The 144,179-nt window shown below is 36.7% G+C and overlaps 2 long non-coding RNA genes across 3 annotated transcripts; one reads left to right on the top strand and one right to left on the bottom strand.

Moving 5' to 3' along the window:
- The first annotated feature begins 3,272 nt into the window (after positions 1-3,272).
- Positions 3,273-13,639, top strand: LOC103098824 (uncharacterized). Its single transcript, XR_008914117.1, has 2 exons — positions 3,273-4,252; positions 13,363-13,639. It is a non-coding gene; the product is annotated as an uncharacterized LOC103098824 (long non-coding RNA).
- Positions 13,640-67,184: 53,545 nt separating this feature from the next.
- Positions 67,185-123,289, bottom strand: LOC103098481 (uncharacterized). Of its 2 annotated transcripts, none has more exons than XR_471601.3 (4): positions 123,121-123,287; positions 113,921-114,074; positions 84,643-84,738; positions 67,185-69,809 (listed from the first exon to the last, which is right to left on the bottom strand). It is a non-coding gene; the product is annotated as an uncharacterized LOC103098481 (long non-coding RNA). The 2 variants fall into 2 exon arrangements; XR_471599.3 differs by lacking the exons at positions 67,185-69,809; positions 84,643-84,738 and adding exons at positions 100,737-101,051; positions 101,778-101,909 and having other exon boundaries at positions 123,121-123,289.
- Positions 123,290-144,179: the final 20,890 nt, after the last annotated feature.

Below are 144,179 nucleotides of genomic sequence, written 5' to 3'. Positions count from 1 at the left end.
TCCTGGGAGGTAGATGTTATCATTTCTCTCTCTACAGACTAAGAAACCAGAAGGGACAGAGGTTAAGTGATTTACTCAGGGTCACACATCTAGTAAGTTTCTGATCCAGGATTTGAACTCAGGGCTTCCTGACTCTAGACCTAGCCTCCATCTCCTGTGCCATCTAACTCTGTGAGCGAGGCAGTTCAAGTATTAGTTTCATTTCACAGATGAGAAAACATTCAAAAAGGTTTAAATGATTCCCTTAAAATTATGCCACTAGGAAGTGACAGAGCTAAGACGTGAACTGAAATCCCCTCATCAGGTTTTCCATATTGGTCTTTAGTTATGGAGAGATATTTGGTTAGTTACATTCTCAAACCATTTCCTTAGGAATATTTTTAAAATATCAGTAAATCCAGGAAGAATCCCTAGTGACGGGCAGAGTATACAACTAGTCCTGTAGCCTGGCACTGCCAGCCCAGGATAATTTCAACGGATTCTGTGATTTAACCTAGCTCAGGGCTCTATTGTTAAAGGCTGATAGCAAATAAGCCACGGTGGGGAAAGTGTCAGTGGATTGTTCTCACCCTGAAGGATTCCTCTTTAATTCACAGCACATACCACAAAGGGGTTCATCTCTCCTTCTGTTCCTACCAGATATTTCTTAAAAGTGGAGTGGAGGGCTCACGACTCAGGAATCAGCCGCCACCACTTAAACCTGTCTTCAAAGGTGGAGAATCTGACCTCATCCACAGTCCAAGACCCATCCATCTTCCTGTAACAAGGAGCACATCTGTCACCAGGCTTCTGGGTCACATTTCCTGTCAACCAGGAATCCCTCTAAGGATGGAGGGAAAACGGGGAGCTTCCTTCTGCCCCCCCCCCCCACTCGAATCATTTCCCCGTTTGATCGTGTGGAGGGGCGGGGGAGAAACAGAAAAACAGGGAACAGGAATTCGTTATTCTTCGGTGGCATTTCTAGCAATGGGCTGATTGGTGTGAGAAATTAGCTGTCCTGCCTGCAGTTCGGTCTAGCATTATAAATTGGATTTCAAGCCAACCTTTATGTATAGTCCATCATTTTTTTAACCATGTGTCCTCTCCAGTAGTTTTCCCCATTACCTCTCTCATTTTATCACATAAGGTGGTGGGAAGGAACATATTACGGGTCACTAATGCTCTTCCTAGAAGTACATTTCATCTGATTCAATTTTAAGCTAACGTTTTCCCTCTGTTGTTCCCCAAAGTGCTTTTATCTCCGTCACTTTTGGCAACAAGCACATAGGTGCTCATAGAGAGATAATATAGCGAGATCGGAATATTTCCTCACACAGTGTGAACTTTAAAAAGAATTTGATGATTAAATCGAAAGGGCAAATTATATTAGCACAGTCATTGGAGTTGGAAGGAATTAAATAGTGATTCATTCCCTCCTCTAACTCCCACCCTCTTTTTGGGGGGTCTTAGAACTGGAATTTCATTGATGTATAGAAATTCCCTCCACCCATGCAGATAGAGAATTGCTCCTTAATTTTGGAACCAAAGATTATTGCCTCCAGTTGGAAGGGATCTTAGAAGTCATTGAGTGTCACGCAGGCAATAGGTCTCAGAGAGGATTGGCGATTGAAGCCCAAATTCTTTCCCTTTGTCTTCTTTTTGTTGAGTTGGTTTTCAGTTGTGTCTTACTCTTCATAACACCATTTGGGGTTTTCTTGGCAATGATGCTGGAGTGTTTTGTCATTTCTGTCCCTAACTCATTTTACAGATGAGAAAACAGAGGCAAATAGTTAGGTGACTCACCCAGGGTCACACAGCAAACAAGTGTCTCTGAACTTGGGAAGATGAGTCTTCTGACTGTATGCCTGGCACTATCCTCTGTGTCATCTAGCTGCCCCCTTGTGCCACTTATAAAATAATTATAAAACCTTTAGCATGGTAGCTGACTTATAATAGGTGGTTAATAAATGTTTGTTTCCTTCCTTAATCTTGGAGGGTTTAAGTAACTTGTCAATTATATATGAGTTCAATATGGTCAGAGGTAGGAGCAAAACCATCCTGCTTAGGGGGGCAAGTAGCTGTTTCAGTGAAGATGGAATGTTCAAATTTGACACTTCCTAGCTGTGTGACCCTGGGCAAGTCACTTAACCCAATTGCCTAGTTCAAACTTTTCTTCTGCCTTAGAACCCGACTTTTTGTAGGGGACAGTTTTAGGGGTAGTTGATGCTTGCTACTTTTATAATCCTTTTTTTAAGCTTATGTGGACACAAATCTTATTTATCTATGACATTATAGTAGGTGAGCATTTTGGAATAGTACTTAGAAATGTGTTCATATCAAAAGTAATAAAAATACTAGCTACCATTTACATAGCACCTTAAGTTTTGTGAAGCCCCTTACAAATATTATCTCATGACAAATTTTAGAGGTAGGCTCTATTACTATGCCCATTTTCACATGAGGAAACTGAGGCAGACAGAGGCTAAGTGACTTGCCCAGGATCACACATGTAGAATGTGCTCAAGCCAGGATTTGAACTCAAGCCTTTCTGCCACTCTTACCACCTGGCTGCCTGCCCATTCCTATCTCTTGTAAATGCTTTAGTTCTTCTAGAGTCTATCATTTCATTCCTGTGATGGCAGAGATCACAACTCCTTTACAACTTGGTGGACAGCCTCTTAAGGGTTGTTTAGGTTTAAAACCTTGTGGTCCACTTGGACCACAAGGACGCTAGTCCTTGGACACTTGACCCTTAGTCTATTACAGACCTTTTTCAGTTGTTAGCACCTGCCGGACCTCAAAGTTGATAAGATTCTGGGCATGGAGTCAGGAAGATTCAAGTTTAAATCCTACCTTAGACATGTTGAATAATTTTTCAGTCGTGTCTGACTCTTCATGATCCCATCTAAGGTTTTCTTGGCAAAGATGCTTGAGTAGTTTACCATTTTCCTCAGATCATTTTACAGATGAGGAAATTGAAGCAAATAGAGTTAAGTGACTTGCCCAGGGTCTCACAGCTAGTCTGTGTCTGAGGCTAGATTTGAACTCTTGATTCCACCATCACCACTCTATCCCACCTCAGAGATTTATTTGCAATGTGCCTCTTGGAAAATCATTTAACCTCTGCCTTCTTAGTTTCCTTGACTGTTAAATGGGTACAATAAAAGCATCTACCTGCCAGGGTTGTTTGTGATGATCAAATGAGGTCGTATTTGTCAAGTACTTTTCAAATCCTCAGGCATTATGACATGAATGGCAGCTTTTATTACGTGTACGTACAACCACTTGGTGTTCAGTTTTATTCAGAAGATAGTGAACCCAGGCTGAAGAAAGGGCACCCTCTCCTCACTTGAAGCAAAGGAAGGGTCCTAGGGAAGAGGGCATGGGACTCACTCAGCCTCCACGCTTTTCTTCTGTAACATTTTACACTGCTGAGGCATGGAAGAGAGAGGAGGAAGGCAAGAGTCGGGCGCCTGGGACTCGGCTGTTCTTTCTGGGAAAGGAGGCAGATAGCTCCGAGGAAGTTATACCCTCCACCTAATTAGCAGAGTGAGAAGCAAAGGTAAAACCCTGCTCTGATAAGACAAGAAACTAGATGAAAGCCTGCCTACAGGGTATTTTTAACCCAGAGCTCCATTAAGCCTTGAGATGACAGCGAAGAACTAATCCAGCAGGAATGCTACATCCAGGTTTTCAGGAAGGAGCAGCTCTGTAACCCCCAAGCCTGGAGGACCAAAGGTCGGTGCCTCAGGTACTGTCTGCCCACAGACAGCGGGGCAAGGAGCCCATTGCTCCCTGTTCTCCCTCCTGCTGCAGGACTCAAGGAAGAGCTGCAGAGATGAGAGCTGCAAGAGAGCAATGCCACCCACCAGGGGCAAAGCTGGGTGGCATCTGTGCGGCTCAGAGCAGAGACCTAGAAGAGGAATCCCACTCTTCTCCATGCAACCAGCCAGCGCAGACAATACTGCTGGCGGAGAGGATCTTGGGAGGAAAATCCCACTGATGTCCCCCAATAGTTGTGGGTGATCCCATCTTTCAGATTCTGTGCCCTGTCCAAGGGTGAGAGTGAGGGAGGCGATTATCTGCCCGCTGGAGTGGTCAGTGAGTTTGTTTGTGCCCCAGAGGTGTGAGATCTAAGAAGCCTGTTGTATCACAACACTAGTATCATCGTCATCTATTACGGAGAAAAGGTCTGTTGGTTATGAAAGGCTTGCTCACAAATTGTTGTCAAGACTAACAAAAAGCAAACTTTTGATCTAAGGAAGACATTTGTGTAAGTTTGCAAACCAAAATAACATTGGCTGTTGTTGTTCGGTTTTTTCTGGTTCTTCATGACCCCATTTTGGGTTTTCTTGGCAAAGATACTGGCGTGGTTTGCCATTTCCTTCTCCAGCTCATTTTACAAATGAGGCAATTGTGGCCAACAGAGTTAAGAGACTTGCCAAGGGTCCCACAGCTAGTAAGTGTCTGAGGCCAGATTTGAACTCAGGAAGGTGAATCTTCCTGACTTCAGGGCCAGTATTCTATCCTCCGGGACACCTAGCCCCAACATTCTAGTAACTGAAAATGTTGAGATCATCTACTGAGAGTTCCCTCTTTTTCAGTCCTCCTCATATCTCTTGGGTTAGATATTTTCTCTCACTACCTCCTCCTTTATCCATATCTTTCTTGAAGAGAAAGGAGGCTTTTCTCTTTTTCAAGTTGAAGTCTTCCATTGAACTCCCTTGTCTTTTCCATGATATTGCCTTCTCCATAATACCCAGTCTACTTCCAATTTTCAATCTTCTCCTATCTACTGGCTCTTTCTCTACTGCCTGAAAGCACACCGATGGCTTCCCCATCCTTTAAAAATTCTCACTTGATCCTCCCATCCCTATTAACTTTCTTCTGATATCTCTCCTATTCTTCCTTATTAACCTCCTCATGAAAGCTATCCACATGAGGTTTCTCCACTTCCTATCTTCTCTCTCTTCTAAATTCTCTATATTCTATCTTCTGAATTTGTTCCATGACTAATTCTTTTTCCTAATTACTAGTTGTATTGTTTATTAATATTACTTTTATACTAATTGCTAGTTACTAATGATCTCTTCATTGCCAAATATAACTACCTTTTCTCAATCATTTTTTAACCATTTACATTGAATTTGATAATGTTGATCATTCTCTCCCCTTGTATATTCTCTCCTTTCTAGGTTCTTGTGATTACTCTTATTCTATTTTTCTGGTCACTCCTCAATCTCCTTTGCTGGTTCTTTCTACCTTTCAAATCTTATATTCCTCTCCTTACATTATATGATCCAGCTATACTAGCCTACTGGCAGATTCTCACATACAACATTCTATTTCCCAAATCAACATATTTATACTGGTTGTATCTTATCCCTGTAGGGTTTCCCTCCTTACCTCCATTTCCTTGCTTCCATGGCCCTTTCAATATTTAACTTTCAATATTTAGTCCATATTCTTTCCCAATTTCTTCCCTCCATTCTATTCTCTATTAGGTTCTTTCCATTACACACACACACACACACACACACACACACACACACACACACACACACACACACACACGGACCTTCTCAATCACCAAAGTAACTTTCTATGGTCAGGTTCTTTTTGTTGATTGCTTGTTCTCTCATTTCCCCAGCTTACTTCTTGACTTTTATCTGTATGCTAAAGTTGGGCTCTGCTCCCGGGGTATTGGGTGCTAGCCAAAGTTTCATGTTTTTGTGCTATTATTTTTGGAGCTAGTTCTTCTGGTTTGTAAGTTTTTAATTCTTTCAAAATGGTACAATCTAAGGAGGATTATCACTGTTCTCCTGGCCTGTATTCTAGTCTGTAAATGATTACAAATACTCTTTTCCACCCTAGAACTGCAACAAGGGAGCCCACTCCTGCTAGTACTCCTGCTTATCCTTGGGCTGCCACATAGAACCGCCGATGGGCAATATAACAGAGTTGTGCACCCAGTGCCAGCAAAGGATCCCCCGTAATCTCATTTCTGACCAATTGTCTGACCCCCTTGCTATTTGTGGGCTGAGAGTTCTGGATTCAGACACCCCCAAGACCTGCTCCTGGCTTGCCAGGGTGCTCTCTATGCTGGACTGCATTCTAGTCTCATCCTAGTGAGACAGACTTTTTCTTGTCAACCTTCTAAGTTGTCTTTGGATAAAAAATTATTTCACCTTATCTTTTCTTTTGGCTTTACCACTCTAGAATTCATTGTGAAGTTTTATTAAAAAAACAAACAAACCTTACCTTCTACCTTAGAATCAATACTGTGGGTTGGTTTCAAGGTAGAAGACAGGTAAGGGCTAAGCAGTGGGAGTTAAGTGACTTGTCCAGGGCCAGACATCTAGGATTTGAACCCAGGACCTTCTGTCTCTAGGTCTGGTTCTCAATCTGTTGAGCCATCTAGCAACCCTCTGAGGCAAAATTTTAAAGTGATTTGGAGGGGAATTTGGGAGAACTCAGGCAAGTTCCTTCCTTTACTCTGCCATATTGGTTCCTCTGTCCTTAATGAGAGAGCTCTGGTGAGTCCTTGCCTTTATTATACCATCTTGGTTTCTTCCTATTTCTCCTTTCAATATTTGTTGTCATCATTTTAAGAATGCTCTCCTGGCAAATAGAAGGGCAATCATTTGCACTCCTTCAAACACAGAGTTCAGAATCAGTACTTTTGTCCTGTTATTAAAAAAAGTACAAAATCAACAGTTTTGTTTAGATAGTAAGAGAAACATGTCTTAATAGGGATGAAAGACACAACCATTACTGCAAACAATTTCCTTCAGGAACTCAAGAATAATTTCTCCTATGAGTTGAATATTCAAATTAAATCCTTCCAGCTGTGAATAAGATGCATCTTAATGTAGTGAATAGAGAGCCAGGAAGACCAGTGCAGTCCTACTGTTGCCAATACTGGCTCTGGGACGCTGGGAAAGCCATTTAACTTCTCAGTGTGCTGGACAATTCTTTAAGACTATAGATTGTAAAAAATTCTGTATTAGTAGAGGGAACCTTCTCACCTGGGAATTCATTCCACCAATGAAATAAAAGGTAGAATCCAAATCACAATTAAGGCAGCTGTAAAAATAAACATAAGCCCTCATTCTAAAAGAGTAAGACAGGGATTTAAAGAAGTCAGGTCATGTTAAATAAAAAGTTGAATTAAATTGTAAAATATATCCCCAGGAGCACTTCTTATTTAGACACCCTATACCATAGATGTACCATTGCAACTCCTGGGATAAAAGTGAGAAAGAGAACGTTTTGCTGCTTGGTAAAGATTTTTATAGGTCTTGTTTTGAATATATCTGCAAGGCTTATTCATGTAATATCAGAAATGAAAATTTTAAATGTGACCAAGGCAGTAAATGTAAAAAATGAAGTTTCCCCCAAATGTCAGTTCACCCAAAATGCATGTTTATTTCCCGTCCAGTTAGTGGGAAATGAAAAATGTCAGATCCATGTGATGTTGACAAATTGGATTTTCTTTATGAGTACAAACTTTTGCATTTCATTGTGTTTGTATATGCAAACTTAATACTGAATTAGCACCGTTTCAAGAAATAAATGGTAAGAAAGGCATAGAGGTGAAACATCAATATTTCCATGACATTTCAATTTTTACTATGAATGCCATGTGAGGACCACCTGCTTCCTCAGCCTCTTGTGCTGTAGGGAAATCATTTTGGGGGGACATTCGTTTGTCCTAAAGCAAAGCTTTCAGACAGACAATATTTAAGAACCTAATAGAATTTTAGATTGGGAAGGTATTGTGAGATCTAGTAGTGCAACCACTAGAGAAGCATCAGTAAGGGAGTATTTTTATATGCTCCCTTGATACCTTCCCAGTTTCATTAGTGTTGCTTCTTCCTCCCATGGTATAGGCAGTCACCCTTTCAGGCTGTCAGGCCATTTTATCTCATGGGCTTCTTGACCTTAACCTTCCACAAATCATTGGAAGAATAGCCATCCAATTTAGTGGGAAGAATAGGTAACACATGGGATGACAGACTTAGAATTCAGGTAAAACCCTGCCCTCCATAGACTGGAACAATGGGTTGATACTAAAAGAAAAATAAGACAATATATTAGAGAAACAAATATAAAGTTCTACATAGGTCAAAATTGTTATAAGTGAAAAACAGAGGAGGTGTGGTTAGGCTCATGAAAAATATACAGATTTTTTTTAGAGACTGTCAGCTTGGGATTAGTCAACGTTGTTGACTATTTTAAAATGTTTTTTAAAATGAATGTAATCAAATGCTTCTGTAATAAGGGTTTGGCACATGGCCAGATCACCTAAGATGGAAGGACCCACATGGGAGATGCCATGTGGAAAGAAGAGGATTGATCCACGTGTGGACATGTACCATATAGCACCACATTGGTGTTCTCATTGTATGGAATCTGGGCATGTCACGCTCCTATTACACTTCAATGACATATTGATAGAAGTAATGATTCTGCTATATTTTGCCCTGATCAGTTCACATTTTAAGTATTGAGTTCAATTATGAGTACTAAATTTTAATAAGGATATTGGCTACCTCTCATGATTCCAGGGGAGGTTAACCATAATAGTGAGATGTTTACAGACTATTTCTTTTTAAGATTAATTGAGAGAAATGAGAATGTTTAATTAAGAAAAGAGAAAATTCATTGGAATTATGGGGTCCTAGATGTAGAGCTGAAAAGGGCTTTAGAAATCATTGAGTATAGGGCAGCTAGGCGTCTCAGTGGATTGAGAGCCAGGACCAGAGATGGGAGCTCCTGGGTTCAAATCTGACCTCAGACACTCTAGTTGTGTTTCCTTGTACAAGATGCTTAACCCTCCTTGCCTAACTTTTACCACTCTTCTACCTTAGAACCTAGATGACCTTGTTTTTCTTTCCAACTTTGTGATGTAGTTTCTTTCCAACTCTATGATGCTGCTACTTTATTTCTGGAAGAAACAAAAAAAAAAACACCAAAGAATGAGCATGAAAACATCTTTTCTTTCACCAGTTCCCCATTGCCTCAAGCGAAAATCTTTAATATGTTCTCCCCAAAGGGTGATAATTATTTTAAATAAGGGAAAAACACACAAGCATATAAACTCAGATAAATTTCCTTGAAAGTTTTAAGCACTTTCAATGGTAGCTAATTTATTCTGTATTACTGAACTTGTAACATTTTCTTTCCTGAACACTAAATTAATTTCTGATAACTTAGGTCATGTCATTGCCTTTGGTCTACAGAGACCCGACTTCAAATCTAACTTTTAGTTGCAACCAAAAATGAGGTGCTATTCCTAGGTCCTCTTTGACATGTGTCAAGCACTCTTTGGGAGAATCCCAAGGTGGAATAACCATGGGCATTCTCTTTCAGGTCAGGGACGGAAGTGTGTGTATTGTCAGATTTTCTTATCTGCAGTGATAATATGATGGGCTGAGTCTCCCAGCTCACTAGATAGGACACTTAATAAGCTTTCTGTTAAAGTAGGGTAATAAAATCCCTTAGTGTCCTACTATGGAAGCTTTTGTACTTTTCCTGGGTTTCCTTTCCAAAGCTAAAGTAATGACTAATTATTTAATTTTTGGAAAAGAAAAAGCTTTGGGACTTGGAGCCAAAATACCTAAGGCAGCAAATTTTATTTCATGGCATTTATTTGCCCCCATACTGCTTATAAATAGTAGTTTCCATGTGGCTGTTTCAGTAGAGACTTCTGATAAGAGGATGGGGAAATTAGATTTGTAGAAGTCTGTCATTCTTGGGATAATATGTATGCCTAAATGTGGCACCCCCCCCCCATTTTTTGGTGAATGCCATTTGAATGGCTTGGGAAAAAGAGGGCTGTTTGCTAACCTCTGCACACAGTACAATGGGGAAAGCATGAGATTTATGGAAATTAATTTTATATCCTGAGACAAGACTAAAAAGCCCAATCTATGTAATTAAATCCAATATTGAGGTTACAGGAGAAGAGACACATAACAGGATATCATCAGCATATAATGCTAATTTGTTATCAGATCTCACAGTCTCTATTCCCTTAATATCAGGGCAACTTCTTATTGCTTCTGCTTGCAGCTCTATTATTAAAACAAAATAAGAGAAAAGATGGTGGGCACCACTGAGGGGAGGGAGCACTGAGGGGAGGGAGAACCTATAGGGAAAATGAATCCCACTCATTTGTATTACACCCAGGAGTCCTCAATCCAGTGTTAGTTCAAACACCCAAAGTAGACCAGGGTGAATTCCAATGCAATGATTTCAAGGACAGGTTATCTCCTCACTTGTTTTTATTTTTATTTTTAAAGTAGATATTGCCCCTATGAAGCGATATGCTAACAACACTATCTTGGTTGACAATGATGTGGTAGATCATGGCCACTGGCCATGAATTCTCATAAATGGACCATTGTCTTAGCAGCCAATCAAAAATAGCCACTATGGATAGGGCTCACTCTGCCTTTGGCATTAGTGGAATTATAAAGGAAAAGGAACATGAAGTTCTTTTAGGTAGTGATCACCTTTTAGTTACCATGAAATTTAGCTTTTAATGTTAGAGGAATGCCTCAATCCCCTGCAGTGGTCATAGTGGTCATACTTGTAATTCTCCAGATGAGTTACATAGTCAAGCATTAGTCATCCCCTTCTCAGTCTGATCTGCACCTCTAGACTCCCCTTCCCCCAGTTCTGAAAACCAAACCAAACTACACAAAACAAAACAGAAAACCCTTGATGAAGTGAAAGGCAGCAGGACATAATATCCTGATAGAATCAGGAAGACTTGGGTTCTAATTCATCCTCTGATCCTTACTGGCTCTTTGACCCCTTGTAAGTCATTGAAACTCCATTCCCCAGGTAAGTACTCTCTGAGAACCAAAGCAAGTACCCTTCACAATCCAGTCCCTTTCAACTTTTCAGTTTTCTTATATTTTACTCCTCTCTGTTTTCTTTGATTTAGTGATGCTAATCTACTTGCTTTTCCTCACTCTATCTTTTAACTACATGCATTTTTACTGACATGAGTACATAACTAGAATATTCTTGCTCATTATCCCCACCTTGTAGCTTCCTTAACTCTCTTTGTCTCAGCTAGAATCTTATCTTCTGTAAGAAATCCTTTCCAGTGCTCCTACCTCCAATTTTCTCTGCATTGAACTTGTTTGTACATAGTTATTTGCATGTTATCACCTGCATTAGAATGTGGACTCCCTGTATTTTTCTCTCTCTCTGTCCCTCCAATTCCCAGCACATTTCCTGGCTCATGGAAAGCAATTAATAAATGTTTGTTGATTGACTGCTTTGTTTTGATAGAGGGAATTTCCTCCTTGAAACTTTCCTATGTAAGGATGGTGGTATGGAGGATACAGAAGGGTTTGTAATAAGGCATGGAGGAGGTGAAGGGACAGAGGGGATATGGAAGGCTGGTGAGGTAAAGGGAGAGGTACCCACTGGAGCTGAGAGATGATCTTTGTAATTCCCTCACACTCAATCCACAAGAGAGGTACCCCTGGGTAATGTTAAGGATGAGAGGATCAGGGTCTCAATGAGTAGACTTCTAGGGAATAATGGAGTTTACTTCTTTCAAGGCTTGACTAGTATTTGAAACTCCAGAAGTCTCCCTTGTCTGGCAGGCAGACTGTCACTGTTGGCTTTAGTTGTTTAGCCAAGGCTAAATGGCTAGCCTAGCCCACCACCCTCTCTTTCTTTGTTCTTCCTTCAATTTGAATCTGATTGTGAGTTTAATTTTATAAAGTGGTTTAATAATTCTAGTAATAAAAGAAAGGGGATAGGTTTGTGGGAATAGGAGACCCTACAGGTTGTCTTTGTTTCTTCTTCAGCTGAGCCAAAATGGCTCAGCTTCAGCTTTTCTTTCTCCTCTAATCACTCTCTCTATCCTTATTAAACAGATGGCAAGTGTCCTTCTTGGGAAGGTCAAGCGATGTAAAGGATCCTCAAGGTGACCCCCTGAAGTTAAGGGATCAGCCCCTTTCAGCAGCAGTTCTTGTTTTGTTCTTCCGTTAGTTGATACTCTTAAGATATAAGGGATCTTCTTATATTCAGAGCAAGCGAAATGGAGGCAAGGATTCTCATCACAGGTTGGAACCTAGAGCTCCCGTCCAAGCTCCTCTCCTAGGAAGAGTTCAGAGGGCAAAGACCTTTCTTTTCAGCAGTTTCTCCCACAAGCCTCTTCTCCCACTCCAACTGCCACTCCCCCTCCTGTCACATTCCAAATGATGGCTGCTCAATCTCAGTTTTCCTTTCTACATCTATGCCAACAAAATCACAGGTTGGGGACCAAAAACAAAAAAAATCTTGATGATCTTGGTGGATTTTCCCCAATTGTCTTCGTTTGGCAAGCACATTTCTTCTGGAAAAAAATCCCTGATTTACTTGAGGCTTAGGGGATGCTATACTTTTTACAACCCACTCAATGATTACCTGATGTCTGCAACATAAAACAGAAAAAGACATTTTAAAAAAGTTCAGAAAAGTCTTCAATGCTGCAGAAAAAGAGAAGAAAAATGAGACAATTCCAGTTACCAGGTTCACACCCATGTATAAACAGATCTTAATTGTCCCAAGATAATAGGTCACTGATAGAAGGGAATTGCAAGCTAGTTAAATAGTCAACTCGCTTTTGTATTTGTGTTTGTATCATTTGTAATGTTGTGGTTCTATACATTGTAGAAGTAGGGAAAGAAACTGATTTTCTTTTCCCTGCTTTCTAATAATTTAGGTGTCTGAACCTCTGGTTCCCACCAGAGACTCCCTAAACACTAATTAGCCCTACTCTTATGAGCCTTCTAGAATCCATTCAACCTCCTCTCTGAGGTGACATTCAGTCTTGTTTTCTGTCTATTTCCCTCCCTCCCATGCCTAAATACAGCCATGCAGGCTCACACACAGAGGCACACAGAGATTTTATCCTCTTCTGGCCCTCTCTTTTTCTTCCCCACTCTACAGTTGTGAAGCAGAGATCAGAAGATAGCAGGGCTACTTTGGGAATGTAGGGGGAGGAAAAAAGTGAGGATTAAAACAGTCTACTTTTCATCATCCTGATGCACTGCAGTTTTCTTATCTGCTTGAAGGAGAGGGGATAGGATTTACTAAGTTAGATTGGAGTTATTTTCAGGAGTCTGGGGAGGATTTTCCAACAGGAATCTGTTGAACTATTTCAAAAGATGGGGAGATTACCAATAACCAGTGAGGATGTTTACAGAGTTGACCCGGAGAGCTTGAGATGGATGCATTCGGTAGCCTGAAATTTTGAATTTTCAAAAGCCCTGACATCATTATATCTGAAATGCACATGATATATGAAAAAAATAATTAGAAATATGTGAAAAACTTCATTCTTAACAAGTATTATCCCCTCTTTCTAAGGAGGAATATAGCAGATGTTCACCAGTGAATGGCAACATTGTACAGCTGTCTGAGTAGGAAATGAAGAAAAATATCATGACCATCTCAAAATTTTGGGACGGGGATGGAGAGAGATGTGATAAAGGCAGCAGAAATGGAATTGGAGTCCAGGGCCCCTCTGCATGATTTTACCACCTCCTCTCCTCGGTATGACTTTTGATGCCTTGATTTCAGATAATACTTGAACTACAGAACTTACCAACATCTTCTACGTGCTAAAGTAAATCCTTGACATGAATTGCAAGTGAAGTCTGTATCTTTTTAGGATAGATTGTCAGATTTCTGAAGCTGGAGCGGACTTTACAGACCATTTAATCCAACTTCTTCATTCTTCAGATGAGGAAACTGAGGACAGAAAAGTGTTGTGATTTACCCAAAGGTAGTGTAGGAGACTGATCTGGGTAGTAACATGATCAACTTGATGACTTTTGAGGATGGTAGGTCTTTGTTTGATACTTGTAGTTGTATTTTTCCTATAGAAAGTATAGGTCCATAGGTGATATAATGAATAGAGTGCCAGATTTGACCCTGGAGGAAGAGTTCAAATTCAACTTTAAGTATTAACTAGCTCTGTGACCCTGAGTAAATTGCTTCACCCTGTTTGCCTCAGTTTCCTCATCTGTAAAATGAACTGGAGAAGAAAATGGCAAAAAACTCCTGTATCTTTGCCAAGAAAATCGCAAATGGGATCACAAAGAATTACACATGACTGAACAACAACAAAAATTAAAATTTATGCATGTGGCTGCCCTGGAACCTGATGGATGCTGAGTCTCAGTGTCTGGGGATGAATGATTTGGATCAGGTTGTTTTAAGATTGGAGTTAACTCTTTGTTTTGGACTTAAAACAGATCATTTGCAGCGTCAGATATTGTCTGTGATTTTTCAAGAGTGCAAGAGAGCTAATAGTGACCCTGTGTTATAGGCATTTTATGCAGAAGGGGAAAGGTTTGTAGGAAAGGGAGAACACATAATTAAAAATATATGTTTATGAACAAATAGGGAATGGTGGTGAACAGCTTACTAATTAACCCCAGATACTTAAGCCACTATAGTTATTTTCTAAGCTTATCTAAACTGAACTTAACTAAAACTAGCCAAGGATAAGTCTACACAAAAAGCCCAGATTTCTCCCACAGAGTCCTTAGTGGGTCAGGCAGCAGAGATCCAGTTGTAGAGTCCTTAGAAACTCCCGAGAGAGAGAAATCCTCTTCCAAATCACTCTGTCCACCAGAATGAATGGGGGACTTCCTCTTCACCTTTGCTTGATGTTATTATAAGGTAGGCAGCTTGATAGATGGCTTTGTCCAGAGAGAGAGTCCCAGATCCACACCTTCAGACTTGAACTCCAGCTCTAGACTGCCAGTTGGAAATTGCTCCTTCCAACAGCTTAGAATGTTGACCCAGCCAGCTCTCTTACAGAAATCTAGGCTTGAGGGCTGTCATTCAATCCACTTTACACCTTCCCTTGTTACACCTGGTAATTGAGGATTCCCTCCCAGGAACTATTGATAGTTGGCTTGGCACAAAGACCTAGGGGAATTGCATGTGCCATGAGCCATTTGGCCTCAGAGTAGAGATCCCGGATGCAAAATACCTGACTCCATCCTTGGAGAAACAGTGGTGTAACCTTTCAGCTTGAACTTATTTCAAGGGGAACCATGTGGTCCCAGTGGTAAGAGTTCCAAGGAATCCCTTGATAGAGATGGGGATATTTCCAAGGTAGCCCAGTCCTAGAATTCAGTCTTCTAGTGAGACAAGGCGGAGTTCCGGGGCAGAGGCAGCCTTGTTGCCTCTCTAGAAATCTCAAGTTTGGCAGCTCAAGGAGGCAAAGGGAAACAAAAGACCTTGGTATTACTATGAGACATTCAGCTAGAGTCCATGCAGGTCTGGTGGGAAAGGAGGATGTCTCTCTAGCACTAGTAATTTTGTTTTCCTTCAGGGTAGTACCATAAGACTGGACACCTTTAAGAGTCTCTATATGAGGTAGGACTCATCAGAATTGCCTCTCTAACAATCCAAAATTCATTTCATTTCTAAAGGGAGTCCTGACCACAGGGTGGTGCTATGAGTCTATGGGACTGCATAGACCCCTTGGGGAAAAGTGGAGCTCACCAAAAGAGGGAAGGAGCAAAGCTATGTAGGAATTATTTTGGGAGATTACCCAGAAATAACTTTGGATAGGGAAAAAAGAAAAAAGACCAGGAGAAATGGTAGTTTCTTCATCTGTAAAATGGGGATAATAATAACACATTTTGGGATAAAATTAGATATTTGTAACTACTTTGTAAAAGAAAAAAGCATTATATAAATGCTAGCTATTAATAGAAATAATTATCATCATTATTATTATATGATTTAAGGTGATCATCTCTCTTATAGAAGCAGATAAATCTAAGTCTAGAGTTTGGGGCAACCTATCAGAGTATCATCATACTCCCTAATACATGGAAGTCCTTTATCTGATAAATTGGTTTAAGATCTAAGGAAAATTTGGTAAGACTTTGGGGAAGTCACTGAATAACCATCATCCTAGGAGGTCTACCTCCTATACTTTCCAAGTATTGTAGTAACTGAATTTTATATATGTACCAAATGGCTTTATATGATTTTCTCTCAGGTAGATGAAACTCATTTACATTTAAAAAGGCCTTTTTCAGTATTCATATTGGTATGATAGATATGACCTGTGGATGAATTCCAGTTAGGCAAAACTCCTGGATATGAAAATTTTTTATTAAAATATTTTACTTCTATGATGCGAGAACATGCACATACAGGCTAATGTTCTTAAAGAGACAAACTTAATAAGGATCTTAGCAGAAATAAAGGTGCACCCTAATGATCACACAGTTTGTAAGTAGCAGGACTGAGATCTGAACACAATGCCTCATATGCCAGAACCATCCCAAGCTAGCATTTAAATATGACTAATGAATGTATTCCAAGCCAACTCTCTAAACAAAAGTTAATCTTTTTGTGTGTTCCCTAAAATAATGTTCTAGTCTCTCTTAGTTCCCAGTTTGAAGTAGTAGATAGAAAATTTGACTTAGAACCAGAAAGAATTGCATTCAAATCCCACCCCATACTAGGAGCTGTGTGACCCTAGACAAGTCACTTACCCCTCCATGCCTTGGTATTCTCATTTGTAAAATGAGAGGAGTGGATTTGACAATTTTCAAGGTCTCTTCTAGCTCTAAATCTATGATCCTATGATCCCCAAACATGAACACTACTTACATTTATATTCAATGTAAGTTCAGGTTACATTTTCTATTTTTCCTTTGGAAAGAGGAGAAGAGCAATAAAGGAAATCAGGCATTGAAAACCCAAGTCAGGAGTCTGAATCAGTCCTTGACCTTAATATTCAAAATCCTGGGATATCAGCCTGTTCTAGTCCTGACTCAGGTCAGTCTCCTGTTAGTTTAGGCTCCGTATTGGAACAAAAAATGAGACCCCTGTAGGCCATTCAACAGGTGACAAAAGGAGATTTACTTAGCCATGGCAGGAAAAGGCTATTCTACAAGAATAGGCATTGAGAACTCTTGAAGTTGATTTAACTGAGCAAATCATTCCCTCTGTGACTTACCTGCCAAGCATCCGAAAGCTCTTCCAGCTTCTTAGAGCTTCTTTATACTTTAGCAATGGAGAAGTGACATGACTAGTCTGAGTACTTAGTCCCCTGCACCATCCAAGTCTAGAGAAACATCTACTTGATATCTTTATGAAAAAAAAAATTGGTCCAGCCTGCACGAGGGAAAGGTTAGGTTTTTGTTCCTATTACATAGTCAGTCAACATTTAACTATTATATGACAAATGCCAGTATTAGGTGCCCTCTCCTTTATTTGTCCATTCCAGTGATCATGGCAACAAAGGATGTCAGTGTCCTTATTCTACCTCCTCACTCAGTTTGTTTTTTATTTCATTTTATTTTATTGTAAAACTTCAGGTTCTTATTTTTCTCCATGAACTCCAGATCCTCCTTGATTCATAAATCCAGTGATGGATTAGAAGGTTGACTATTTCTGGGCTAATAGAGTGTATGGAGAGCTGGTAAAGCCAAATATTCCCAATGACCCAATCCATCTACCCTGAAGAGTAGCCTATATAATCAACTTTTCCTTTTGAGCTTAGGTTCTTGGTCACCGAAACTTGAATGCATTTGGGTATCTTATATTGTTCTTGATCCTTCCAAATAATGACATCAATAAGGGTTGTGATTGGACTCTAATAACTTTTCAGATCATGAAATGTATTCAATTTAAGAAAGGGAGAAGGATGCTGCCCAAGTAGCAAAGTGCATTGTTCATGATTTAACTTGTTCTAAGGAGAGGATTTGTCTGCAGCACCAGGCTGCATTAATAAACATTAACAGGGAAACGTGTCCAGACCTTGCTCATCAGTTTCCATTTTCATACTTCTTGGGTAGGCTCGAAAACATGGAGGGATGGTATGAATTTAATTTAACAGCCCAGTAAGTGCCAAAGGAATGATCACATCTCTGAAACTAAGTGTTTTAAACAAGATTTTTTCAATGGTAAAGAAAAGACAAATCCCTTGTTTAGTAAACAGTGAAACGCTTCATACATTAATCATCCACCAGACATTAAGTGTAATCAAAGGTTCTGTTCTAGTTCAAATACAACTTATGTTCCCCGATTAATTACTTACAGAGCTGCACAAGTTTGCATTTCTAAATGAAAACTAGCTTTTTCCAGACATCTACTGACAGAGATGCTATGACCCTCTTCAAAGAGATAGGTTTCTCTTGTTATTGTATTTGCAAGGTCTGCTGGGTGTGAAAGGATTCCCATGATATACCATAACCCCTCCCCATCCTTTACATAGATATTGGCTCAACCAAAAAGTTCTTAGGGACAATACAATATAACAGACGTCTGAGTGAGCAAGCATGTGCTTTCAATATTCATTTCTATTCCATCTCCATCACAGGAATGTCTATGTGCTCAAATACTTGTCATAACATTGAAAAGACAGAATTTGGTGTTTGCCATTTAAGTGAACTTCCAGGTGGGGGAACATCTTGTGAAGGAATTTAGGAAGCCACATCTCCATGGAAACATTTATTAAAATATTTCTTTAAAACAAAGCCAGAAAAACAATGAATAATCATGATTATTCAGTTCATTTTTAGTCAATTAAGCACAATACATTTATTAATTTCCTGCTGTGTATTGAGTCCTATGGTTGGTGTAGTATGAGAACTAAAGTTGAGAAAAGACAAAGCCACTGTCCTCCTGAAACTCACCAACCACAGTACAAAATAATAGACTTGACCAAATCGATCTCCTTCTCCCTCTTGTTGGCTGGAAAGGAAGATGAAATACTTAATGCCTCTTGGTGGGCAAGGAGGTCATAGTCCTTTAACTCCCCACCTGAGTCTCCTAGAAGCCCTCACTGAGCCTATGGTCCTTTTATTGTTTCTATCCCTGTAGTGTCTATTTGATTCTGCTTTGCGGTGAAACCGCAATTTTCTGAGGTCAGAAAAATGAGTTGCTAGAGGGCTAGGAATTGGATTGTATACCAGAGTTTGTCAGAAGCTAAGCCTAGTGAGGCATCTGCAATATGCTTTCAGCTCAAGCCTTTTGAAGTCCCAGAACTAGTATCCATACCAGACTTTGCTGGTGTCTAAGTCAGTGTAGTCCTGAAGAGTGACTTGATCAATCCTCTGAAGTAGTGGATTCATGGCAGCCAAGATACCACCTCTGGCAACAAGGGAAGGACTTATCTAGTGATGGAATGCAATTCAAAGAAAAATTGTGGAGGCTAAAGCTCTGTGACAGCCATTTTAAGCCCGAGTATTTTCTTTAGGGAACAAGATGGTAGATGGGGTTCCTTAAAGTTAAAGGGAATGTTTTGTACTTCTGTTCTTGCTATATATTCTCAGCAAATATCTCCATGTAAAAAGCTAAGAAAAAGCTACCCCCAAATAGAAATACTAGATGGTAAGTACATCAGTGAAATAAAAGTGCTATTGGTTATTCAAAGTTGAGGAGAGGGGTAAATAACTAATAGCCATATAGAGATGGTGACACCTGAAGAAAGCATTTAAAGATGAGTGAGAAGTCAAGAGGCAGAGTTGGGAATGGATATGGGCTTTCTGAGTATAGGAAATGAAGATAAGAAAGGGTGATGGACAGTTAAGTAGTCCAATTTGTCACTCAAAACCTTTTATGACTTGTGCCCTCCCACCCTTGCCACTTTTCCAGCATTATTGAACTTCATTTATTTCTCTCCCTCATACACACCTCACTACTCAGTGATCCAGTGAAACTGGCCTCTTTGCTATTGCTTGAACAAGAACACTTAAACACTTTCCTACTCCAGGTATTTTCTTTTTCTTTTTTTTTTGGATGTTTTTTTTTTAAAAATATATTTTATTTGATCATTTCCAAGCATTATTCGTTAAAGACATAGATCATTTTCTTTTCCTCCCCCCCCCACCCCCCATAGCCGAAGCGTAAGTCCACTGGGCATTAGATGTTTTCTTGATTTGAACCCATTGCTTTGTTGATAGTATTTGCATTAGAGTGTTCATTTAGAGTCTATCCTCTGTCATGTCCCCTCAACCTCTGTATTCAGGCAGTTGCTTTTTCTCAGTGTTTCCACTCCCATAGTTTATCCTTTGCTTATGAATGGTGTTTTTTTCTACTGGGTCCCTGCAAGTTGTTCAGGGACATTACACCACCACTAATGGAGAAGTCCATTACGTTCGATGATACCACAGTGTGTTTGTCTCTGTGTACAATGTTCTCCTGGTTCTGCTCCTCTCGCTCTGCATCACTTCCTGGAGGTTGTTCCAGTCTCCATGGAACTTCTCCACTTTATTATTCCTTTTAGCACAATAGTACTCCATCACCAACATATACCACAGTTTGTTCAGCCATTCCCCAATTGATGGGCATCCCCTCATTTTCCAGTTTTGGGCCACCACAAAGAGCGCAGCTATGAATATTTTTGTACAAGTCTTTGTGTCCATTATCTCTTTGGGGTACAGACCCAGCAGTGCTATGGCTGGGTCAAAGGGTAGATATTCTTTTAGCACCCTTTGGGCATAGTTCCAAATTGCCCTCCAGAATGGTTGGATCAGTTCACAGCTCCACCAGCAATGAATTAATGTCCCTACTTTGCCACATCCCCTCCAGCATTCATTACTTTCCTTTGCTGTTATGTTAGCCAATCTGCTAGGTGTGAGGTGATACCTCAGAGTTGTTTTGATTTGCATCTCTCTGATTATAAGAGATGTAGAACACTTCTTCATGTGCTTGTTAATAGTTTTGATTTCTTTATCTGAGAACTGCCTATCCATTTCCCTTGCCCATTTATCAATTGGAGAATGGCTTGATTTTGTGTACAATTGATTTAGCTCTTTATAAATATGAGTAATTAAACCTTTGTCAGAGGTTTCTATGAAGATTTTTTCCCAATTTGTTGTTTCCCTTCTGATTTTAGTTATATTGGTTTTGTTTGTACAAAAGCTTTTTAGTTTGATGTAGTCAAAATTATTTATTTTACATTTTGTGATTCTTTCTATATCTTGCTTGGTTTTAAAGCCTTTCCCCTCCCAAAGGTCTGACATGTATACTATTCTGTGTTTACCCAATTTACTTATGGTTTCCTTCTTTATGTTTAAGTCACTCACCCATTTTGAATTTATCTTGGTGTAGGGTGTGAGGTGTTGATCTATTCCTAGTCTCTCCCACACTGTCTTCCAATTTTCCCAGCAGTTTTTATCGAATAGTGGATTTTTGTCCCAAAAGCTGGGATCTTTGGGTTTATCGTATACTGTCTTGCTGAGGTCGCTTTCCCCCAGTCTATTCCACTGATCTTCCTTTCTGTTTCTTAGCCAGTACCAAATTGTTTTGATGACTGCTGCTTTGTAATATAGTTTTAGGTCAGGGACTGCAAGGCCCCCATCATATGTGTTTTTTTTTCATTATTTCCCTGGATATCCTTGATCTTTTGTTCTTCCAAATGAACTTTGTTATGGTTTTTTCTAAATCAGTGAAGAAGTATTTTGGTAGTTCAATGGGTATGGCACTAAATAGATAAATAAGTTTGGGTAGGATGGTCATTTTTATTATATTGGCTCGTCCTATCCATGAGCAGTTAATGTTTTTCCATTTGTTCAAGTCTAGTTTTAGTTGTGTGGCGAGTGTTTTGTAGTTGTGTTCATATAGTTCCTGTGTTTGTCTTGGGAGGTAGATTCCTAGGTATTTTATTTTGTCTAAGGTGATTTTGAATGGGATTTCTCTTTCTAGTTCTTGCTGCTGAGCTGTGTTGGAGATATATAGAAAAGCTGATGATTTATGTGGGTTTATTTTGTATCCTGCAACTTTGCTAAAGTTGTTGATTATTTCAATTAGCTTTTTGGTTGAATCTCTAGGATTCTTTAAGTAGACCATCATGTCATCCGCAAAGAGTGATAACTTGGTCTCCTCCTTGCCTATTTTGATGCCTTCAATTCCTTTATCTTCTCTAATTGCTACTGCTAGTGTTTCTAGTACAATGTCAAATAGTAGAGGTGATAATGGGCATCCTTGTTTCACTCCTGATCTTATTGGGAATGCATCTAGTTTATCCCCATTGCAGATGATATTAGCTGTTGGTTTTAGATATATACTGTTTATTATTTTTAGGAATGACCCTTCTATTCCTATGCTTTCTAGTGTTTTTAATAGGAATGGGTGTTGTATTTTATCAAAGGCTTTTTCTGCATCTATTGAAATAATCATGTGATTCTTGCTAGTTTGCTTGTTGATGTGGTCAATTATGTGGATGGTTTTCCTAATGTTGAACCAGCCCTGCATCCCTGGTATGAATCCTACTTGATCATGGTGAATGATCCTTCTGATCCCTTGCTGGAGTCTTTTTGCTAGTATCCTATTTAAGATTTTTGCATCTATATTCATTAGGGAGATTGGCCTATAGTTTTCTTTCTCTGTTTTTGACCTGCCTGGTTTTGGAATCAGTACCATGTTTGTGTCGTAAAAGGAGTTTGGTAGAACTCCCTCTTTGCTTATTATGTCAAATAGTTTGTATAGTATTGGGATTAACTGTTCTCTGAATGTTTGATAGAATTCACAGGTGAATCCATCAGGCCCTGGGGACTTTTTCTTAGGAAGTTCTTTGATGGCTTGTTGGATTTCAATTTCTGATATGGGATTATTTAGGAATTCTATTTCCTCTTCTGTTAGTCTAGGCAGTTTGTATTTTTGTATATATTCATCCATTTCTCCTAAATTGGTGTATTTATTGCCATATAATTGGGCAAAGTAATTTCTAATGATTGCCTTAATTTCTTCCTCATTGGAGGTGCTGTCCCCCTTTTCATCTTTAATGCTGTGAATTTGCTTTTCTTCCTTCCTTTTTTTAACTAGATTGACCAGTACCTTGTCTATTTTGTTTGTTTTTTCAAAGTACCAGCTTCTTGTCTCATTTATTAAATCAATAGTTCTATCACTTTCGATTTTATTAATTTCTCCCTTAATTTTTAGGATTTCTAATTTGGTTTTCTGCTGGGGGTTTTTAATTTGATCGCTTTCCAGTTTTTTCATTTGCATTTCCAATTGATTGATCTCTGCTCTCCCTTGTTTGTTAATATAAGCATTCAGGGATATGAATTTACCTCTGATTACCGCTTTGGCTGCATCCCAAAAGGTTTGAAAGGATGTTTCGCCATTGTCATTTTCCTCGATGAAATTATTAATTGTTTCTATGATTTCTTCTTTAACTAAACGGTTTTGGAGTATCATATTGTTTAATTTCCAATTGGTTTTAGATTTGGTTTTCCATGTACCATTACTAATCATTATTTTTATTGCCTTGTGATCTGAGAAGGCTGCATTCATTATTTCTGCTTTTCTGCATTTGTGTCCTATGTTTCTGTGACCTAATGTATGGTCAATTTTTGTGAATGTGCCATGTGGTGCTGAGAAGAAGGTGTATTCCTTTTTATCCCTATTTATTTTTCTCCATATGTCTATTAATTCTAATTTTTCTAAGATTTCATTCACTTCTTTTACCTCTTTCTTATTTATTTTTTGATTTGATTTATCTAAATTTGATAATGGTTGGTTTAAGTCTCCCACTAGTATGGTTTTATTGTCTATTTCTTCTCCAGGTATTTTCATGGGCTGTTTCCTGTTCCTGGAATGCCTCCCCTACAATTTCTACCTCTTAGCTTCCCTGGTTTCTTTTAAGTACTAGCTAAAATCTTACCTTCTAAAGAAGGCTTTAGGATCCTTCTTAATTCTTGTCCCTTCCCTATAGTTTATCCTGTATATATTGTTTGTGCATAGTTATTTCCATATATTTCCTCCATTTACTGTGACCTCCATGAGGGCCAGGATTATCTTTAGACTTTGTGTCTCTAATCCTTAGTACACTACCTAGCACATAGTAGGCACTTAATGTTTTTTAACTGAGTAGTGTAAGGCTTAAGGGAGTGGATGGTCCTAGGTTTTGAATAGCCTTGAATTCAAGGTTAAGAAGGTTTGGATGTTATCAGATAAGCAACAGAAGAGCATGACTCATCTATACCTACATCTACATCTACATCTACATCTACATCTACATCTACATCTACATCTACATCTACATCTACATCTACATCTACATCTACATCTACATCTACATCTATATCTACATCATCTACATCTACATCTACATCTACATCTACATCTACATCTACATCTATATCTACATCATCTACATCTACATCTACATCTACATATCATCTCTATATCCAAATGTATATCTGTATCTGTATCTATATGAAAGATTATTCTGTTGAATAGATTGGATGAGAAAAAAGAGTAGACAGATGAAGTTATAATAGAAAGTTAATATAATAGTCCAGATGTCTTCAGTACTAAGGTGATAGCAATGGGGATGGTGACAAAGACATCCCACTAAACCCCATTTGCATTTTATTCTTTTAAAATGTATCCCCATTTTCATCTGTTTTGAACTAAATAATTCATTTTAAAATTTATTAGGCATTTACTACATGCCAGGGACTATATATTAAGAACTGGAGAAACAAACAAGAAATGTGGCAAGCTTTTCCCTCAAAGAGTTCAAATTTTGAAGGGATCAAATGAACTAATATTTGCAAAATACTTAGCACAGTATCTGGCACATAGTAGGTGCTTAATACATTCTTGTCCCCTTCTCCCTGCTTCAAGAGGGGGACAATATACACATATCAAAGTGGTGGCCAGGGAGGAGAGTTTTGTCAGGAATCACATGAATGGCAAGATGATTACTGTGCATTTCAAAAAGCAATGATATGGCACTGATTTGATCAAATGTTGAGAGAAACAGGTAGAGAGGTGAATGGGAAGGGAGTATGTCATACTTCTAGTGTTCCTTCTCCTAAGTCAATACAATCCCTGGGCCAAGGAGAAATTATCAATTTTGACTCAAACAAAATTCTTTTTTTTTGTATCTTTAAAATTAATTAATTAAGAATATTTTTCCATGGTTACATGATTCATGTTCTTTTTCTCTCCTCTTTACCCCCCACCCCAGCTAATGAGCAATTCCACTGGGTTATACATGTATCATAGTTCAAGACCTATTTCCATATTATTAATATTTTCAATAGAATGATCATTTAAACAAAAATCCCCAATCATATCTCCATCGAACCATGTGATTGATCATATGTCAAACAAAACACTTTACTCCTTCCTCTCTGACCAGCATAAAGGGAGTAAAGTCTTGGAAACGATAATGAAGTGATAGAATTCTATTTCACAAAAAAGACTTCTCTCTTCAGGATGACAGCTACTAGCCTTCATATTAGTGACCACCAATGATGAGAATGTCATCTGCCCAAGTCTCCTCTGGTTTTCCCTGCTTTGTCTAACATGGTATATAGCATCCTTCTGATAGTACCTGCAGAAACCCTGACCTCAGTGCTTGGGGAAAGCTTTGGAATTTGCAGCCTGGAGATGAGCTGTGTTGATAGATGAATGAGTATATGTAAATCCATTTAGTCCACTATGTCTAGCTGGCCCCAGAGCAAACTTTACCTCACAACCTATTCCCCAAGGCCATCTTGCTGCCCTCTCCTTCCCCTTCTCTACCTGTTTATCTCAGCACAGTGATGGAATCAATACCATCTTAGCTTTTGGGACATGGACTTACCATTCCTGTCATTCCTGCCTAGGCCAAATATCCCTTCCCTGGTCAAGACTTTGATATGTATACTGTTTCCCCCATTAAGAAAGGAAAAGGGAATAAGTATTGATTAAGCACCCACTATATGGCAGACAATTGATCTGTTATTTCATTGATTCTTTCACAATTTAAGCTTTATGAGGGCAGGATTTGTCTCACTTTATATTTACCCAGTTCTTAGCATAGTCCCTGGTATCTACTAAATGCTTAATAATATTTAAAAATTAATTCAAAACAGATATGAGAATATAAGTCTACAGTCTCTTTGTGAATTTCACAGTGCAGTATAGATAATAAAAGTACTTTAAATCAAACCTATTCTAAATTGAAGAGGAAGATAATGGAGAAAGTTTGGCAGTACTCTTGGGTCCTTTTCTTGTTCATTTTTTCATGGGATGCTGGGAAGGCTCAAAACATGATCAATGCTGGCAAATCAGTTGATCTTTTATTACAACAATAGAAGGAAAGAGTGACGAAGAGCAGCAAACAATTCCTACTCTCCAGGACCATAAATTCTATATTGTCTTACTTGAGCTTCGGAATAATCCTTTGAGATAAGTATCTTGTATCTTCCAACTCAAAAAGTTTTTATGGAGGTGCTCCTGTTCCATGCCCCCTTGCTTGAGGTAGCCTTTTTCCCTTATTGGGTCCAGAAGAAAGATAATGTAACTTTATTTCTATTTTTCAAAGGAGGAAACTGAGGTTCAAAGAGGTAAAGTGACTTCTTCATCTCTTTGTGGGTGGATCCAATGCAGATTTTGCAGGCTAAGATGCATTTCTGCAAGACTTCTTTAAAAAAACTACAAAGAAATTAATTAATATCTATATCTATGTATATCTATGTATATTATATATATAAAATATACTCAGTTCAAATGAGTTAAAGCATGGAAAATGCCTTGCAATGCATCAATTATCATCATTCATTCATTCATTCAAATTTTAGTCATTTGACATAATGGTAAGGACAGAATATCAGGAGCAATGACTGTGCTTTTCTGTTCTGAATGTCTGTCTCCACCACATTTTTGCCTCCCACTTGACTATTGTTTATAGGGCTGTGTAATGCAATATATGCATTTAAAGTCCAGCCATTGTTCACCCTTGTTTGCTGCATGACCTCGTGCCCAGTGCATTGACCACCCTGGCCTTTTGTGGAGCTCTTCATTTGCCTGGAAGAGCCAACACATCTTTTTCTGTGACCCAATTGGTCAGCAAAAGCTAATGTTTTCCCATCTTCTCTTAGGTCGGCATTCATTTGTGTTGCTCATGGCCAACATCTTTGTGTTGATTTTCACAGATAGCTCATTATAGCTTAGCTTTATATGGAAGGATCTGAAAGGTGCTAAGGCTCCTTTGGTTTTTCTGATACAAACTATGTCCATATTGAGAATCTACTAGGTTTGTGACCCAGGGAAATATATTTCCGTGTCTATTTGATTCAATCCAGTTTATATTCAATTTCAATTCTCAGGATAGGAAGGGGGAGGTTTGAAGGAACAAAATTTTATTAAGTGCTGTAGGGAAAATTATTTATTATATTTAGAAAAATCATTACATTGTTTGAATCTAACCTTATGTTGTCTGTATTCAGGTTGTCCTCTGACCTCAATAACTCTTCAGGAATGATAGAGAAGGCTAAAACATATGTTGGATTCCCCAGGTCCTGAAGCCACCCAGAACATTCTTACTCTCCATGGTGGGTTCTTTGATGTTTTGAATATTTTCATTTACTCATTTCCATCCCAGTCTACCTTTGCTTTCAAGTTGCCCTCATGGCAAAATTGCTTCATTGTGTACATGTGGTTCTTATTTGGGCATCCTTATCTAAATACTACATAATACAAACCTTTCAGAGCCTGCAGGAGAGGGAGTCACACCTCCTTTTTGGCTCCCTCTCCTCTATCAGAAGACAGAATAAATGACTTTTCAGAAGTTTTTCTGATCCTTAGGAAAAACAGTGCCTATTATGCACCAGACACTGTACTAAGTACTTTACAAAGATTATCTTATTTGATCTCACCACAACCTTGATTGTGCTATTATTGTCCCCATTTTACAGTAGAGGAAAACTAAGGCAGAGGTTAAGTGACTTGCCCAGAATCACATAGCTAGAGAATGTTTGGATGGTCTTGAATTAATCTTATTTTAATTCAAGCAATCTATCTACTGGGCCACCTAGCTGACTCTATAAGCACATAAAGTTAGAACTAAAAGGGAAATAGTTTAGTTGGTCCAACCTAATTTTATTGACAAGAAAACTGAGACCCAGAGAGACTGACTTGTCCTAATTCATTTCATTTAAGTCAAATGAATACTACAATATCTACAATTATAAAGCACTGTAATTAATTGTATCATTTAAAATATATGCAGAAAAAAGCTTGATTTGAAACTGATAAAAAACTTTCCAATATTTTCCTTCTCCCTTGTGGCCATAATAATTTGGGGAACACTAAGATATAGGGGGAAAAGATTGAAATGCAAGTCAAGAGGTCTTCAGATGAATTCTGACTTTTCCACTCATGACTTGTGTGAATTTGGGTAAGTAACTTAACCTTTCTGGGTTTCAGTTTCCTCATATGTTAAATGAGGGGAAGGAGCAGCAAGTAGGGCAGAAAGTACAGTGGATAGACTGCTGGACTTGAAGTCAGGAAAACTCATCTTCTAGAGTTCAAATATGCTATCAGGCACTAGCCAGGAGACCTTAGGTAAGCCATTTAACCAGGTTTGCCTCAATTCTTCATCTGTAAAATGAGCTGGAGAAAGAAATGGCAGTATTTTTGTTAAGAAAACTCCAAATGGGGTCATGAAAAGTCAGACAGGATTAAATAACAACAACAAAATGAGGGATTGGACCAGAAGACCCCTAAGATTTTTTCCAAGTTGATATGGCTATATTTTCATTAATAATTCTGGCAAATAGTCCTGGAGCTTGAACTTCCCCCCCAAATGCTGATTGTAAAGTGGATCTATTTTGTGTATGGAGGGCATGAAGAACCCCAAATCTAATCACTGTGTAATTCTATACCTTGGCAAGTCACAGTACAGAAGGTTCCCATCCAAGTGCTCCCATTTCCTGTACCCTGTGTTTGGCAGCCTCCTTCCCTTGCTGAGTCAAGGAGAAAGACAATACAATAGCTTCCTGCTGCTCTCTTCTTTGAGGCTTCTCATTTCCTGCAGAGAGCAGTCAAAAGTCAATGTCCTACTTGTGCCTCACTAAGGGCTTCCTCTGGTCGGCATCCAGGCAGCCAGCTCATGCTCCACTGCCAGCTGGGAGAGGAGCTGTCTGCAAGCCCACCCCAGAGGAGCATCTGGCCTCCGAAGCAGCAACCTCTCTGCCACAACTTTGTCACAGAGCTATTCCCAGGGAGCTAGAGAGTACAATCTGAGCCATACTGCTGCTAATGGGATGGCAATGAATTTAAATGATAATTGGCATTAGATTTGTTGTTGTTTTTTTCTTTAAGCCTCTCATTTATTTAGTATGTAAAATCCAGACATGACATTTGTGGCTGGCTCCACTTGGTGATTACCCTCATGAGCATCCTCTGATAATATGCCTCATGATGAAAGATTTATATCTTAAGAAGGAGTCCAGGAAGCCTATAGCCAGGATTTTGCTTCCATTCATTGCAAATCTCTTAGCTGCTACTGATGTTCTGTTACTTTGGGTATTTCATCAGCAGTGCAGAGAAATGGATGAGGACCAGCCACTTGCCATCTTCATGGGGTATGGCATAAAAGAAAATGGCAAGTGCCTATGCGATCATAGCATACCGATCATAGCATACCCCCAGAATTGAGAGTATAGATTTTCCAGTCCAACCCATTTCACTATACATATTTGTAAAAATTTAAATTAAGCTCAAATATTATATTTTAAAAGATTTATTAATAATCACTAGAAGTGACAAAATAAAAAGGTTACAAAATAAAACCACATGCTCATGGCTAATCTACATTTTCAAAAAGCCTGTTCCAACACAGACCTCAACAGGAAGCAAAAAAAGAGGGAGACCTGGAACCCCACCAAATTTATCCCCCTGTTTACGTCAGCACCTAACAACAGGAAGTCAGTGAGCTCCTGGGAAATGTAGGTCAAAAGCATAAGATTTCCAATTACACATATCGAGGGGAAATGTGGCATAATAGATGGGGTTTTGCACTTGAAGTCAGGAAGATTTTGGTTTAAATCCTACTTCTGAAAATTATACACTTTGCCAATTAGTCAACAAACACTTATTAAGTGCTTACTATGTATTAAATGCTGGTGATACAAAGACAGGCAAAACCACAATCCCTGACCTCAAGGGGCTTACTTTATTATTATTATTATTATTTTTACTTTTTAAATCATTTATTTATTTATTTAATTTAGAATATTTTCCCCATGGTTACATGATTCATGTTCTTTCTAGCCTCTCCCTCTCTCCCCCTTCTGGAGCCAACAAGCAATTCCACTGGATTTTACAATGTATCATTGTTCAAAACCTATTTCCATATTATTACTATTTGCAACAGAATGATCATTTGAAGTCAACATCCCCATTCATTCCTGCCTCTACTGTTTGCCACTGGTATGTGATTGAACAAATAACTAAATCTTTCCATTCATTAATTTCTTCATCTTAAAAGGTTTGCCAAACAATATTCAAAGTTCCTTATGGCTCTAAAGCTCATGTTCTCAAAGATTTAGCATTCTACTTTGATGATCAGCTTTCTCAAACTTAGGCTGGTCCTAGGATACAGACAAAACAAAATGTCTGCCCCTGGACCTTTTTCAACTTGATAGCGTCTTCTAGAGTTTATATTCTAGTGGCATGGATTTTTAAGAACCAATATGAGGCAACAGAGCAAGAGACAATATGCTACAATAATAAATAATCAAACAACTGATGAAAAAATACCTTTAGGCAAACTGTAATCTGTGATTAAGAGGAGAAATTCTGTGTGGGAACATCAGCCAAAGAGGGTGATGATGAAAAAAAAAACCACTTTTGTTTAATTAAAAAAATTACCTCATTTTAAAAATTAAATTTATTTATTTTTAAGTATTTCCCCAAGGTTACATGATTCATGTACTCTCCCTTCCCTTTTCTGTCTCCCCTCCTGGAGCTACCAAGCAAATCCACTGGGTTATACATGTTTTATCACTCAATGCCTATTTCCATATTATTCATTTTTATAAGAGAGTAGTCTTTTAAAACCAAAATCCCAAATCCTATACATATATAAACAAGTGATAAATCATATATATTTTTTCTGTTTTTACCCCCAGAGTTATTTCTCTTGATGTGGATAACATTCTTTCTCATAAGTCCTTCTGGGTTGTCCTGGATCACTGAATTGCTATTAGTAGCAAAGTCAATTACATTTTATCATCTCATAATGTTTCAGTTTCTGTGTACAATGTTCTCCTGGTTCTGCTCATTTCACTCCACATCAGTTCATGGAGGTCTTCCCAGTTTTTATAGAAATCAAGCAGTTTATCATTCCTTATAGCACAATAGTATTCCATCATCATCACATACACAATTTGTTCAGCCATTCCTCAGTTGAGAGACAACCCCTCATTTCCTATTTTTTTTGCTACCACAAAAAATGTGGCTATACATTTTTGAAAAAAAAATTTTCTGATAAATCTGGCCCATTTGATAAGAAATTAGTATGGGCACCAAAGAAGATAGATATGGTATTGTCAGAGATTTAGTACTTCCGTTGGCTATGTAGAGCAAGGTTAATTTTGAAAACTGTTGGAGTTGGGATTTTTGAAGAGGGGAAGTTTAAAGCATAGACATTTATTATGTCACGACCTTTGATCTGTAACTACTGAGGTTTTATTACCTCAGACACAGTTATAACAGAAAAAGCCTGCTCTTCTAAGTTGCTTGCCTGATGATAATCTCATGAGACCTAGTATATGCATTTGGGCAGTCCAAGTATTTATTGTTTATCCTTGTTGTTACATGACCCACCCACTGTCTCTTCAAGACAAACTATCGCCAGTGTATCTGGCACCTCTGGATTTCTGCAGGGCTCTTCAGCTGCATAGGGAGATCTAAAATACATTGCAAAAGGCATTTTCTGGAGAATGGATCAGAAGCTGTTGCAAGAGATGTAGCAATAACTAATCTGATGATATAAGTTTACCATGACCAAGCTCTTTGGTGGTATCTGTACCTCTGACCATGGGGAACTCACAGCATAACAGGTAAATGAGTCAGACCTTATAGAGGGCTATTGAGAAGAACCTTGCAAGTTTGGTGAGATTAAAGGACTAGATCTCCAAAAAGGACTTTGATTATATCTCCCTAAGAGGTATGAACATTCTCATCAAGACCTCATTTGGGACTTTTATAAATCATACTTGAAGAGAAGGAAATATCCTTGACCTTTAGGATGATGGTTCTGAACCTTTTTGTGATAATTTAAATGGATCAGACTATTAAAGATTTGTACAATAGGCCTACAAAAGAGGGATTTGCAGACTTGCCATAATCCATCATTTCCCAGCTAGAACCAAAGAGAATAGACCATAGGCCAAAACCCCCAGACCAGTTAGTGGCCTTTTATTCCTTGGTAAAGGAGATCTACATGTCAACACAAACTCTTAGCAAACCCCAACACCATAATTCCGGGAATGGCAATGATTGGGAAAAGAATTATGAGTGGAAGATGCAAAATGACATGGCATCTAGAAAGAAGGGCCAGATAACATGGCCCATGAAGTTGTAGTATTTGGAATTCAATCGTTAAGTGATAGAGCTGGACCCTAGATGATGGATAAAGAGAGGGAGAATTTGTATAGTGCTACTTGAGAAAGGAGAGAGGGGATTTTGAATCATACTGAAGTCTTGGACCCAATCCTAGGAAGAAAATGTGTAACAATATGGTTTTCTCTACTATGGTGAGCTATTCATTTTGTGCAGGTTCTTTGGGTGAGCACTTGGCTTCCAACTCTTTTCCCTCTAGAGGAGTTCAATTGGGCTATGAATCTAGACAATAGTCTTGCTCACCAAAATGATCATCCTTAATGGGAAGATAAAAGAAAGATAATTTTAAAGCTGGAAGCTCATTTTGTCCAATACCTTATTTTATAGATGAAGAAATTGAAGCCCAAGGAAGTTAAGTAATTTGATCAGTATCACACAGGATATATAAATCAATCAATTATTAAGGGCTTAGACTGTGTTAAACACTGGGAATATAAGGAAAGACAAAAACAGTTCCTGGTATAAAATAGTTTATATTCTAATTGGAGAAGAAAACGTATAAATAATAGGTAGATACCAGATGCCCACAGAATAGATGGAAGGTAGCCTTAGAAGGGAAGGATCTAGCAGCTGATGTACCAGGAAAGGCTCTTGAAGAAGATAGTGTTTGAACTAAACCCTGAAGAAAGCCAGGAATCAGAACTGGAAGTGAGGAGAAAGAATACTTCAGGCTGAGGGACTGCTGATGGAACAGCTCAGAGAGGGGAGATGGGAGTTTTAAAGGTAGGCTAGAATTCAAGGAACAGAATTCATGAAAAGAAAGAGAAAAGGCAGGAAGGGGCTTTGAAGGACTTTAAGTACCAAGCAAAGGACTTTATCCTGGAGTAAACAGGGAACCTTTAGAATTTATTCAGTAGCAACTTGACATGGGAGTGGCTTCCTTTAGGAAGATCACTTAACAGCTGTGTGGCACATGGATCAGAGAGGGGAGAGCCCTTAGGTGGAGGGACCAATTAGATGGTTACTGAAATAGTCCAGGCAAGAGATGCTAAGTGTGGTTGGGACTGGACCCAGGTCCTCTGATTTCAAAGCTTTTACCACATCCCTCACGACAGCCCAGAGCAGCTGCAGGGGTCTGGCACTGGAATCTATGTGTATGCGTTTTTGTTGCCATGAGTCATATATATCCAATCTTGGGCCATCACTTCGGTGGCTGCTGCCTTTCCTTCTCTAAAGCTCAACTTCTTTGTTTTCCTTACTATGATAATGCTTCAGGCAAGTGTATGCAGGAGTATCTTTGGAATGGGGGATGAGCCTCCTATAAATGGTGCTGATCCTGTATTTGCTCTTGTAATTTGCAACACAGATGGTCTTACTGTGGAAGACAATTGCATCTTAATAAATTACAGTAACTCTAGAGCAACTTAGAAACCGGGGAAAAAATACCAGGGGAGGACAACATGTGTCTTCACCAAGTTTATTAATAAAGACTACCATTGACACGATTCTTCCTTCACCACTCAGGTGAAGATCACATTTGCTAATGGGATGTGACAACCTTTAATAAGACACGTGAAAGCTTTCATATTTTAATGCAGAAAAATCTGGAATGATAGTTATAAATACAACATTTTTGCATCTTATTAGCAGAAAATAAAGCTTGCTAATGGGTAATTGCCTTGTTATATTAGTGCCACTAAGGATATCTTTATTAGTCTTCATTTTGTAGAGGTGACTCTTAAATGCCAGTAAGTATTCTTCAATTCCTTTGTGATAATGTATATGTTGGACAAAGTAGACCAGCCACTTTTCTTGGGATAACTGGTCTGTAGGAATAATTAATATCTGGGGTTTATCTCTCATCTCTATAGTCTCCTCTAACTGGCATTTCCCCCTCTAAATACGTGGGTGATGTAATGGAGAAGATTCAGCCTGGCACTCCTCCTTTAGTGCCATCCTCTGTCACAGTGACTTTTCATTGTAGGTCAGGGAATCCTAGAATCTTCAAAGCTGGAGGAGACTTAGCAGGTCCTCCTTTTTTCAAGAGCTCATGTTATCCAACTTTTCACTTTACCCAAATGTGATTATGTATACAAAAGACTTCAAATTTAAAAGAGCTCCTGTCCAATAGAAACGGTCCTGACATAAGGTCTATCCTTCTATTGCTTTTACACTCAGTGTTCTGTATACTCGGGTCTATTGCTTAGGTGAATAGAATGGCAGCTTTGTGTAACTGAATAAAAGTATTGGGCTATAAGCTCATCTTCCATAGATTCACTGAAAGCTCTTTGGGACAATCTTAGCAGCTGGCAAGGCAGAAAGGATTGCCCTGTTCCCTCGTGGTTTCGATTTCTTCTGCTAGGTCTCTGTAGTTTCAGAGGTTTCTATCTGCCATAATGTGACGGTCACGAATATTTGGTATTGCAGCATCTACAGATTTTTAAATTTAGGAAGGTCAGTGTCATATCTGGGGGTGGTGGTGATAATGATAATATTGTAATACAAACAAAGAGGCTCGGAGAGGGGTACTGATTCCCAGAATTGGAGCTGTAACAGGTAGATTGGCACCTAGACCAGACTTCTTTCCATCATGCCATGAAAACAAATCACCAGTTTCACAATTTTGCTTAGATGCGGTAGTATTCTTACAACCCAGAAACTTACAGAATGAGGTAGAATGAGGAGGGGGCCCTCTATAGCAAGAGTGGAAAAATGTGTCTCTCTAAATATACAGGGAAACACCTGCTAATAGCTTTACCTGACTCCACAAAACCAGTTTCATGATTGGTCGAAATCACCCCCAAAACAGTAAGTGCCAAAGGAAGGTAGAGGAATGGAGTGGGCTTGAGAGGGAGGTGACATGAGCAAGAACCAAACCTCCCTGGGTGGGATACATAACCATGTCAGCTGGCCACTTGAGTTTTTTCAGCAGTATTTGGTAATGTGGTACTAGTAATGTTATTTCAGGAGAACTTGATCAAGACAGTACTACCTGATATAAGCTTATTTAAATCACTGGGACTTAGGGTAGGCAAGGTAACTAGCTAGATATATTGAAGAGAGAAGTCTAGTGGGGAGAAGAAAAAAGATAAGGATTTAGATAGTATCATCTATGTTCAAGGCACTGTGCTAAGTACTTTAATAAATATTATTTGGTTCTAACAACTAATTTCTAATAACAACTGAATTCTAATAAATAATTTGATTATAATAACGCTAGGAGGTAGTTGCTATTTTTATCCCCATTTTACAGTTGAAGAAACTGAGTCAAACAGAGGTTAAATGACTTGCTTGGGGCACACATCCAGTTGTGTATCAATTGTGTAACTATAATCCAGGTATTCCTAACTGCAGGACAGATTCTTATCTACTATGTTATGCTACTTCTTATAATGGAGAGACAGTACTAAATTGAATTTGAATTTTATAAATGTCCATGTTTTCAACACCAGAGACTTCTGCTCCTCAGGACATACAGGCTTTTATTTTGTGATAAGTTAATCGTGTGTCACAGTGAAAGAGCAAAACCTCAGTTGGACAGTAGTAGACCAGAATGCTATTTCCAAATAGAGCATGAAGAATTTTTAGAGTTTGCCTAGGATAAGTGGATGTCTCGCCCCAGTTTTTGAACCACTTGTAACTTGTGGGTGTAAACCTCAAAATTTCCTTAGACTTATAAATGTTGGAAATTTCACCATTGGGATATTTCATACTTGGAAAATTTCTTACTGATAGTCTATTGGAATGGGAACTCCATTGGCATGGGAGGTTCCTTCTCTTCCCTTCTTAAGATTACTTTAGGACAGAAACCCTTTGCTGAACAATGGAAAGGACTTTGACCTATGCTTAAGCATAGAACAGGAATTTCTTTGAGTCTTGATTGATTTAGAATTGATACAATGGAGATACTTGGAATAAATCTCCACCCTATTCAGTCCTAATAGGATTGAGTAAGGGCTGCAGCCTAGATCAAAATTTAATTATTCCAATCTCTACCATACTCAAGTTAACAGGATTTAGAAAGGGCTGTAGCAAAGGAGTATAGATTTAATCATTTGAAAATATGACCTTCAACAGACATGTGCAAAAGCCAGAAACCTCTGGGCGGTCCTGGGTTAAGCGAGAGCCTCCATTGACAGGGAAATTGATGAAGAGTGATTGGTAGATGTGAGGACTGAGGGGAGGCAACTTGGATGGTTTCCTTAAAGATAGGAGGGTCTGGAGACTCGAGGGGTGGTGGAGTTTTTTGGTCGGTGGTTCCTGGGCTCTGAGGAAGCTTGCTCTGAAGGAAGCTGAAGGTGGGGGCCTCTGAGACTGTTTCTCCATTTTTGGACACGTGAGTGAAAGGGACTGATCTCTTTTCTTTGCCCCAGCTATCTAAGGGCTTGGGCCTTTTGGCCCAGCCTAAACAGAAGGGGTATTTAAGCCCTATTCCCTTCTCTCCCCTTTCTCTCTCTATATATATCTCTAATTCCTTTCTTGCTCCTATTGTAATTAAACTCCAAAAAAGGCTGACGGCTGACTTGAGTTTTTCATTTAGGAATTATATAGCTGATTCCTTGGCGACCTTAAATTAATATATATCAGTCTTTTAAAGTGATTCCCTTGTAACATTGTGGCTGACCACACGGGAGTCTAAAGAATCCTCTCAATAAAACTTTTTCCTTGCCTTTTTACTATACTGTTTCACCACTTAGTCCTTTTTTTAAAAAAAAAAAAAAACTTGGCTTAAAGACACAGCTGCTAGAACACGTGAGTATAAAAAACTTTTTCTCTTTTCTCCTTAAGTTAAATTGGAATCAGCAGTTTTTTCTTTTTCTTCCCTTTAATCTTAAGGGACAGCTGGGTAGCTCAGCGGATTGAGAGCCAGCCCTAGAGGCAGAAGGTCCTGGGTTCAAATCGGACCTCAGATACTTCCCAGCTGTGTGACTCTGATAGACAGAAAACAGCTGTTTTTAAATCTCAGCAACAGGACTCTAAAGTCCTGGCTGGAAGAACTGTTTCTAAATATCCTTTCCCTTAAGGAACAACTTCCTGGATTAAAAAAAAAAAAAAACCCTGTGGAAAGTTTGTTGCTTTGCCCTGCTCCCCACGTGTTTTGTGAAATTACAAAATATACATATAAAAATGAGTACTACATTCTTTGACAATTATATGGCAGCTGAAGAAGTAGGGGCATTGAGGAATGAAGGATACCTCCAAATTTTTATATTAATAGGTACTGTCATTTTTGTACTCCTCAATACTATATTTAGAGATGAAAAAATAAAAAATATTGAGGATAAAATAAAACAAAATGAGGATAAAATAAAACAAAATGAGGATAAAATAAAACAAAATGAGGATAAAATAAAACAAAATGAGGATAAAATAGAAAATATTGAGGATAAAATAGAAAATGTTGAGGATAAAATAGAAAAAAATGAGGATAAAATAGAAAATATTGAGGATAAAATAGAAAATATTGAGGATAAAATAGAAAAAATTGAGGATACAATAGAAAAAATTGAGGATACAATAGAAAAAATTGAGGATAAAATAGGAAATATTGAGAATAAAATAGAAAAACTTGAGGATAAAATAGGAAATATTGAGAATAAAATAGGAAATATTGAGGATAAAATGGGAGATATGGAAGATAAAATAGGAAAAATTGAGGAAAAAATGCAAGCCCAATTAGAAGATCTAAAATGTTTCTTACAGGATCAATGGGCAAACACCCACTCTACCAGAAACAGACCTGTTTTTGAACCTTTGAATGAGGAAATTTCCTTCCCTGAAATAGAGATGGAAAACACCTTCCCTATAGCCCAGTTAACAGACTGCTTCTCTCGTGCAGTGCAAATCTTGTCTGAATTTAATCCCCAAAATCCTTCCCCTGCAATCCCAGCTTCTCATGTTCCTTCTCCTACAGAAAACCAAATTCCAATGCAAGGGAGATCTTGTCCTCCTAGAGAAACCTGTCCTTGTCAAACTGACCCACAGGTGCAAAATTCAACTAGAGGCCTGTTTCCTCTAAGAGAAGTACCTGAAATAGGACGAAATGGGGATGTGGTGACTTTAAGACATAGGATACCGTTTACTCCCCAAGAAATAAATGAATTTACACGAAATATCCCCACATATGAACAAGATCCTTTTCTAGTAACAAAAAAGATGGGAGACATATTTTTTCAATATAATCCGTCTTACAAGGACGTTGAGAGCTTACTACAGGCTTTTTTAAGTGAACGTGAAAAAAATAAAATAATTGCTCATGTCAACAAAACCAGGGGGCGTAATGCAGCACATTGGCCATCTCAGGATCCCGAATGGGACTATAACAATCCTGATGATTATCTACAACTATACCGTTGTAGAGAGGCCATCCTCACGTCCATGAAGGAATGTGCAGACAATACAGATAAGTGGATGGAACTGGAAAAAATTAAGCAAAAGGCCGAAGAAACCCCCTCCAGATTTATGGACAGAATTATCGAGTTTGGGGACAGATACTTAGATTGGGACTTAACTAAAGAGAGTAGTATAAGACAAGTTAGAAGAATCTTTGTAAACAATTCTTGCAAAGCAATTAAAAATTACTTCAAAACACAATGCCCAAGATGGTCAGATATGGACCTTGAAGAATTGCGAAAAACAGCTATATATGTTTTAAAGGGAAACGAAGAAAAGGAGATAGAAAATAATGATGACATGGAGGAAATGAAGAAAAAAATGAAATATTTAATAGATAGGATAACTAAATTAGAAAGTGGGCATGATAATGAACCAACGACAATTGCCCCTCTCCAGAAATCCAATTATCAATCCATTACTTGCCACTTCTGTGAGAAGAAGGGCCACAAAATGATGGAATGTAGAACCTTTCTTAAGATGTTTGGAAGGAATACACAGTTTAATAATAGTTTTAGAAATAATAACTATAATGAATATAGAAATAAGAACTTTAGAAACCAGAACTATAGAAATAGGAATTGGGAAATTAATGACAATGCTCAAATTGAAGAAAATTTTAATGATAATACTCAACAATATATGAGAAATGGCGCTCATCCAAAAACTACTCGAGGTACTAATGACCCTCAGAGAGGTGCCCTTCAGGGGGGTGCCCAAGGAATATCCCAAAAACAATGATGGTGCCCGGGGGGGGCTGGGGCACAGGAATCAGAGGATACAACCTTTGATTTCCCGGACCCTGATGTCCTACTACCCGTTGTCCCTATCCACTGCCCTCCCCATACTAATGAACCCCATGTTACCTTAAAGGTGGGTAACACCTATTATGATTGTCTATTAGACACCGGAGCTTCCTGGTCTGTATTAAAGAGAAAACCTGATTTACAATGTTATTCTATTGGCTCAGAGAATGTAATGGGAGTATCAGGAATAACCCAAAGAGTTAAAAGACTTCCTCCTAGAATGGTGTCTGTAGGACCCCTAGAGGTACAACACTCTTTCCTTTTGATGCCTGACTCCCCTTTAAATTTGCTGGGGAGGGACCTTCTATGCAAACTCAGAGCCACAATAACCTGCTCCCCAGATGGCTCATTATCATTAGAAGTACCAGAGGAATCTTTAAAATTACTCCCTGTACTTCTCTCGGAAAACCAGGACGCAAAAGAGCCTTCCATTTTCGAAATACCTAAAGATATACCTGAGTCTCTTTGGGCCACATCTTCTTCTGATGTAGGATTACTTAAATCTGCTGTTCCTGTGCAGATAAAAACTAAATCTAGCCCACCTCCTTCTATCCCTCAGTATCCCCTCTCAAAGGAGGCAATTGAGGGTATTACACCAGTTATTAACTCATTAATAGAACAGGGAATAATAATCCCTTGCAAATCTGAATACAACACGCCCATCCTACCAATTAAAAAACCAAAAAAAGGGCCCGATGGCAAGCACATCTATAGATTTATACAGGATCTAAGGGCAGTAAATAATCACGTTATAAAAAGACACTCCGTAGTTTCTAACATACATACTATTATTTCATCTATTCCTAGCACAGCTACATACTTTACAGTAGTAGACTTGTGTTCAGCCTTTTTTTCCATACCAATACATGAAAACTCCAGACATATTTTTGCTTTCACCTGGAAGGGCTCACAATATACCTGGTGTCGGCTGCCACAGGGTTATGTCGAAAGTCCGAGCTTATTTGAGCAAATTTTGAGCCAAGACACAGACAATATAACATTTAAAAATAGCAAATTAATCAAATATGTAGATGATCTACTCTTGGCTTCAACAGATGCAGAAACATGTCAAGAAGATAGCAAACACCTTCTTTTGGAATTGCACAAAAGAGGACATAAAATCTCTAAGGATAAAGTTCAATGGTGTCTCCAAAAAGTAGAATATTTGGGATTCATCTTGACTGCGGGTGCTCGTTATATTTCTCCAAAACGAATTGAGAACATTCAAAAATTGAGTGCTCCTACCACTAAGAAACAGCTGAGAGCAATTTTAGGAGCAACAGGGTTTTGTAGACAATGGATTCCTTGCTATGGGGAAATCACTAAACCCCTTATAGCATTAACAAAGGATTCGGTTCCTGAACCCCTCAAATTAGAGCCTGAACACTTGTCAGCTCTAACAGATCTGAAAAAGGCTATCATGTCTGCCCCTGCTCTAGGCATCCCAGATTACAACAAGCCATTTACTTTATATGTGCATGAGCGAAGAGGAGTAGCCTCTGGTGTGTTAACTCAGACTTTGGGACCTTCTCAGCGCCCAATTGCTTATTATTCTGCCCAACTAGACCCAGTAGCAGCAGGAGCACCACCATGCCTTAGAGGAGTAGCTGCTACAGCCTTACTAGTAACAAAAACCGTTGATTTAGTATTGGGATGTCCATTAACAATAATGTGCCCACATGAGATTGAAGCATTATTGGTAAAACATAGAACACAGGCATTCTCGGATCAGAGAATTACAAGGTATGAAATAACCTTATTAAATAGTGAAAATATTACCTTGAAACGCTGTTCAACTCTTAACCCTGCCACCTTGCTTCCAGATTTACCTACTTCAGGAGAACCACTACATAACTGTGAAACATTAGTGTCCATGGCAGAAAAGCCTCGAGATAATCTCTTGGACACTCCCTTAGACAATGCAGATCTGATTTTATTTACCGATGGTTCCTCTTTTATGAGGGATGGCATACGTTACACTGGAGCTGCCGTAGTCTCAGAATTTGCCACTGAATGGTCAGCTTCACTACCTTCTAACATTAGCGCTCAAGGAGCAGAACTCATAGCTCTAAAACAAGCTTGTATAATTGCCAAGGATAAAAAGGCAACAATTTATACAGATTCTAGATATGCTTTCGGCATTTGTCACTCAGTCGGGATGCTATGGCTCCAAAGAGGATTTTTAACCTCAGCTGGAAAATCCATAGCTAATGCAGAAATTATTAATGAAGTTCTTTCTGCTCTCAAACTGCCTAAAGCCCTAGCTGTAGTTCATTGCTCTGCCCATACAGGTGGCTCTGACCCTGTCTCTAGAGGAAATGACCGAGCAGATGCCGCTGCAAAACTAGCAGCCATAGAAGGACCTGGATTAATTTTAACATTAACAACCACTGATAATTTAAATTTATCACTCTCCTATAATAAAAAGGAAGTGGAAAAATGGAAACAAAAATTTAAAGCAAAACAAATTAATGGAGTATGGGTGTCACCTGAAGGAAAACCCCTGCTCCCTAGAAATTTCTATAACCAAATTTGCCAATCTATTCATAAAAATGGTCATTTTGGCACCCAGGGCATCGTGGACTCTGTCAAGAGAGTATGGATAGCCCCTGGTATAACTACTATAGCCTCTAAAGTATGTTCAGCCTGCCCTATTTGCCAGGCATATAACCAACATGCATATCGTGGAAAAGCCTTTGGGGGACGTCCTCTGGCTTACACACCTTTTGAACATCTACAGATAGATTTCATTACAATGCCAAAAGCTGGACGTTATAAATTTTGTCTAGTAATTGTAGATCAACTAACCAGATGGCCAGAAGCATTTCCTACAACCCGAGCCACAGCAGATTTTGTTGCAAAGATACTTTTAAAAGAAATTATCCCTCGTTTTGGCCTACCAGCACGTATTGACTCCGATAGAGGGAGTCATTTTACCGATTCTGTCTTAAATCAAATATATTCTTGCTTGGGGATAACTCCAAAATTCCATGTTCCATATCACCCCCAGAGCTCAGGCCAAGTGGAGAGGATGAATAAAGAACTTAAGACTATGATTGGCAAATTATGCACTGAGACCCATTTAAAATGGCCTGAAATTCTCCCTCTGGCCCTATTTTATCTTAGAAGCAGACCTAGAGGAGACTTACATATTTCACCATTTGAGATGCTTTTTGGACATCCGCCTATACAGGCTAAGCCTTTCTCCCCGGCTTATACATCGCTATTAGGGGGAGATATTACTATTGCTTCCTATATACAGGAGTTACAGCACAAACTACGTGAACTTCATGAATCTGGAGCTGCAGTACAAGCTGGACCATTAGACTTTTCGCTGCATGACCTGAACCCAGGAGATAAAGTTTATATCAAGAATTTCAAGCGAACTGGAACAACTGAACCTTCATGGGAAGGACCATTCCAAATATTATTAACTACTCCAACATCTATAAAGATTGGAGAAAGAGACTCTTGGATTCACTGCTCACATGTGAAGAAAGCATCTTCTGCTGAGACTGATTGACTCTATCCTATTATATGAATTGTGACTCTATCTTATCATATGAATTGGAGATAATAATCCATAGACAAATGGATATTTTTTTTCAAGAATATATTGAATTACTGATTTTTTTTTCTTATTTTTTTCTTATTTCTTTTCTTTTATTTTTTTATCAGAATATTTGATTTTTTCTCATTTTTTGTACTGAAGGTACACATAATTAATACTAATATTATTTTTTCCCTGCAGTAATACAAGTTAATATATATACTCTTGCTATAATATCAATATATGCCTAAAAGCTTTAAACTATGGGAACCTGCCATTTATTGATAAAATATTATAGAACTGTGATTAATGTTTGTGTCTGATTCCAGGAAAAGGGATAAAAACAAGGAGCACAGACTAAACCTGAATAGTGCCAATAGAGCACACATGAAATATTAAAGTGAGACTCAAGGTTGCGACGCTTAACTTATGTTTAAGTCGTAGGACTTCCTTGTATCTACACTCCTTTCGAAGTACTCAAACAAGTACAAAGCTTGACTATCATGCTGGCTCCCTATATCTCTGAAGGAAAAAAAAATCAGACAAGGGAATGACATTTCCCCATCAAAATAGAATTCTAATTCTTTTCTTCTTATATTATGGCAACTTCCTGTAGTCTTGGCTACAAATGGCTAAGTGAAATATTACTGCATTCTGTTCTACATACTTGTGGGATCGAAATTACTTTAAACTGGACCTATACAAGGTCTATTTTGAGTTTTTCTTATGTTTTTGATTATTTTTTCTATTCTTTTGATAATTGACACATACAACCCCATAACTGAACATTGCATTCTGAGCTAAACTTGATATTTTTTTTTTAATACTTACTTCAGGGGGGATTGTATTTTAATTTAAAATCTAAGAATTTTTGAATTTTTTTTTGTTTGAGATTGTATTTTTATAAAAATCCAAGACTTTTGTTTAAGATTTTACTGTTATAAAAAAAAAAAATTTCAAGGATTTTGATTTTGTTCGAGAAAAGATCTTCAAGAAAGAAGCTTGAAACTTTTATATCCAGAGAATGAACTGTTGCAGAAAGATGCCAAAAACCTACACTTCATCAAGAAGATCAAGAATGAACTTTGGATGTGATTGATTGGACTGAACTTTTGATTGAACATTTATTGTAACATTTATGCCAAAAGGGACTGCCCCTAATTTGGCTTTCTGTCAATGCGCCTAGCAAACATTGGTTTTGCTTTCTTTTCTTTTCTATTTCCTCTCTCACTATTCTAATTTCTCTTAGAAAATTGAATATTGTGTATATCTTTAGTTAGAAGTGAATTTAGAACTACAAAATGATTATGTTAAATGATCAATGGGGAGACTAGTCTCCCAATGATCATCAGGGGGGATTGTAAACCTCAAAATTTCCTTAGACTTATAAATGTTGGAAATTTCACCATTGGGATATTTCATACTTGGAAAATTTCTTACTGATAGTCTATTGGAATGGGAACTCCATTGGCATGGGAGGTTCCTTCTCTTCCCTTCTTAAGATTACTTTAGGACAGAAACCCTTTGCTGAACAATGGAAAGGACTTTGACCTATGCTTAAGCATAGAACAGGAATTTCTTTGAGTCTTGATTGATTTAGAATTGATACAATGGAGATACTTGGAATAAATCTCCACCCTATTCAGTCCTAATAGGATTGAGTAAGGGCTGCAGCCTAGATCAAAATTTAATTATTCCAATCTCTACCATACTCAAGTTAACAGGATTTAGAAAGGGCTGTAGCAAAGGAGTATAGATTTAATCATTTGAAAATATGACCTTCAACAGACATGTGCAAAAGCCAGAAACCTCTGGGCGGTCCTGGGTTAAGCGAGAGCCTCCATTGACAGGGAAATTGATGAAGAGTGATTGGTAGATGTGAGGACTGAGGGGAGGCAACTTGGATGGTTTCCTTAAAGATAGGAGGGTCTGGAGACTCGAGGGGTGGTGGAGTTTTTTGGTCGGTGGTTCCTGGGCTCTGAGGAAGCTTGCTCTGAAGGAAGCTGAAGGTGGGGGCCTCTGAGACTGTTTCTCCATTTTTGGACACGTGAGTGAAAGGGACTGATCTCTTTTCTTTGCCCCAGCTATCTAAGGGCTTGGGCCTTTTGGCCCAGCCTAAACAGAAGGGGTATTTAAGCCCTATTCCCTTCTCTCCCCTTTCTCTCTCTATATATATCTCTAATTCCTTTCTTGCTCCTATTGTAATTAAACTCCAAAAAAGGCTGACGGCTGACTTGAGTTTTTCATTTAGGAATTACATAGCTGATTCCTTGGCGACCTTAAATTAATATATATCAGTCTTTTAAAGTGATTCCCTTGTAACATGGGCCAGTTGGTCAGCAAGATCCACCTAGGCAGAAATTGACAGAGACTACAAAGTGTGATTTTTAAAAAAATCCTTACCTTCTGTCTCAGAATCAAACTGTGTATTGGTTTCAAGGCAGAAGAGTGGTAAGGGCTAGGCAATGGAGGTTAAGTGACTTATCCAGGGTCACACAGCTAAGACATATCTGAAGTCATATTTGAACCTAGGACCTCTTGTCTCTAGGCCTGGTTCTCAATCCACTGAACTACCCAGCTGTTCCCTACAAAGTGTGATTCTCATGCTCTTGTTTGGTAGTTTTTTAAAGTCCATGTGGAGTTTTCTTTGCAATGATATTAGAGTGGTTTGACATTTCCTTCTCTAACTCATTTTACAGAAGAAAAAATAAGATTAAGTAACTTGCCCAGGATCACACAGGCCAAATTTGAACTCAGGTCTTCTTGGCTCCAGGTCTGGAGCTCTAACCACTGTGTGCCCCCGCTACATCATTACAAAGAGAGATTTGACTTATTGGTTTCTTGAAAACTTATGATTTGGACTAATTCTCATAGTGACTCCCCCCCCCCCCCCGAAAACAAAGACACAGACCTAGACAACTATCTAAGTCAAATCTGAATAAAGGTAGTGAATAAGGATCATTAAAATAAAAGTATGTGAGTGAGATTTTCAAATAGGAGTTCTGATGATGAGATCATTAACTGATCCCCTAGAATCAAGCATTAGGTGATGATTTTGTCCATAAAAACCTTAACTTTTAAGTATGAATAATCATTCTAACCCATGAGATTCCGTGCCTTTTTTCACCAAGGAGATGGGAATTGGTATACCCAAACAAGTAGGTATGCTATTTCATACACATATTTTTTAATATCTAGTGCCACTTATTTGAATATCACACTCATTTCTGATTCTATCTTTCCTTCTACCCAATGAGCTATATACCTTGTAAGAAAGATTCAAAAAGGGAGGAAAAAAATTCTGCCTAACACCATCAATCAACTAAATGAGAGACTTTGGGATAGACAAGTAGGGATGCAAAAAAGAGAAAAAAAAACACAAAAAGTAGTTCTCATCCTTGAGGAGCCTACTTAATAATGGAGGAGGCGCTATGTAAAAAAATCCCTTGATGGAACAGCGTATATAAAAAAGGTAACTGGATAGGGGAAGGCTAAAAGAATTAGCCAGAGACTGAGCAGGCCTGCAGAAGGTGACATTTGTCCTGAGTCTTTAAAGAAGTCAAAGATTGTCCACAGGTCAGGCAAGGAGGGAGAATATTTCAGGTTTGGTGGACAATCACTTCCAAGCATTAGGATTCTGAATTCTATCCTCCAAATCATGGCTACCCATTTATTTGTTCTTTGTGAAATTTTTTTTCTGTCCCTAACAAGAATGGAGTTTTTGAAGTGTCCTATTTGAACTCTTTCTTCATCCTATTTCTATTTTATTGCATTTGTAGATGTCACTCTCTCTTAGAAATAACAGTCCATGAAACAATGTTGAATGGAAACTTTGTATGTGGTAGGAATCACTGTGTTCCAATTGATGAAGTGCAACCCTATCTGCTGCTCTCACTATGATCTCTAGCCAGTTTCAAGGCTAGGTTATTCTATCTTAGGTTGCAGGCTCTCTTCTGATCACCCTGGGTGCTAACTATTCTTGGGCACTCGTATAGTCTCTGCCTGGAGAGGGATGACGCTCTGGGATGTAAACCCCATCATGGAGAAGCTGGTCTCCTGATGCATAGATTTCCCCTAAATGAAACTCAGTGTAAATTTCCTGTCTCATCATAGGCATATACTTTCTGCCCCAATGGGAATGCTCTTTAATGACCTTCCTTTCCCTTTCTGGGTTGAGATTCTCTTCTCTACTTCTGCCATTTAAGTTCTTCTCATTTATTATTTTTTCCACAGGGTGTCCTTTTGTTAGTCAGCTAAGGAAATTACTATTCCTTCTCTCACCAATGAAATGGAAAAGGGAGCATTTCCAGTTCCCCTCTCCTTTCTTATTTGTAGGACTTTTTACTGGGTTGTGCCTCTTTTAGAAGATACTGATTCACCTATAAGGGAGCATGGGATTTAGATATAAATTCAATTCTTCTGACTTCCCTTCTCTTGATTCTTTAATTTCCTCTAACATCATTAGCACCTCAGGTCTTTTTTGTCCTTCTTTGTTCTTTCTTTTTACTTCCTCTCAGAGCAATTTATTTCCTTTTAAAAATAATCTCCTAAAACATGAGAGAATAGATTTCATTAATTAGTATTTTTAAAGATAATTATGCTTACTTAACTTGTATTTTTCTTGTTTCAGGTACTTGCAAGTTGCATATTCTGTTCACATCTGGTTTTTTTTTCCCCTCTTCAAAATAATGTCTCAAATACTTCTCTTTTATTGAAGGTCCAACTGTTTTCAGTGATTCTTAGACTAAGGTTTTTAGGATGTGTCATTTTGTGTCATAGCTTGGGAATACAGTGTTCAATTGCCCTCCTCCCCTGATTTCTCACGACCATAAAGTAATTCTCAGTTATTTGCAATTATGTGTCCTCAAAATGGAAGGCCAATACCTAGCTGCTTGTAAAATTTGTTATTTCTTATTGAAATTACGAAATTTCACTACTACATGATTTGGGTTTTTATTGGTGGTGGTCTATGTGTCCAAATAAGTAGTAAAGTGTATTAAATGTTCTAGGTAGTTTCCTTGTATGATTTCTTACTATATATTGTAATAAGCTTATAGTTTTAGAACTGGAAGTGATAGAGGCTAACTAATTTGACTTCTTCACTTTACATAAGAGGAAACTAAGGCCCAGAGAGGTTAATGTGATAATGGCAGTAAAAAAAGCAACATTTGAACTCAGTTTCTCTTTTGAATCTAAACAGTTTTTTCCCCACTGTATCACACACAATTAAGGGTATTAATATATTTTACTATATAACATTATGACAGATATGACATCTTTAAAACTATCATTCAGGGCAATTACTTTCACATGGATATAATTCATATGTTATTTTTAAAGTTGTCTTTTGTTTCTTTCCTGCAAAATTTTCTTTTACTTCAGTATTTTTGTTTCAGGCCTGATATTTTATCTCATTATTGCTTACTTTGGATACATTTCCTTTGTTTTATTTTTTACAACCTGTTATTTGTTTAAAAAACAAAACAAAACAAAAACCCTTACCTTCCATCTTAGAATTAATACGATGTTTTGGTTCTAAGGCAATGAGTAGGAAGGCAAGGCAATGGGGGTTAAGTGACTTGCCCAGAGTCACATAGCTAAGGAAGTGTCTGAGGTCAAATTTGAACCCAGAGCTTCCTTTCTCTGGGCCTGGATTGCAATCCATTGAGCCATTTGTATTTTAAAAAAATTCAGTGAGATAAAATTTCTGACCTAATTTCACCTTTAATAAAAGCTTTATTTCCTCTTTGAGTCATTTTGGAGTTTCTTGCTGGCATTTTATGAATCCATAGGATTCTGTTTATCATCATAGAATTTTGGTTATCATAGTATGATACTGGTTCATTGTGCTCTGACCTCTTTTTGCATTTTAACCCTTTTATTCTTTTTTTTTCAGTTTTTCATTTTTCCCTTCAGTCATTATGAACCCCCTGGTAGTTTTTTCTTTTTTTCTCATTAGCTCAACTTTTATTCAGCCATTCTTCTTTGATCTTTAGGTTTTTCTTTTGTGTTTTCAGTTGCTTGTCACTGGTTTTCCTTCTTCAACTGCTTTACAGAGCCCAAAGGTTGTATGTCTATGTCTTTGAGTTGGAAAGTCTGGAAGATAAGTCTGGAGATTCCCCAGAGTAAATTCCAGGAAGAAAGAAGAATGTTAACCTCAGATGCTAATTAGGCTAATTATCTGTATACAATCAGCTCCATAACATCTCCAACATGTAATCAAGACAATTTAAAAACTTCTACTTTTTAGATCCTCCAAATATAACTCATTCTACTTTTTTGACAGCTGTAATTATGAGAAGTTTTTCCTTAATCAACCCCAAACCATCTCTCCATGATTTCCCTCCAGGATACCTAGTTTTGCTCTCTGAAACCAAACAAAAAAGATACAAAACATTCACTTGAAGACAACTATCGTGTTTTCCTCTTTGCTCCTTCCTCTCCTCACTGCCCTTCCCACCGCCTCAGCTTTTTCGTTTTCCAGGCTAACCATACCCAATTCCTTCAATCACTCTATGAATGACTCTGTCACTATTCTCATAGCTCCTCTATGGATTCTCTCCAGTTTGTATTTGAACCACGGAATGCTCTGAATTGTGCCTATATACAGTAAATAAATATAGGTTCAATTGTCCCCCAGCCAAAATTAAGAAGCAGAGTAGTCTAAAGGTACACACTATTCTCCTGATTTTGTTTACTTTACTTTGCATCAGTGCACATAAATCTTCCCAGATTTTCCTGAAACCATCATGCTTCTCATTTTTATAACACAATAGTGTTTGATCATCATCATTTATAGAAACCTGTTCAGTCATTTCCCATTAGGTGGGCATTCCCTCAAGTTCCAATTCTTTGCAATCACCAAAAGAACTGCTATAAATATTTTTGTACATATAGGTCCATTTCATTTATGTTTTATCTCTTTGGAATACAGATCTAGTAGTGATATTGTTGGGTCAAAAGTTTCTTTGGACCTAGTTCCAAATTGCTCTTCAGAATGATTGGATCAGTTTGCAACTCCACCAACAATGCATTAGCATCCCCATTTTTCTACATCTCTCCAACATTTATTATTTCTCTTTTCTGCCATTGTATAATGCATACTTCTCTAATCAACAATGATTTAAACCATTTTTTTCATATGATTATATGTATTTTTGATTTCTTCATCTGAAAACTGCTTATTTGTATCCTTTGGCCCTTTATCAGTTGGAGAATGGTTCATATTCTTAAACACTACTTGAAAATTTTAGGTTAAGGTGCTTGTCCTTTATTTAGTGGACAATGTGGAGCCAGTCATTGAAGGTTTCCAGGCAATGGATTTACATGATAAAATCTGTGTATTAGGAAGATTAATTTGAGTTGGATACATACAAGATGGGAGAAAGAAGAAGCTACGAGACCAGCTCTTTAAAGCCCGTTTCAATATCTCGGAGGATATTATGGTAGCCAGAACCAGGGAACTGAACTCAGTGTTTAGTTGTTGGGCAAAATGAAGATCTGTAAATCATTCTTTTTTGATTGTCACAATGACCTCATGAGGGAACTACTATTTTCCTTTTCCAGATGAGGAAACTGAGGCACACAAAAACTAAATGATATGCCTAGAGTCACCCATACTTCAGTGTCTCAGGTGGGATTTGAAGTCATCTCTCAGAATCCATATTTTATATACTATGCTGCCTAGAATCTTAGGCATGAATGTTAACCTAAATTAGGGCAGATGAGGAGGAAAATGATTGTGGGGAGAATGGAGAATAAAAGGAGAGGAGGTTGACATGAGCCAACTGTTATAGATCTGACTTACTCAATGAGTCTTTCTTTGTTTGGCACAGTGGCATTTCAGAACGGAAAGGAATCATAGAAATCAATGCTTGTCCACCTCCCTCATTTTAGAGACAATATGGCAGTGTAGTAGAAAGACTGAGACGCAAAGTTGGGAGAGTGGAGACCCCCCACTTATCAGGGGTGTGATGAATGTGATGAACAATCATAACTAGGCTTCCTTTGTCTCTTATTAATATAGTATAATGGAATAGATGAGGACCTTGGAAAAACAATGATTAAATTGGCCAAGGTCACCCAGCCAGGGCTGTGGCAAAGGCAGTAATTTAATTCAAATTTCCTAATTCCCAGTCATGTCTTGTAGTCAGTCCATTGTGCTGCAGTGTTAGGGTTCTGTTTCCCTTGGAATCCAGTGGAGCTATCTTTGTGCCCTTTGAAAGGAACACCTTGCCAGATTTTAGGTTGCCAATGGCTGCTTGTTCCCTTCAGAACAATCTCAAATTGAGCTGGAGGGGCGATTATTCAGGGGGTCCAGGTATATTTGTCTCCTTACTAGCTCTAAACAGCCTTTAGGGAGCACCTTCCTGGGCTTCAAGACCTTCTCATACCCATTAGGCAATGGGTCATGTAGCTCTTATACCTTTGCACTTAAACCTTTTTACTCAAATATGATTTTTTTATTTGGGGGGGGGCTGTTTACTCTACAAACACCTCCCCCTAAGCCCATAGTAATTAGTTAATTGAATTGCAAACAGCAATTAGCTGCCTAACAGCCTGCACATTCAGGCACTTGCAGGTATCCAATTTCTTTTTACATTGAGGTTTATACTGGGGAAAATGGAAGCTATTTTTTATCCTTTTTTTTTTTAAGGTTACAGCTCTAATTAAGAAGGCTTTTTGAAAAATTGGTCCCAAATAAACAGACTCTGTTTTCTCTTCCTCCCTCCATCCCCCCTTTTCTATTCCAGCAGCTCGGATTACATTTTCTTTGTGACTCTGGGAATCTCAGTTCCATCAGATTACTTAAGAGAAACAAAAGGTGGTATTGGACGCCTGTTCCTGTGTCTTCAGGATAAAATTAAAACCTAAGTGTTGTGCAACAGAGTGACAGCTGGTCTGCTGCTTCCTAAGTGATCTGACAAGCTTGTTTCCTTCCCCAAAGCTGGTCCCAGCACAGCCCCTTCTGGAAAGGTGGTGACAGCACCCCAGGCTGGTGCTCCTTTGCCAGTGGGCTATGTTCTTTAAATTGGGGCTCAACAAAGGCTCTTCTTTTTAACCTGTGTTTTCATTTCCATAACAAAGCAAAGGGCAAGAAGAAATAGGAAACAGCTGTTTCTTTCCTCTATGGAGACTGGGCCTGCCTTTCCAGAGAGCCTGGGTGAAAACTTTTGATGGTTTATCTTCCTTCGCAATACACTCCACCCCAATTATTATTCTTCAGATTGTTTTTTCACCCCTGGTCTCTTGCCTTTCAATTGAATTAATAGAATTTAGAGCAAGAAAGACCCCAGAGACCATAGACTCAGAAAATCACAAATTTAGACCTGGAAGGGAACTTCCAGGCTATATTGCCTAACCCCTTTATTTTATAGTTGAAGAAACTGAGGCCTAAAAGACTTCAAAGTGACTTGGCCAAGGTAACAAAAGAATTGATTCAACTTAACAAACATTTATTATTCATGTTATTAGAGAAATATCTCTTCTCTGAGTTTAGAGGTGGATAACCACAAAGCAGAAACTATGGAGGCAAAAACTTAGGTTTTATTATTATGTTCAAACATAGCTTGTGGTGGACACCAGGGTCCCCCAGTACACCCCAAATTTCTAGAGACACCACAGGTCAAAGATTACATGAGGCATTCACCTTGTAGGGCTAGAAGCTGAACAAACATAGGATCCTCTACCTCTAAGCTTTGGATGTCTTTACACTAGCCTTAAGATAAGGGTCTGACCATGAGGTGATAGCTCATGTTTACATCTAAAACACATTAGGTTCCTCCAGATAATTTACCCACTGTTATAATCTCTACATCTCAAGCATCACTTATGATCCCAAACATGCCCACATTTCTTAAGATGGGTAACATGATCAGGATGCCATAAAGGATGTATACTTGTACTATGCCCCTGGACCCACCTTTATGATCAGGATGTTATAAAGGATGGGTGCTTATGTTTAAGCCCCCAGACACAAAGGCACCTACTCTGTTACTTCTTCTCCCCTGTTTGCCCCATTTGTTTGTTCTCACTGTTTATCCCCCTCCCCATCCTTCCCTTTTAAGTCACTTAGACCCCCTCCTTTTAGGATATAAAATCAGGAACTTATTTTTCTGTTCAGGGAGGTAGTTGGTCCTACATGCTGCCTTCTGACCATTCAATCTAAATAGATCTCTATATCTTTAAAGAGTTTCCACTGGAGTCCATCATTCTTGAAAGGGCACCCTCCCCAGACCAAGGGTTAATCTCCAGCCCCCAACAACAGGTTCAAATCTTAGAGAAAAAGCAGAACAACCATGAGGATTCTAAAAAGGTTTCTTTTAAGCAAAATTACATCAGAATGATAGAGAATTATTTTATTTACATATCACTTGTACAGTCTCCTAGGTCATCAAAGTTAAAGAGAAGATAAGTCCATAATCTCATATTTCCTTCAATGTCATAAAAGTTTAAGTACAAAAAGTAAGAAAAACCCCAAATATCCTATTGCAAACATAAAGAAAAACAATAATAATAAAAATCATAAATTCATAGTTTACATTCCATGTGACAATGTGTTAACCAAGCAGAGACACAACATAAAGGTTTTTCACTCAAAAATGAAATCTATTTCCCTTTTGACTTGGCCATGACCCACAGTGTGAGTGTATATTATTGTTGATCAGGTAACATCTTTTAAAAACAGTAATACAATAACTAATGCAGATTCTAAGAAGTACCAAATATCCCCAAAATCATAAGAGCTCATTTTATAACTGCAAACAAACCTGTTTCTTATAGCCATGAGAGGTTCCACCAGCTATCATTAAGATTCACATGAGTCTCCATAGCCACTTGTGTAACTTAAAAGCTTCTGAAGCTCATGAATATTGGTCACAAGTTCTCCAGATCTTTAATAAAGGCACATGCACCTCTGGATGAGAATGTGAGCATGTCAAAGGCCAGCTGATTTTGCAAAACTGTTTTTGCTAAGGAGTCAATTTCTTCCTGTAGATATGAGATGGCCTTAGCAGTTTGAGAGATGGCTTGAGCTGTGCCTTGAGCCAATCTTTCAACCTCAGCTGAGATATTTCTAATAGAGTCTATTACTGACATCATTCCAAAATTTGGCAGGAGAGCCCAGAAAAACCTCTGTACTGCTGATGAAGAGGCTACTGAATTTGGTCTTGACCTCTTGGATCTAAAGTGCCATGAAGAACCCAGATTTCTGGCTGTGAATTTGTCCAGACCTTTGCATGACACTGGTATACAAAGTAAAATTTTTATTTCCTTTCATTATGTAGGATTTGAGGTCATTCATCCTGAAAACTTTGGTTAACTAAAAATCAGTCTTAATTATTAACCTCACCTGCCCAAAACCTGTCCCATGGGGTATGAAAAGTTATTTAGAGCCTTAAATATTTCTTTGTTAAGAAGCTAGAGGAAGAATCTCACCCTCCTCAATCAGTTTATTTGGGAATTTCTGAAAGCACCTCAGATTTTCTTTCTGTCACCACATATTTTAGTGAGCATGCATGGGCTACAGAAATTCCATTCCATCTGAAATCCATGACTAATTCATGAGATTATAGCTTTGGAATGGAAAAAGATCCTATAGACCCTCTAGTCCAGTGGTAAAAAGTCAAAGAGAAAGATGTCCATTGACTGCATGGTTGCATTTTAATTTGGTTCAGTAATCCTGTGAACTTTGTGAGTATGTGTTTTGACACCTCTGATCTAGTTCAATCTTTTCATCTATAGCTGAAGAAATCAAAGCTCATATTGGGGAAGGATTTGTCCAAAGTTGCACATGTAATAAATGGGAGAAGGGGAATTTGAGCTCAGGCTACAAAACTCTCAATTCATTATTATTTTATTTTTAAAAGGATGACCTTAAATCTGTTTACCTCTCATAGAAAGTTCAGCAAAACTAGCCTGTTCTTTTTTCCTTACTGATTGGAATCTTTGAACTAATAATTGCCTCTAAGTATGAGGAAATGGGACATTTTCATTAGCATATTGGAATTTCTGTAAATTATACATGGACATTTACCATTTGCTAATTTCTGGATATTCAGTCATGGGTCTTTTAAGTTCTTTCATGAATCAATAGTTTTGACTGGATTTTAACACAAGGGGACTAAATCTTAAAAGAAAAAGACCCATAAAGCCACTCTCTTTTCTTCAAATTATTTGCATAAAAGCATTGCAATTTCCACTTTTAAAAGATGTCTGTAAAAGAGAAATTAGAAAAATTAAATAAGATCAATGAAATCAATTTAAATTTAATTTCATAATGAAGTATACTAAAGGACCAGTAGTTAGAGCTGTTAAAGCTTTCAGACATGGAAAACTGGGACATCACCGTAAAAAAGACAAGAACAAAAGCCAAGGGTATTTTCACATTTAGCAGGAAAGATTGTACTGGAACTCAGAAAACTGCTTTGTGTGTGTGTGTGTGTGTGTGTGTGTGTGTTTGTGCTTCTGTTTAAACTGAGATCATGAAATGTAAAGATGGGAAATTAAAATGTTTTGTTGTTGCCTAAAAGAAAAATGAATAAGCCTGTGGGCATAGAGACATACTTTTTGTTTTTTGAATATCATAAGCTTGGATATCCTCTAACTTTGTTTAACTTGTATGTATTAAGCAATGCAAATGAATCCCAATGGAAACCCTTGGATTGATTCGAAAGTCCTTGTCTGCAATTCATTTAAGTTGTACAGTTATTAAGTACCTACTATGTATCAGGCACTGTGCTAAGTGAAAGAGAAACAAAGGGAAAAAAATGAAGTAATCTCTGCCTTCAAGAAATTTACATGGAAGAGGGGACAGACTCAGATTGCAAAGAACAGTAATCTCCTGTATTCAAAAGCCAGTGTCTTTTTCATTATAAAATACTCTGTCTTATCTAACACTCAACCTCCTTCTTCAGAATACATTTTTATTTTGAATCCAAAAAGAGCAAGTTTCTGGACTAGAGGCAGGAAGCTTGAAAGAAATGACTGACTATATTTCATAAGATCTGTACCTAGAGGCACTTCAATTTGCTGAGATCCAAATAGGAATGGTGATTCTGAGAAAGGGTCAGCTAAACATCTGCTCTTGTGGTAGATTGGTGGCATGGAGATAGTGAAATGGGTAGAACACTGGGCCTGAAGTCAAGAAAACCTGAGTTTAAATGTGGTCCAAGATCTTTTTAAGCTCTATGACCCTGGCCAAGTCATTTAACTTCTATTTGCCTTAATTTCTTCAACTGCAAAATGAGAATAATAAGAGTACCTACCTTACATTATCATAGTAAGAATCAAATGAGATAATATTTGAAAAGGGTTTAGCACAGCACCCAGTAAATGTTCCTTACTGTTATCATATCATCATTTTTATTTTCAAAAAAGAGATGCTATGTTTGCTGCTCATTGGAACAGAGAGATGCTCGCAGACACTACTCCAACACTCCACAGCTCCTTCCTTACAAGAACACTCCTGGGCTAGACAAGGAGGGAGCAGGCATTGATTAAGTGCCAACTATGTGCCAGGTATTGTGCTAGGATAAGCACTTTTCAAATGCCTGAGGCTACTGGCATAAGAAGAATGCTATTAAGTCTCCACATCCTGCATCTCCCATATCACTTCAAGCATGCATTGAGACAAAAAAAAAAAACAACCTTTATTTGGAGAAGGAATGAGGAGGATCAGAGGAAGGATAGGAGGGCCACTGCTTTTGTTGGATGGGATTATGGTATCTGACAACAGATAGAAGGCAGAGATATTAAATTTTTATTTTGCTTCTTTTTCTTTTTCCTACCAAGAAGGATGATATTTGAACTGCAAATGAAGGAACAAAGATATTTAATAGAAATTTGATACTCTAGCTAGGTAAGGAGATACTAAGAAAGCACCTAGTTGCCCTTGATCAATTCAAATCATCTGGCTCATTGGAACTATATCCTTGAAAGAATTGGTGGATGTGATTACTTGGTCGATGTCAGTGATATTTGGAAGAATATAGTGACTGAGAGAAGTAGATATCATTGGACTAAAGAAAAGGGCAAATGTTCCAATTTTCCAAAAGGTAGAATTGAGAGCACAACTGTGGGTTGGCGAGCTTTATTTCAGTTCCTGGGAAAGTTTGAGAAGAGATCATTAAAAAGGTGATGAATGAACATCTTGAAAGGAAAACATCATATAAAGATTTTTCAAGTCATATAATGATTTGACTGAAGAAAAGGTTTTGCCATTTTTAAAAGTTTTACTAAACTATTAGATAAAGAGACTTTAAACAAATAATTTGAGAAAGTATCTTATTTTATTTTTGTGGAGTAGTTGGAGACTTGTGATCTATAAAATAATGAAAAAATGTGGATTTAGAAATGGCTGAATGACTGTATTCAAAGATTAATTATTAATAGTTTAATGTCTAGAGTGTTTCAGATATCTGTACTTGGCCCTGTTCTGTTTGATAATTTTATCAGTGACTTGAATGAAGGGATATATACTTATACACTTTGCAGATAACATCAACCTGGGAAGAGTAGAAAACAAACTAAAGAACTGAATGAGGATCCAAAAATTTCTTAATGGGATAAAGAATCCAGCTGAATATAATAAGATAAATCTGTTAGGGATAAATATAAAGTTTTACAGTTGGGTTAACAAAAATGCTTCACAAGTACAAGATTGAGAAGGTATGGTTAAGTAGTCGTCATTCTTCTGATTTCACATGTGGTGGCAGTGTGATGTGGTAACCAATAAAGCTCACATGTTCTTGGGCTGGTATGAAAAGAGGCATAGCTTTTGTCACAAAGAAGGGAAAGCCCTTTTATATCTATTAGATGAATTAGACCACATATGGAGTTCTAAGTTCAGTTCTTGGTGATACAGTTTAAGAGGAAAAAAATCAGTAGCCAAGATGGTGAAGAGTCCTAAGTTTATGTCATATTAGGGCCTGGGAATATTCAAATGAAAGAGTAATGAGAACTGTTTTTGAGTATTAATAAGGTTGTTTTTGTAAGAGGCACCATATGTGCTCTTTTTGGCCCCAGAAAGCAAAATTGGGGTCAGTGGGTAGAAAGGATAGAAGATAAATTTAGGCTTAATGACAAGAATTTTCTAATAATTTTATTTGTCTAAAAGTGGAATGGGTGGTAGTAGGTAGCTTCATCCTCACTGGAAATTTTCAAGCAACACAGTTGGATGAAAATTTTGGGGGTTCTTTTTTCAGACTGGAGTTAGACTAAATGGCTAATGAGCTCTGAGATTCTCAGATCTTTCTACTTTCTATTCTTGTTCTCAACACTTTGAACTATTACAATAACCTCCTAATAGACTTCTTGCCTCCCTTCTCTCCTACCTAAAATCTGTCCTTAAAAACTTTGCTAGAATTATCTTTGTTTTGTATTGATAAGGACACATCATATTTTTGTCCAAAGCTTTAATGGATTTTTAGTGGTTACTGAATAAAATTCCAATCCTATTGTCCAATATTTAATGATAATTTAATATGACTATTATTCTTCTCCATCAATTCTGTGTTCCAATCAAATTGGAAATACTCTGTGCCCTGAAACATACCTCCTGCTTCACCACCTTAGTGAATTTCTCATATTGCTCTTTATTCTTAATTTTTTCCCCTCCATTCATTTTGACCAATGAATTCTTACCCATTCTTTAAAGTCCCACTCAAATATCATTTCTCCATGAAATCTTCCTAGGTCAGTAAATTTCCTGTTTTAGCCCACATAGTATATTATTTTGAAAAACTCTATTGTGTTTTTGTCTTATTCTCTTAAAAATATAAACTTCATAGAGATCTTGAGTTTTTTCTAAACTTTTTATTTACACCTATATTTAGCATAGTGATTTCCATTCTATACTTAATAATTAATAAATATTTGTTGCAAGTGCGGCATAGACAGGAAGAGTATTGAAAAGAGAGTGTGGCACTAGATTTGGGTGGGACTTCAGTGCTGGGTAAATTAGTTTGAATTTTTCTGGGCATGTAATAGATGGATTCTGAAGACTTTCTGAAAGGGGAATGATAGTGTCACATCGATGCATGAAGAAAATTTGTTTGGCATCTGATTGGATGTTCAGTTATTTATCTATGTGAAGACCTTTAGCATGTATAACCTGAGAGGGTGACATTTTACCTGTTGTGTCTGTCATTTAATTGGGACCTTGTCTCTAGATTGATTTCTATGTCACCATCTTCTAGTACTCACTGTCAGTGGCTTTTGATAGACTCATTAGGGAAGGGTAAAATTGTCCTGGAAAGTGTTGAATGGCAGAGGGGTTTCGGGCAAGGGATCATACCAGGTTGAAAGCAGGGAAGCAGAGAACTTAAGACCCAACTAGCTGGAGAGGAAACTGTGCTGAGAGTGGTATGTGAAGGTAAATAGCTCCCACAGGTGTATGGATAACCAGCTACAGAGACCATGCACAACTGAATGACCTATGCACATATAATTGGGAGCTGATTGTCCTTTAATTCTTCCGATGGTTTATTGAGTGGAAACAGGATTGTTCTGCATAAGCTCATTGTGTAGCAGTTATACATATCGCATTGCTTTATAACCAACATTCAAAGAATTATATTAGCCTCTGGGCTACAGAACATATGGAAGTCCAGATGGGCTTGGGGTTTTTTTCCCTCTCATTTTGTTCAACTTGTGCTGATGGTATCAGATTTTCCACCACCGGTGTCATAGTGTGTTCTTGTAAACATTATGAGATCAGTAGAAAAGTGAGAGGGAAAAATATGCTTTATCCAGAGAGGACAAAGTTCACCCCTTTTTATTTCACTCTCAGTATTGGGGATGGGTAAGTCTGCTCTGAGAAGGAAAAAAAAAACATTTGTGGGACTTTGGGGAAAAATTTCTCTTGGAAATTTTCAGTTTCATGGAAATGAGCCCTTTCTTGTTGAGTAAAAGTTCCTTCTTGGTAAGCTACAACATGAGAGTAAAGTAGAGATTTAAAGGTGTAGCATCTACTCCCTTGGCACTACCCTATACTTCTGCAAGACTACTTTTTAGTTTAGATCAAGGAGCCATAAACTTTTAGGGAAGAAGCTGCTTTATTTTCTCTGAAACCTTGAAAATAACCAGAATAAAGGGAAGGAAGACCAATGGCTATTGCTATAATGACTTAACAGAAACAACAAGGAATTGTAGTCAAGGGACTTAGGTTTGAATTAATATTCTGCTACTTACTACCTTTGTAGAAAGAAGGATACTCACTGTTCCAATGCCTATGTATACCTAAGCCACAATTCAGTCTTCCATAGATGCTTTGATACTGAAAGGTTAAGCAACTTGCCTACAGTTACACAGCCAAATATATCAGAAATAGGATTTGAATCCAATCATGACACAAAGTTCTGCTCACTATGATGGTTTTCGTTGTTGCTTTTATTGTTATAATGATATGGATTGTCTCTAGTTTCTTAATTCTTCATTACTTCAGAAAAATCTTCCCATTTTCTGTTCTGGCTTTTCATTTTTTGTTGGTATTTTAATACTCCATTATATATGTATACTCTAATTTATTCAGCAATTTCCTGGTCACTAGATAGATAGGTTGTTTATGATTTCCCCCTTATAAACAATGCCAATAGAAATATCTTTTGTAGAGAGATAATTCTGTACTCCTTTCCCCCAAATAATATCCTTATAGTAGTATGATCCTAGTATTGGATTACTATGTCAAAGAGAGTGAATTGTTTTTGTAACTCTGTTTTTTAAATGAGTACCATAGGAAGAAAGGACAACCACTATGTCAAGCACTATAATTTACATAAGCACTTTACGAATATTATCTCATTTGATCCTCATAAAAACCTTGTGAGGTAGCTCTTATAATTATCCCCATTTTATAGTTGAGGAAATTGAAGCAGATAGATGCTAAGTTATTTACCCAGGACCACTCAGGAAGTATCTCAGGCCATATTTGAACTCGGGTCTTCATGACTCCAAGTCCATTACTCTGGACACTGTGTCACTTAGCTTCCTCCAAAAAGATGGCAACAACCCATAGCTTACTTTTAGGACTTAGTGACAACGGAGAGTGGCACTTGGCCCACGTGCTACACTAAAATTCTGATTTTAGTCCCTATTTAGGCAAATAAACTTTCATCAGGTATTCTTAAGCTTTTCCAAAGAGTCCTAAACCTGAAGATTTCCCTCATCCTGGAGGCCAAATGAGCTTCCCTGTCACTGGAAACTTCACTGATGCCCTAGGAGCTGATTACATGCTTGGCCAATTTTCATTGATGTATCATTAATTCTATCTCGCAAGGATTATTGAGTTTTTTGATATGAGGACACAAAACAATTCCATAATTGCAAAAGGTAGGGGTCATTGTCTTAAAGTTCTAAAAGATTTGAAAATAGTTCTGGTTCAATGAGTCATCCACAATTATAAAATACCTACAAAAGCATTTAAATTCAAAGTCATTATTTTTTCTGAACATTTGCCTATGATTTAACTATTTTTTTTGTGTTAGTTTGCTTTAAAACAATTAACAGTAGTAGGAAATTTAGAGATTGACAGACAGAGCTCCATTGCTTGCAAAAACAAATGTTTTCAACTTAATGTTTCCAAATACATATTTCTTCTTGGAAACTGTTCATTTTCCTGACTTCCCATTTTCCCAGTTCCTGTGCTAAAAACCTTGGGAGTTATCTTTGACTGCTCCCTCTGCCTTGTGTTCCACAGTCAACTTCCAAGTTCTGTCTATTCTATTTCTGGACTCTCAAATCTGCCCTCTTCTTTCCATTTCTGTTGCAAACCTAGTTCAGGCCCTTATTACCTCTTGCTTCCACTATGGAAATTGTCCCCTTTAGTATCTCTTGGTTTTAAATGTCTGAATCCTTCCAATTCTTCATATACACTGCTACTACAGTTAAGCTTCCTAAAACAGCACTAACAATGTTACTCCCTTGCTCTAAAATGTTCAGTGACTGTCTGTTGTTTATGCATCAAATCTCAAATCTCCATTTCAGTATTAAACATGCCATGTAGTCTGGCTCCAATCCACCTTTTCAGATATATTCATTTATTTATTCATCAAGCATTCATTAAACAATTATGTGCAAGACACTGTGCTTGGCACTTGCAATTCAAAGATGATAACAAAAATTAATTTTTATCTCTAAGAAGTTTATGTTTTATTGGACTTGTAAAAGTTTCATGCAGAGAAGAAATAGTAAAGTAATTTCAGGAGAAAGATAATATTAAATTTAGGGAGAGGAGAAAAGACTTCTTGAAATAGATAAGTCACCTGAGAAAAGAAACTAAAGATTATAAGAGGCAAAGGAGAAGAGTGGCTGCATCCGAAGGACATCATGTGCAAAGATTAAGAGGAAGGAGATCGAATTCTTTTGTGTAGGAAAAACAAACAGATCTGTTTGGTCGGAACTGAGGACTTCTGAAGTGACTATGTGTAATGAGTCTAGGAATAAGCTAGATAGTGTGCTGGGTCTGGAGACAGGAAGACCAGATTTCAAATTCTGACTCAGACACTCACTAGCTGGTTGACCTTGGGTAAATCAATTAACCTCTTTCAACCTCATTTTTCTCACCTGTAAAATGGGGTTAATAATGGCACCTACCTTATAGGGTTGTTGTGAATATCAAAGTGAGATAATATTTATAAAAGTTCGTAGCACAATGATGGTCTTATAGTAGGTGCTCTCTCCTCTCTCTCTCTCTCTCTCTCTCTCTCTATTTCTCTCTCTCTCTATTTCTCTCTCTCTCTCTCTCTCTCTATTTCTCTCTGTGTGTGTGTGTGTGTGTGTGTGTGTGTGTGTGTGCGTGTGAGTTACTATAGCAAGTTGTTATTGGAAGGGTAGACTGGAATTAGATTGTGAAGAACTTTAGATGCCTATGTGGGGAATTTAGATTTATCCTGGTAGTGATAAGGAGCCTCAGAAATGTTTTGAACTGAGGAGTGACATGGTTTGATTTATGAACAGGAAAGATTATTTTCATAATTGTGTGAAGGATGGATAAGACAGAGGAGAGCCTAGAAATTGGGAAACCAGTCAGGAGGCAGTAATGGGAAGAGGGTTGTATATGAGGGATGACATGAAAGTAGAAATGACAAAATCTGGACCCTGAATTGCTTGGGAGGAAGGCAGAGTAGAGGACACCCCCAGGCTAAAAAATCTGGGTGAGTGAATGGGCTCAGTACAGAAAGAGAGAAATTAGAGGTCATTCTAGGGGGCATGAAAGGTCAAGGATGATTCCAAGGTTGCAAACTTGGATGACTAGTAAGATGTCTGTGTCCATGATAGAAAGATCCTATACAGTTTCACTAGGTAAGTCACATCTCCTTCCCCACATCTGTGACTTTGGTCAAACTACTTTCTATATCCAGCATTTCCTCCCCATCTCAACTATTTTCACGTGTTAAAATACATCCTTTAAGCCCAACTCCAATGGCATCTTTTCCATTAAACCGTTCCTGATTTTTTTCAGCAAAAAAGTATTTTCTCCCTCTTTAGAATTCTCATTAGCACTTTGCAATTAGGAGAGGTAGCAGCAATGTGATAGACAAAGAGCTGAACTGACTTTAGGACCCCAAGAGACTTTCCTTTGTATTCCAGCTCTAACCCTCAATACCTCTGTGTGTGTGTGTGTGTGTGTGTGTGTGTGTGTGTGTGTGTGTGTGTGTGTGAGAGAGAGAGAGAGAGAGAGAGAGAGAGAGAGAGAGAGAGAGAGAGAGAGAGAGAGAGAGAGAAAATCTGGGCAAGTCTTGGAGACACATTTTGCTCCTCTGTAAAAATCAGATAATGGAAATGGAAATAATGGAAAGTTGTTTTGTTCTTCATTCCTTACTTACCTTTCTTGAGTTCCTATAAGGAAAATTCTTTGTAAGCTTTTAAATGCTATTGAACTGAATTTTATGCTATGACTTGTTTTTGTATTCCAGTTATTTGTATATTGTCTTACCTCCTCTGTTAGATAGTAAGTTCCTTGTTGTCAGGCATCCTCTATTCTCTTGGAGTTTCATGCTATACTTAGTATGGTGATTTAAAAACTTAACTGCTGAAATGAGAAATCCAGAGAAACAAGTCTCACTCCTTTACCCCATTCCCCATTTAGAAGAGAAATGACAAGATTTGTCTTTTGGAAGAGGCAGTGGAAATACTGATGTTTAGAATTTCTGGGTGAAAAGATGCTATAGCAACGAAATCAGATCCAAATTGGACCAGCATGGAGATGCTAGAGATCTCAGGCTTTTACTCTATTCCTCTTTCTTTGCCACAATGAGTAATTGCTGTGAAATAAATATGAACCCAAAATCATCACTTGCATGTTAAAAAATTGTATCTTTTCCCACAACCCCAGTTCTAAGTTTAAAATTGCAGTTGTGTCAGATATTTTCATAGCTAAGATTTCTTTTTTGAAAATGACAGAGATCAAATGAGAAAAGTAAGTTCATGGAAAGCTTTGATAGTCTGCTTCTAACAAACCCTCTTTAAGACATTTTTAATTTATTAGTGACACAGAAACATCACACACAGCTGGGAAATACTTAGACATTGTGCCTTAAAGCTTTAATTTACATGTTCAGTTTGGTCTGTGTGGTACACATTAGCCCCCAAGTTGTTTGCAGAATGAAACATTACAGAAAGCTAGCCCTTTCCTACTATTTGTGAGAGACAGCACAATTCCATTCTGGGAGCCAGAGAGATGTTGATTTGGCCAGATCATCCTGCAAGTATTAACATCGACTCATACCCTCCAACTTTTTGGCTTCTATTGATGGACAGAGGGAAGAGCAAGTCAAAAGGTCCATTACCTCCCCCTTTCAGTCTCCTGCTGCAGTGTTCCCAGAGATGTCACTAATTTGTTTTCACTGTATGACCAGATCCAATAGCTATAGAAGACAACATCTGGTGTTCAATAAGAATGTTTCTGCCAGCTTCTGTTGAATAATTCACTATGCATGTGCATAGGACTGAAACCAGGCTTTAGAAGAAGCAGTCACCACTGTCACCAGACAGAATTTAGCCTATCTAGTCATTACTTTTTCCTGGCAATGTAATTAGATTTTTTTTTTCATAGAAGTCTCTCTTTGGCTTGATTCTAAGTCTTTAGAATATTGAACACAAGATCTTGCTTATTTCCCCAATCTTCCATGGTAAAGAAAAAGATTTTTGGGGCAGCTGGGTATAGCTCAGTGGATTGAGAGTCAAGCCTGGAGGTTCAAATCTGACCTCAGACACTTCCTAGCACTTCTGCCTTAGAACCAATACACAGTATTGATTCTAAGATGAAAGATAAGGGTTTTACAAAAAAGATATTGGATTGCTCACTTGACCTGCTAACAAATGAGCCTATATTTACCTTTTCCTGATCTTTCTAACCTGTCCTTTTCCACTTAGAACTAATATGCATAAAAATACCTCCTTTGAGATGCTGATTTTGCTTGATTTAAATCCCATTACTTTCTAGGTGGTGATCATGTGACTAGTGGGATATTAAGATCATCATTCCATAGGCTAGATGTTTTCTCTTTTATCTTGCCCTTTCCTGCTGGATAATTGGAAGCAGAGCCCCTGGGTTCCAGATCATTCTGAGATGACTGATGTGAGCCATGACACAACCTCTCCTTTGGTCTTTCTGTTAACATGATCTCATCCTCCCAGACTAATCATCCTATTTTCTCTTTGACCTACCTGTTGTGACCAACATAGCTTTTCAAATCTCCATTCTTGCTGCTTTGCATTTCATGTCCAGACTCAGCTGAGGCTAGACTTTAAGACTTCTAACATTTTCCCAATAGAACCAGGTCACTATTGTGTATTTGTTCTCATTTATAGGCCTTTGCTTCTAGAATCATGACCAATAGCACTTTATCATTTTCAAAGTACTTTAATACACATTGTATTTTTGTTTGATCTCTGAATAATTCTAGGAAGGTCAAATACAGACTAGAAGAGCTCCTTATGGTGAATGGGATAATAACAGGAGGATCAAAAGAGAGAAGGTAGAATGACTCAACTCTTATTTTCTTTCTATTTTCTTTGTCAAGGAGAGCAATCTTCAGAATGCAGAATACAAGACAAAATGCTCAACAGGGAATTGAAACCCTATATAAATGAAGAGCTGTAAGAAGAGTAGTTGTCTAACCACAACAAATATATGTAATCAGACCTAGATGAACTTCATCCCAGGGTAGTGACCAAAATTGTAGATCAGATGGCTTAGCCACTGATGGTGATCTTTGAAAAATCATGAAGTGACTGGGGCAGATGAAGTTGAGGATTAGATTTGTGAACTCTCAGTGCATCTTAAGCCTGTGAAGAGGAGAAGTTCATTGTTTGGGGCAGGGGAAGTTTGGGGACAACACTGTATTGGCCTTGAAAATACCTGGGCTATCATGTAGGGGATGAGTAAGAAGCAAGGGCTACTGTGCTTATAGTGGAGATGGGGGACAAGGAACTGGGTTCTCATCTTGCCTCTAAAAGGCATCCCTCCATACTTTCAATTCGGATGCAATCATTACCATGTCTCTTCTCTGCACCTTTGATTAGGGCTGTGCCCTAGAGTAGGTTGGATGTGCCTGGGAATTCCACCATACCTGGTCAGACTCTATGGCTCTACATACATCCATAGGTTCCCCCTAGGCTTAGAATGCAATTTTTTCTCACCTTCTCCTCTTAGGATCCTTAATTTTCTTTCAAGTCTTAAACTGAGGTTTAAATTACTTCCTCTAGGAAACTTTTATGATCCTGTTAATTTTTTCCATCCTAAAATATTTTGCACAGACTTATCTCTAAAAATACCATATTCTAACCCTAACCCCAGCTCCCATCCTAGAATGTCTTTCCTTATGCCTTTGTGTCCCCTACATTTAGTATTTTGCATGCAGTAGGTGCTTAATAATTAAATTAAACTGTATTAAAGAAGGAAACTATAAGTAAATTGGGTGAACACAGAATAGTATACCTGTCAGATCTTTGGAAAAGGAGAGATTTCAAGACCAATCAAGAGTTAGAAAAGATTACAAAATATAAAATAAATAATTTTGACCATATTAAATTTAAAAAAAAGTTTTTGTACAAACAAAACCAATGCAACCAAAATTAGAAGGGAAGCAACACATTGGGGAAAAAATCTTTATAACAAAAACCTCTGACAAACATTTAATTACTCAAATATATAAGGAGCTAAATCAATTGTATAAAAAAATCAAGCTATTCCCCAATTGATAAATTGGCAATGGACATGACTAGGCAATTTTCAGATAAAGAAATAAAAACTATCAATAAGCACATGAAAAAGTATTCTAAGTCTCTTGTAATTAGAAAAATAAAAATCATAAGAACTGCAAAATACCAATTCACATCTAGAAGATTGGCTAAAATGACAGCAAAGGAAAGCAATGAATGTTGGAGGGGGTATTGCAAAATAGGGACATTAATGCATTGCTGGTGGAGTTGTGAATTGATCTAACCATTCTGAATGACAATTTGGAATTATGCTCAAAGGGCTTTAAAAGATTTCCTACCCTTTGATCCAGCCATAGCACTGCTGGGTTTATACCCCAAAGAGATAATAAGGGAAAAGATTTATACAAAAATATTCATAGCCATGCTATTTGTGGTGGCAAAAAAAATTGGACAATGAGGGGATGCCCTTCAATTGGGGAATGGCTGAACAAATTGTGGTATCTATTAGTGATGGTGTACTATTGTGCAAAAAGGAATAATGAACTGGAGGAATTCCATGTGAACTGGAATGACCTCCAGGGATTGATGCAAAGTGAAAGGAGCAGAACCAGGAGAACATTGTACACAGAGACTGACACAGTGTGGTACAATCAAATGTAATGGACTTCTCTACTAGCAGCAATGCAATGATACAGGACAAGTCTGAGGGACTTACAAGAAAGAATGCTATCCACATTCAGAGGAAGAACTGTAGGAGTAGAAATGGAGAAGAAAAACAACTTGATCACATGAGTTGAGGGGATATGATTGTTGATGTAGACTCTAAATGATCACCTGAGTGCAAATATCAATAATATGGAAGTAGTTCTTGATCAATTACACATGTAAAACCCAGCTGAACTGCCCCTTGGCTACAGAAGAGGGGTAGGAGGAGAGGAGGGAAAGAACATGAATCATCTAACCATGGAAAAATTCTCTTAATTAAATAAAATTTTAAAAAATTAAACTGGATTTAAAGGAGGGAGTCAGGATTCACTTTTAAATATAATCCCAATTGTGACTCTCTTCTATTCCTTTTTATGGGTATTCCTACTTAGTTCAAGTACATGGAATTTTAGGAGTACATGTATGGCTATATGTCCAATACAGAATCAGAGGCAGTGAGGCAGCACAGTGGACAGAATGTTGGGCCTGGAATCAGGAAGACTTGAATTCAAATGTGGGCACACACTTACTAACTGTGTGACCATGGACAAGTCACTTAACCCTGTTTGTCTCATTTCCCTCAGCTGTCAAATGAGCCGGAGAAGGAAATGGCAAACCACTTCAGTGTCTTTGCCAAGAAAACCCCAAATGGGGTCACAGAGTCAGATATAACTGAAATAACTGAACAACAATACAAAATCATGGATTTGGAGCTGCAAGGGACTTTAGAACACATCCATTTTCTATATAAAGAAAACGGATCTCTGAGTAGTTCAGAGACTTGTCTGAGGGCACATGGACGGCAAGAGGCTCTGGACTAAAGCTTCTTCCTCCTGATGCGGGGTCTGTTTGCACAGGACCTTTCTCTGGGAATGGCAGATCCCTCACTGCTACTTTCTGTTCCAGAGTGACCTGTGCGCATTTAGCCTTCTACGGAGGCTAGACGCCTCCGCGGCAGCTCTGGATACCCGCCTTCAGTCTCAGGTGGAGAAGCTTAGAGGTAATCGCGGACTAGATCCACCAGCAAGTTCTTCTGGAGCATCTCCTCCCTGGGTAACCTCAGAACTTTGTTCGGGTTTCTGCGGAGACCGCTTCGTATCCGTCGGGAGACCAGGGTTCACAGTTGCTATCTCCAGGGTAGAAACTTCCCGAATGCCATTGAGCAACGCTCCTTACCTGTTTTCCCCAATAAGCCCAAATACCGATGGTGGTGTGAGTGTTCCTTAAGACTTTTCCATAGCATAAATAGCAATAGGAAATCAACTCGAAAGATAATTTATGAAAGCAACCTTTCTTGGTGTTTGAAAATATGCCAGCACAGCTAGCAGAAAACACTCAGGGTTTTTATGGATTTTTTTTTTTGTCATTTTGGTATAATAACCACCTGTAGTCATTAACTCTCCATCTTCATAGCGCAGGGCCCCAAACATCTGCCACTGCTGCTGACAAGTCCCTCTGCAGATTTAAACTTTGTCACTGAAAAAGAAGTTTCATCTCAGCTTTCAGGAAATATGCACAAATTGTATTTAGTCAAAGCCCTGGGAATAGCTGACCCTTTCTGTTCCCTCCGGTGACACTTAGTTTGTATTGCACATTTGGCACAAGTGACATATTACTTTTTGTCTCCGAGATTTATATATTTGATGTATCTCTTTGGAGAGCTCCTTCAGTGCAGTCACCAAAGGTAACTTTGGGGCAATAATGATGGAGCAAGGAGGCGACAGGCTGCAGGTGCAGAATGAGGCATACATTTTAGACAGGACGGACAGCAGCTAGGCAGGAAACACATTTTTAATAACTGTTTCCCAAGTTCTAGGCACTGGGCCAAGTCTCTCGATGGTCCTTACCCTTAAGGAGCTTACATTCTAAAGGGAGAGAGAGGAAGAAAACACACAAATGTTTAATTATATATGATATATACATAATAGATTCTGGTCATCTGAGAGAGTAAGGCATGAGGAGCTGAATGAAGGAGAGGAAGAAGGGAAAAAGAGGGGAGGAGGGAGTAAGAATTTATATATTGCCTTTTCTGCGCCAGGCACTGAGTACAACTATCATCTCATTTGAGCTTCACAACAATCCTATGAGATAGACGCTTTATTTATCCCCATTTTACAGTTAAGGAAACTAAGACAAATAGAGGTAAATGGCTTAAGTGAGTGTTATACAACTACTAAGTGTCTGGGGGATAATTTGAACTTTTGGTTTTTTTCTGTCACCAGGCCAATTCTTCTCTCCACCATACCTTCCAGCTACCAGAGGGTACTGGGAAAGACCATGTGTTGACTTGTTTTTGCTTGAACTTATTTGTTACAGGACTGAATTCTACTTAATTAAGGGAGTCATTGGGATATTTTTTTAAAAAAGTGAATTATACTTAGTTTTAAAGAAAACATCTTAAAAGGAAATGAAGTTCCTTGAGAGGTGGCCTTAGACCTCCCTGCAAAGTGCCTGTTTCAACTAATGCGTTGTTGGTAGAGTTGTGAACTGATCCAATTTTGATCCAGTTTGGAGAGCAATTTGGAGCTATGCCCAAAGAATTATAAAACTGAATACCCTTTGATCCTGTAATATCTCCACTGGGCCTATAACCCAAAGAAATAGTAAAAATAAAAAGGGAAAGGACCTACTTGCATAAAAAAAAATTATAGCAGCTCTTTTTGTAGTGGCAAAGAACTGGAAATTGAAGGGATATCCAATTGGGGAATATTTGTGGTACATGTTGTACATGTTGAACACATTGTGGTACATGTTGGTGATACTAGTATGCTATAAGAAATGATAAGCAAGAGGATTTCAGAAAAAAAGCTGGAAAGATCTGTGGGAACAGATGCAGAGCAAAATAAGCAGAACTAGGAGAATATTAGACACAATAACAGCAACATTGTATGATGATCAACTGTGAAAACTTGGCTTTTCTTAGCAATGCAATGACCTGGGACAATCCTGAAAGATACAATGCAGGAAATGCTATCCACCTCCAGAGAAAGAGCATTGGAGTTGGATGAATGCAGATCAAAGTATATCTTTCACATCAGTGTATTTATGGATTTTTTTTTTGAGGTGGGTTGGTTATATTTGAGTGTGTTCTTATTACAATGACAAATATGGAAGTGTGTTTTGCATGACAAAAAATTATCTGGTCAAAGGTGATTACTTTGTAAACATTTATTAGACAAACAGACTTTCCCTGGAGCTTGTTAAATCCATATTAGTACTGGGTATAGAATTGGTGCTGAATAAACAGAAAAGAAAAAGAAAGTAAGGAAACCAAGGAAACGGCTCTTGTTTCTTGGGCCTGTCTCCTTAATTGCAGTCATAAAATGAGTATAGCATTCCTGAATCATGCTGTGCTACAGAGAGCTATGTATATATATACCCCTATCTATAATGGTGAACTAAGACCCCACTTTTGCACATGTTGGCATTTTAAACCATAAGTTTCAATTCACTAATCATAAGTTGAATTTCTCCCTCCAAAGAATGTCTCCTGGAAATCATTTTTCCCTTCTGAATAAAAAAAACTGGGTACTTAAAGGCTGTTGCATATCATCCATTTCATCTTCAGTAAATCATACTGAAAGATCATGATATTGGGTCTCTGAGGTTTTAAATATATTAGCATTTTAGTACAATGTTAAAGTTTTTTTTTTTTTACTGGAAAGAAGCTGATGTAATTTGACCTTAAAATATGACAATGTGTTCTTCCCAATCAGAATTTTTAGAAAACTAATTTTCATATACAGTGTTTTGAGGTTTAACACTCAAACTAGTTAAAACAAGAACTTTGTTTAGACAACTTTCCTCTAAGAATGTTGAATATTAAGATTATATATTTCAAGATGTATTAATGAAATTTGTCATGTATTTTCTTTTCTTTTTTAAAAAATAATCATATATTTTCAAAATCTTACTTTAAATCTCTTTAGAAACTTATGGCACTCTTATTGGACATGCTGCACTGAAACATAGTGTAAATTCTTACTGTCTGCTATTCACCCTGATGAGTGATAATTTTCAGAGGAGAATCTCTTCATACATTTATTGAACTAGTCTCTATATCTAGCATCTAGAAGATCTACATTCAGATGTTGCTTCTGATATTTCTTGACTTTGGATTTCAAATAAATTATTATTTTTTCAGTTCTTCAAGAAACAGTCTTGGATGCAAAGTCACTGAAAAGCCACTGATCAAAGAATACTCTCATCTGGAGGTCCCTATAACAATAACATCAGAGATTTGGTGAAAAATTATATTTTTGTATATTTATATATAACTAGAGACATATCTCTATTATCAATCCATCATCCATTCATCCATCAATCTTTCATCTATCTCTCAATATATCCCTGTCTGTCTGTCTGTACATCTGTCCATTTATCTTTGAGGTAAGATAGCTTGGCATAGTGGATAGTGTTAGGTTGGGCAGCAGGAATTCAAACTTTCACTGATATTTACTTCTTGGGTAACTTTGAGTAAGTCATAGTATCACAGATCTAGAATTAGAGGACACCTTGAGGTGATCTAGTCTAGATTTTTCAGATAAGGAAAATGAGGCTCACGGATGTTAAGAGATGTGCCCAAGGTCCCATAAATAATAAGCAAAGTGTGATTTGAAACTATGTCCTTTAACATCAAAGTTTGCCCTCTTTTTATTTTAACACATTGCCTCTATCTTCCTCAGTGGACCTGCTAGGACTGATCTCCCAAATTAATATTGAAGATAAGAATCTTGATGGGGGAAGTTCTGATGGACATAAACCATAGGCTTTTAGCTATATAATGTCTACATTTCTTTTTGGACTTGACCTGTGATTGTGGTAGTGTAGGAAACTCCTCCCCAATCAGATTAGTGACATTTCCATAACTTATAGCCTTTGAGAGCTCTCTAGGGCAATGAAAGTCTATGTGACACTGCAAGCATATGTCAGAGGAGGAGATCAAATCAAGTGTGTGTGTGTGTGTGTGTGTGTGTGTGTGTGTGTGTGTGTAGTGTATATATATATATGATAGACATACATGCATGTGTGCTCATGTGCATATATGCATACCTGCGCTTATATACATATATAGACAATTGAATAATAGGAAGCATTCAGTGAATTTTCCCTAGGTTAAATGGAATAATCTTTTTAGGTCTGCAGACTAGATTTGCTGATTTACATTCATTTAAAAACCAAAGCATAATGGTCTATTTCAATTAATATATAGGCAACCTAATCTATGACATTATAAAGAACAGTTGAAGCGATATATCGAAAATCATCAATCTGGGAGATTTTTTGGTCAACCTCCTGGTATGTTTATCATGTTTCAGCTTATTTAAAAAACTCCAGAGGATTCAAATGTAGTTAAACACAAAAGAAAAAATAATCTCTTTTAAGACTGAGCATAAGATGTGGGAAGTAAAGAGGCACAATGCACCTATTTGCTCCAGGCTCAGGAGTCCTAACCATATGTAGTCAGCATTCAGGAAAAGAGTAACGGAAGAGAGAGTGAGGAAGCAAGGGGAAGCAGGGCTTCAGAGGCAAACAGTTAAGAGACCCTCTGCTCCCCCTTTTACCTGAGTACACCCTTTTCCAGCCTATTTACCCCTTGCCTGGGGGAGCAGGATTTCACAACTGAGACCATGGAAGATCCTGATATGTCTTCAGAGTCCAAGGGAAAGGGAGAGAAAAATGATGAGTAAAGACAAAATGGAGGCGAAGAAGAGAGTGATTCATGATATGTGCTCAGCTCAGGCTAAAAGCCATTACTGCAAAAAGTAGACAATGCTATTGATAAGCATTTGGAAAGCTGACTTCAAAAGATCCAGAGCTCAAAGACACCCTAAAATCTTTGGAAGGCAAAACAGACAAAACAGAATTGGTTTTCATCCCTTTTTCACCAGCTGTCTTGTGGTGGGGGAGGCTGGTTCTCAGGGTCACTGCAAATTGATTTTGTGCTGTGCACTTAAAAAAAAACTGAGGTAGATTTTCAGAGTTTTGTTCCACTATTATTGCTCCTAAAGATTTCCATTTTCATCATTGATTTCTACATTTATTTTTCTTTTGGTCATGGGGATATGAAGAGCAAAATTTTTTTTGTGTTCATTTTGAGCAACGACCCTCCCCACCCCCAACACCCTGCTAGATAATTCTTAGGGTATTTTTGTGTTGTGGTAGATTTACATGTGGAATACCATAACTTATGATCTTCCAGGATGACTTGTAATAGATATCCTGATTTTGAGAGGTATATTTTAAAAGCATTGTCTTCTAGAAAGGCAGTGAGTAAGACAGGGGTGTATGTTTGGTAAGGATGAATAGTAGGGAATAATAGGGGGTACATGGGATTTTTCAGATACTCACCTATCTGAAACAGGTGTTTTGTAAATTGATGTTATTCTTCAAGTTTAAAAAAATTGACATAAAAGGGGCTTTCAATTTGTTTATTATGTCAGTTTATGGCAGAATGTAATAGTTCTCTTTATAAACAACCAGGAACAGGTATATAAACCAGAGAGGTGGATTCTGGAGTTGCCCAAGTAGAATACTGGGAGATTGATTGTATAAATTAGTATTCAAACTCCCTTTCTGCCCCCTGATAGAATGTAGCTTCTTCCTCCACTAGGATATGGTTTTATAATCCACCATTTTCTCCATTTTTTAGCTATTTCGTCAGATCATACTCTTCTGGGAGAATGTATCTAACAAGTCTACAAAATAGTAATAAATGGACTATTTGCCCTTTGCTGTACTTAGAATCAGCCCCTTGGAATGGATAGGTTAGCCCATAAAAAACAAGTGATGGAGAATAAAAAGGGAAATATTCACAAGGTGATAAAGGAAATAATTTCAATTACAAGGAAGATACACATACAAATGCTCCGTTGATGAAATGGCTTCCCTCACTGTGTGAAAATTAAAGAATCCCTGGACCCAAACCCCTTTAATACCCCCAAACAAGACTCCTGCCACTGCAGGAAGTCAATTATCTCCATGGCAACTGAAACAAATAGTGAATATTGCCTTAGCAGACAAGATGGATAAAAGGTGCATCTAAAATTAATTTATGTCTTGGGATCAGACACTTGAGATGAGAGAACTGGTCCATAAAGTCCCCAAGAGGAGCTATTAAAAAAGAAACAAAGTAAGTCCCTTGTTGGGTTCTCAAGGGATCTGTGCATGGAGCATATAAATCCTTTTCACCTCTGTCTTTGAGGGGGAGAGTTGTCAATATGTCCCCATTTACATGGGTGCTTTGATGATGCCCCCCTGTAAATCTCAGGACTGCCAAACAGTGTGTATTAAGAAATGCCTTGAAGGGTGATCTCTTAATCCAACTCGTTGTATGGTAGGGGACTTTTTATTATATCCATTAATTCTGAGATATAGAAATTCCTCCCTTGTCCCAGAAAAGATTAAAGTTCAGGAGATTTTGTGTCTATAAAAAACCTCTACCAAAAATGGCATTCTTAGAGGCCACCATGGGACTATAAATGTTTCATTTAATATAGAAATTTAAAAAACACTAATTGAACTGCTCTTTGGAAAATAACTCCAGATACTAAAAGGAGCATTTTGGAAAAATGCGTCTCTTTGCTCTGCCTGTAAATGAAGTTTTTGGAGTCAGGGAGTACTCTGGCAGGCAGCCTGTTTGGCAGAAGTGCTTATGATTTTGTTTTTCACCCTAACTAGGAAGATGGCTGAAAGTGAAAGTAAGCAATCTGGGTCATCTAAAAGGTCTAGGTATATGCTGAGTGAGAACCTACCCTCCTGGAAACTGAGGGCCCAACCATTTTTAATGCTCAATATGTCTACAGCCATGGCTTTAGTTGTAAATTCTGATAACAGAGTGGAAACATAAGAGGATGTTTGGATTTTCTCTCTCATTCTTCTGTCAGTTTCATGGGCAAGAATTACCCAAGATGAGAAGTCATGTTGGGATTGTGATCTGCTTTAGAAGGAAAAGTATCCATATGGATGAAATCATGATTCTTTCGAACTATCTATATAATCTTTCTATCAGCCTATATTCCTCCATCCTTGCTTCACTTTCATCCAATTATTTGCCAAATCCTATCAATTTTCCTTTGGATTGTTTTTAATATCTTTTCTTCCCTTTCCTGTCCATCCTTCCTTTCCCCTTCCCCTCATTTCCTATTCTGCAGTCTATTCTCCCTTTTCTCCACTTTTTCCTTTACCTTTCTTACAACCATGAAAACCAGTTCAAACCATTTGCCTGTGTTTGTAATGTTCTTATAATGGATATTCCTGATCTCTCTCTCTCTTCCTCCAGTCCATTTTGTCTCCAGTCCATATTTAATCTCCAACAGGTATAGCATATTCTAGTGTTTAGGGTGATCACCACTGCTGGTGGTGAATTTCCCTAAAAAATAAGAAGCAGAGACTGAATTCTGATTCCTGTGAATGTAAAGAAAAACTACATGATATTAATGGTTTTCTCAAGAAGGAGGAGATAAGCAGGTTCAAGTTCAGTAGTATATAGGATATCTCAAAAGGCTTAGTGAAATTTTAGTTTATTAAAGATGAAACTTATTTTGTACTGGGTCAGTTGAAAAATGAGAAAACAATTCTAATCTAATAAAATCTAAACAAAAATTATTTTAGGGTATTTTAGATCTTTAGGAACTGAATTCATCAAATATTTATTATTTACTTTAGAAGGCAGAATGTTAGGTGTGAGGAATATAAAGAATAATGAGTCCTTGCCTTCAATGGGCTTAAATTCTCCTGGAAGATGCAACACATACATGGATCAATAAAGATGAGGCAATATGGAATAGGAGAGAGTAAGGGGGAGTTGGCAAAGGACTCATTAGAAAAGTAGTATTTGATATGAGATGGAAGATAAGAATTCTGAGAAATGAAGATAAAGAGAGCAAGAACATTTTTGGTGTGGGAGAAGACTTGTTTGGATTCATAGGAGTAGGAAGTTGAATATGCACTTGTGGGGAACAGATAGATAGTAATTCAGAGTGGCCTGAAAGTACATGATGAGGACTAATATGAAGACTGAAGATAGCAAGGATACAGACTGTGAAGTGTTTTAAATATCAATCTGAGGAATTTATGGTTTATTCTGTAAGTAAAAGGGAGCCATCAGGACTGTGGCATAGAAAGATTATCTTGGCAACTGGGCGGATATAAGGGGAGAAATTAGAAGATATTGAATCAATTAGGAAGCTATTATAGTTGTCCGTGAGCAAAGCAAAGTGGGTCTTAGCCAGGGCAGTAATTGTGTGCATGTAGAGACAAAGTTGGAGGCAGGGATTGAATGCACTGTACAAATATAAGCTATTCATATTATTTATATTGTATTTCTTTCCCAGAAAGTACAAGTAATTGGCCATAAAAAGATGAAGGTGAGAGTAGGATAAATAAAACTTCACTATCCATATTAGAAAAAGAATTGCCTCTATAGTGTGAGGAAGGTGGAAGGATGAAGGAAATATCATCTTTGTACATAATAGACATTGTTATTGAATCTAATTCTTCTGGAAACATACAGATCAAATAATATGATCTCTTTGCTTTTAGATATATGCAAATGTAATTAATGGGGCTCTACATTGGGGGAAAAATCTTCATGAGAGCATCAGAAGCCTATGGGTGGGGTGAGCAAATAAGTTGAATTTGCTTGGTACTTCAGAGTTTACATGCCATTTTGTTTCTAACTTCTCTAGTGTACTTATTATTTAATAGATATGTCTTATTCATATGTATGTCACACTCCTGGTAAAGTATAACTTCCATAAAATCAGAGACTTTGCTTGGCCATACTTTGCATCTTCCTCATATCCTAGTAGAGGATTGGGCACCCAGCAGGTGCTTCTAAAATGTGTGTTGAAATGAAATGAAGGAAGGCAGAGAAGTAAACATTATGTACTATCAGCTATTTTTGTTATCTATCTGCTTGTAGTGGCAATTTCAAAGGTTGCCTAGTGTGCATAGAATGCTGGATCTGATCAGAAAGAGTTCAGTTAAAATCTGACCTCAGATACTTACTAGCCATGTGACCTTAGGGAAGTCACTTCACCTTTACTTTCCTGAGTTTCATCAACTATGATGGGGTCAATAATACTACCTACTTCATGTGTTGTTCTGAGAATCAAATAAGATAATTTTTGTAAAGCACTTACTGGCTCCTGGTAGACATTTGATAAATGTTTGCTTCCCTACCTAATCGTTTTTTGGTCTTATTCTGTTGTAGTCTATGAGAGTAAACCCAGTATTTCCCTTACTCCTATTTACCATGATCTCTTCTATCTTTAGTTTTGATTCAATTATCTCCTATAGTTTTATCTTTAACAGTTAGTTATATTGGTTTTTCACAGGATTCCAGACCCCAATTTCTGACCTGAGCTTTGAAACCTGCCTCTGCTTCCTAAATATTTGCTATATTTTACATTTCAGCTTGGTGTTATTCATTCTGGAATATTTCTGACTCTTGTTGTACCCTAGTCATGCCCTCTGAAAGAAATCCTATTGCTTAGGATGCCCATTTTTAATGGCAGGGAAATTATTTACACACAGAAAAAAAATTGCTTCAAATTTCAACCTAGTTTCACAACATTAGCTAGAAGCTAGATATTCATAAGTACTGAGGAAATAACTGAATTCTCAAATGAAACTCAGCCTAGAATGAAGAATATGGCAGCATCTGCAGGGGTAGTAGCAACAAAAGCTTGGCTGTTGTATAAACTATTCACAATCTAACAAAGTGGGGGAACGTGGATTTGAGTGGAAGTATGCCATTTTTGGACACACCATTCAAAGAGATTATCTACTACACTCCTGCTTTATGGTAGTATCTGTCCACAACTGTCTCACAAGGTAATGGGGTTATCCTGGCAACTGGTGAATAGCATACTATATGGAATAATGCATATGAATGATAAATATTTGGAAAAATGATGATTGAACAAAAGCATCTCTTAAAATATATCAATTTTCCATTATAGTAAATCCTTTTGACATTTAACAAAAGTCATCATATTATATTATCTTTGCTATTTGAGAGATTCTTGTTGACTCATTCCTTGGTGCCTAAAATCCTTGGAATCAGCATTTCATTTTCCCAAGTGTTTTTTTAAAAATTCAACTTATTTCCTATTTCTCTATATGCTAAAGGATAGAAATGTAGGGGAGATGGAAGATTCCCTGCCTTAGTTGTTCATAATAGACACAAACTGACTTCATGTGCCTTAGAAAAATGGAAGAGGTATGAACCAGAAGCTAGGACTTTTTAGCAATTATTTTCTATATGGCTTTCAGAAGAGGGAATTCGATTCATGCATAATTGTAATATTAGAAATACTAAGAGAAAAACAATGACAATTAGTATAAATACTGACAGAGGCATTTTACTACTGATAAATGACAGTACTATGGGTAAAATTTCTCTCTGTAAAGAGAGAAATACATGGAAATGTATGGCTACATCCTGCTGTACTGATATTTTGATGTAAAATAAACATATTTACACAGATTAATGAATTTATAGTCATTCAAGGAAACCAGGATCTGTAATTGACATGCATATTTCAGGGACACAAATGCCAGGCACATGCTCAATCATTTGTACCCATTTTGTTTGTCATGATGATGAATCTTTTAGGAATTAAAACTTAATGTAATTTTTTAAAAAATGGCTAACCCTTCAAATATTTTTCTAGTCCGTCTTCCTTTGAAGTAGTTTGTATGATGAAAAGTGAAGAGGAGTTAAATGTGAAACTGTAATAATCAATGTGTTTTCAGTATTCGTTAGATGAAGATCTCTTTCACTTTTTACAGTTGGATATTTGAGGTACAAAGACACAGTTTTATGATATATTGTATTTTACTCGGATCAAAGATGAGACTTCTTCAATACTTAAAGGATCTATAAGTTATTTGGTGTGTATGTTTCTTCCACTGAGAGAAATGGTGACTCCTAAAGGTTTGATGTTTGCACTGACCAAAATATCCATCACCCTTTGACCAATATAATTATGAATCTCTCTGTACTTATCTAGTCTGGTCCATGGATAAAAGCATGTAGTACATAAATAGATTCTTACTTTAAGCTTGTCTAGCTCAGTAGGACCTGACAGAGTTTGCACTATGCTGGAATAACCTCTGAGTAACCTTCATTCTGTGCCTTTTAATCATATACAGTCATATCCATTCTACAAGGAGAACTTGGAGTAGGACTTCAGCAATGATGAACTTTCATGTGATAAAATCTAACATGTCTTTAGAGCAAAACCAAATGATATTTTCTGGATGCCAACTTCTAATATGAGTAGATTTCATTTCCTTTGCTCAAGGCTTCTAAATCTTTGGATAATAACCCAATAGTTTTCAAAGGAATCTAAAATTGTCCCAAAATTTAGAAGTTCTCCTTCAATTTCCACTATTTGTTCACTGAAAACTTTTCTGCTATCAAGGACATCCTATCTCACACAATTCTAGAATGGATTTCTAGTTTACCATTGTAATATGCCCTAGCTATATAATGTAATTGAATAGAAGAGATAAATTGGTCCACTGTCATTTTATTAGTGGAGTATAAAAAGGAAGAAAAGGCAATTCTCTTGGTCAATACTAATACATTTTCTTACTATGTATGGCTAGTGTTTGTTTGTTTTTTTTCCTCAAGAGTGCTTCTGTCAGACATCTCCCCATTGACTTCCTTAGCTCCATCAATGGAAGCAGAGCCAAGAGAAATCTCTAGTTTAGGTGAATTAATAACACCTAATGCTCTGGTATTGTAGAGGAAATGAATCTTGTCACAATTTTACTTGGTAGGCTTTATGTCTATTCTGCATATCAACATGTTTTTAAAAATTAGTGACTTGTACCTAAGAGAGTGGAAATCAAGGCATCAAAAAAGATAAGGCAGCTCTATTTTATTGGTTTATTTGGGATTGAAGTTTCTGAAGGATCACATGTATATTAAATATATATATATATATATATATATATATATGTACATATATACTTGGTGAGTTCCTCTTATAAGAAGTCTAGGAATTCTTCCTAATCTTTGAATGATGGACTCTGGAAAACTCTCTGGTATTATTTAAGTTCTTTAAATTAATAACTTGGGCTTTTTTCCATTCTGCAATGTGTCAATTTCACTTTTATGATATATGACCACTCAATATTTTCCTCTCATAAGTACTTCTCAGACTTTTTCTTTTCCTAGCACAGTGACCCTTCCTATCTTTGAATCAAGAAGGACATTCAGTGGCCCCCTGACCATAATCTGAAAATCACTCAAGTGGATAACAGAACACTTGTGCTGAAACTCTCCAATGATGACTTACCTACCCCCCGCCACTATTGCTGTTCACTATGTACTGCAAACCTAATTAGATCTCATCACTTTCTTCACAGCTGCATGTTGGAAATTTTCTTTTATTCTCTTCAACCCACAAGAGGTCTGACATAGTAAGAACCATTGTTGAGTAGAATAATGGTATTGTCTAAATGCTGAAGCTACAAAATATCACAACACTAACACACTATTATTGAATTCCCAAGTGTTTTGTAAGTAAAAGTGAACTGAATGGTCGATAAAGTGGGTAGGGATAAGAATATAGTGTATTGTTAGGGATAGGTCTGGCATTATGTTCTTAAATGTTAATAAGAAAACAAAGATTTACAATATCAGATCTCTACATTCATATAATTTACTGCAGAATAATGAGCAGCCTTGCCATTTTCCAATCGATTCCAGATCAATGGTTGGAGAGTTATCTGCTCTTTTATGAGTGGGAGAAAACAGCAGGAGGAAAATGTTTTTGACATTTTCTTTGGCCTTTTATTCTATTGCTTTAGCTGAGTTTATCCCTAAAATTTCATGTGGAATTTATGAGTGGAGATCTTGAAATGAATTTTGATGTCCTGTTTCTTTCAGACACTGTTCTACATCTATGTTGTCCTTGAGGTAATAGACTTATATTCAGTAGCATACAAAAAAATCACAAAACATTCACATTGAGAAAGAACTTCCTAATATGACTCCTCAGTGAGGGTTTTGAATTGGAGCTGCCAGAGGGACTTTACTTCTTAAAGTCAGTGGAGATTTAGTCTGACACAATCAATAATCCTTTGCCTAGGAGTAATCCAGTTGCCCACAGAACTTAGTTTGCTTATTTATTTTTAGAGAAAAGATTGTTCATTAATCATCCTGAACTGAAAGTCAAGGGATCCAGGTTCTAGACCCATATTTGCTCCTGTACAACTCTGTCAACTTAGGAAAATCACTTAACTCTTTGGGTTAAATAGAGTAAGATTAGAGTAGACTATCTATCAAATTCCTCCCAACTCCAACATATGGTGAGTTTTATAAATAGTGTGAATTTTGTTCAGTCCTTTTTGACATCAGGTTGCTGCCTGAGGAAATTTTGGTTGTGATATGCTTAATTTGGAGGTGGTTATATCACCTTATAGTTTGAATTGTAAAAGAGTTTATTAGGTACTGAAGAAAGTATTGCTTAGACCCTTCCCATCATCTGGAAATTCATGTACATTATCAACAAAAGTGTCCCACAGAATAAATTATTAAAGAAATATGTAAGTCCATGTGATTCATGATGATAAAGGATATCCACTGCCATAGAATGAATGCCATAGAAGGGAATCTGATTACAGATTGAAATGCATTCTTCAATGTATTCCTACATGAATTTTTCTCTAGTGTATGCAATATTTGTCTTCTTTCATAACATGAAAAAGGAGAAATATGTACTATGTGATAATATATGGAGAACCTATATCATCTTACCTGGGTAAGGGGGGATTAGGGAAAGAAGTGAGACAGATTTTTGAACAAGTTAATGTGATTTGTTTCTCTTAGATAAGCATATTTATTATAATTTATTACATATTTATAACTAATCATATGCTATATTAAATTACCTATATTGTCATATGTAAAATAAACATAAATATCTATTTTTAAAAAGAGATATGAATATAAAAATAATAGTCAAAAGTTTCAAATAATAAGTGATAAATGGAGCATAGCTCGATAATATTTAAGAATATAGATATTATGGAGCTACAATAACATCCTGCTTATAAAGAGTCAACCAACCAACATTGCGAATTACTTGCTCTATGCTAGACACTGTACTAGGTGCTGGGGATACAAAGACAACAAAAGAAACAATCCTTTCTCTCATGGTGTTTACATTCTACCAAATAAAAAAATGAACAATTCAAATGCATGACGTTATATCCTTAAAACAGAAGCTTCCATGTCTATAACTTGTATTTATATATACATTTTAGACTTTCTTAATTGATTTATAGAAATTGGAAAAAGGTGTGAGGAGATCTGATGCAGTTCAAATTCATTACACTATAAACTCTTTAGATCAATAGATCTATAATAAATCAATAAAATCAATATCATGATAATTTTTTCTCACCAAATTTTTTCCTCAGAAGTCATTTTGAATATGTGATATTCTAGTGCTCTGTTTTGCAAGGATTTAAATTAGTATGTCCCTTTCAAAAGAATATGAGTGAATAAGGGAAATAGAATACACATCATTCATGATCAATAAACATGTTCACACCTGGGAAGAAAAAGGAATGGGAAGGGAGGGTTCACTCCATTTAGCCCTCTTAGCAAAAAACACTCTAATGAGACAAAAGAAGGAATTATGGTATAGAGAATGAACACTGGTCTGGGAGATGAGACCCAATTTTAAGAAACCCAATTAGGCCCAAAGTCTAAGAGGCCCAAAATGGAAAAAAATTCTGTCACTAACTAGGTGAGCAATTTACTTATACTATTTGGGTTTTAGTTTTCTCATCTACAAAGTGGTGTTTTTAGGGCATTGCACTAGATGGGCTATCAGATTCCTGCCATTCTCAATCTATGAGCCTATAATCCTGAGTGCTCTATTTGTAAACAGTAGGATAGCATCTGCTCCCCAAGTTCCATTCAAAGTCTATATCCTTTATATGGAGGGATATTTCCTAATTCAGGACTATGGTTTTCTTCCTTTTATACTGAGATAAGTGCTCTAAGAATATACTTGGCAGAACCCCAAATTTCCATTTTCTAGGGGAGAAAACCTGGGCTAGTAAACTTTTAAATTATTTTTCCCTTTTAAAAATAAGCATAATAATCATCAACAAAAGCACTTCAATATTTAAAAAAAGGAAAAATTTTGTATAAGAAACTATGGACTTCTGTTTAGGAGAATTCGTATTTAAGCAAGTATGACTATATTTACACATGCATCTCTGATTCTCTCTATCTCTCTATCTCTTTCTTTATCAAGGTAGCAACAATGTTGCTTTACTTGTGTGCCTCCTTCTGCACCTTTTTGTTTTCTTTTGTACATTAAAATAATGTATTAATTTTTTGGTGGGGAACATATCTCAACCCACTAATTTATCTCTCTAGTAAAAATTCCTCCCTTGTTAAAAATATGAATAACCCAGCTCTATAAATCAACTCATTTGCTTTGTTTGAGATTGCACAAATCATTCTGTACATCTGGTACCTTCAATCTGTTGAGAAGTAGTTAGGCATGTTTCATTTAAAACTCTTTCAGAAGTTTTTTCCTTCCCTTGTTCATTCCAAGTGCCATTGTTATCCTAGCATGTGAAATAGACACGATTCTTCTTTCACAGGACACATGGAACTTGAGGAATATTTTTCAAACACATTTATCATATACTCACCATCCAAAATAGGCTTCTCTCTCCACACTTCATTTACCATAATGGGGCAGGTCCTGGGAATCCTCGATCAGTCTCTTCCCTCTTGGGACAAAGTGCCTATAAGCCACAATAAGAATAGGCATTAAAAGTGACATCTATCTATCTATAGATATCTATGATATCTATTTAACTAGCAAGGTTGCTTCACTATATCCTGGTTTGAATATGTTCCATATATTAAGATTCATTCACCTTTTTCTTCTATTCCTGTGAAACCACCTTCTTGTTTTATTTTTTTCCCATATTGTTCATTTTTGCAAGTAAGTTATCTTATAAAATCAAAAACCTGAACATAAACCCAAAGAAAGAATTGAAAAATTTGAATGCTTTCATCTGAATTCTGACTCCAACAGTTCTTTCTCTGGAGGCAGATAGCATTCTTTGTCCTAAGCCCCTTAGAATTGTTCTGCATCATTGTATTTCTGAGAGTAGCTAAATCTATCACAGTTAATCATTCCACAATATTGCTGCTATTATAGTGTACAATGTTTTTTAGGTTCTACTTATTTCATCCTGCATCAGTCCATGAAGGTCTTTCCAGCTCTTTCTGAAATCATCTGGTTCACAATTCCATCAGCATCATATACTACAATTTTGAAACCACTTTCTTAATATTGTATTTATATACCACTTTAAGGTTTACAAAGCACTCATCCATGACAATACCATGAGTTAGGTAGTCCATTATCTACTTTTTATCAATGAAGCATCCAAGGTGAAAAAATTATCCATATTTACATAGCCAGTAAGGATTAGAACAAAGATTCAAATCCAGATCTTTTGGCTTTAAGTCTAACATTCTTTTCCTTAGACTTCCCTGTTAGAGACACTTCTATAGAATGAACAAAACTCTGAAATGAAATGTCCTTTTGTTATTTATGAACCCTGAGCCTTACTACTTAATTCTTTTCCTTTCCAAATATCTGCACACTTGAATATCTGCTCTGGAAATTAGAATATCTCTTTCCATTTTGAGTTATTATTCTTTTTCTTCTCTTTCCTATTTTGAGTTCCCATAAATAATACTTTAAAAATGGTACTCTGGTGAACTAGAGATTTTGCTATACTTTCTACAAATGGGCAGCTCATATCCCAAACCTGGGGAAATCTGGATCAACACCATCATATTCATTAATCATGATTGAATAAAAAAAGCACTAGGCTAAAATCATAAGGTTTGATTCTAGTTTTAGGTCTTCCACTAGACTGTTCAATCTTGGATAAATAATTTAACTTTCTGTACCTCAGATTTTTCATGTCAGTTATTTATTAACAAACATTTATTAAGAACCTACTATGAGCAGTGTTAATTAGAACTAGGAATTCAAAAAGGACCCTTCTGACTATAAATTTTTATGACTGATCATGTAGGAGGACTTTCTTAAAGGATGAAGTTACTTTCATCCTCAGAAGCTACAATTATTAGTACACTAGAAAGTCAAGTATCATAGTACTAAGATCTCAAGAGTAGTGATCTCCATTCCCTTTTAGAGCTATTATTTCTTTTTTTTATTAATATATTTTATTTGATCATTTCCAAGCATTATTCGTTAAAGACATAGATCATTTTCTTTTCCTCCCTCCCACCCCCCATAGAGCTATTATTTCTTATCTCTGAGTTTTACAAGGGCTTCACCATGCCATTTTATTTCAGTGGGTGGAATCAGAACCATTACATTCACTAACATTTTGTATAGGGGAAAAGATTCTTGGGGTAAGGACAATCTGGTTTCTTAGTCTTCATGATGGCACTTAATAATGCCTGAGATCTGGTAAACACACAGAAACATGCACACATCCACACACACAATCATGATAAAACGGGAGAAATGTCCTTGTCCTATCATTATGGTTCCAAGAACCATTTAAAAATGGCACATAATATGAGACAGAAAATTATTGCATTAAAAGAAGAATTCAATAAAAGACAGTTGGGGGGACTTTTAGAAGAAAAGTGTACATTTAGACAAGTCAAAGGCTTGGACAACTCTGAGATAAAAAGAACCTCACTTATGTTAAGATGGAGTTATCACTTGAGAAGGAAAGAGAAAATTGCCTTTCCCTCTTTCACAGATTTTACCTCAACCCCTGTTTCTGATCACTTGGTCCTCCTCACTGATATAACTCCTCAGCCAGTGAGCCTAACCATCCCTTATTATTAGAAGAAGAACCTCCTTTTTTACACTTAACATTTGAGGACACTGAGGCTCAGAGAAGTTGAGTGACTTGTCTGAGGTTATGAATGTCAATGGCAGAATGAGAATTGGAACTGAAGTTTTTAAACTCTCCATTTGTGCTTATTCCATTACACTAGGCTTTCTTTCAAAAGCTATGAGTTCTAATCAGAGCTTCACAACTCTCTGATTCTGCCACTAAAGGCAATTTTTTTTCCAGGTATGTCAGTTTGATTTCCTCCTCTATTATAACACTTTCCTCCTGGGACTGTGGTGAGGAATAATCAATAAAAATGAGTTTAAAGTTTCTCACAAACACAGAGTGCCATTTAAATGCTAAGTAAAAAGGATTCTTATTTCAGAATTCATTTCTCTCTATTCAAGATGTTGAACCAGCTGCAACATGAAAGTATCAATCCACTAAAGATCTTGAGGAATTATTTTCAATTTTAAGCACTCATTTAAGAGAAGGATTTCCAGAGCAGATGTTTTATAGATATCTAATAGAAACACTCAGGCGCTTCACAGCATCGAACACACTGCTGGTATTCAAAAAATGTTAAATAATAGAAGGAATATAAACTATAGTGAATGCTTTATCCTTTTACATGGCACATCCAACAGAAAGCTTAGCAAAACTTCAAATTAGTTGATTGCTAAAGAGAAAGAAGATATGTGGATAATCAACTTTGTTAGTAATGTTAATGCTTTACATTTATATGGCATTTTACAGTTTTTGAGCACTGTCACATGCTGCTTCTCTTTGACCATCATCAAACTCCTATTAGATGGGGATTATTATCCCCATTTTACAGGTGGAGAAGCTGAGACTCAGTGCACTATTCTGCAAATCTTCAAATCTGCAATATTCAAAACTAACTTTATATTATGTTTTAAGGTTTACAAAATACTTGCTTTCTTTGCCATAAATACCATGAGGATGATAGAGCAAGTATTTTTATTCCCATTTTAGAGACAAGTAAACATTAGCTGAGAGAGGTTAAGTGACTTCTTATAGTCATGCAGTTTTTAAGGCAAAGTTGGGACTTCTACCTAGAGGTCTCTTCAATTAAAAGTCCAGCACTTTTTTTACTGCATCATGTCAACAGCAACAGAATAGATGGAGATCTATAAGAAAGATGCATTGAGATCTGTGAAACTTTGTGAATGATGACATTATATAAAAATAGACAACTAATCAACCATCTCATTCTTTGTTATTTGGAGCAACAAAAAAGTTCTAATGATTCTAATTCTCTCAAAAAAAGACTCTATATATCTTTTAATCCAAAGAGACCAAAGAAAGAAAAAAGGAACCCGTAAGTACAAAAAATACTCAGTACTCTTTTGGTTGTGGAACTGTAAACTGAGGGGTACATATCAGTTAGGGAACTGCTAAACATTATGGCACAGGAAGGTAATAGAATACTCTTGTGCCATACGAAAGGATGAAAAGGAAAGTTTCAGGGAAACCTGTATGAACTGATGCCGAGTGAATAAAGTAGAACTGGAATAATATTTTGTATAATAACACTTTAGTGACAAATAATTTTTTAAGATTTAAGAGCTGTGATAACAGAAGTTCCAGAAGATTAAATTGCTTATGAATATTTGGTACAATGACTTTCTTTTCCTTTGTTTTTTTTTTTCCAGTGGAGAGGTAGAAGGAAAGAGAAAAATGAATTTAAGTAAAAATAATTTTCATGAGACAAAATACTGAAAGTTTCTAAGTTGCTTAAAATGTGTCATGTGTTAATACTAATCCAATCAAGCATTTCAGATAACAAAATCTCTTCAGTTGGAACCACCATACCCTGTCTCATTCCTGAACTTCTGAAACCTGTAGGTGAGCATTGATCAATTTATTTCATTATTTCCTGAAGCTCCCAGATCTCCTTAAGATAATGAGTAGCCTGGGGAGCCTAGAAGGTACCAATATATTTTTGTGGACTCCAATTCAGTAACCATTTAAAAGCATTATTTTCTAGATGAGAGAAAATTGACTCCTTTCTTTGAATTCCCACAATAAAATGCTTATTTAAATTTTTTTCTTTTAATCATGAGAGAAGAAGTGTGATGTGGAGTAATTGGTGATGATTCTGAATCCAATAAGGCTTGGATTCAAGTTCTGTTTCTAATAGCAACTGGTTACGTGGCCCTGGATAAGCCACATGAACTCTTAGTGCTCTCTATATATGTATTTTCTATGATTAGAAGTTACAAAAAAAGCATGGAATTGAATTGGTAGTGGAATTTCTTCTCATGAGAGTATCTTTTACTCTCAGGAAATCATAGGTTGAGTCCCTCTCTGATCTTCCTTAACATTGAAAGTCTTATTTCTTTAGATATTGATAAATTTCTGTTAAATTACTCTTAAAAAGGGTCATGGAATGAAACTAGTTAAGATAACGGAGGAGAGGAAACTGGGGAATACAGAGACCTATCTGAGTTCACAATGCTAAGTCCTAAGTGTGAGTGTGGTAGAAGGGCACAGATTTTCTGAAATGGAATTACAGGTCACTTATAAGAAGTCTATGAGAGCATCAAAGACTTGGTTTCACTTAGGTTGCAATTCTGCCCAAGAGATGACTTATAGCCTAGGCCTGAAAGCACATCTCATATTCTCATTTTGGATTCACATGTGTAAGAAATTATATTTAAGGTTTGACTAAATGTGAGAGTTCTAAAGTAATATTGTGGTCACCAATTTATAATATTATAGCTCAAGTCAAAATGATTTTTAGTAGCTTGTATTTCCAAAGAGGTGGAAAGAGTGAAAGTAGAGAAATGTAGGAAGAGGGTAGAGAAAATATCTAGCCTATCACATTAAATGTTCCTCCAGCATCTGGCTCAGCCTAGCAGGACTTGGTAACCTTCAGCCAGAGTGTTGTCTTATGCTAGGATTACACCAATGCAGCCTCCTCCAGGAAAGGAAGGCCTCTCTGGAACTAATCTCTCCAGAAGCCTGGAAAAGAAGGCCAGCTTCTCACTCACCCAAGATGGACTCAAAAGGAGCAATTCTCCAAGAAGCAGTCCAAGAGCCAAAGTGAAGGTCCAATTGGAAGGCCAAGTTCAAAGCCAACTCCAAAAACAAAGCCACCAGGAGAAGCTCTCTGTACAGGAACTTCAATACTTTTTATAGTCCTTTTTCACCATCACTTCTTGTCTCTTCCTCTACTTTACGAGAACTAATTGTAGTCTTTTCATTTGCCTAGCACTGCCCTGGAGGTAAGTCGAACTCTCTTACTTAGTGTTAAGTAGGGGTGTTTAAGTTTTTGGTTGATTAACTTGAAAATTGTTGATTGTTAGACAAAGAAAGTTTGATTCACTCTTCACACATGGAATAGTAGAAAGAATTCTGTATTTGGTGTAAGAGGGTGTGGGTTAAAGTATGAACTTAACCCCTTACTAGCTGAGGACCTTGGGACCTGTTTCTTCATCTTTAAAAGATGGATGGTGAACTAGTTGATATCTAAAGTCTCTTACAGTTTTAAATCCCAAGAAAAACGGCTGTTGAAAACTGGCATGTTTGTGTGCATGCGCACGGATGTCTGTATGCATGTGAAATCTAAGTAAGGAACAAGGGAAACTGGCATGTACCTCAAAGTTTTCCAGTATGAAGATATGGGTGGAGGCTAGAAAGTTCCACTACCAGAGATGGCAAGCAGAATAGGATACATTAAAGATGAATATATAAAGAGATTAAGAAAAAAGACATTTAAAGGAATAATAATTATATTTCTCTGGAAGCCAGTGTTTCTAATAAACATCATTCCTACCAAACCTAAATCTCCTCAGCCTCTTTTTCTTTTTGTTGATGGGAAGTCTGTCAACTCCTATATAAGCTTAGTGGTGAATGTGCTGAAATTGTTTGCCAGGTTGGGCTGTCTAAAAATCTGCATGCTCTATGCTAATAGCACTCTTGTCATGCTCACTGAGCCTTTGTTTCAGTGCCCCCAAAGTCTTTGCTATGCAAATCAAACCACAGGGGCACTTTAACATGTAAATCACATAATCTGCCTCATGTGGAATGAATTGATGGATTTTAAACTCCTTGACTGTTGGGAGGTAATGAACGGCTCTTATTTAACCTGTATTATTGTACCGGGCACATCTCCTATGCTTGTCTTTACCCAGTGATAGAATTGTGCCAAGAATGAGCTGGGACTATTATTAATATTACTCTTGTCAGATTAAAAGAGGTCCCATCACCTCTGAAATTCTGACCTTTTTTATGGGAAAAAATAAGTGTCTCCTCAGTTCTAGGCCTTCTGTCCCTCTGTGGGGTATTCTTTTCTTTTTTCTTTTCCTTTCTTTGCTTTTCTAGTGCAGGAAGTCACAATCTTCATGTATGAGAGGATTTCCATGGATAGTTTTTCCAGCTGATATAAACTACATTAGAAAAGGATGATTTCATCCCTTTCCCTTGGGAGGGAATTCTGTTTCATGGCCAGAGAAGCTCAGTTGGTCCCTTGTATCTGGTTTTGAATGCTTGGACTTTTTCTCATGGTATTGCCAGGCATGGTTATATGATATGTATCTAAGTCACTTATGTACCCTCTATAAAATAGGGATATACTCAGAAATAATGAGAGCACTATATCTGATTTGTAACCATTACTGAATTCCTTTGGGAAAAGTACTTTTGCTTTAGAAATGAAATATGGCTGCCATCAAAAAATGTTAAATTGAAGCAGCCTTGGGAGTACTAATATAGGACACTGAATATGTTTTTCTATCAACAAGCCAATGATGGATGGTATTATCTGTCCTTAAGTGACCAGAGTATGTACAAATAACTTGGTTCTTAAGCAGAATTTTATTTTGATAGGTTTATACTACTTTTCTCTATAAAAATACTGTAATATGTTTGATAATCTCAGTCATTTTGTACAGTATCTGGATTAGCAATTCCAATAAGATAGACCTTTATTAGTATCTTCATCTTACAAACAAAAGAACTGAGATTAAATGTCTTAAGCACAGTGACTTAAGAAGCCCCAATATTTATGAGGATAGAGTTGTGAAGACTTCAGATCCATCCAGATTGTTCCTGTTAGATCTTGCTTCTAGGACTTTGGTTGGAATGAATTCCACATCTGTTCTGCTAATCTGTTTGGAACTCCTTATTCTTTGAGGAAGGCCCTTTTGTCAAATTAGAAATTGTCAAGCGTAGTACCCTGATATTTTTGAATAACAAGATCAAATATAACTGACCTTTCTTCCAAATGACTTTCACTGTCCAATGAAACAGGTAAAGATGCTGGGTCTATGTTGGAATGTTTATCTTGTCAGTCTGACATGTGGGTCATCTGTCAATTTGCTCCTCTTTTTTTTTATCATAGTACACTTTTTATAGGTCACTAGATACCCATTAAAAGATTGATATAATGAAAAAATATATGAAAAACTCATAAGAGCAGTCATCTTAAATCAAACTGTGAGGCTGTGGTACCTAAATCTAGTCATATACTATTGCTTCTTGTGAGTTTATAGGCTAGTGGGAAGCCTTAATACTGTGCTATGTGGGAATCCATTAAAGGAACTAGATATATTTAGCCTGAAGAGGAGAAAGACAAGACAGGGTTTTTATTTATGGTCAAGTATTTGAAAGGTTGTCATGTGTAAGAGAGATTAGACTCTTTCTTTGGCTTGACCCCAGAGTTTAAAACACAGAGCAATGGGTACAAGTTATAGAGTGACAAAATTTCCCACCTCAAAAAGCTTCTTAATATTTTAGAACATCTAAAATTGGAATGTGTTGCCTTTGAGGGTATAGTAAATTCCCTATAACTGGAATTATTTAGGTTGAGGCTATGACAATTTGTTGGCAATATTGTCAATGGGATTCATTATTTGGATAATGGTTAGACCAGATGGCCTCCAAGATCCCTTTGAACTCTCAGATTCTATGATCTCATGATTTGGTATTGAGGATATACTTGAGAAATGAGTTTTGAATCCTGAGGTCAAAGGATAAGTACCTTCACTGTTCATGTGGGTTGGGAGAAAACACCTAAGAAATTGTGTCTGTCAAGGTTCATCAACTGCCCTTTTCAAAGGCTCTGTTTTTCTAAAGATAAAATGCAGTGCAATGCTATTACAGGAGATCACAAAACAATTTGAAAACTAAAAAAAAGAGATTCTGTCCTGACATGCTTGGCAGGCCCTTTGAACAACACATTATTTCATGCCCCACTGTTTATCCATTGTTTTCTGGAAGTGTGTAAAGTACAAAATTGCAATGAGCTTCTTAGTTGTGAAATTTAGAGGTATCACTTGGTTAAAATGTGACATTTGCACAACATTATCCTGGAAGCTTAAAGCATATTTAAAAAATTAAATTATTTTTTCTATTAAAAACTATTTATTTTATTTCTCTCACTTCCCCAAAACTGAACAACAAAGAAAAATAAAAACTCATTAAACAAATACATACAGTCAAACAAAAGAAATTTCCTCAATGACCATGTGAAAAAAAAATATATGTTTCGTTCTACATCTTGAATCCATCTCTTCTATTAGGTGGCGGCTAACGTGCTTCATTTTTAGTCCTCTAGAATTATTGTTTATCACTGCATTGACCAGTTTTAAAGTCTTTCAAAATTATTTTTTCTTAAGAATATTGTAAAAATTGTTTTCTGGTTTTGCCCTTGTCACACTATCAGTTCACACAAGTCTTCTCAACTTTCTTTGAAAACTGTCTCTTTTTCTATGCCTTATGACAAAATTTTAGTCCATGACATCGATCTACCATAAATTCTGTAGACATAGCCTTAATGGACATTTTAAAGACAACTCTTAAAATGTAGTACTGCTTGATTCTATCATAAGCAAAAAGTCACGTTTCTATAGCACTTCACAGTTTACAAACAGTAGTGATAAACAGTTGTTGTTCCTTACAATGTTGAAAGGTAAGGTAAGTTTTATTGTTCCCATTTTATTCATTAGTAACCTCAAGCTTAGAGAGGTTAAGGAACTTACTAAAATCATTTAGTACAGGATCCAATCAATAGCAGAGGCAAAAGTCAAATAGATACTGTCTCCAAATTCAGCAACCATTCCACTACTTACAAAATATAATTAATAGAGATATTTTCCAAAAACACTACTTGTTATACATATATAGTTGGAAGGACAGCTCTATGAATTAGCTCATTAGCACATTTATCTTGGAAAGGTACTGAAGCTCATCAGTGATTTGGACTCAGAATGAAATAAGAAGGGGAAGCGGGATGGATTGCATTTGAAGAATTATTTGGTGCTTTCAGTGGTCCTAATGTATTCCCTGCTGCATCATTTGTAACACCATTATTTTCCTTGTGATGCTTTGTAGCTAGTACTCTTAAAACACCATGTTATCAGATTAATCAAAATTACAGGTACCACAAATAGCATTGGAAAGATTCATGGTAGGTATAAGTAGGCTGCAGCATATTATCAATGATGATTAACAAGTGGGAAGTCATATCATCTCCTTGATGGAGACAGACCAGGATATTAAACCAAGGAGTCTTTGGAATAGCAGTATTGACAGACTAGTGCCCTCAGGCAGTATCCTAGAAAGCAACTCTTGAGGTGATACAGTCTGATAACTGCTCTTGCAGGTTCCATAGTCACATCTGTTGAAGATCCAGAAAAGAATGCTCTTGCCACTTAAGCCCTTGGCATGGCCACATGGTATATCATCACACACTGCCATGAGTTTATCATTGAAAGTGACATTAAGGAAGGGCCATTGCTATCTACTTTGCTTCTGTATACTAGAGATCATGAGCATTTTCTATTTGATAAGCAGTTGAAACTTCCATATGTGTTGTTTTCCCCAGTAGACTAGGTGCTGATAGAAATAAGGGCTGTCTTGCTCTTCTATTTGTATTACCAGTCTTAGCACAGCTCTTTGCATATAGGTTATTTAAAAAATCTTTGAATCAATTTTCAGTATTAGTTCCAAGGCAGAAGATCAGTAAAGGCTGAGCAACTGGGGTCAAGTAACTAGCCCAGGGTCACATATATAGGAAAAAGCTATAATAAATGCTTCTTCATTCATTCATTTATTCATCAAAGACATACATAAACTGAATAAGAAGAAATCTAATCATTTAATAAGGGTCTAAGGTGACTGGTGGACAGATTGAGGAATACACTGATATCCATAAAATAACTAAAACACTGGAGGAACGACTCCCAGCAAGTTGTATAGATGTTTTTTGGAGGATGTGTGGTAGGACACAATAACTTTCACAAAAGCTGAGAATACATGAATGCAATATGATCTGTTCTTACTGCACCTACTCTAATGAGATAATAGGAATATCCAAATATGTGCAAATTATCACTATAATATTCAGACCAGTCTCCTCTATTGCCTTTCTAACAAAACCATGCTCATTTCTGCTTCCTACCTTTGTTTATATTATTGCTTCAGACTGGGTTGACCTTCCCTTTCCACTATATGTATTTAAAGGTTATTCTTTCTCCAAAAAGCAGATCTAACATCTTATTCTTCTGATACTTGGTGATCTTCCTTTCTCTTAATGACCATTATAAACTTAGTCTTCCCCACTTACTTGACACATTCTCTTATAATGTCTTGTGTTGCTCTTAAATGATTTTTGTATATTCTTTCCTCTTCCCTTCCAAAAAAATTATAAGGCACTTGAGGGCACAGCCCACATCTTATATTTCTTTGCATCCAACTAGCAAAATGCTAAGTACATAAAAGATAAGAATAATTATTCTGTGGATTTAAAGAAAAATGAATTACTGACCAAATTTTTAAAATAGTCTAGAAAATACTGAATTTGGCATAATGGGAAAATGAGTGAAGATGTTTGGATACTTTTTCCTCTCTTCAGATTGCCATATTCCTTGCTTACCTGAATATCTTTAAAAAATCTAGATTGTGAAGGCAGAAGAGAAGGACAGGAAGCAATGCCAAGGGACACAAGAATACTTGACTTTTTCTACATGGAAGATACAATGGGATTCTTTTTTTCCATTGCAATTATTCAAGACATTTACATAAAAACCACTGTTTTAAAGATAAGTACTTGTGTATTTCTTTCACTAATAACTTGCAAATTAAATTTCCCAAAGAGAACTTTGTAGTAATTGCTAGAAGAATATAGGATTGTTTCAAGCACTTGCTTGCCCCATACAACAGAAAACTCAGTTGGGAAAGGAGTATCTTGGCTGATTGAAAGTATTTGAAAATGACCATGTAGAAGAGGAATTAAACTTTTCTTTGGCTCCTGAGGCAACTAGGAACAACTGGTAAAAGTTACAGAAAGAGATTTAGTACTGATTTAAATATGACAATGGTATTGGTGCAACTAAAGTAGTATGACCACTCCAATTTGCTACCCTCATCAGGGAATTTACTTCTTAGAAGAACACTTCTCCCCCTTTCTGATCTTACAGCTGTGCTAATAGGGGGTGAGTCCTCAGAGGGTACCTACTATTACCCTCAAGGTTCTGAGGGTTACTGGTGGGCAAATACTACTATTATTATAGGGCCTAATCTCCTACCAGCATACTTTCTGTGAAAAAATCAGCCAGGTGCACTATTAATTCCTTTTTGTAAAAATTTTTTTATTGATATCTTCTGTTTTTACCTCATCATAATTGTCCCAAGTATCTCTCCACTTCCCCTTCTCAGAAAGCAAGTAGTAATTTTTAGAGAGGAAAAAAATCAACATAACTGATCAATATTTTTTAAGAAGTCTGAAGCGTGTATAATGTATAATAACCGTGAACTTCCCATCTTCATGAAAGGTTGTGTTGGGATTATCTTCTCATATCTCCTCATTTTAATCCTGTTTGAACTTTATTGCTTTGTTACATTTACTTTTGATTTTTTTATATGTAATTCTTCTATTGACATGGTTGTAGTTACTGTGTATATTGTTTTCTTGGCTTGATTATTTCATTTTGCATTTATATGATGCTTCCCTTTTTTTTCTCAGTTAAGTACATTTTCCTTCCTCTCTTTTCTATCAAGTAGTAGTTTTTGTTAGTTTCTGGAATTTCACTTTATACAGTCCTTTATAAAAAGGGATTCATTTCAGTCTCTTTTTTAAAATAAATTTTAAAATAAATTTTGTTTTTTTTTATTACATGTAGACACAATTTTTGATAATTGTTTTCTGACATTTCACAATTCAAATTCTCTCTGTCTCCTCCCTCCTGATGGTAAATAGTCTGATGTAAGTTATATATGTACTTTCATGCAATACATATTTTCATATTAGCTATGTCATGACTGAAGGAACATATCACATATATAACACAAAATTCATGAAGGAAATAAAGTGAAGGATGTTTTGATCTACAATCAGATTCCAAAGGCTCCTTCTTTGGCTGTGCATAGCATTTTTTTTATTATCAGTACCTTGGGGCTATCTTAGAACCTTTCTCACTCCTCTTTATCCATTCTCCCCTTCTCTACTTTAGACTCCCATTTTCTCTGATTCATGATACCTATAATTAATTATCTAGACTATTTTCTCTTTATTTCTTATGGAATCAAAACTTCCAAGTTATTCATTGTAGACTTTTGCCTTTAGGCAATTTCTGCCACTGCCTTATAGAGTTGATCCATGGATTTCCCTTTTCCATTATGCCGCACTCCCAGAATAACCCAACCCCCATAATCAGGCAGCCTACCATTGATCTTTACCCTCTCTTGGTTACCCTTTTCCTCATTTGCCTCAACTTTCCCCCCTCAGTCCCATGTTCTCCCAGTAACTCAGGTTCCACTTTCTCACAAGAGTTCAACTCTATCCCACAGAGGTAGAGCAAGTAAACTTTCTGAGCAACAAATTCCTCAGTACAAACCAAAATCAAGTATCGACCTTCACAGACTATCTTCATAACTGGGAGCATTCATCAGTGAAACCCCTTCCTACCTTCAAAGAAAGGCCTCCTTTCTATCTCTCTCTTTTTATTTCTTCCTTCCTTCTCCTCACCCGATTTTCTTTAGGTTTTTGTCTTTCTCAGACTATGGAGCCATCTACCCCTTTGTGCTAGCTTTTATTTGATCCCAGAGCATCACATATTCTCTGTCCTTCTGCCTCTCTTTGTGTATCCTTCCATGTTGTAACATATTCCCACCTAAAATAATTGATTCACTTGTACACAGGTGATCACCAAGTTCTGTCCATAATGCCTCATGCCTGCCTCTTCAGTGTTACCTCTGTCATACTTCTGCCTTCATCTCTTTATTTTCATGTGCTTTTAGAAAGAAAATGTTAACTGTTGTCTCTCCTGTTATACTCTTATTTAGAATGTTTGAGGAGCAAATAATTTTCTAAAAAAATTCAGATATTCCTTTGTTATTATTCAATATCTACCTTTTTCATGTACAGTTAACCTTAGATTTTCAGAGTAGATTACTCTGGGCTTCATTCTGGCTTTTATGGCTCATCAGAACAAATTTTTCTATTCCTTCCTATTCCTTTCTATTCCTTTGCATCTTCTGGGGGATGCAAAATTGTCTTGTATTATTCAAATGTCCTTTCCTTTATGTTTTAAGGTGTTTCTTCTGGTTACTTGCAGAACTTTCCCAATTGAAATTTAAAATTAAACAGCTTGATGTTTTAGAATTTGTAGCCTTGACTTTTTTTTTTCTGGAGGTGATCCATGAATTCCTTTGATAGTTATTTCATTTTCTTTGTTCAGAATTTTTCTAGGCATTTCTCTTCTATTATTTTCTGCATTATTGCATGAAGGTATTTTTGTCCCGTCATGTTCTTCTGCATGACTTATGCTCCTTAGGTTATATAAATCTTGTCTTGGAGATCAATGTTGTGCTTTCATAGTAATCATAGTTTATTTTAATATTAGCAGTTTTAGCTTTTTCTATTTTGTTTTTCTCACTTCATTGTATTTTCATTGCCAATCTATTGTTATCTTTTGTTTCTTTGGTGAGATTTGACACCACAGATTCCAATCTTCCTATTCTGCCTATTATTTTTTGCTGTGTAGGACATAAATTCTGCTCTCATATTTCTCATTTCTTTTTTGAACCACACAGGAACAGTGTAACATGGCTCTTTATTCTCTTTGTATTCCACAAGGTCTTTTGCCTCATTAAATGTCAGATAATTTTCCTTTGTTTTGCAGCATTTATTAAAATAGCTTTAAACTCATTTACTAGATCTGGAGGTCAAAATTGATTCTGTTAATGTTTTTCCTGTTGATTTACCTGCTTATGTTCTAGGTATTTGAGTTTTCTTCTCCCTGAGATTTTTTATAATTTCGGTTTCCCCCTCTGAATTCCCCTTATTTACTTTCTGACTCTGTTCCCTCTGACAGTGGTTTGCTTAGGGGATGGATCTCAAACTGCCTCAGCCTCCTCCTATTCTGGACAGTTCATGGTTCACCAGCCTAGGTCTCTGTCCCAAGTGACTTTGGGGTGATTAAAACTGATCCCAGCTGGGTGATATGATCCTTCCCTTGGGCTAGTGAAGTGCTGCAATTCCCTACCCCCTGCTCCAAAACTGTCTTTTCCTGATATTCTTTCAAGCTCCCTCTGTTCCTAAATTTTCTGGCCCAGAACTGGCAGTTCAGAGCTTGGCAGAACCAGTGCAATGGTATTAGGGGAACCCCTTCCACCAGGTTTTTGTTCCCAAAGGCCTGCAGGGTTTTTGTTTGTTGCTGTGTGGGCAAACTTCTGCAGCTCAGGGTCAGGGTTTCCATGGCACTGGAAAGAAGGAAGGAGGACATTGGGGTAATGGGGTGAATTTTGTTGTAAACCGGTGTTGGGTCCTTGGGTCTGCTGGTGCAGGATCTCTTACTGTAGCATAGAAGGTGGGGAAGGCTTGCTGAGTGAATATGGGGTCAGTGAGTATCAGTTCATGGTTTCCTGAATTTAAATTTTTTTTTCCATTTTTAAACCATCTTTTGAATTATGGGTGTTTTAGACCATGGAGACAGCTGAAGTTGCTTAATCTTTGGGGCATAATTTGTTTTGGAGAGATTTGATAGGACATGGGGATCAGAGAAAATGTCTATTTCTCCATCTTGCTGCCCATGTGGCCTGGAAGTACAATCAACTGTTAATAAAGATATTAACTCAAAAAGCAAAAAAGTAAAATGGTTAGTATTCTACCTTACAAACCTTGAAAATTACCTCCAAATACACCCAGCATCCATAGGGAGACTAGGTACCAACTAACAGTACTGGAGTAGTGAAGAATACATATGGGGGATACCGGTAGCAACCACAGCAATTCCTAACTTTCAAACAGAAGCCCTTATGAGAGCCTCACATCCTTCACAAGTACCAAAGGAGGTAGTCAAAAATTTCCATCCCATAGGAAATTGTCCATTCAAATCTAAAAATGTGGCACCCTTTACAAAGTGCAGATGCACTATGAATGAGACACATCTTTACATAAAGAAAAACTTCCTAACAATTACAGTTCTCACAAAATGGAATGAGCTGCTTTGGAAGGTGGTGAATGCCCCTTCCTTGTCTTTAAATAGAGACTGAATGATCACTTGTTAGGGATGCTAGGTCAGATCCAAGTTAGACTACTAGATGGTCTCTAAACCTCTTTCAAGTCAGAAAATTTTGCATTTCCATATTTAGAGGCAATAAAAATTATTAAAAAATCTGCAGCAATAATCTAGGCAGTAGGGAATACAGACTTGAGCCAGCATAATGACAGAAGGAATAAAAGGGAAGGGCAGATCTGAGATAGGTCTTGTAGGGAGCTCAACACAGAGCTCAATACATGAATAGATCTGGCAGGAGGATGTGGGTGTGAAGGAGGGGGATGAATCAAAGTTAGCCCTAAGGTTTCAAGCCTGGGTGACCAGGAAAATAATGAACTTTTTAGAAATAATGAAATTGGCAAAGCATTTGGAGTCAGTAGAAACAGATTCTTTATTCGACAAACAATGCATTTAATAGACACACAATGAATATCTTCTTGAGAATCTCATTTCTAGTCTTAATTATATAACTTTAGTCACATAAAAATCAGCCCTGACTCAGTTTCTGTATCTGCAAAATGGGGATGATAGTAACTGTTTTACTAGTCTCACAGATATGTAAGAATAAAATAAGACAATGCAGACATAGTGGATAGGACACTGGAATTGGAGTCAGGAAGATTTGGCTTCAAATCCAGCCTCAGACAGTTGCTAGCTGTGTGTCCAGGGTGTCACTCTCTGGGTTTAAGTTATCTGTAAAAGGAGAGGATCACACTTTATGGCTCCTTCTAGCTCTAAAGCCATAATCCTATTTGAAACTACTTTGGTGAATAGGTACATAAAACACTACAATTGTAAGAGAGTTTTGTCTACACTAAATAGTTCATTACATTATTAAGCTTTTTACTTAATAAACAAGAGGCAAGGTGGTAAAGTATTTTAATTTGTATAAAAGAATCCTTGAAGGCCCCAAACTGAATTGTTTTTAAAATGTAATATTTTCTATGTTTTATTGAATTTTAATTTTTAAAAGTAGTCTCCAATTATATTTTAATTAGTTTTGGGTGGCACAATGCTGTGGCTTGTATGCTGGTGTCAAGTTTGACACCTCTGGGAAGACATAATAAAAGTTTGAATTGGGAGACCTGGGTTTAAATCCTGTCTCTGACACAGGAGACAGGTAGGTCATTCAGTGCATAGAACACTCCTATGTGCATTCAGGGAGAGCTGAGTTCAAATTCAGACTCAGAAACTTATTATTTATGTCAGTCTGGGTGAGTCACCTAATCTCTGTTTACCTTAATCCAGTGGAGAAGGAAATGGTAAACCACTCCTCTATCTTTGACAAAAACAAAACAAAACAAAACAAGACTCCAAACCAAACCTATGAACAGTGTGGTCCAGAGTCATGAAGAGTCAGACATGACTGAACAGCAACCTGATATAGATCAGCTTCAGGACCATGGACAAATCACTTACCCTTTCAGGACCCCAGGCAATTCCTTAAAAGGAAAGTGGTAGTAGATACTTCTGCATCATGCAGGGAGACTCAGAGCCTTGCTGCTGGTTTGGGCTGGGTGCCAAGCATTTCTGCATCTTTGGAGGGAATTACTTGGAAGGATGAAATCCCAGGTCAAGATTAGGAAGGAAAGAAGGGAGGAAGCAAGCATTTATTAAAAGCCTATTATGGGGGTGGGGGTGGGGGTGGGGGTGGGGGAGGCAACTGCATAGCTCAGTGGATTGAAAGCCAGGCCTAGAGACAGCAGATCCTACCTTCAAATATGGCCTCAAACACTTCCCAGCTCTGTGACTCTGGGCAAGTCACTTAACCCTGTTCTGCTAGCCCTTGTTGTTGTTCTGCCTTGGAACAAATACACAATACTAATTGTAAGACAGAAGGTAAGGGTTTTAAGGGGAGGAAAAAGCCTGTTATGAACCAGGTACTAGGGTTAGTACTTTACAAATATAAGCTAAGCAACCCTCTAGAAAACAAAATAAAACAAAAATGTATGATCTATATCAAATTTAATGAAACAAAAAAGTTTTAATTTCAGAAACTGATGATCACTGTGGAAATAAATAGTATGGACTCAGAGAGAAGTCAGAAAACCTCACTTAGAGTTCACACAGAGGATTATTTGCAAGGCCAGACAGGTTCTCAAAAAGTCTTCCTATTGTAGGGATATTCATTAGCTGGATTCAAAATCCTGTGGTGATAATACATAATTCTTCAACTGCATATAGATTCTGCTTCTATAAGGGGAAAAAATCCATAAATGTAATCATCTCTCCCCTGTCAGCTAATGTAACCGAGTAGTAACTGGCACAGGGTTTTCTTTAAGGGGGCTTTGTGTAGTTCATTACTCCTGGCATGGATTAGGATATGCACACTAGTTTGCTCTAATAGAATCTTTCTGCCATTTTTAACCAATTTATAAAGAGTGTCCATAACTGGATGGATTCCTATCAAAACAATAAAAAAGGATTCTTAAGTCTCATAAGAAAGAATAAGAAATAGCAGACCTCTTACAAATTATAATTTTATCTGTTTGTTGGGCAAATATTAGCTGTTGGGGTGAGGGCAGATTTTCAGACATATAGTTTAAAAGTGTCTAAAGAATTTTTTTGCAGATCAGTCATGTATTAAAAGGTTAAAATGGACCTTCTAACAGATCTTTGCTCTACAGAAAAGGCTGGCTTGATCTATTGTAAATTATATTCCTTGCTCCCTCATCTGGAAGAAGGCTTTTCTGTCTCCAGTTTAGTATTTAAGGTCTGAAATAACCTAGGCACTGACTATCCAGGGGTCTAGGTGCTTTGTCACAGCAATTGAGACGGGCAGGTTGGAAGCTGCTACATGTCTCATAGCATAATTCAAAAATATGGGAGCCAGTGTTGCCAGCTTTCTTCCAGGGACTGTCTGGAATGATCCCTCCCTTAAGTGTCTGCCTGAACATATCAGTAAAAAAGAAAGAAGTAAGGATAGGATTTAACTGCTTCCTTTCTGGAAAATCTTGGAGATAGCTTTTACTGTCTTTTGAAAACTGGAGGTTTGGTTTATTTGGAGGTCAAGGGCCATATCAGACATAGTTAATTACATTAAATAATTGGTGACATATTATTGGGATATAGTTTAGCAGTCTTAAAACACAGAGAGAAGAAACAGTTAAATTTCTCCCTCCCCCCCTCACAACACAGCAATGCTGACATGGACCAGGGTTGACTCCCCAGACATCTTAGAAATCAGCTCCAGATAACTTGAATAATGGCAACAGCTGATGTTTATATAGACTTTAAAGTTAGCAATATCTTTGCAGATACAATCCTCTGAGGAAGGATCATAGATCTGGAGCTAGACTGGTTCCTTGAAGTCATCAGGTCCTCAATTGAGATCATGAAATTGAGGCCCAGAGAAATGAATTCTCTCAAGATCATGCAGCTATTAAGTGTCCAAGGCATAGTTCAAACCCAAGTCTTCTTGATTCCAAGTCCAGCCCTCTATATAGGACACCATTTTATCTATATCAGAATTCTTAGCATTTTAAAGTTACTAAAGGGATTTTAGGGCAGTTAGGTAGCATATTTGATAGAGTGCAGGATCTGAAGCCAGGGAGATTCATCTTCCTGATTTCAATTCTGGCTTCAGATACTTACTAGCTTTGTGACCCTGAACAAATCACTTAACCCTATTTGCCTCAGTTTCCTCATCTGTAAAATGAGCTGGTAAAGGAAATGGCAAACCACTGTACTATCTTTGCCAAGAAAACCCCAGATGGGGTCATGAAGAATTTCACATGATTGAAATAACTGAAAAAAATAGAACTCATCTTCATTTTATTATTGATGAAATTTAGCCTAGAGAAGTAAAGTGACTTTTCTATGATTACTTGGGGAAGTTTGTAAGTATTATGCAACATATTTAGGCCAACATTTTCTTGATTTCAAGATAAATACTCCACCCTCTAGGCCATGCCAAGCTGTTTCATTCCAGGGAGGCAATTTATGGGAGATTGATGTATTTTATCAACTTGAAGTGTTGAGGTAAGGATGGAGAAAAATGTCTAGTTCAGGGGTAAAAGGACAGTTAACTTGATCTAAGTTTCAATGACAGAAGCCCATTCTGAGAGGAAAGAAATAGGTTTATAGTCCTGAACTGCTCAGTGAACTTTTATGTGAATCCAAAGGTTAGGGGGAACTATAATATAAGGAGATATATTTAGAGTGGAAGTAACTAGGTTGGGGGGTAGAGAGGGATTTAAACTGAAATACTGTCTCTTTAATATACTTGGGATTGTAATTTACCAATACTTTTCCCTATGTGTTTAGCGCTACCATCTATTGGGAGCTGTCTAGAACTGCAGGCAGAGTGATAAAGGGCAGGAAAGATTGTAGAATCTGTTACATGGGAACTTTAGAAAGTATAAGAGGAGTGACTGTTGTCAACACCTCCTGGGAACTATAATGACTTATAATAGCCATGTCCCATTGAGTAGCTACTAACATATGGAATACTTTTTGTGTCTGAGGATGTGTATTATATATTAATATTTATCACACATTTTAATCTGAGTATTATTTTTTTCTCAACCTGTAAATATAATTTTCCTTCTTTGAGCTTGTGATGTGTGCTTGCTAAAGGAGTAGCTGACAACACAAACTGAAAGGGTGATCATATGATGAAAATATAATTTTTAGGGTGAGATCAATAAGGCAGAGTTTTAAAAAACCTCTAAAAGTACTCTTAAGTAATTCATGTCATGTTTCAATCTCAGATTCATTTTTCCATTATTATTATTATTATTATTCATTTTGTAAAAAAGATATGGGTAGATTATGATTTCTTTTTTCTTTGTTTCTATCTAACTCTGCAATTTTCTATCTTTAAAGACCATTCCTTCAACCTCCTTCTACTACTAAATTTGAGCTTTGCCTGGAAGAAGTAAGTTGATTGATATTTTAGTAAATGAATGAGTTAAAAAGCATCTATTAAGTATTTACTATGTGCCAAGCCCTATTCTAGATGTTAGATTCAAACAGAAAATGAGAATCCTTGCTCTCCAGAAGTTTACATTCTAATTGGGGGAAACAATGAATAATTGAGGGTTCATCTACAGGGCTGATGGAAAGGCTTCTGATGGGGTCAAAGGAAAATAATATTCTTAGAGGTGGTTTACTATGATATCAAGGAGCTGTTTATTTGTTTTTAAAAACTCTTACTTTCTACCTTGGAACCAATACTGGATATTGATTCCAAGGCAGAAGAGTGGTAAGGGATAGCCAAAGGGGGCTAAATTACTTGCCCAGGTCACACAGCTAGGATCTGTATATTTTGGGATGACACAAATTTGGAACTTTTGTAATAGACTATGAATTAATTGTGATACAGTATGTTTTAAATTTAGTGAGATGAGGTATGTAGAGTTCCTGAACACAAATACAAAAAGACTCTATTAATTTTTATTTATTGAAAATTTGCTTTCTTACATTTCAGAAAAGGCGGATTTTAAAAAGATGAGCTGTGTTTAAGATAATACTTGTTCAATAGCATAATTGTAACTTTGTGAAAGTCTTACCATCAGTGTGTGTCATTGTACATTTCTATGGAAACGAATCTTCTTATTGATCATATTTTGTCAGGTCTTAATGATATATCAATAGGGTTACATGGCACAACCAAACTTCATTTGTAATTAGGTGCTGCCATGAATTTGGTGCTAGATTTGGGCTCAGGGAGACATGAATTTGAATCCCGACTCCGATATTTCATAACTGTGAGATCCTAGACAAGTTACTTAATTATTCTCACTCTCAGTCTTTCATTTATAATATGAGGTTAATAATAGAGTCTGTCTGACAGGGTTATTGTGAGGATTGGATTGGATAATATACATTCAACAAGTTAAGTTTATTTTCCCTTCTCAATCTTAGTTTCCTCACTCATAACACAAGAATAATAATAATACTTGCCTCACAAGGTTGTTGAGTCGAACAAAAAGATAATCTGCATCATGCCCCAAATAAATGTTAGCCATTATTATATTTGAGCAAAATGCTGAGAACAACAAAATGTATAGAAAAGATGCCATTCATCTCACTGCACTAGAGAAGGATCTCTGAATCTCTCATTTTATCCCAAGGTATGATTCCTAAAGCAAACCTCATAACTAAGTGCCCATCAGATGAATTTCCAGGAGTACTATTAATTTTAAGTGTTTCCTCTCCATTGATTTCATCAAGTTGTAATTTTTTTCATTGAGAAGTGAATGGAAATATATTTTGATTCTATATCTTGTTTCCCACAAATATTTTATAGACCCCTGAAACTAAAACTTTTAAAAATTGAATAAGGAAACAAACTAAGATGAGGACATAAGTCCTCAATAAGGAAAATGTGGGGGAAATTTTGAAATACGCTACATCCTAATCAAGGAATAGCAAAAATAGAAGAAATTGCAGAGTTATAGCTGAGAAAAGGAGGCATTAAATGAAAGACAGTAAACAGATCCAAAAAGTTACAGTTGTGACACTCATGCAGAAAATAAGACATAAGTTGGTGCCAAGTCATCTTATTAAAAAAAATTCAAACATAATATTTAACATTAAAGTAATACCATAATTAGACAAGAGAAAAATTCAGTAGTAACACTAGGAAGATCTAAATGTACTCCAAATTACTTTGCTGTCTTCTTTTCTTAGGCTCTGTCTACAAGCTATAAAACACCCACACAAAACTGTTAACTTCAATTACCCAAATATTTCTAAGCATTGAGATGTTTGATATCACATGAAGCAAACTATCCAGATATTCAAACAATTTTTTGGTTTTCACCTGAATGTAAAGCATCATGTAGCTACAGCTATAATTGTTTCATATTTATCTAATTTCTGATGAATTCTTTCTAATTCTTAATTTGTCTCTAATTTTTGTTAGCTTTGATTATGTGAACTACTTTGGTCTCAGTTTTCTCATCTTTAAATCAGGGAACTGGACCAGGTGGCTAAGAACTCAAAACGAGCTAATATTTTTCAGACATTGGGAACAAAGGCTCTTAGATATAGATGTGGAGTAGATCTTAAAAGTTAACTAGTCCAGCCCCTAAATTTTACAGATGGGGAAACTGAGACATGGAATGATATGACATTCAAGGTCATACAGTGGTAGAACTGAGACTCAAGTTCAGATCCCACCTTTAAATCTGGTGCATTTTTCTCTGTATCTAGTTCCCCATATTATCCTTTATGAGATAACCCTAACCCTTCCACAAGGCAATATTGGTACAGAAACATCCTGTTTAATGGTGGTAATCGATTCTGTGAAAATAGAATGTTAAATGACATAGTGATACATAGGATAAGCTGTTCCACAGAACAAGGATAGAAGTGGGAGATGCAGTGCTCAGCAGCTAGAATTTAGATTTGTTTGAAATAGTACACAAAGAAGTGAGATGGAAATACAAAGGGGAAAGGAAAAAAGAAGAGATGAGAAAGAAAAGAGAGATGAAAGATGAGGGGAGAACCCAGAGAGGAGACATAGGAAGAGAGAACCGAAAGGAGAGATTAAAGGGGAGAGAATACAGAAGAAAGGTGAAAGTTAGAAGATGAGAGATAAGAGATAAAAGAGGAAAGAGATGAGATAGGCAGTACCAACAGGGTTTGACAAATGTTTGGATATTGAGGATGAAAGAATGGAATAGTCAAAGACAACTTGGAGGTTGCTAGAATGGTTAAGTTAGAGGAAGTTAAGTAGCAAAAGGAAAGGAATTGATGATCTGATAGCTTGAGAAATATTGTAGGGTCAAAGGAAAGTTCTTCATTTTTAAATTTTGTATTAGTCAAAACATGAATAAGTTGGTAGCTAAGACTGTGGGTTAGTTTGAAAAAGAGAGAGAGAAAGGGAGATATTTCTATAGTTTCATGAGAGAAAAGGGACGATTGATAGAGAAGCATGGGAAATGGGAAAAAATGAAAGAGATAGATAAAGAGAAAAGAGAAATAAATAAAGAGAAAAAAGTAGGTGATAGGTAACCTGAGAAGAGAATCTGATTTTGGAACACCAAAAGGCAAATGTAAGGATATGGAACATTCTAGTCATAGAGGGCAGTGAGTATAAAGGAGCAGAGATACTTTATTTGAGAAGTTTTAAATAGTCCCATGTAACTAGATCATGGAATATATGGAGAGAAGCAAAGTCTTAAAGAAACTGAAAGGGTAGAAAGGAGTTAGATCATAAAGATTTTTAAATACCAAAAAAGGATTTATAATTTGAATGTGGACTTAACAGGGAGCCATTGGAGCTCATTGAACAGGTGAGTAATCTAGCAGACCTACACTTTGAACAATTTCCTAAGTGGAGAGGTAGATTTGAGAGAGAAGAGATTAGAGGCAGGAAGACCAGTTAGAAGGCTAAATAGTAATAGCCCAGGTTAGAGGTGATAAGGGATTGAACACATAAGTTTGTTTAAGTGGAGAAAAAGAGATGCATAAGAGAAATACTGTAGAGATAAGAACAAGATTTATCAGTACTTTGGATATTGAGGATAAGTGAAAGAAAGAAGTTAATGATGAAATCAAGGTAAAATAGTAGGACATTTATGAAGAGAGAGGAGTCTGGGGGAAAATATTGAGTTCTACTTTGAACATGTTGAATTTGAGATGTTTGGGGATTATCCAATTCATGATATCCTACAGGAAGTTAGTGATATATGATTGAAACTCAGTGAGGAGGTGAGGGCTATTCAGTAGACCTGAGAATCATCTGTTTAGAAATGACAACTGAACCCAAAAGAGCTGATGAGATCACCAAGGAAAAGTCTATATAAATGAAAAAGGCTATTTATCATTAACAAGGAATTGATGGAGTATAAATGCAAATTGAAGCTTACCATTCTTTGCTTTCCTTCATGCATTTTTTTTCTAGTGGAAGAGATATGTGTATTTTTTCACATGATGAACATGGAGATATGTATTTATGATAACATATGTACAACCTATATCATATTGCCTGTCATCTTGGGAAAGGGGAAGGGATGGGAGGGTGGTAAAGAACATGCATCACAAAATGCCAGAAAACAATTTTAAAAAATTGTATCAACATGTAAAAAGGCTATGCAGAGAGAAGAGGATCCAGGATGGAGAACGGGGGTGAAACTTGTAGTTAATGAGAGTGACATCTTTTTCCATGGATTGAAACTGGTTTATAGAAATAATAAACGTTAAAAATAAATACAAAAGTAACTCGTACATCCCGACTTTTACTAATGCTGGGCATAGAATTTTTTATTTGGAAGAGATCTTTGAAGTTCTTAGGATCATAGAAAAGAAAAATAATAACTAGCTTTTATATTGCACTTTAACTTTTGCAAAGTGTTTTACATTCATTATTCATTCGATCCCCACAACAATCCTTTTGAGTAGGTACTATTATTACCTGTCCCCATCCTCCTTTTGCAGATGAAGAACTGGAGGCTGTGACACTTTAAGTCATTAAGTGACTTTCTCAGGGTCACATAGCTAGACTTGCCTGAGGTGCAGTTGGGACATAGATTTTCCATATTACACTTCCAACACTATTTCTACTACATCATTTTATCTAGTCTAACTCTTTCATTTAACATGTGAGAAAGATGAAGTCTAGAGAAGGTAACTGTTTTTGATTAAGGTAGTAAGTGACAAAGTTGGGATTTGAACCCGTCATTTAACTTAAAACTTAGCTTTCTTTCTATTTTATCCCATGACCTACATTCATCTACATAATGTAGGAATTCCTCCTGTATGCTAACGCTAGCATGCAGGGACTATTTAATTTTTGTCATTATGTACACAGATGCCTCATAGATCTTTTTTTAGGCAAACAGGATTAAGTGACTTGCCTACAGCCACATAGCTAGTAAGTCTCTGAGGCCATATTTGAATTCAGGAAGAAGACTCTTACTGATTCCAAGCCAGCCACTCTATCCACTGTGCCACCTAGCTGCTCATGCTTCATAAATACTTACTGATTAACTGATTACATACTAATAACACATTTATATAACATGTTTCAGATGAATAAAATGATTTGTGTGTATTATTTCATTTTAACCTTTAAACTTTGTAAGGAAGGTACTATTATTCTCACCTTGTCATAGATGAAGAAATTGAGGTTATAAGAGATTAAGTGACATATGAAGTCATAATTCCTCTGTCTGAGGTAGAATGTGAACCCAGATCTTCCTGACTCCAAGTGAGTGTTCTATCCACTATGTCAAATATCAGCCTGTGCTTAATTACCTCTAGTAATAGATCTATCATAGCCTTGCAAGGGTGTCCATTCTTGTGTATTGGTTCCAAGGCAGAAAAACAATAAGGACTAGGCAAAGGGGGTTAAGTGACTTGCCCAGGGTCACACAGCTGAGGCCAAATTTGAACCTAGAACCTCCCATCTCTAGGCCTGGCTCTCAATCCACTGAGCCACCCAGCTGCTCCCTACCCATTATATCATTCTATTTTTAATAGTTCTTATTGTTAGAAGGGCTATCTTTGTTTTTAATCTAAACATATACCCTTCAACCATCAGTGCTTTTTCTGCCCTTTGTAGTAAGAGATAATAAATCAATTTTTCCCCAGATTCCTTTTAAATGTTTGAGGACAACTTTCTTCATATGACATGTCTTCTCATCATTTTGGATATTTTCCTCTGTATATACTTCAGTTTATTACTGAGCCTATAAAATGTGGCATTCAGAATTAAACACAAATTCCTTGTACAGGGAGCACAGAGAGACAATGAACTTGCCTGTCCAAGTCACTAACAAAAAATGCTGAATAAGACAGTGTTGAAGCCCTTGGCAAATCAGTAGGAAAATGGTTACCCAGAGTCACATAGATACATTAGTCAATGTCCTTTGGGAAGAGTCATTCAAACATCTACTCCATATAACTGTATTATCAACTAATCTTCCATTTAGTCCAAAAGTCTATTGAAAATGATTGTCAAATGCTGAAATAAAATCATTGTTACATGTTCAATATTGATGAGTCTAGTGTTCTTATCAAAAAAGAAAATGGACATTAGTTTGGCTTTGTAATTTTGAGAACTAGATTTATGCGTTTTATTTATCTTTTGCTCTCAGAATGTTTTTGAGTAATAGATGATTAATAAATGCTTACTGAACTGAAAGGACCATTCTTCGTGAACTTATGTTGTCTCCAAGTGATTATCACTTTACTTTGTAGATATTCAAAAATGGTCTTTTTCAAAATTGGTTTTAGGTTTGCTCAATATAGTCATCAAGCACACTGGACTGACTTTTTCAAAACTGATCTCTTCCCAATTCTTTTAAATATTAGGACAACATTTATCCCTTTAAAGTCATCTTTCATTTCTCCATTTCATCTTGACTTCTCCAGGTTACTGATAGTGAGTTATCAATTATATCTTCAAATTTTTCAATACCCCCCTCCAGTGACTTCCCTTCCATATACACTGTATATTTCTTGCATGTACCTAGTTGTTTGTCTCCATTAAAATGAAAGCTTCTAGAGAACATGGACTGTATTTGCTTACTTTTCCTTTCTCTAGTGTTTAGAACAGTACCTGGCATATAATAAGTACTTAATATATGCTCATTGACTCTGATGACATTTCTACCAAAGGTCTGCATATTTAAAAACATAAGAAAATTATCAAAAGATACAGTTTGAATTTCTTTGAGGTGCCTTAAGCTGACATGACCACTTAACTTTGGTTCATAGTATGATAGAAAGAATACCAAGTGTATTTGTTATCATCAGAACTGGATTCAAATCTGACTTTAGAAACTATCTGTGTGAACCTGGCCAAATCACTTAACTTCTCAGTCTTAGTTTCCTCATCTGTAAAATGGTGATAATAATCACCACTACTACTCACCTCACATGGGTTATTATTTTGAGTTATTATTTTGTTTAGGTTTAGGGGTTAGGTAGCTGTTTGGGGAAAATTTGAATAATCTCCTCCAAGTGTTCCCAGAATATTCCCAGGCTCTTGGAAGACAACTCAGGATAAATTGAGACAGTTTTTCAAGACAGGTGGGGAGTACTGAATGAGGTGGAAGGCACAGTGTTCAGATGTCACAGATGAAAGATATCATGTTTTGGAGTCACTTGGTCAGATTTTGATAAGAGCACCTGGAACGTGCTTGGAAATGAAACAGTTGGTTCATAGTCTAAAAGTCAATATAACTGCTCAGAGGGAGAAATAGAAGAGGCAAGGTCTCTTGCCTGACATTATTTCAGTTATCACACAAGGAAAATTATATCTACTGTTGAAAAGGAGGGCTCTAGAGTATTCTGTTCTGCCTTGGGGACATGGTGTCCACAACAAAAGTTGGTGTTGCTTGAATATTGAGAAGGGCACAATACAGCTAGAAGATAATACTTCCTGCTAAGAGATGTCTAGACTTCAAAAAAGAATAATCTTGAGGAATCCTATGTTGGGCATGGAAGAAAAAAAGGAAACTCTATACCTCTGGAGATAGAAGAGACCTAAGAAGTCATCCAGTTGAACTCCTTCATTTTATGGGTAGGAATTAAAAAAATTATTTTCATGAAAAACACAATTACATATTGGTCATTGTTGTAATAACACACTCATACAAAAACAAAATCCCCAAATAATAAATACACTGATATGAAAATTGACTATGAATAAGGAAATTGAGGAGCAGCAAGATTAAATGACTCACCCAGGGTCATACAGTTAGAAAGTGTCAGAGATGAGATTTGAATAGATTCAGTGCTTTTTCTTCTGTGACATTCTAGAAAAGATTGCTCATTGGTGGCCATCTTTATTTCCCAATAGCTCAATTGTGAGTTTTGTTTTCTTCATCATCTCATGAAAACTTTGAGTTTGATGAGTTGTATGCTTGCAAGGGGTTGTGGTGGCAGATTAGGTGTTTTTCATATAGTAAGTTTCTTATATGTTCTTGGTAAGGAATCAAAGAGATGAGATACAGAGATGAAAAATTCTCTAAACCATTTTTTATGTTATGTGAGAGTCTGACATAAAGATTATATAATGAATTAAAGAAGCAACTTTTTGTTGTGACAAATCATATGTTTGTGTAGACACAACCTCATTGTCTGTAATTCTTTGTGTTTTTCCTTTTGCAGGTATTAATATGAACCAAATTTATAAACACCATGGTATGAACAGATGTCAAATATTCTTTGATGTCTATTAAATAATTTGAATATTCCAAGTATGATTTGCAAATACCCCTTTCTCTCTTTTAATAGAGGATTACTTAATCTTTCTTTTTTCCAGTCCATCAGGTGGGAATTTTTTAATAGCAGCAAATATATGTTGAGTGAAGTCCAAATGGCATAAAAAATAATGAACTCATTTCTAACCAGAATCCCTTAAAGATCAGAAAATTGACAGAAGCCTGGAAAAGTGCTTGTTCTAAAGGCCCTTTTATCAATCTAGCCCTGGTTCTTCTGATTTTGCCATGGCTTGATCCCTGCTTTTGTCCATTTTTTACTACTCTTCTGCTTGAAAACTCCCCCTACCAAGAACAAAAAGAAATCACTACTCTCAAAAGGCTACCTGCTAGTTATAGGCAATGCAAAATGAAGATGAGAAATAAGGAAATCATATTTACCTGAACCTTCTCTCCTATGTCTTCAACTAGATGCAGATGCCCAAGTCCCACATGGAAAATGTAAGAATTTTCTTTTCATAGGTCTTCAAATGATCCCACAATGTCAATCCCCAGGAGCAAGGAGGTTTCCTTAAGGCATTCTTCCCTCTTCTACCTGTGGTTGTGAGGCAGAAGGCAGAGAATCTGCAGAAAGGCTAAATTCTTACTGGAGTCAAGTAGGGCTGGCTGTTCTGTAGTTATGTGAGGGAGCTGTCAAGAAACAGAGATGATTTTCCTCCCCTACAGGGACAGTTGAACCACAAACTTCCCTCCTTCCTACGCTTCCCAGTTGCCCTGGGCATTTTTCTGAGTTGCTGTATTTCACTCTTGAAGTGAATGGTACTTAGCAGGAAAGGTGTCTTTGGTAAGTATTTTACACCAGGGCAGAAGTTAAAGTTTCTTTTTTTCTCATTAAAAATGAGTTTAGTTGTTCTGGATCTCTGAGGCTTAGAAACTTATCACTTCCTTTGATCCAGTGAATTCATGAAGAGTATGACAATTCCAGTGGAGCTGATTTACTGTCCCCACTCCTCATTCCACTCCAATCAGATCCTACCTTTCCCCCTTCTCCCATTGCTCTTCAGTTCAGGCCTTTAAAGACAGAGTTTCATAGCAGGATCTCTATGTGACTGAGCACAACATAACGCCAAATGAAAAATAAGTCCTAAACAGAGTGCTTCTAGGTGTGTGTCTAGGAAGCAATGTGTAGAACAATGGAAAGTATCTTTAAATGATCAAATAATACTAGAGAAGTAAGAGGTACTGAAAAATCACTAATTATACCATTTTTCCCTTTTTCATGAAAAGTACATTTAGTTTTTTAAATTTAATTTTAATAATAATGAAATATTATTAAAATTTGTCTTAAAATCAATTAAGAAATACTGACATCTGGCACTTCAGATACTGTGACAGGATAAGAATACAGTAGTCTAAGTACCCTCCTCCTCCAAATCCTGTAGTCGCCACAAGATGAGTAGGGAAAAGAGAAACAATGTGCCTAGTAAAGATACAGAGATGTTATACAAGGTAGGGAGAAAGCCACTGAAAGCAACCTGTCATCACCAGTAGACGTTGATGATCCTGAAATACCTCAAGTGTGAGTTGCCCTTCCTTGTGTTTTCCATTTGAATGACCCTAATGAATAATCCCTATATGTACTCATTCTTGACATGGATAATATATCTATATCTATATCTACATATATACAGACACACATATATATGGAAGGAAATGATCATTTGTGAATTTTTTTATTATGCCACTTTATTAAATATTTTTCAACTGTATTAAACTCTTTGACTGACTTAAAAATAATCCAAGATATAAGAAGGGGCTTGTGAGTTATAGTTTTGAGTGTAGGACAAATCCAGTGTCCTTGTTTCAAGTATTCAGACTTTTTTTTTTAACCCCTTGGAAATTAAAAATCCAGGTATACACTTTAAGTATTGACTTAAGCTCTCTGACTCTTGTCTAGAGTAGTTGATGCACCAGAACACTCCATTTTGGGCTTAATATCTACTCCTTAGGTGAAGAATCTTTGACTTAAAATTTTTTCTCATCTGCAAAACAAGCAGGTTTGACTAGTCTAATCTCTCTAACTTCCTACGCGATCTCTTCTAACTCAAAATTCTATCATCTTCTGATCATGCAGAGAGAAAAAAACTACAGTTTCTCACTGACAGGTTAACCTGGTGGCACATTCATATTTTAGAGTCATCTTGTCTGTTGCACTTTTTCCTGATAGGTGCCCTTGGACTGACTTGGGGGGGGGGGGACTACATTAGAAGGAAACCATGAGCTATGTTGTTTTTTAACCCTTACCTTCCATCTTAGAATCAATACTGTGTATGGGTTCCAAGGCAGAAAAGGCATAAGGGTTAGGCAATGTGGTGAAGTGACTTGCCTAGAGGCACACAGCTAGGAAATATCTGATCCCTGATTTGAACTTAGGACTTCCCATCTCTGGGCCTGGCTCTCAATCTACTGATCCACCCAGCTGCCCCCATGAGCTATGGTTTTGAGTCAATGTAGACCCATGGAGGCTGGGGTAGCTATTCTATAAACTCCATATGTGATGAAGTGTTCCAAATGCTACATATATTTTACTTTAGAGATGCAATTTGGCATAGTTGATATATTTGAAGTTAACTAGGTGTGTGACATTAGGGGTTTCATTTCAGAGGAAGGAGGAGACCCTGGATATATCACAAGACTTTCTTGTGTTTACACTAAAATGTTGTGCCAACAGCCTCAGTCTAGTTATAGATCTTCTGAATCCAATTTGTTACTTTATAAGATAATTACTAATATTCCCCCCTTCAACCCCACAGGCAATCTGAGATTAGATGATTAACAGGTTAGTCATTAGATTGGCTAATGGGTACTTTTGTACCAATTGTCTTTGAGCAGAAATTTTTGGAAAATGTTAAAAAGCAAGGAGTTGAGAGCCTCATAATTTTACTTCTTTAATGAGATATTTAGAAAAAAGTCCAGGAATGTTCACATAAAAAGCAGATAAGAAATTGGGAAAGTTGTTATGATGGAAACAAAAAGAAATAAGAGGGCTGACAAGAAAAGCTGGAGAAATAGATCTTCTGAGATTAACTTGAAACTGGAGAAAGAAAAAGATGCCATTGATCTCTCATGTATTTCTCTTATAGCGACTGAACATTTCTAATGGAAACAAAAGAGCCAGTTGGAAAATACCATTTCTAGGCTAGATAAAGTACAGAGAGACGAACCAGCAAAGCTTGAACTTTACTGGGATAGGAGGGGTAGATCCCCAGCTTCTCAAATTCACTGTGAATCACAGATGTCTGTGTTTACCAGGATAATAATAATTAAAAAAAAACATTGAATAATTGATTTGGAAAATTGACTCTAAACACTGATCTCAGTGATCCTGTTTTACCAATTGCTTCCTAATCATGTTTGGAAGGAGACCACTTGGGTATCTTTTATCTGGAACTGGAGAGTTGGTTTTATTTCTAAAATGTCTATATAATTCAATTATGTGAATCACACACAAACATACACACGCATATATATGTACATGTATATACATAGAGAGATATCTCCAAAGATATAAAAATAATAAAATTCAATCTTAAAATGAAATTTTAGAAAAAAAAAGGACAAGAAAGCCCTTCTTGCAGTTTCGTTAGTAGAACATTTCTATTCAAGAAATTTTGCATGAATTAATTCAGATTGAGTTAAAACTTGCATGGTATTTTCTTAGGCAGAATCAGACTGGGCATTTGTGTGTGTATGTTAAAAGAAACATGAACTGATCATGTTTAGTTCATTGGGAATGGAAAAGAATGAACTGTGCCTGTGAAAACAAGAACCACCTTTTTCACAAAGCTCTTTGTTTCTGTGTCTCTTGCCTCCCATGCTATGAAGCTGAAAGTCCAGCATTCCAGTATTTGATGGGAAATTATTCTCTTGATAAACCCCTGAAGTGCAAGAAATTGCACAAGGCAGCCTTTTCTTGTGAGATTTCCTGTCCAAAGAGTTTCAGTAAAAGCATTGACTTAAGCACTACCAAGTTTGGATGCTTATCCAAACTGAAATTAATCTCTGAACCTTCAGAGGCTTCCTGAGCACTAGAAAAAGCTGAGAAAGCTGAAGAGGGCAGAAAGATCACAGAGAAAATGGAGGAGAGTGATCATAGAAAAAGTCAGGGAGGGCAGAGGCATCACGCAGGGAGCAGAGAAGGGCACTGAATGGGGAGCAGAAGTGGAAGAGAGGGATCACAAAGAACCAGACAAGGGCAAAGGAAACTAGGAGAAAGCAGACGAGGCCAGAGCAATCACAAAGGACAAGCTGAGGGCAGAGAGATCACCAGGGTAGAGAGATTATAGAGAAGCAAGGAGTGAGGGGGTGTATATAGCAATCATTGTAGAAGAGAACCAGTGAACAAACTGTTGTGAGGGGTTAGACTCCAAATTTAGACTGAGAAAAAATATTTCTCTAAGCATTTTATCTCTATTGTTGAAGTCTAAAAACTTTATGGGAAAGGGTGCTTTTTTTTCCTTCTGGATATGGTATATGATGTCGTGTATATCATGGAGCAAATCTTTTAACCTTTCTTGGCCCTACTTGACACATCTGTAAAAGGAAAGGATAGAAAGAAATAATCTTGGGCTCATTCCAGCTCTAAAATTCAAAGTAATCTTAGAGAGGAACAATTTAAATATCTTCCTGAGGTTTTGGGAATGGAACACTGGAGATCTTATTAGGTATAAGGACTTGAAAGAACTGTACTGAAGGAAGATGCAAACTGGCCCGTCTATCTTCATTTTGAAAATTTAGTGGAAAGAGAAGAAAGCGAGCCAAAGGTGAGATGGAAAAAAAGACGATACTTCTCATAAACAAGTTAGTAAGAACCCAAGTAAGAACTCTTTTTTTTTTTCAGTTAGTATTATGTACTTGACAAAATCCTTTTTAAAAATATCAAAGTAATATGAGAGAATTTTACCTTAATATAATGTGATGAAAAACAAAGAATCTTTGGAAGCTTAGAATTTTAGAGCTAGAAAAGTCTATAAAGGTCATTCAACTCTGTACAGCTGAGTAAACAAGAACTTAAATGGCGTTGCTGAGGTCACACAATCAATTAATCAATAGGTATTCACACCAATATGGGTCAGATACTGGAAATACAAGTGAAAGAATGAAATAATCTTACTCACAAGGAGTTTATATTCTAATGGGGGGACATAACAAGTACACATGTAAGTGTAAACAACGTAAACTTAAAATCAATAATTGTAGATATATTCAAAATATTTAATTGTATGATAGTTTAGAAAGAAGACACTAGCAGTTGTGGTCATCAGGAAAGCCTTTATGAAGAAGATGTTACCTGATCTGTGTTTTAAAGAAATAGAGAGACTGAGTCAGAGATAAGGAGTAAAGACATCTGCGTATGTGGGAGGACTGGTACAAAAACATCGAGGAAGAAGTTGAAGTGGGTGAGCAACAAAGAAGAACATTCTGACCAGGATGCACTGGAAAGACAGGTTGGGACTAAGTTGTGTAGGACTTTAGAAATTAAACAAAAACTTGTTTGATATTAGAGGCAATAGGAAATCACGAGTTGACTGAGTAGGGGAGTCATATGGTTGGATCAGTGCCTAGGAAAATTATTTTGTGTAGGATGGATTGGGATTGTCATAAAACAATTTGGGGAGATCAATTAGAAGGTTGTGGTAATAATTGATTCATGAGGTGATGAAGGCCTAAACTGAGGTGTAAACTGTTTGAATAGAGGGGGATATTAGGAAGATAGAAATAGCATGATTTTGAAAATGAATATGTGGGGCAAAGGAGAGGGAGGAGTTGAGTATATTGATGAGGTTATAAACCATGGAAACCAGAAGGATGGTGGTACCTTAACTGAGTAAGAACAGAGGATTTGAAGAGAAAGATAGTGAGTTCACTTTTGAACAGGGTGAGTTTGAGATATCTCTGGATCACCTCTATTTGAAATGTCTAACAGGCGATGGTAATGTGATGGTAGGTGAAACTTGAGAGATGAGCTGAATACACACATGTACACGTGCATACAATATACATGTGTATGTGTGTGAGTCACAAGCAGTGGCTTTATGTGGAATATTTAGAATTCCACATCACATTGGATGGTGTAGAATTATCAAAATATCCATGGAAGATAATTGAAATAATGAATTAAAAATCATTTATCCAGATGTTGCTATTTGATAGTGACTTTGCTAAACAGTAATAATATAGATACAAAAAAGTAACAGTTTCAGTACTGAGGGAACTTATATTCTAATAGAAGAAGACAACTCGAATAGGTGAGTGGTACACAAGAAAGAATGTTATCATGGATGCCTCAGGTATAATCAATCAGAGGAGTTCTAGGACAATTGATTTACATATACCTTTGAGGAATGGTCATTTAGATTCAATTTCAGTTTCCAGGGCTAGAGGTAGAAAACTAAGGATAAAGGGAGGGGAATATTCTAGGAATGGCATGGAGTGAGATCATAGTGGGTCTAGACTGAGCTAGTTAGGTGAGCAAATATTAATCAGAAGCTTAGAATAGAGGTTGGTGATAGAGCAAAATGAATAATTCCTTGGAATCCCTACCTGCTTTCAAGGCTCAGTCCATGAACCAATACCTGCATGAGGCCTTTGCTGAGCTCCCTAGTTAGTGTTATATCTCCCCTGTTACTAATTAGTACATAGCCCCCATATCTGTGGGGGATACTTTCCAAGATTTACCACAGATGACTGAAACTGCAGATAGAAGAGAACATCAACTGACTGCCATAAATATATGTGTTCTCTCTGCCCACTCCTGCCTGCCCCTTGGTTTGGCATTCTGTGGCTTCCCATTCCCTGAACAAAAGAAACCCTAAAAAAAAAAAAAGAAAGTGGAAGTAGAAGAGACCCCCTGCCTGGGGCAGTCTGTTGTGGATAGTGCTTCATGAACAGATTTCTGGAGCTTCCATGTGGACTTTCAGTGCTTCATAGACAGCCCTCCAGTGGTTGACCTCAGATAACTGAAACCATGGAAAAGGGGACTCTATTGTGTTTTGTATTTAATTATTTTTCTTCAGTGGAATGCAAGCTCCTTAAGGGCAGGGACTATTTCATTTTTGCCCTTATATCCGTATACCTCAGCATGGTCCCTGGAATCTGGTTCTTAGTAAATTTCTAACAAATTAAAAAATTTCACTTAAAATAAATACAATTGAATTGATTTAAAAATGTGTATGCTTCTAAGATTCACCTTAAACTATTGGTTTACATTTTTCCCCTTTTCAAGCCTATGTGAAAATATGTGTATGAGATAACCATGCATTGGATCCCTTCTATATGAACTGAAATTTAGAAGTCACAAAGGCAGCTGGTTCCTTTGCTATACTAAAATGAATGTTGCTGTCTTACTTTTTCACTACTTCCTTACCACTGTGAGTGGTTAGTTTTAGTTGGGTTAGTTTGAAGGTAGGACAATGTCTTCTTCAGTGATCATAGCCTGGTCTCATATCACAGGTGGAATGTCTTATGCCAATGTGGTATTTGTCACACAAGGTGAAGGAATGTAGATGGATGAATACCAAACCCCAATTACTTTTTAAAAATAATAACTGAGAGAACTATTGATGATGCCATTTTTTTGTCCTTATCCATTCTCTTCTCCTTTACCTCAATTTCAGATGAGAAGGCCCACCTTCTGTTAAGTCTAATGCATCCTTGTGCCTTTCATTTTCTTTCTTTTTTCTTCGGTAACTCAGACTGCCTGTAATTCCATCTTTCTTGATAATCTCCCTTTCAATTGGGTCCTTCCTCAGTGCTCACAGATATGCTTGGATACATCCTATTTCCATAAAAATATACTCTTAATGCTACTTCTACTCTCACATTATCATTCTAGATCATATTCCCCTACCTTTCTGGTAAAAAATTTGGGATGCATAGGCTACGTTTGCTGTCCCTACTTCCTTACTATCCACATATTCGTCAGCCTATAGAATCTGACTTTCTTCACCTCTCTTCTACTGAAATTGTTCTTCTAAGATCACTAATGGACTTTATGTTTCATATAGGTTTATCATTCTAAATTTGGAAAATATCAGCAAACACAAATATTTCTTCATGTAAGGATCAAGAGAAATATATATATATATATATATATATATATTCTAGTTCTCAATTACATGTATATTGCCATTAATGTCTTATTAGATGCCAGCTAGGATTCCTTTTTCACAGGCCTTTTTCTTCTAGACCTTTCTATGACATTTAACTATTGACCATTTTCTCCTTCTGAATATTTCTCTCTTCCTTGACATTCCTAACTCTATTCTCTCCAATTCACCTGACTGCTTTTCTGAGACTTCTTTCACTGGTTAATCATATTCCTTTCCCTCACTTTATAAATGTGGGTGTTGCCAAGGGTCCTATCCTCAGTCCTCTCCTTTTCTCCCCCACCCCTTAATTTTTTCTTGTTTGTTTTAACCAGGTCACTCAACATCTTTAGATGCATCTTTGCTTCTGTCTCTTGAGTTTCACTTCTGCTTATGGATTATCACCTGAGTGTTCAAAAGGCATTTCAAATGGATCAGATCTCAAACTGAAATTATGCACTCAACACCTTCATTTCTTTCCAAATTTCTCATATTTGTTGATGATGCCTCCCCAGTCACTCAAGTTTAAAACCTTGAATTAATCTTTGATTTTTTCTCCTGTATTACTCTTCAAATGCAGTCATTATTTACTCTATTTCCATACCATCTCACAACTCTTCCCCTTGTAGTATCACACTTACTTCAGAGAGTACTTCTGTAACATCCAGATAGGGATAGAAAACTAGCCTCTCCTCACTTGATTTGAAATTTTCAAATTGCAAGCTTCTTGAGGGCAGATACTGTCTTTTTCCCTTCTTTTTGTATCACTAGCACTTACCACAATGTCTAGTACAAAATAAGTGCCCATTATGCCTATTATTCTTTCCTGCTATAAGACTAAGTTGTGCCCTCCTGAGCTTCAAGGTGAGAAGAATGAACTGCCAGAGGTTAGATGACGTAATCCATGCCAGACATTGTGGACTGCTAAACCTGGTCCACCTCTATAGTCCTGAAGAACTACAGGAACTGTATTAGAGGAATTAGTTAATGGTAAAAGGAGAGAGGAAGAATGGATATCTTCTCTCTCGAAACAGGGTCCAGGGGAGACAGCTGAATGTTAAATTGGGCCAAGAGAGAGGAGAAGAGGAGTGAGTAGTTTCCCCCTTCAGCCTTCCCTCAGTTATGGTTGCTCCCTGCCCCCAAATTGGCTTTTGTCTTCCTCTACTACTAATGTCTAGAGCTTTCCTCCTCAGGGAGATTACTCCCTGGCCCACTCACACTCAAGTCAATTTGGGAAAGACAACAACCTTTATTCTGAACTAATTCAGTTGGGGAAAACACAAGAAAATAGCTGCAGGAAAAGTTTGTGAGGAAAGAGGGAAAGGTGACCCTAATTCTAGCTACCCCTTCCTCCCTCCTCAAGTTGGGGAACCCAGGCCTTGGCAGCCTTGGGCCCCCCAAGAGAGTCAGGTTTGGCTAGTCCTGGTCTTGGCCAAACTGGCACAGTTCAGACTCAGGGCACTAGGAGCTATGAAGTAGTTTTTTCAGTCTTACTGTCTTCTCCAGCTGGTCACTTCAGTTGGGAATTGATGGCAGGAATGATGTCCAGTCACCAAGAGAGAAAAATTAGTCTTTCCTCAGGATCAAGTCTTAGTCAGACTAAGAGACTTTCTTGTCTCAAGGCTGAGAGAGCTAACTGTCTCTCAGTTAGAACCTTCTTGCTCCTTAAGATTCCAGACCTCCTGGGACCCCTCCCCCACCAAGGAGAGAAGATTTGGCAGCACCTCAGGCTACCACTCTTCCCTCTGTTTAGACCTCTGTCACAGAACAAAACCCAGCAGTGAAATAAACCCAAATCCAAGCTGCTGAATCTCACGAGTAGAGAAGCAACTCTATCCATGATCATACAGAAATGAATTTGGCTGGAGTGAATGCTTTGTGTTTCTGTTGTTTTTCATTCATCTTTGACACTTCAGGAATCATCATGGGGATTTCTTGGCAAAGACACTGGAATGTTTTGCCATTTCCTTCTCCAGTGTATTAAGGCAGAGGTTAAATGACTTACCCAGGGTTTACTAAATTATTACCTAGTATAGTATCTTCATAATTGAAGGACAATACATATTATTCCTCCTCAGAATTGGAGAGAACAGTTGGGAAAGTCAAGGAAGAAAGGAATATTCAGAAGAAGGAATACCTTTATATTATTCATGGGGCTGTAGATTTAGAGCTAGAAGCACATGTAGTACAACCTCTTAATTTTATAGAAAAGAAAACTGGGTCCCATGGAGATGGTTTTACCTAAGGTAACACAAGTATTAAGAAACAGAATTGAAATCTAGATTTTCTGACTCCAAAGCCAGTATTCTTTCTGTTGTATTGTACCACATCTTGAAGCTCTGCCACTAACTAGCTATCAGTGTGACCTTGGGCAAGACATTAGTTGATCTATGTATCAGGTTATTTAGCTATATTAGTGCTCTTCATTTTAAGATTGTTGATTGGAAAAGGAAAGGTAAGACTGAATGAATACTGGCTGAGAATGAATAAATAAGCCACCAAGTTGCTATGGCAGATAGACAGGCCAGACAATCTGTTAAAGTGAAAAGCATTGTGCCCACAATTCTATTTCAATTTAAAACATTCAGCTTCTATTTAATGGCCCTACAGAAACTCTAGATTTTTTCCTTCTTCAACTATTTTAGCACTTAAAACATTGTCATTCACAGAGTTGTTCTACAGATAAGAAACCAAACAGAGTTGTGTCTTGGCAGGGTTCTGTTTGGAAGGGCAAAATCCCTTGTCTGTTTCTACTCTTTTTCATCTGCTGTATATATACTTCTGTAGTTAATTGGAACTGGAAGTGTTATCAAGTTGTTTTTTTTTCAAACCTAGATATTGATCTTTTTGGTGAACATAAAATCTTAACCCCTTGAGCTTATCGCTAGGCTTTCTCTACCTTATCAATTCAAATGGATTTAGCTCACATTATCTGTAGTTAGATCTCTTCTTTTTTTCCTTTCCTTTCCTTTTTTTTTGCTCCTTCTTTTTGAGCAATCTGTAGCTGTAAACCTCTAGTTAGTAGAGATTATATGATTGTTTTGGTTTTATAATCTGTTTGAAGAAGAAGTGGCTACATACTTGAGGATTAAAAATGATGTCTCAACAGGAAGCAGCTTCACTGTTAAAGACCTGATTTATCTGAGAGCTTTTTTTTTTCCCCTTTCTCTTTTAAAAACCCTCAGATCTGATCACATCATTGCCAGGACCTTTCATTTTATTTAAATGTAATAACACAAACACCACTATTCTAGTTTTCCCCAAATTCATTTGTGCTCTTCCTGTCAACAACGATTTGATCAGCTATCAAAATCTAACTGAAATAGCAGTATGGATGTATTTATCCAATAATTATAAAGTAAAATAAACAGACTGAAAATTTGAACAAAAGCCATTAAAGTAACATAAATAGAAGAAAGGGTAATTAAAGGCCTTCCCTCCTTCCTTCCTTCCTCCCTCTCTCCCTCCCTCCCTCCCTTTCTCTTTCTCTCCCTCTCTTCTCTCTCTCTCCCTCTCTTCTCTCTCTCTCTCTCTCTCTCTCTCTCTCTCTCTCTCTCTCTCTCTCTCTCTCTCTCTCTCTCTCTCTCTCTCTCTCTCTCTCTCTCTCTCTAAATTGCAGATTTATTTAAATACAGAACTAGTAAAAGACCATAAGTATATTGGTTGGAAAAATGTGTTGATTATGGGAGAAGCCTGGGATGGAATTGTACTGAAATATGCCCTATTAAATGCAGCAAAGAAATCAAAAGGCAAAACAGGGATTTAATAATTCTACTTCACAGGCATTCCTTGCTTTCTCTTTAGTGTGCTTCTGTGGTAATACACACATATGACAGTTAATAATAGATTACAAAAAGCAGTGCCCTTTATCATCTAAACACCAAACCTTTTGAGGCTTGTGCAAATAGAAGAGTCTGGCCCATGACTATTGTAAAATGGTGAAGTGGAAAGGTCGCTTGGTGCTTGGCTGGGATATTTCATCGTGGGGTTTTTCACCTGCCTGAAAAAATGATGCAGCCTAACTCTCCCGGGCCTTAATGCATGAATGCAAGCAGTTTAGCAATAAGATATTCAAACTTTTGAAAGAGAGGCAACAAAGCCCCAAGAATAAGCTTTGGTCATGAATGTATATATAGTCCTGTGGCTGGTTGACATAGCAACCGTTTCTTAGAACCCAAGTGCTGCTTAAGTAAAGAGCTGAAGCCCAAAGCAAGCCTAAGCTAAGCTACTCTGTAGAATGAGACCATGGACAGCAACTGGAATGTTTTATTGGGATGAGAGTAGTATTTCCACACCTCTGCTAATACTGATATTGTTCTCAACCATTCCATTGCAAGTCCCTCTTCCCTTTTTTGAAAAATTTGATACTGTCATTTGGTTGATTCCTTGAGGATTGATATATGACTGTTTTAAAAGTTTTTTAATGTGTGTTTACTACTAATAACTTCAAAGAAGTTCTATGAAAAAAGAATGAACATTCTATTATCTATACAGATAAATAGAAAAATGGCTGTTCTTTTATGTTGGTTGAATATATTCTTTGATTTTTTTTCCAATTATGCTGCCCTGGGCCTCTATTAAGCATAAGTTTTTTATGGAGATGGTGATAATCTCTTCTTTATATCTCTGCATATTATATCTTTCTGACTACTGCTCCATTTAGGTTTAATAGAAATACCTGAAAATAATTTTGGAATCCTTAATGGTAAGCTCATCTCAGATTTTTCGGAAAAATTAGAGAAAGGGATGCCAAAAATCTATGTTCTTAATTGGTGGGAGAATACTTTCTTAGTCTCCCCTAAATTTATAAGTGGGAAAGCTTTTTCATTAGAACAGTAGTATCAAATGCAAATAGAAACAGAGGCCAATATACTATACATAAAGATCTTTGTGGGACACATATTGATTTAGAAAATAACATGTTAAAATTATTTGTTTTTTTATTTTTTGTTACATATTTCAAAATTATATTTTAATCTGATTTGAAATATACACTGGAGTGTTATACCTGGTCCTGCAGGTTAGGTGTCTGACACCTCTGGATTAGACAACATAAAGTGTGTCAGTTAAGTTGGTACCCCAAAACTCTACTTCCTGAAAATAACATAATTAGAAGCATAGGAAGCTTTGCATTTGAGTTAGAAGAACCAAATACTTTTAGCTCTAAATTTACTTCTCTGTGGTCTATCTTGGAAATCTTTACTGAGTACATTGTCATCCAGTTAGCCAAGAAGGATGCTAAAAACAAATAAAGTGAAAGTACCACTGAGAGCTTTTAAAAAGTTGGTTTTGGCATCTACAGGACTGAACATGTTTGTTTCAAATTTTCCTGATTGTTCAACTTCATTATTTCAACTCAGTTTTGTAAAACATGGACAAAGAATAAAACATCCATAAGAAGTGAATTCCTCTCTTTAGGAATTTTAATGAACAATCTATTATTAAATAGGATATATAATGATGAATATTTTTAGGGATGAGAGTGATATAAAAACAAAAGGCTTCAAGAAAGAGAGTCAAGAATAGTTGAATTTTTGGCAGAACACATTTCAAAGGCTTCAGAGGAAAAAATAGGATACCAGGGGCTAAACTCCACAGGAGATGTCCACTTGAGAGGAATGGGATATTTTAAAAATGAAAATCTGAAGAAACTAAGAAATAGTCTTGATGAAAGGGAAAGAGTGAACCTCTTTAAATAGACACAGATAATGAATCAACACATAGATTTAATAGAATATATTCACACTTCCTTCCCTTCCTTGAAGAGGTGAGAGACTTTGGGTATAAAATATTTTATATATTACTGTACAGTATGCTATATTATTTGGTTTTGCTAAACTGTTTTTTAATTTTTAAAAAATTCTTTGTTATAACACTCTTGATGGTTAACTGAAGCAAGAGAAATATTCAGAAATTAAAGTTATATGGATAAAAATAATAAAACAAGATTAAAATAAGTATACAGAAAATGGGAAGGAAGGACAAGTATCAGAGGATGGTTTTAAAAATGGCAGTTACTTGCAAATAGTGTCAAGAAGTCTAAAGCTCAAATTGAGTGGTGGTTAATGGAGAAAACTGTTAACCAAATATATATATATATATATATATATATATATATATATATATATATTGGAGATATATTGGGCAAAAGTAGAGTATCAAAGAGTTATTTGGGGGGTAGATAATGGAATCATAATGATTGCAGACACAAAATAAGCATATCTGGCCATTTTATTTGCCTTCTAGTGTTTCTTTTCCAAAGGAAAGTTATCTTTGTATAGAAAAGAATAGATAAAAATATTTAGGGGAATTGCTTTCTAATATAAGAAGATATTAAGAGACCACAAAGCTACTCTTGATAGCTTCTAATCACAGGGCCAACATATGCAACACCCTAGATTTCTGAAAACACCTGAAAATGTGATTGTTGTGACCCTGTTGGTGATATTTAAAGACTGAGGAGAAGGGGGTACTGTAGGAATGTAAAGGAGTAAATGTTTTGTCCATTTTCAATGAAAGTGAAGCTGTAGATTATAGGCCAGAGAGATTGACTTCAATTTCTTACCTTATTCTATGAGGATATTAACAGAGCCCTGAGCCCTGAGCTGAAAGCAGAGTGTTGTTGGAAGAGAATAGGTTGGGAAATTGTGAAGCACTTTTAATAGTTCAAAGTCTCTTCCTGAAACAAAACCTTAGTCTATTTTTTAAATTTATATTGATGTCTTTTTAAAACTAAATTTTTAAAGATATTTTGCTTTCCCCATCATAATAATTTATTCCAATGTCCTTCCCTTTGCCCTATCCAGAGATAACAATTAGTATTTTTATAGAAAGAAAGAAAAAATGATAAAAATCAGTATGAATAATCAGTATATTGAAAAAATCAGAAAATATATGTAATGTCCAATGCAATGTAATACAAAGGAACACTATTTGTTAAGGGATAGAATGGGGGGGGTTCTTTTCATATCTCTTCTTTTTAACCGTGTGTGTTTTTTATAATTTTGGACCATTCACTTTTTAATGATTTTTATATTTTATCCTGTTTATATTCTTGAATAGTTTACTTAACTCTCAGTTTAGGTATATCTTCCTATACTTCTCTGTATTTGTCATATTCATAATTTCTTGAAGAAGAGCAATATATGATAATATTCATGAATCATACTTTATTTTAACATTTGCCTATTGATGAACATTTTCATTTTTTATGATGATAATAATACTGCTATGAACATTTTGGTGTATATGGAAATTGCCTTCTTAATGTCCTCCTTTCCATATGGCTAGTAATTGAATCACTGTGTCAAAGGATATGGAGATTTAAGTCACTTTACTTATGTAATTCCAAATCACCTTCCAAAATGGTTATATTGATTCAAAGCACCACCAAAAATATATTGGAATGTCTATCTTCCTACAAGTACTCTAACAATGACTATTTACATGTTTTTTCATATTTACCATTTTGCAGGGTGCAATAACTTCTGAGGTATTCAGGTTTTATGTTTTTTATTATTGGTGAATTGGAGACTTTTTAAAAAAAATGCTTGCAACTTTAAATTCTATTTTTTTTTTTTGAGAACTACTTGTTCATATCTTTTGACCACTTACTCATCGGGAAATGACTTTTGGTAATATATGTGTGTATGTATATACATACACATACAGTTACAAACAAGTGTACGTGTGTGTGTGTGTTTGTGTATTCATTGTTCATATCCAATCATTATCATAGAAATTAGGCAAATTTATTTCCTACACCATTCAGCCAGTTCCCTTATTACATTTTACTTTTGCACCTAGCATTGCTTTTGTTTGTAGGGTTTCTTTTTTTGTAGCATTTTGTTCATCCATTTTTCTTGCATACTTTGTAGCATTTTGTTTGTATATTATTTTTGCAGAAACTTTTCATTTACAAGTAATCTAAATAATGTATTTTAACTTTTGTAATTGTCTCTATCCTTTGCTTTAGACTATATATCCAACTCAGATTTGAGAGATATAAGATCTTTTCTTTTAATTTTTTATAGTAATAGTAAGATATTAACTGATATTAAGTCATATTTCCATTTAGAATGAATTATAAAAATATCATTAGATATTTTACCAGACCTTTTCCCAGTTTTTCCAGTAGTTTTTATTAAATAGGAAATTCTTTCTTAAGTAATTTTATCAAACACTGAAGTTTTGAGTTCCAGTGTTGTAGTTCATTGATCTACTTCTGTTTTTTTAATCATAACCTGGTTTTGAGGAATGCTGCTTTTAATGTGGTTTGCAGCCTAGAAGTTCTATTCCCTTTTTATTCCTACCTCTTTATTATTTTCCTTAATATTCTAAATCTTTTATACTTCCAAAATAAAATGTATAATCATCATTTCATTGAATTCTTTAATTATCTTGTTTTTAGTCTTTGATAACTTGATTGCTATTGCATTAAAACTATAAATTAATTTTGTTAGTATTATCATTTTTATTATATTGGCATTGACTGTCCATGAGCAATGAATTAAGTTGTTCTTTATTTCTTTAAGGAGCACACTATAATTCTCAAGAGTAGTGTGTGATTTGGTAAGCTGAACAACTGATAGTTTGAATATATATTTGTTATTTGGAGTGGGATTTCCCTTTCTATGCTTTCTATTCTATTATTGCCTCTTGAGTTTTTGGATTATATGGAAATATTTTATATTTTTAAGAGTTTAATTTGCAGCCTGTAACTTTGTCAAACCTATTAATTTTCTCAATTAGCATCTTTTTGCAATAAAGGATTATCTAAGTAAAATATTCTATCATCAGCATATTGGAGTAGTTTTATCTGCTCTTTACTTTATGCCTTTAATTTCTTTATTCTCATTGTTACTGCCAACATTTCAGAATGATATCAAATAATGATTAGAGTGAGCATCCTTGCTTAACTGTTGCCTTTATTAGGAAAGGTTCTAGCACAACACCCCTGCATTGCTTGCTTTTGGTTTAAGGTAGATTGACTGAGACTTTTTCTGCATCTATTGAGATAATCTCATGATTTGGGATTTTTTGTTTTCTATATGATTGCATTAGTTTTCCTAATGTTGAACCATCCTTGTCTCCTTGCTATAAATCCTACTTGGTAAAATTTCTTAAATACATTACTGTAGTCTATTCAATAGGACTTAATTTAAAATCTCAGAATCAATATTCATGAGTGACATTAGTCTACAGTTCTTATTCTGTGCTTTATCATTATCTAGTTAAAGTATTAGGACTATATTTGTGTCATAAAAGGAATTTGCTTGGGAGCTTTCCTTCTCAATTTTAAAGAATAATTTGTATAGTAAGACAAAATTTTTAAAATTTTTATACACCAGTAATTTCATGTATCTCTTCCCATTAACCTACCTTTTTCTAATATTTGTCCATATGTTTAATTTAAGTTCAGTTTCCTTTTAATGGTGTTTTCATTTGCATCATTGTAATCATTGAATATATTGTTCTTCTGGTTCTGCTTTCTTCACTCTGTATTACATCCTTTGTTTATATAAACGCTTCATATTTGTAATTAAATACACTAACCATTTAAAATAATTGTATTATAATAATGTTTTTGTTTGGTTGCTAGTAATTAAATATTATAGTTTCTGAATAATTAAAGGTGAAGGTCAGTCAAGAGGCAAAGGAGAAGCATGTGCTAGGTGTGAGTAAGCTACAACATATTACTAATAATCACTCAGGAGAAGCATCATGGAGAATATCATCATGCAAAGAAGGCTAACTGGTTATATAGTATGTGAAGGGAATAACCATCTAAAATGGGCAGCCAATGTGTTTCCTTGGTATCTAGACCAAGAGATATAGTGAAATGTAAGTTGGGGAAACATCTTCTGAGAAATTAAAAGAAGACATTAATTGTACTGTATGAGAATGTGAGGATGGGTTACAATATATATTTATGAGAGAATAGTCACATTAATGAGATCACAGATCCATCAAAGTAGTGAAGTATAATCAACGTGTTTGTTAATGAATAGTTTATAAAAGATGATCACAAAAAAACCTCATGATTTCATGAAGAATAGATAATGTCAAGCTCAACTTCTTTCCCTTTTTCTTTGGTAAGGTGTGCCCAGAGGAATTCTGTGGATTTAGTTCCTTGAAGGTAGTGATTGTTTCACTATTGTCCCATTAGCAGAGGATAGCAAGGTAACTCATGCATAATAAGTGATGCTTATATTCTTGATTAATTTTAGCAAAGTCTTTGTGATAAAAGTATAATGTGTAAGTGGCACTATTATTATTATGGAAAATATAGAGAGATGTGGTTAGATGAATGGAAAGATTCAAAGTATAGTCATTAATGATCTGATGTCAATTGGGAAGGAAGTCACCAGTGAAGTTGTTCCAGGTATCTGTGTTTCTCTGTACTATCTAACATTAATGGCATGTATAAAGGCACAGGAGGTCTTATTAAATATACATAAGGCCTAAAACTTGGAGGGAGGATAATATCAGGATTAAAAATGATCTTGATGGTCTAATATTGGACCAAAAGCAATAAAATTGAATTTAATAGAAATAAATTAAAACTCCAAACTTGAATTCAAAAATCTTTTTCATATGAGAGAAATAGAGTAAGCATGATTGGTTAGTAATAAACCTTGATTAAAAAAAAAAAGCAGAATTCAAACATCACCTCAGGCAATTTTAGATTGTGTTAGCCTATGAAAGTCATTTAAACTCTTTCTGCCTCAATTTTCTTCACTGAAAAATGAGGGTGATAGCACCCACCTTACAGGATGGTGATGATAAAATGAAATATTTGTAAAGCACTTTGTAAACCTTACAGTGCCATTTCTTTACATAAGCTCATCTCTAGAAATCTTATCATAAAATTTGCTTTTGCTTTATATTCAAAACATCTTTAGTACCCTCAGTTGTCTTTCTGCTCTGATCAGAGGGCTGATGGACAGCAAAACAATTCATTTCAACGTCTTCCTTTATAGAATTCAGGATGTTCAACTCTTCATTTCCCATCAGTTCCTCTGCTTGGTTTGACTTCATGTACTTCAAGTCTTAATACTCTCTGGTACCCCTCACCCACTTCAAAATTCCTGTTCCCTCTTCAGCTTCTTTTGTGAATTGTCTTCCTCCATTAGATTGTAAACTCCTTGAAGAGAGCAACCATTTCTCTTATTTGTAAACCTGATACCTGGGACAGATTATATCTGGTACTTATATGGCTTTAGGGTTAGAATGCTAGATTTGGAGAGAGGAAGATTTGAGTTCAAGTCCCATGTTAGACCTTCACTAGCTATATGACCTTGGACAAATCACTTATCTTCTCAGTCTTAGTGTTCTCCTCTGTAAAATGAGGACAATAATAGCACCTAATGCATAGGATTATTGTGAGGATCAACTGAGGTAACAGGCAAAGCAATTAATCAATCAACAAACATTGAAATTAAATTTAATGGGAGAGATAACATACAAATAAATATATACAAGCAAGCTAGATGGAGGATAATTAGGAAATTATAGATGGAAGGCACTTGAAAAATTTAAAGTACTATCTGTGGTTGTTATTAGTATTTTATTCATCTCTAACCGCAGAATTTTAGGAAGGACATTGATATGCTGGAAAACTTCCAAAGGAAGGTAATAAGGATCATAAAACCTCTAAAAAAATAAGGGAGAATACTTGAAGGAACTGGGGATGTGTAGCTGGAAAAAGATCTAAGAAGGGAGCTCAACTAGAAGCCTTGAAGGTTTGAAGGGATATTACATTTAAGAATGATTGAATTTGTTTTGCTTGGCCCCAGAGGGCCAAAAAAGGAGCAATGCATAGATGTTGTAAAGAGGAAAATTTAGAATTGGTGTTGAAAATTTCCTTAATACTTAGAACTATAAAATGAGTTGCCTTAGGTTTTAGGGGATTCACTTTCATTATGGAGAAAGGTGCAAACAAAGGCTGGATGACCACTTGCCAAGGATGTGATAAAAAAGTTTATGTACAGGCAATGCTTAACCTGCCTGGCCCCAGAGGTTTCTTCCTGAGATTCTGAAATAGGGATTATATAAGGAGAACTCCAGAGACTCAGAAGAAGTGTTGCTTTTCAGGATGTGATGGCATAAGATAAAGTTATGGCTGGCCAATGCATACTATTGAAAGAATTGGTCTTTGTGATTGGTATTTCAGGTCATAAAACTGGAATTGGTGCATGATAAATTACAATTAAAATATCTGAATTTGAAAAAGAAATGAGAGAAACTAATATATAATAGGAGATAGAATGAATATAATGAATCGTCTTTGCATTCACTTTTGTTGTAGATACCGGCTGAATGGAGAGAAAAGCATGGGTTCTGAAGAGAAGATGAGGAAGTCCCTGGGAAGAATTCTTTGTTTGGTTTTTGGGTTCTGGTTTCTGGCTTCTGGCTTCAAGGGTTGATAAATCTTTCCCTTACGGAGCTTATAGGGAGCATCTTTTGGTGGTGGCTAGCTCTGAGGTAAAAGAGAAAAGAGATAAGGGGAGCTAATGGGTTAATTTGCCTTCGAGAAATTGTGAATTTTAAAAATTGCTTTTAATGTCCCCAAGTTTATTTGTGAAACAAAGGCCTCTTAGCTTTTTTTACCTAAAAGAAAGTCTTATTGATACCTTTAGTTGTGACACAATAGTTATTTAATGATATTTCTCTTTCTAGATATCAGAGGAGATTAAGATTCAGAAAAATTGATTAAATTAATATTTGGCTAAAGGATATGAACAGGAAGTTTTCAGACAAAAAATCAAAACTATCTATCATCATGAAAAAATTTATAAATTACTATTGATTAGAGAAATGTAAATTTCAACCACTCTTAGGTATCATCTCCTAACTTTTATATTGACTAATATGACAGAAAAGAAAAGTGATAGATGTTGGAAAAATGGGATACTATGAGCTATTAATGGAATTGTGAACTGATCCAACCATTCTGGAGAACATTTTAAAACTATGCCTAAGGGAATGTTAAAACTGTGCATACCCGTTGACCTAGTAATACCATTGTTAAAAAAAAGAGAGATTTTTAATAAAGGAAAAGGACCTATTCATACAAAAATATTTATAGTTATTCTTTTTGTGGTAACAAAGAATTAGAAATTGAGGGTATTCTCATCAACTGGAAAATGGCTGAATCAGTTGTGGTATTTGACTGTCATGCAATACTATTGTGCTATAAGAAATGATGAGCAGGATGTGCTAAGAAAACAGTGGAAACAACTTACATGAACTGATGCAAAGTGATGTAACCAGAACAAGGGTAACATTGTACATAGCATCTACTATGAATGACTTAGATACTCAACATTAATACAAAGATCCCAGACAATTCTGAAGTAACTATGAGAAAAAAAACCATGCTTTTCACCACTAGAAAAAGAACTGATGGAGTCTGAATACAGATGGAAGCATACTAGTTTTTTTATTTATTATGTGTGCTTGTTTTTTGGATTCTGTTTTCTTTCACAAGATGACTAATATGGAAATATGTATTATATGATTGTACATATATAACCTACATCAAATTATTTGCCTTTTCAATGAGAAAGAAAGGGAGAGAGGGAGATTATTTGGAGTTCAAAATAAAAAAAAAATCTAATGTTAAAATTATTTTTAAATATAATTAGAAAAAATAAAATATTAAAAAAAGAATATTTGGTTTTAGAAAAAATCTTCAAGAAATTTTAGCAGGGATTTGGGGATGAGATAGATTAACATAGATGAGGAAGAGGGATTGAGTTTCATATTATTCTCTCTCTGTTGGTTTTTAAATTCATCACAAACTGAACATCTTTGTAGACAAGGTAGACACATGTAATTAGTTTGAAATGAAGAGATGTTTTGTGATTTGTAGCCAGACATTTTTATATTTCTTTATGATTAGTTTTTGTTTTATCTGTTTTATACAAGTCCTTGGCCTTATGTTTCTAACAAATTACAAAACTGTTTTCTTATTTGTTGGGAAGGAATTTTTATAATATAAGGATTATTTGGAGTATAATATATATTTATATACTGATATCTATATCTTAAATATGTACATATTTAAAACAGGGGTTATCCTCTTTAAAGATGTGTGTTTGATTGATTTGTTAATTTTACCAATAAGATAATTTTGACTTTAACGCAAAATAAATAGTTGCATAAGCTTTTCCTAATCTCTCCCTTTTAAAATCTGTATAATCTATTAAGGCAATAGACAGGTGTGGCAAAGTCTAATGTTAGGCTAATGAATATGTACTTGGCTTAAATTATCAACTGAAGCAATTTCTGGAAATAAATATGCACAGGTAATATTTGTTGGGTATGGGAAACACAGGCTATATTGGAAGATATTTCAGCTTAAAGACAATTAGTACTGCATGCTGCTATAATGATAACTTTTGTTCTAGGGTTTATTTATATGTTTAAAAATTTTTAGAGGGGCAGAGTCAATATGGCGGCCTAGAAGGAGCAGAAGTTCAGACCTCTGAATACCCTTCCTTTCAGATTACAAACTGAATTCGCTCCTAGGGGACTGAAAATCAAATCTAACAACAAGATAGAGCAAAGACTCAATTCAAAAGGTATCCCCCAAAAAAAGCAAGTGTTCAAGAACACTCAGGTTTAAGGGGAAGGCAGAAGGAAGGTCCCAGGACCCCTCCCCCCACCCACCTAGAGCTCTGAGCCTCCAGCAGCAGCAGGAACATCTGGGCAGGCAAAGGTGCTGGTCTGGAGAGGGTAAGTTGTGGGCAGGGCTGTGCCAAGCTCAGAGTGTCGAACACAGATGGTATGGAAGGAGCTGGAGAGGGAGCATAGTGCTGGCAGCCTGGCCAGAGCTGGGGAGATGCTCCATATTTGCTACAGCCTTCCAGGAGGTTTTGGCCTCAGAGCACACCCAGCCCAACCCAGCTGAACTTAATCCCATCAAAAGTCTTCAGAACTCAGGGAAGCCCAGGCTCCACACCCCTCCCTATTGACTTCTGGACTTTAATTCAACCAAAAGCCTCCAGAGGAGAGAGAAGCTCAAACCCCAATAATCCTCCCCCACAGACTGCACTGAGAGATCTTTTGTCAAAGCTCCAAGAGGGGAGACTGACAGAAGACCCCAAAACCAAAAAAAATGAGAGAGAACAAGACCACAGACAAATACAGGGAACAAAGAAGGGGTGAATATGAGCAAACAACTGAAAAAGAAGAAAGAAATTACAATAGACAACTTCTATATAGTGAATGGAATGGGGGGGGGGTTGTATAAGCAAACAATATATTAGAAATCCCAGAAAATTGGATACAGGCTTTAGGAGAACTCAAAATGAAATTCAAAACACAATTAAGAGAGGCTGAAGACAATTGTGAAAAGAACTTAAAAACTAAGATAAGTCATCTGGAAACAGAGGTACTTGAACTAAACTGAGAAAATATTGTCTTGAAAGCCAAAATCAACCAGCTTAAAAATGAGGCAAAGGAGATGAAAGATGAGGCAAAGAAGATGAAAGATGACCCACAAAGAAAATCAGACCAGAAGGAAAAGGATGATGAAAAAGCCAAGAATGAAATCCAGTCTTTAAGAACCAGAATACAACAACTAGAATTAAGTGACCTCACAAGGCAGCAGGACACTATAAAACAAAACCAAAAGAATGAAAAACATTGAGGAAAATATGAAGCATCTCATTCACAAAATAGAGGATTTAGAAAATCATTCGAGGAGAGACAATTTAAGAATCATTGGACTGCCAGAAGACCATGACAAAAGAAAAATCATGGATACAATACTACAGGAAATTATTCAAGAAAACTGCCCCGATATTCTAGAACAAAAGGGAAAAGTGGAGATTGAAAGAATCCACAGATCACCTCCTGTACTTAATCCCCAACTGATAACACTGAGGAATGTTATAGCCAAATTCAAGAACTATCAGACCAAAGAAAAGATATCACAAGCTGCCAAGAAGAAGTCATTCAGATACCAGGGAACCACAGTGAGGATAACACAGGATCTGACTGCATCCACACTGAAGGGCCAAAAGGCATGGAATATGATATTCCAGAAAGCAAGGGAACCAGGTTAACAATCAAGAATCAACTACCCAGCAAAACTAACTATATTCTTATTAGGGAAAGTATGGTCATTCAATAAAATAGAAGAATTCCAAGAATTTCTAAAGAAAAGACCAGACCTGAACAGAAAATTCGATTCCCAAGCATAGAACTCAAGAGAATCATCAAAAGGTAATTAAAAAAAAAGTGAAAACAGAAAAACAAAACAAAACAAACAAACCGTCCCCCTTTTTTAGAGACTCAATAAGTTAAAATGTTATGTATCCCTATAAGAAAAGAGGTCATTGGTAACTCTTGAAAACTTGTTATCACCTGGGCAGTTAGAAAAATACACTTAGAGGGAACAGTGACAAACTGTATAGGATGAAAGGACAAGACATAAATAGGTATATAGATATATGCATACATAAATACATATACGTGTGTATGTATGTATATATATATATATACACAACTAGAGCTAAAAAAAGAGGTTAATACTAAAAGAAATGGGAAAAGAAACAAATGGGGGTAAATTTATACGTCACAAAGAAGCTCATGGAGGGAGGTGGGAGAACATCAATACACTGGAAAGGTAAAGAGGTTGAAGATAGGAAATGTTCAACTCTTACATGCTTTGAAACTTACCCAAAGAGGGAAGAACAATCCAATCCATTGGGGCAGAGAACAGATTTGTGCCCTATAGGGGAGTAGAAGGGTAATAAATGGACTGGTGGGGAGGGAAGCAGTACAAGGGAGGGAGAGGGTGGGGAGGAAATTTTAGAAATACTACAGGGAAAATAAGGGGGGAATAAGAAGGGAGGGGGTAGAAAGGGAAGTAAAATAAGGGTGGAAACTAGGGGGACTGACTATAAATAAACATTGGCATAGAAGGAAATAGTGAAAGAAGAAAAGCCAGGACCAGGAATAGAAATCAAAATGCTGGGAAATACACAGCTAGTAATCATATCTGAATGTGAATGGAATTAACTCACCCATAAAACGCAAGTGGATAGCAGAGTTGATTAGAATCCAAAACCCTACCATATGCTGTCTACAAGAAACACACATGAGGAAGATAGATACACATAGGGGGGAAAGTAAGAGGATGAAGCCAAATCTATTGGGCATCAACTGATAAAAAGAAGGCAGGAGTCATAATCATGATATCTGACAAAGCTAAAGTAAAAATAAATCTAGTTAAAAGAGATAGGGAAGTGTGATAGAGACATGAAAAGAGAGAGGTTTTGCAGGACTCGTGGACCAAGATGCAAGAACCAGGATTCCAATGGAATGTTCCCAGGAGTGACAGTTGGGGGGTTGCTGGCCATTCTCTGAGAAGAGAAACTTGGCTTTTGGACTTTTTCTCTGGAAGTCACTCTCTCTTTCCCTGGGGGTTTGAAGCTGGCTGAAAGACCTTTGTGAGGCTGACTTGTTTTTTGGGGTTTCTCCGGCTCTGAGCAGTTGAAGTTGACACTGAGAAGACAAACTTGGCTTTTGGGACTTGGTCTCTGTCTCTCTGGCTCTGAACAGTGGAAGCTGACCAGGGGAGAAGTTTTTGAGTAGGTGGTTTATTTGAGATTTGAGCTGGCCAGGAGAAAACTTATAGACTGTGAACTTTGTTTTTCCTCTGGGTTGAAGGTGAGAAAGGAGACCAGCCAGGATGAATTTGTGAAGAAGAAAGAAGATTTTGAAAGGGCTGCTGTCCTCCATCTCCCTAACTGTCTAAGAGTCACACTTGTGACTCCTCCAAAGCCTCAATTTTATCTCCAAATTGACAGTAACCAAATTGACAGTATCCAAGATGAAAAGGGAGACCTCACCTATAATGAAAAGGAAATTAAGGCAACCATTAAAAACTACTATGCCCAATTATATGGCAATAAATATGGCAATCTAGGTGATATGGATGAATACTTATAAAAATATAAATTATCTAGACTAACAGAGGAAGAATTAATTACCTAAACAACCAGATATCAGAAAAAGAAATTGAACAAGCCATCAAAGAACTCCCTAGGAACAAATTCCCAGGTCCAGAGTGATTCACAAATGAATTCTTTCAAACATTCAAAGAACAATTAATCCCAATATTATACAAACTATTTGACAGAATAAGCAAAGAAGGAGTTCTACCAAATTCATTTCATGACACAAACATGGTACTGATCCCAAAGCCAGGCATATCAAAAACAGAGAAAGAAAAATATAGACCAATCTCCTTAATGAATGCAAAAATCTTAAATAGGATACTAGCAAAAAGACTCCAGCAAGTCATCACAAGGGTTATTCACTATGACCAGATAGGATTCATACCAGGAATGCAAGGATGGTTCAATAATAGGAAAACTATCCACATAATTGACCATATTAACAAGGAAACTGACAAAAATCACATGATTATCTCAATAGATGCAGAAAAAGCCTTTGATAAAGTACAACACCCATTCCTATTGAAAACACTTGTGATGATTAAAATGTTTTGGGAACCAGGGAAATATATAACAATTATGACCACTGAAATATGTTTTCTACTGTGTCTTGGGTTTATATAAATATAAGATGGTCGCCAGGGAATATATTCCCAATTTATGAATATGCCCAAGCCAACTGGGTTTTATAGAGAAATTTAATTTATAATACACTGATTAATCAATAGAAAAAGAGAGAAAGTAAGAAAGGAATAAGAATGAATAAATCAGTCAGTTGGTTTTATCACTCACCCAAGATCTCTCTAGGTAAGGCTTCTCATGCCAACCTCAGGCTCCACCTTCAAGAGAGCCTCCTTTCAAGAAATGTTTCCAGAGAATTTTCCTCCTTCAGAGCCAGCCTTCTCTCCTGGTCCTCCAACAAAGCAACCTCCTCAGTCCTCCTTCAGAGCCCCTTGCTCAGAGCAAAACCTCCTCCCTCTGTCCTCAGACCCCACTATCTTTAAGGAAACCATCTAAGTTCCCTCCCCTCAGTTCTCACATATACCAATCACTGTCGATGTCTCCCCTGTGCCAATGGTGGCTCTAGTTTAACCCAGGACCGCCCAGAGGTCTGTGGCTTTGCACATGTCTTTTGAAGGTCATATTCTCAAATAATTAAATCTTGATCTTTGCTGCAGCCCTTCCTAAATCCTGTTATTCTAAGTAGGGTGGAGATTGTATTTTCCAAGATCTGGTTTTTTCATTCCAAGTATCTCTATTGTATCAATTCTAAAATCAATCATGACTCAAAGAACTTCCTGTTCTATGCTTAAGCATAGGTCAAAACCCTTTCTATTGTTTAGCAAAAGGTTTCTGTCCTAAAGTAGTCTTAAGTAGGGAGGAGAAAGATCCTCCCATGCCAAGGGTTTTCACATTCCAATAGAGTTCTTACTATCAGTAGGAAATTTTTTCCAGTATGGAATTTCCCAATGGTGAAATTTCCAACATTTGTAAGTCTAAGAAATTTTAAGGTTTACACACTAGAAAGTATAGGAATAGAAGGGCCTTTCCTAAAAATAATAAACAGTATATATCCAAATCCATCAGGAAACATCATCTGCAATGGGGACAAACTAGAAGCCTTCCAAATAAGAACAGGAGTGAAACAAGGATGCCGATTATCACCTCTATTATTTAACATTGTACTAGAAACACTAGCAATAGCAATTAGAGAAGAAAAATAAATTGAATGTATTAAAATTGGCAATGAGGAGACCAAACTATCCCTCTTTGTGAATGATATGATGGTTTACTTAATCCTGGAGAATCAACCAAAAAGCTAGTGGTAACAATCAACAATTTTAGCTAAGTTGCAGGATACAAAATAAACCCACATAAGTCATCAGCATTTCTATATATCTCCAACCCATTTCAGTAGCAGGAAATAGAAAGAGAAGTCCCATTCAAAATCACCTTAGACAATATAAAATATTTAGGAATCTATCTGCCAAGACAAACACAGGAACTATATGAACAAAACTACAAGGCACTCTCCACACAATTAAAACTAGATCTAAACAATTGGAAAAACATTGATTGCTCTTGGGTGGGACGAGCTAACATAATAAAAATGACAATCCTACCCAAATTAATTTACTTATTTAGTGCCATACCCACTGAATTACCAAAAAACTTTTTTACTGAATTAGAAAAAAAACCCATAACAAAGTTCATTTGGAAGAACAAACAATCAAGGATATCCGGGGAAATCATGAAAAAAATGCAAAGGAAGGAGGACTTGTAGTCCCAGATCTTAAAACTATACTATAAAGCAGTGGTTATCAAAACAATTTCGTACTGGCTAAGAGACAGAAAGGATGATCAGTGGAATAGACTTGGGGTAAATTACCTCAGCAAGACAGTCTATGATAAACCCAAAGATCCCAGTTTTTGGGACCAAAACTGTGAATCTTAAAATTGCTCAGACTAATTCAGAAGATTTGATTAAGCTATTTCCCATTTTTAACAATGGAGGTACTTGGTCAGGAATGTATTGAGAACTTTAAAATTATTCCACCCTACTCAGATAGTGCCTTAGGGAAAGATAAAGTTGCAAATTCCTGATCGAACAATGAAAAGTCCCTAACTCATACTTATAGTAAAGCTAGAACCTTAAGCTAGGTATATTTTTAGATCTAATACAAAAAGGTGCTAAGTACCTATAAAGGTTAAATTAATCACTAAAAGATCAAGCAACTTACAAAAGGCAAGCTTAACAAAAGAGGTGTGAAGTTTTTATCTAACCAGAGAAGGTGAGAACAAAATGAGATAAGAACTAAGAATGGGCAATCCTGGGGAAAAGCGTCTACCATGATTGGTAGAGGTGAAAATTTAAGGGAGGTGACATAAGAGAAAATTTCTTTAAAAGGAGAACTCAGTTCAGTTTGGAAGCTGAATTGGAGCTCTGAACTCAGTTTAGGAGTTCAGGAGTTCAGCAAAGGACTGGAGCTTGCTTGAGACAATCTTGTGGTGAGTGATAAAGACTATCTCTCCCTTAAGGCTCAGGCCTAGGCCTTTTGGCCTAGGCCCTTTGTACTATTCTCTCTCTTTCTCTCTCTCTCTTAATTCCTTCATTTGTATTAATTAAAATCTCCATAAAACCCAGCTGACTTGTGTATTTTCATATTTGGGAATTTTCCCATGGCTACCACTTATTTTTAATATAAATCAAGACACTAAAATTGTCTTTACATTTGGCCAAAACCTTTACAGTTTTGGCAATTCACAGTCTTGGAAATCCACATTTTCGTGGTTACAAAACCCACTATTTGATAAAAACTGCTGGGAAAATTGGAAGACAGTATAGGAATGATTAAGTTTGGATCAACATCTAACACCCTACACCAAGATAAACTCACAATGGTCGAATGACCTGATTATAAAGAAGGAAACTATAAGCAAATTAGGCAAACACAGAATAGTATACTTGTCAGATCTTTGGGAAAGGAAAAACTTTAAATATCAAGCAAGAGCTAGAAAAAAAATCACAAAATGTAAAAATAATTTTGATTACATGAAATTAAAAAATTTTTGTACAAACAAAACTAATGCATCTAAAATTAGAAGGGAAGTAACAAATTGGGAAACAATCTTCATAACAAAAACCTCTGACAAAGGTCTAATTACTCAAATTTATAAAGAGCTAAACCAGTTGTACAAAAAATCAAGCCATTCTCCAATTGAAAAAATGGTCAAGGGACATGAATACGTGATTTTCAGTTAAAGAAATCAAAACTATTAATAAGTACATGGAAAAGTGTTCTAAATCTCTTATAATCAGTGAAATGCAAATCAAAACAACTTTGAGTTATCACCTAGCAGATTGGCTAACATAACAGCAAAGGAAAGTAATAAATTCTGGAGGGGATGTGGCAAAGTTGGGACATTAATTCATTGTTGGCGGAGTTGTGAATTGATCCAACCATTCTGAAGGGCAATTTGGAATTATATCCAAAGGGTGCTAAAAGACTGTCTGCCCTTTGATCCAGCTATAGCACTGCTGCATTTGTACCTCAAAGAGATAATAAGTAAAAAGACTTGTACAAAAATATTCGTAGCTGCGCTCTTTGTGGTGGCCAAAAATTGGAAAATGAGGGGATGCCCTTCAATTGGGGAATGGCTGAACAAATTGTGGTATATGTTGGTGATGTAATACTATTGTGCTTAAAGGAATAATAAAGTGGAGGAATTCCACGGGGACTGGAACAACCTCCAGGGATTGATGCAGAATGAGAGGAGGAAACCATTGTACACAGAGACCGATACACTGTGGAATCAAATGTAATGGACTTCTCCATTCAAGGCAATGCAATGACCCTGAACAACTTGGAGGGAACCATGAGAAAGAACACTATCCACATTCAGAGGATACACAGTGGAAGTAAAACACTGAAGAAAAACAACTGCTTGAATACATAGGTCGAAGGGATATGGTTGGGGATGGAGACTCTAAATGAACATCCTAGTGTAAACAACAACATGGAAATAGGTTCTGATCAAGGACACAAGTAATACCCAATGAAAGTGCACATTGTCTGC

The sequence above is a fragment of the Monodelphis domestica genome, chromosome 8 (assembly GCF_027887165.1).
Source record: "Monodelphis domestica isolate mMonDom1 chromosome 8, mMonDom1.pri, whole genome shotgun sequence".
In the NCBI taxonomy this organism is placed as follows: domain Eukaryota; kingdom Metazoa; phylum Chordata; class Mammalia; order Didelphimorphia; family Didelphidae; genus Monodelphis; species Monodelphis domestica.
This window is presented reverse-complemented; position numbering and strand designations above follow the sequence as displayed.